This window comes from Salmo trutta, chromosome 9, assembly GCF_901001165.1.
Source record: "Salmo trutta chromosome 9, fSalTru1.1, whole genome shotgun sequence".
Lineage (NCBI taxonomy): Eukaryota > Metazoa > Chordata > Actinopteri > Salmoniformes > Salmonidae > Salmo > Salmo trutta.
This window is the reverse complement of record NC_042965.1, coordinates 39,840,037-39,984,215: the sequence shown is the minus strand read 5'-3', so window position 1 is coordinate 39,984,215 and position 144,179 is coordinate 39,840,037. Positions and strand designations below refer to the sequence as shown.

General features: G+C 44.9%; 2 protein-coding genes across 10 annotated transcripts in view; one reads left to right on the top strand and one right to left on the bottom strand.

Annotated features, from left to right (window-relative positions):
* LOC115200542 (amyloid-beta A4 precursor protein-binding family A member 1) overlaps nucleotides 1–72,674 on the top strand; it is a 136,733-nt gene extending 64,059 nt beyond the window's left edge. Inside the window, exons 1-13 of one of the 9 annotated variants that reach the window (XM_029763672.1) lie at nucleotides 19,692–19,774; nucleotides 26,154–28,128; nucleotides 37,766–37,876; nucleotides 40,548–40,587; nucleotides 43,161–43,306; nucleotides 47,649–47,681; nucleotides 52,438–52,527; nucleotides 62,860–63,048; nucleotides 66,660–66,839; nucleotides 66,947–67,159; nucleotides 67,862–68,143; nucleotides 69,072–69,212; nucleotides 69,958–72,674. In XM_029763672.1, the coding sequence (XP_029619532.1) occupies nucleotides 26,245–28,128; nucleotides 37,766–37,876; nucleotides 40,548–40,587; nucleotides 43,161–43,306; nucleotides 47,649–47,681; nucleotides 52,438–52,527; nucleotides 62,860–63,048; nucleotides 66,660–66,839; nucleotides 66,947–67,159; nucleotides 67,862–68,143; nucleotides 69,072–69,212; nucleotides 69,958–70,029 (3,381 nt within the window). In that variant the 5' untranslated portion in view covers nucleotides 19,692–19,774; nucleotides 26,154–26,244 and the 3' untranslated portion in view covers nucleotides 70,030–72,674. Of the gene's footprint in view, nucleotides 1–19,691; nucleotides 19,775–26,150; nucleotides 28,129–37,765; nucleotides 37,877–40,547; nucleotides 40,588–43,160; nucleotides 43,307–47,648; nucleotides 47,682–52,437; nucleotides 52,528–62,859; nucleotides 63,049–66,659; nucleotides 66,840–66,946; nucleotides 67,160–67,861; nucleotides 68,144–69,071; nucleotides 69,213–69,957 lie in introns of those variants that run through there. The other 8 variants (XM_029763678.1, XM_029763674.1, XM_029763677.1 and 5 more) reach the window with 8 other exon arrangements.
* Nucleotides 72,675–83,483: 10,809 nt separating this feature from the next.
* LOC115200541 (protein FAM189A2) lies at nucleotides 83,484–141,136 on the bottom strand. Its single transcript, XM_029763669.1, has 10 exons — nucleotides 140,580–141,136; nucleotides 132,480–132,536; nucleotides 118,548–118,658; nucleotides 116,682–116,795; nucleotides 116,343–116,450; nucleotides 115,857–116,129; nucleotides 113,810–113,897; nucleotides 92,849–93,070; nucleotides 91,585–91,907; nucleotides 83,484–84,438 (listed from the first exon to the last, which is right to left on the bottom strand). The coding sequence occupies exons 1-10, from the start codon at nucleotides 140,874–140,876 to the stop codon at nucleotides 84,085–84,087; spliced, it is 1,947 nt and encodes a 648-aa protein (XP_029619529.1). The 5' UTR covers nucleotides 140,877–141,136; the 3' UTR covers nucleotides 83,484–84,084.
* Between the last annotated feature and the right edge of the window lie 3,043 nt (nucleotides 141,137–144,179).

Genomic DNA, 144,179 nt, shown 5'->3' with positions numbered 1-144,179 from the left:
GTGAAGCAGCCACAACTCTCAGAGGTTGAAATTAATGTTTATATTTGTGTATGAACACGACATAGTCAGCATCTCCACCCGGCACTGCCCTCCCCTCAGAGCCTGGTTCCTCTCTAGGTTTCTTCCCAGGTTCCAGCCTTTCTAGGGAGTTTTTTCTAGCCACAGATACATCTGCATTGCTTGCTCTTTAGGGTTTTAGGCTGGGTATCTGTAAAGCACTTTTTGACAACTGCTGATGTAAAAAGGGCCTTATGAAATACATTCGATTGGTTGATGTCTAATTATTTTATACTATATGCCTATGTGTCATATTTGCATATTTTTCATATTCTATACTAATGGAATAGTTGTTTTTCTGCAACATGTCCTAGACCTGACTTAGTATTCTTTGTGTAAGTGTGACTGTGTGCATGTGTTGTCTAATCTAATCCTAGAATGATAAAATGCAGGTCAGATTTGATTGGCCCACTGGAGAATGACTTGGAGAGGGGAGGGGTGTAGGAGGGAGCGAAGATCTATTTGATGTGTGTCATGGCTGAGCGATTGGGACACCAGGGTACATCAGTCAGACATGACACATACACGATAGTCGATGTAGCAGGAGACCGAATTCAACACAGTTGTGTCTCCATCCATGACTGGAGAGAGAGAGGAATATCACCTTGGATCTGGAGGGACCTGGCTGAGAGGGGGAGCTGTGTATGTTGTGTTATCCTTACGTAATGCTCCTCGTTCGCAGCGACCCTCACACACACACACACAAATCCTCTAGCGCTAATCCCGTTAGAACTATTCAATCAAAGATGTCGTCCTGTCAAAGTGGGCACAGCTGAACAGCCTGTTTACTAAGAGCTGGGAGATTAGGAAGGATGGAGAATCTTCTTCATCAAAACGCTCTGTGTGTGTGTTTTTCTCTGAGATTGTTTGTTATGTGTGTTCCTGCTTGTGTGTGTGTGTGTGTGTGTGTTGGAGGCTCAAAGACACGGGTTCCCAAAGTTGTTTGGCCCACGACCCCATTCTGATATCTTAAAATTCTGGCGGACCCCAACCATGTGAAAAAAAAAGTATGTAATTAACAGCCAATGTTTTTTTTTTTTAATTGTGGGCTAAGGCAGTCCATTAGTCTGACATAATGTCTCTTATCTCACCACCACTAATGAGATGGGTGTGGCTTGATGCATGTCGTGTAGGAGCTTCTCAAAATCAGGGGGTGTGCAGACAAGAGCACTGAATCCAGCTTCACATAGATATGAGCTGGCCAAGGTTACCATGCGTTTTATGGTGCTTTCAAGACAACTGGAAACTCTGAAAAATACGAGGTCAAATCATGACATCAAATGATCTTCGGGTCAGAAAGTCGGAGCTCTAGAAAGAGGATGACCATTCAAAACGATTTTTCCCAGTTGGAGCTAGTCCCCCCCCCCCAGAGTTCCCCGTTGTCTTGAATGCACTGAAGCCGGAAGTATGAGATTTCCCGAGTTCCCAATTGTATTGAATGCTGCATTAATATTCAGAGGGAGACGTCAGTATTCCCTTTGAGAGAGAAAACAAAACTCCTCCATAGTGACTTGTGGCTGCATTGTCTGCAGCATTCGGTCACATGACAGCTCGATCAACTGTTCGATTTCACTTACCGGCATGTCAACAGAGCCAGGATCACAGTCAAACGGATTGGGAAGAAGGTCCCAGAGTGCTCTTCCCGAGCGTTTGAGGTGAGCAGTCATCAATCGTATGGGTCACTTACTGACACTTGTTTTCTGTTAGAAACATGCACTGCCAAGGGGGGCGTGGTTCACTTGTTTTCTGTTAGAAATATGCACTGCCAAGGGGGGCGTGGTTCACTTGTTTTCTGTTAGAAACATGCACTGCCAAGGGGGGCGTGGTTCACTTGTTTTCTGTTAGAAACATGCACTGCCAAGGGGGGCGTGATTCACTTTTGAAAGACGGTGACTGATTCGGTCACTCACCTGTAGAATGTTTTGTATTTCCATAATCGTGTTCGGTTTGTTTACTTTACCAAATATGTCTGTTACATAGGAGACACATTTTCTCTTTCACAAAGTCAATCAAGTACTTCTTTTTTTTTTACATCCAGAACAGTTCCTCAATGCAAAAACATCTTTCCAACACTCCCCCTCGATAACCACCAAGCCTCGGTGTGAAATATGAGATCAGAGCATGATGATGTTCTAGCTTCACATAGTTTTGTGGGCAGTGGATGTGGTTTGATGTAGTTTACAATCGAAGTTACCTGCTGCATATCTCCGAGTTCTGCGCTCAGCTCTTTTGCCGCCAGTTGCTCTCGGTGAATCCATTATAGCTCAGTGGGTGTATCATACAATGTGTCCATATATATATGGCAGAGGGACAGAGGGCCTGCCTGCCGTCCTATGATCGATGGAGCCTCATCTGTGCAAAAGCCCACCATTCGATCCCATGAATATTTTCGTCAATATAACAACGGAGCACACTGAACATCCCCTGTACCGTTTCATGCTCGGTAATCGTGAGGCAGAACAATATGTCCTCATGAATAGCATCCCCAGACAAGTAGCAAACTAAAGTCAATGCATGGGCATCTCGACCCTCACAGCTAACGTCCATTTGGAGAGCATAAGGTGGGTTGTTTTTGAGGTATTCAGGCAGTTTCCTCTTGAATGCTAACTATAGCATACATTCTTAGTTTCACAGTGTTATCTGACAAAGGTATTGATGTGAATTGCTGTGCCTCTGCCTACCCACACATTGTTTTTACCATATCAATTGCTGCTGCTAGTATCAATATTTCTGCAATACTGTGTGGTGTCATAGCGTAGTGGGCTTAGCCATTCACCGTGGGAACGGTCAAGTGCGACCTTTTCCCACGATCTAAGGGCGCTTTCTGGTTGAATTTGATCTTTTAGATTTTAATAATTTTCATTTAGATGTTTAAGGTTAACCACATGAATGATTTTGAGATACAACGACGATATTATATTGTACAGTGAATTCGGAAAGCATTCAGACCCCTTCCCTTTTTTCCACATTGTTACGTTACAGTCTTATTCTAAAATAGATTAAATTGATGTTTTTCCTCATCAATTTACACACAATACCCCATAATGACAAAGTGAAAACAGGTTTAGATTTATAAAAACAAAAAAATAGAAATACCTTATTTACGTAAGTATTCAGAACCTTTGCTGTGGGTTATATCTCCTGCATTACTGTGGGCTATATCTCCTGCATTACTGTGGGCTATATCTCCTGCATTACTGTGGGCTATATCTCCTGCATTACTGTGGGCTATATCTCCTGCATTACTGTGGGCTATATCTCCTGCATTACTGTGGGCTATATCTCCTGCATTACTGTGGGCTATATCTCCTGCATTACTGTGGGCTATATCTCCTGCATTACTGTGGGCTATATCTCCTGCATTACTGTGGGTTATATCTCCTGCATTACTGTGGGTTATATCTCCTGCATTACTGTGGGCTATATCTCCTGCATTACTGTGGGCTATATCTCCTGCATTACTGTGGGCTATATCTCCTGCATTACTGTGGGCTATATCTCCTGCATTACTGTGGGTTATATCTCCTGCATTAGCATGTCTATAGCAGTAAGTAGCATTATAAATGGATTACATGTTATCAGATTAGTTTTAAATCATGTCCCTGCACGCAGTGCGTTCAGCCACTGTGACATGGCTGTTCATTGTACTAGAACTATGGGCAATGGAGCATGGACAGGTTTTTAGATTTTTTTTGCAAATGTATTAAAAAAAATACCTTGTTTAGATAAGTATTCAGAGCCTTTGCTATGAGACTTGAAATTGACCTCAGGTGCATCCTGTTTCCATTGATCATCCTTGGGATGTTTCTACAACTTGATTGGAGTCCACCTGTGGTAAATGCAATTGATTGGACATGATTTGGAAAGGCACACACCTGTCTATATATGGTCCCACAGTTGACAGTGCATGTCAGAGCAAAAACCAAGCCCTGAGGTTGAAGGAATTGTCCGTAGAGCTCCGAGACAGGATTGTGTCGAGGCACAGATCTGGGGAAGGGTACAAAAAAAAGTATGTTCTGCAGCATTGAAGGTCCCCAAGAACACAGTGGACATTCCATTCTTAAATGGAAGAAGTTTGGAACCACCAGACTCCTCCTAGAGCTGGCCACACCGCCAAACTGAGCAATTGTGGAAGAAGCGCCTTGGTCAGAGAGGTGACCAAGGACCTGATGGTCACTCTGACAGAGCTCCAGAGTTCCTCTGTGGATATGGGAGAACATTCCAGAAGGACAACCATCTCTACAGCACTCCACCAATCAGGCCTCGATGATAGAGTGGCCAGACTGAAGCCATTCCTCAGTAAAAGGCACATGACAGCCCGCTTGGAGTTTGCCAAAAGGCACCTAAAGGACTCAGACCATGAGAAACAAGATTTTCTGGTCTGATGAATTCAAGCTTTAACACTTTAGCCTGAATGCCAAGCATCAACTCTGAAGGAAACCTGGCACCATCCCTACGGTAAAGCATGGTGGTGACAGCATCATGCTGTGGGGATGTTTTTCAGCGGCAGGGACTGGGAGACTAGTCAGGATCGAGGGAATGATGAACGGAGCAAAGTACAGAGAGATCCTTGATGAAAACCTGCTCCAGAGCGCTCAGGACCTCACACTGGGGTGAAGGTTCACCTTCCAACGGGACAATGACCCTAAGCACACAGCCAAGACAATGCAGGAGTGGCTTCGGGACAGGTCTCTGAATGTCCTTGAATGGCCCATCCAGACCCCGGATTTTAACCTGATCTAACATCTCTGTAGAGACCAGAAAATAGTTGTGCAGAGAAGCTCCCCATCCAACCTGACAGAGCTTGAGAGGATCTGCAGAGAAGAATGGGAGAAACTCCCCAAATACAGGTGGGCCAAGCTTGTAGCGTCATACCGAAGAAGAATCAAGGCTGTAACCGCTGCCAAAGGTGCTTCAAAAAATACTGGGTAAAGCAGGCCTGGGCCATCCTATTTTCTGGTCTCTACAGGCCTGGGCAAAAGCCAGCACAGGGGCCATATGTGGCCCGCGACCTGATTTGATACGGCCCGCGGAATCATGTTCCGATCAGATCAAAGAATTTGTGATTAGTAAAGTTTTGAAAAACATATTTGTTATTCAAATGAAAAGCCCAATGAATACTCGCCTTAGTGTAATGACTTAACTCCCACCGCTTGTGGGAAATGTATTTTGAAGGAACATATAAATAAAACAACTACACGAGGACAGACAGTGACTGACAGGCTGACACACACGTCACAGTTACAAATAGTAGCTAGCTAGAAATTGCGCAAAATTTTGTTTTTCAAAGATTTCAAAGAAAAATAAAGTAGACAATGAATGTAGGGTGTTCCAGCATGAGTGGACATAAAAATATTTTTTTTATTGAGGTATCAGGAAAGCTGTGTGCTTAGTGTGCAAAGAGAGGATCGCTGTCTTGAAAGACTACAACTTGTCCCGACACTTCCAGACGAAGCATGCAGGAATATATGTCTTCTGAGGCAGAGGGCAAGTACATCGAAAGAGTTCTCAGTTGCAAAAGCAGCAAGGACTTTTCACAAAACTGCATTCAGCAAACTACGAAATTGCGAGAGCTAGCTATGTACTGTCCCACAAAATTGCAAAACATAGCAAGCCATTCGCTGAGGGCGAATTCATTTAAAGAATGTTTAATTGAATCTGAAGCAATACTTTGCCCCGACAAGAAAGAGCTGTTTGAAAATGTTTCCCTGTCAAGACGAACAGTGACACGGCGTGTTGAGGACATCTCAGAGAATATGGAACAACAGTTGAAAGACAAGGTAAAGGATTTCACCTATTTCTCCTTGGCCCTGGATGAGAGCAGTGATGTACGTGACACGGTGCAGTTGTTGATATTCTTACGAGGCAAAACCCCAGAACCCCATGAACCCCAGATCCCCATGAACCCCATGAACCCCAGATCCCCATGAACCCCAGAAACCCATGAACCCCAGATCCCCATGAACCCCATGAACCCCAATCCCCATGAACCCCAGATCCCCATGAACCCCAGAAACCCATGAACCCCAGATCCCCATGAACCCCAGATCCCCATGAACCCCATAACCCCCATAACCCCATGAACCCCAGAACCCCATGAACCCCAGAACCCCATATCCCCATGAACCCCAGAACCCCATGAACCCCAGAACCCGTTAAATTACAGAGGAGCTTGCTTCAGTGCAGTCAATGAAGAGCACAACCACAGGGAATGATTTATTGGAGGAGGTTAATAAGTGTGTGGCAAAGCTGGGACTGAGTTTTGAAAGGTTATCTGGTGTGACCAATGATGGGTGCCCAAACTTGACAGGAAAAAACATTGGCCTTTTGAAAACGATACAAGATCAAGTAGCTGGGCTTAACACAGATAATATTTTTTTTCTCCTGCGTTGCATTATTCATCAGGAGGTGCTCTGTAAATGTGTTCTGAAAATGAGCCGTGTTGTGGATACATTCACTAAAGTGGTTAACTTCATAAGAGAAAAATCTTTAAACCACAGGCAGTTTGTCTCACTGTTGGAAGAGACAGAGTCGGGTCATGCAGATCTCCCCTACCACATGAACGTGAGATGGCTGAGTTTGGGGAAGGTGCATAAAAGGGTGTGGGATCTGAAGTCGGAGATTGCTGAGTTTTTGCAAATGAAAGGAAAATATGTGGATTTCCTTCAACTGCAAGATAAAGAATGGTTGGCTGATTTTGCCTTCATCGTGGACATCATGGCCCTCATGAATGAACTGAATTCCAAACTACAAGGGAAGGGCCTTTTTGCACATCAGATGTGTACAGCCTTGTCAAAGCCTTCAAGGGAAAATTACTCCTCCTGACCCGCCAAGTAGAAGCCAACAATCTCACTCACCTCCCGACACTACTAGTCTGTTCCCTATCAGATGACCAGTGGGAGAAATATACATCACTGCTGCGTGCTCTGAACGGTGAGTTCTTGTCGTTTTGAGGACTTCAAAGTGTTGGAAAATGACATGCTGTTGGTTTCCTCTCCTTTCACCTTCAATGTGGATAACGCTTCTACTGACCTGCAACCTGAGTTCACCTTCAATGTGGATAACGCTCCCACTGACCTGCAACCTGAGTTCACCTTCAATGTGGATAACGCTCTCACTGACCTGCAACCTGAGTTCACCTTCAATGTGGATAACACTCCCACTGACCTGCAACCTGAGTTCACCTTCAATGTGGATAACGCTCCCACTGACCTGCAACTTGAGTTCACCTTCAATGTGAATCACGCTCTCACTGACCTGCAACTTGAGTTCACCTTCAATGTGGATAACGCTCCGACTGACCTGCAACCTGAGTTCACCTTCAATGTGGATAACGCTCTCACTGACCTGCAACCTGAGTTCACCTTCAATGTGGATAACGCTCTCACTGACCTGCAACCTGAGTTCACCTTCAATGTGGATAACGCTCTCACTGACCTGCAACCTGAGTTCACCTTCAATGTGGATAACGCTCCCACTGACCTGCAACCTGAGTTCACCTTCAATGTGGATAACGCTCTCATTGACCTGCAACCTGAGTTCACCTTCAATGTGGATAACGCTCTCACTGACCTGCAACCTGAGTTCACCTTCAATGTGGATAACACTCCCACTGACCTGCAACCTGAGTTCACCTTCAATGTGGATAACGCTCCCACTGACCTGCAACCTGAGTTCACCTTCAATGTGGATAACGCTCACACTGACCTGCAACCTGAGTTCACCTTCAATGTGGATAACGCTCTCACTGACCTGCAACCTGAGTTCACCTTCAATGTGGATAACGCTCCGACTGACCTGCAACCTGAGTTCACCTTCAATGTGGATAACGCTCTCACTGACCTGCAACCTGAGTTCACCTTCAATGTGGATAACGCTCTCACTGACCTGCAACCTGAGTTCACCTTCAATGTGAATCACGCTCTCACTGACCTGCAACCTGAGTTCACCTTCAATGTGGATAACACTCCCACTGACCTGCAACCTGAGTTCACCTTCAATGTGAATCACGCTCTCACTGACCTGCAACCTGAGTTCACCTTCAATGTGAATCACGCTCCCACTGACCTGCAACTTGAGCTTATCCATCTTCAGTGTGATGCAGTGATTGGAGAACTATTCAAAACAATGTCACTGACAAGGTTCTATGCATCTCTCGATAAACAAAACTTTCCAAAGTTTAGGAGTCCTATGTATGTGAACAGACATTTTCAGTGATGAAATATAACAAGTCAAGGCGCAGATCATCTCTTACTGACTCTCACCTCATAGCAATCCTGCGCATAGCGACGTCAGAAACTATACCTGACTTCACTGCTCTAGTCAATGCCCATCAGAGACTTCACTCCTCACACTGATTGAGTAGTTTAAATGTAATGTTGAGCTCTCTCTCTTTCTTGTGCGTACCCGTTGACAAGAGTTCTGTCCGTGGTGCTGAATGCACAGTGTACTTTTCCCTCGGTGTAGTTCATTGTATGTTTAATAATGAAATTACCTACCAAAAGGAGAACAGGGATGTGGTTTATTTCTGTGCATGTTAAAAAAAGTTAAATTAATAGCGTATCTGGATGTGATTTACAGTAGATATATCTGTCAACACAGTCATACACATGATGTATAATCCTGTAATATGATTCTGGTCCGCGATGGCAAAAATATATTCTAATGTGGCCCTCCTTGGAAACTAATTGCCCAGGCCTGGAGTAAAGGGTCTGAATACTTATGTAAATGTGATATTTCAATATACATATATACACACACACATACATTTGCAAAAATGTCTAAAAACCTGTCATTACGGGGTATTGTGTGTAGATTGATGAGGGGAAAAAAACGATTTAATCAATTTTAGAATAAGGCTGTAATGTAACAAAATATGGGAAAAGTCAAGATATCGGAATACTTTCCAAATGCACTGGATATATTTTTTGTATATATATTTTTGGGGTTGGAGAGGAGGATTTTGGATGTTCTCCCGTGGCCCCATTTTCATATCAGGTGACCCACATGGGGTCGCGACCCCTAGTTTGGGAACCGCTGCTCTAAGATAATGTCTCTGATGTTAATAGGTAGTGTTTGTTGTGGCAGGGCAGAGCACTGTGTTACTGGCATCAGTCACCTCTGATCTGATCCCAGCTGTTGACATGAATATAGCCTGAGCTAAGTGCCTCTAGGGGTGTGTGTGTGTCTGTCTGTGACATGTCTTTAGTCCTGCCTTAAGTTCCTCTAGGACAGGGGTGTCAAACTCATTTTGCCCCGAGGTCATTCGGTCTTCATCGAGGTCCGGAGGGTCGCACTAAAAATGTATTATTTTTCCTTGCCGTCAAAAAAATCCTTTATCCATCGCTTTTGGAATTTCGATGCTCCCTGTCTGTCTAAATTTCGTTTCGATGACTGTTATCTAGCTGGACAGAGTAAAGAGACTATAATGACTGTTATCAAGCTGGACAGAGTAAAGAGACTATAATGACTGTTATCAAGCTGGACAGAGTAAAGAGACTATAATGACTGTTATCTAGCTGGACAGAGTAAAGAGACTATAATGACTGTTAGCAAGCTGGACAGAGTAAAGAGACTATAATGACTGGTATCAAGCTGGACAGAGTAAAGAGACTATAATGACTGTTATCAAGCTGGACAGAGTAAAGAGACTATAATGACTGTTAGCAAGCTGGACAGAGTAAAGAGACTATAATGACTGTTATCAAGCTGGACAGAGTAAAGAGACTATAATGACTGTTATCAAGCTGGACAGATTAAAGAGACTATAATGACTGTTATCAAGCTGGACAGAGTAAAGAGACTATAATGACTGTTATCTAGCTGGACAGAGTAAAGAGACTATAATGACTGTTATCTAGCTGGACAGAGTAAAGAGACTATAATGACTGTTATCTAGCTGGACAGAGTAAAGAGACTATAATGACTGTTATCAAGCTGGACAGAGTAAAGAGACTATAATGACTGTTATCAAGCTGGACAGAGTAAAGAGACTATAATGACTGTTAGCAAGCTGGACAGAGTAAAGAGACTATAATGACTGTTATCAAGCTGGACAGAGTAAAGAGACTATAATGACTGTTATCTAGCTGGACAGAGTAAAGAGACTATAATCACTGTTATCAAGCTGGACAGATTAAAGAGACTATAATGACTGTTATCAAGCTGGACAGAGTGAGGAGACTATAATGACTGTTATCAAGCTGGACAGAGTAAAGAGACTATAATGACTGTTATCAAGCTGGACAGAGTAAAGAGACTATAATGACTGTTATCTAGCTGGACAGAGTAAAGAGACTATGACTGTTAGCAAGCTGGACAGAGTAAAGAGACTATAATGACTGTTATCAAGCTGGACAGAGTAAAGAGACTATAATGACTGTTATCTAGCTGGACAGAGTAAAGAGACTATAATGACTGTTATCTAGCTGGACAGAGTAAAGAGACTATAATGACTGTTATCTAGCTGGACAGAGTAAAGAGACTATAATGACTGTTATCTAGCTGGACAGAGTAAAGAGACTATAACTGTTATCTAGCTGGACAGAGTAAAGAGACTATAATGACTGTTAACAAGCTGGACAGAGTAAAGAGACTATAATGACTGTTATCAAGCTGGACAGAGTAAAGAGACTATAATGACTGTTATCTAGCTGGACAGAGTAAAGAGACTATAATGACTGTTATCTAGCTGGACAGAGTAAAGAGACTATAATGACTGTTATCTAGCTGGACAGAGTAAAGAGACTATAATGACTTATCAAGCTGGACAGAGTAAAGAGACTATAATGACTGTTATCAAGCTGGACAGAGTAAAGAGACTATAATGACTGTTATCAAGCTGGACAAAGTAAAGAGTCTAAATCTACAAGTCTATAGCCTAGTGGTTAGAGCGTTGGACTTGTAACCGAAAGTTTGCAAGATCGAATCCCCAAGCTGACAAGGTAACAATCTGTCGTTCTGCCCCTGAACAAGGCACTGTTCCTAGGCCGTCATTGAAAATAAGAATTTGTTCTTAACCGACTTGCCTAGTTAAATAAAGGTAAATTAAAAAAATATAGGTCCATTATCATGTCTACAGTTTCCATTTGGTTTTCATCTTTTCAATGTCGATTGACATCGTTTTCCCCGTGGGCCAGGATTGAATGGGCTCAGTAAATATCTCGCTCTGGGACGGCATGTGAAGGAAATGACTAACACGGGACAGATCTTAATAGTCTAACATGACCTCCTCTCATTGATCTCAACAGTCAAAAAACGCTTCCTCCTCTCATCTCAAGGAAAGGATATGAGGTGTGGACTTTGAGATGTACCCAAAAAGTCTAACACAGAAACCTCTGTCCACCAATGGGAATAAAGCACCAACTGTCTTCTCGACTAATGAAAAAGCAACCAAAGCAGAGGGCCATGTCTCTGAAGACAGACACCGTACAGATACTCCAGTCATTGTAAAAAAACAAACACTTACTGCTCACAACAATCCATTTACATAGAGACTAGGTAGATCTGTGTTTCTTATCCTATTATATATTATTATACACCCAAATAGTGTGTGTGTGTTGATGTGTGTTTGCCCTACAAGAAACATGGGATAGAGGAGATGGACCCACTGGTTGCCCTCGAGGTTTCAGAGAACTGGTAGTCCCATCCACCAAACTACAAGGTGTGAAACAGTGTAGAGACTCAGGGGGGTATGCTAATTAGGCATAGAGCAGACCTAACCTACTGTATTAAATTAGACATAACATTAACATTTTACATCTGGCTAGAAATGAATGAGGAAATGATCAACAGATAAAAATGTCCTCCTGTGTGCTACCTATATCCCCCCCCCAATAGAATCCCCATACTATAACGATGACAGCTTCTCCAGCGTAGACGGGGAGATCAACCATTTCCAGGCCTGTGGACATGTACTAGTCTGTGGTGACTGTCACCCTCAGCACACAGGGGGACAAGGGGACAAACACCTACCTGGAGGTGACAGCATTCCCTCCCAAATATGTCCCCTAGACACAACTATGACAAAACAACCAACAAAAACAGGTCACAGCTCCTGCAGCTCTGTCACATGCAGGGTCTGTACACAGTCAATGGTAGGCTTTGAGGAGACTCCTACGGTAGGTACACCTACATCTCATTCCTTGGCAGTATTACTGTAGATTACTTTATCACTGACCTCAACCCAATAGATGGAAGGAAAGTAGTGTAGAAACCTACCAAAAAACAATTAGGCAACAACAAATTCAATCCCTTCTAGACAGACCACGTATTTCACCCTGCACACCCTAACTGACAAACAAACCAAAACAATGGCAAGTCTTCTTATGCTTTGTTTATTTAAAAAATGCTTTTGACTCAATTTGGCATGAGGGTATGCTATTCAAATTGATGGAAAGTGGTGTTGGGGGGGGAAAAACATACGACATTATAAAATCCATTGTAAACAAACAACAAGTATGCGGTTAAAATTGGCAAAGAAAAACACATTTCTTTCCACAGGTCCGTGGGATGAGACGGGGATGTACAGTCGTGGCCAAAAGTTTTGAGAATGACACAAATATACATTTTCACAAAGTTTGCTGCCTCAGTTTGTATGATGGCAATTTGCATATACTCCAGAATGTTATGAAGAGTGATTAGATGAATTGCAATTAATTGCAAAGTCCCTCTTTGCCATGCAAATGAACTGAATCCCCCCCCAAAAAATTCCACTGCATTTTAGCCCTGCCACAAAAGGACCAGCTGACATCCTGTCAGTGATTCTCTCGTTAACACAGGTGTGAGTGTTGACGAGGACAAGGCTGGAGATCACTCTGTCATGCTGATTGAGTTTGAATAACAGACTGGAAGCTTCAAAAGGAGGGTGGTGCTTGGAATCATTGTTCTTCCTCTGTCAATCATGGTTACCTGCAAGAAAACACGTGCCGTCATCATTGCTTTGCACAAAAAGGGCTTCACAGGCAAGGATATTGCTGCCAGTACGATTGTACCTGAATCAACCATTTATCGGATCATCAAGAACTTCAAGGAGAGCAGTTCAATTGTTGTGAAGAAGGCTTCAGGGCACCCAAGAAAGTCCAGCAAGCGCCAGGACCGTCTCCTAAAGTTGATTCAGCTGCGGGATCGGGGCACCACCAGTACAGAGCTTGCTCAGGAATGGCAGCAGGCAGGTGTGAGTGCATCTGCACGCACAGTGAGGTGAAGACTTTTGGAGGATGGTCTGGTGTCAAGAAGGGCAGCAAAGAAGCCACTTCTCTCTAGGAAAAACATCAGGGACAGATGCCATTAAAAGGAACATAACATTTGACATACCAATTAGGATCTGGCTAAAAATACTTGAATCAGTTATAGAACCCATTGCCCTTTATGGTTGTGAGGTCTGGGGTCCGCTCACCAACCAAGAATTCACAAAATGGGACAAACACCAAATTGAGACTCTGCATGTAGAATTCTGCAACAATATCCTCAGTGTACAACATAAACACCAAATAATGCATGCAGAGCAGAATTAGGCCAATACCCGCTCATTATAAAAATCCAGAACTGTCTAAAAAGAAGCGATTCCCAAACCTTCCATAACAAAGCCATCACCTACAGAGAGATGAACCTGGAGAAGAGTCCCCTAAGCAAGCTGGTCCTGGGGCTCTGTTCACAAACACACCCCACAGAGCCCCAGGACAGCAACACAATTAGACCCAACCAAATCATGAGAAAACAAAAAGATAATTCTTTCCAATGTGTCAAGTAATTAACAAAAAAACAGAGCAAACTAGAATGCTATTTGGCCCTAAACAGAGAGTACACAGTGGCAGAATACCTGACCACTGTGACTGACCCAAAATGATGGAAAGCTTTGACTACATACAGACTCAGTGAGCATAGCCTTGCTATTGAGAAAGGCCACCGTAGGCAGACCCAACTCTCGAGAAGACAGACTATGTGCACACTGCCCACAAAATGAGGTGGAAACTGAGCTGCAGTTTCTAACCTCCTGCCAAATGTATGACCATATTAGAGGCACATATTTCTCTCAGATTACACAGACCCACAAAGAATTTGAAAACAAATCCAATTTTGATAAACTCCCATTTCTATTGGGTGAAATACCACAGTGTGCCATCACAGCAGCAAAATGTGTGACCTGTTGCCTCAAGAAAAGGACAACCAGTGAAGAACAAACACCATTATAAATTCCCTTGTGTACTTTAACCATTTGCACATTGTTACAACACTGTATATAGATATATGACATTTGAAATACCTTTATTCATTTGGAACTTTTGTGAGTGTAATGTTTACTGTTAATTTGTTATTGTTTATTTCACTTTTGTTTTATCTATTTCACTAGTTTTGGCTATTTAAACACGTTTCCCTTACCAATAAAGCCATTTGAATTGAATTTAATTGAGAGAGGCAGTCATCTTTTTTTAGTTATCAGAGTTTAGGATCATCAAGCATCTCTTCCTCTCTCTTTCTATTCATCCATCTCCCTTTCTTTCTCTCTTTCTCTGTGTCCTCACTCTAGCTTCATATCTCTATCCATCTCCCTCTTCCCTTTCTCTATCACTGCATATCTCTCTTTCCAGCTCCCCCTCTCTCCCGCCTCATAGGTGATTTCTCTAGGCAGAGTAATTTAATTACATAATTAATGACAGTGAGTCAGCGTGTGAGCTAGAGTGGGAATGAGAAAAATCAGACAGAGAAAGACAGAGGGAATTAGTAAATCCATTGTTTAGCGACGGCTCGGGTGTGCGTATGTTTAATCCTGCAGAAGTCCGTTTTTTTGGAGCCGCACCCGCCCAACACCGGCCACATCATTTCAGAGCCCCACCGGATATCCGACATGACAGATTTTTCTTCGCAACCCGACCCACCCTCATAGAATTCTTCCCAGAGACGATCAGTGACCCGCCAAATAAAATCTATTTATTTAAATATTTTTATGATGCCAGAGTAGTATTTTATTAGTCCCCTCCTTGCATGAATTAATTTGTCTGCATGTCTATTCACTTAGATAAAAGGATACCATGCCATGAATTAAAAAATGCATATTTTATTTTTACACGGAGATGCGGCACATTGACAACTCAAATCGCTCTGAAAAAAGGGCTTTCCTGTTACCTAATGAAGCCTACAGCTGACATAAAAAAACAAGACCTTTACATTCAATATTGTTTAGGTAATCATATAGTTTAATTAAAACGTAAATAAACTATTCCCAGAATCGAATATAGGCTGTTAAAATAATGTGTTTAGTAGGCTATAGTCTATGCTACTCAAAGTATTACCAGCGCACCAGTTTAATCTGAATATGGCCTGGGTATGGTTCTAAATGAACGAAAGCCTGAATTCATGTCATAATTAGCTGATAATAAACTGAATTAGCCTCTTGTAAACAAATACCTGATTACACATTTTGCTGGCTGCGCATCTATCTACCAGTTGTTGTCCTCCACAATGACTCCAGCGTCCTTCCAAACCGGGAATTTCACCACCTGTTTCCATGTCATAATCTTTCTTTTTATGTCTCGGGTTAGACCTGCGTTAGCCACTTTCACGTAAACTAGGCTAGCCAGGAGAAGTACGCTTGGCAACTTATTCTCATGTGGAGGGATGAAATGTAAGTTTCAACACCTCTCACAGAATGGAATAATTCCCTGTTCTCCAACCGGATACAGGAGTCAAATGCGATTTTGTTTGTGTGTGGGTGTTCAGTACTACCCTACATGTGTCAATGAATAACTCCCAATGGCTCCTTTAGCACGGGAATTAATGCAACATACTCGACCGGAATTATGGGTAAATCTGTGTTGACGGAACACTGTACGACAAGTCGTTATGAGTGGTGATTGATGGGCTGATAGAGAGATCAATCGTTGGGGCGGCGGGTATCCTGGTGGTAAGAGCGTTGGGCCAGTAACCGGAAGGTTGCTGGTTCGAATCCTAGAGCTGACAAGGTGAAAATCTGTCGTTCTTTCCCTGAGCATTGGTCTGTCATTATAAATAAGAATTTGTTCTTAACTGACTTGCCTAGTTCAATAAAGGTGATATATCTAAAGAAAGAGTGTGAATTGAAACTGAAATGACAGTATTGAGGCTTCACCACAGTCAGAAATGAAATTGTGTAATTTGCAGTGTTTAAAGGATGGTTTATTCAATGAAAGGGTGTTGTCTAAAACATACGTGAGGTAACAATCTGTACATGTCAGTTGGGTGTTGCAGTACCTTTGGTACATACACTTAATTACTGATGTTAAAAAGCACTTTATATTCAGACTTTCAAATAAACCAATTCAATTCTTTGAAGCTGTTCAGCCCCACCTCAAGCACTGTAGAGGCTAGGACTGAATCGTGTTATTCTTCTGTAGTAAGAGAGCGAGAGAGAGAATGATTGAAGGAAATAGAGAGAGAGAGAAGTAGAGAGGGTAGGAAATAGAGAGAGGAGAGAGAGAGAGAGACAAGTAGAGAGGGTAGGAAATAGAGAGAGGAGAGAGAGAGAGAGAGAGAAGTAGAGAGGGTAGGAAATAGAGAGAGGAGAGAGAGAGAGAGAGAGAGAAGTAGAGAGGGTAGGAAATAGAGAGAGGAGAGAGAGAGAGAGAAGTAGAGAGGGTAGGAAATAGAGAGAGGAGAGAGAGAGAGAGAAGTAGAGAGGGTAGGAAATAGAGAGAGGAGAGAGAGAGAGAAGTAGAGAGGGTAGGAAATAGAGAGAGGAGAGAGAGAGAGAGAGAGAGACAAGTAGAGAGGGTAGGAAATAGAGAGAGGAGAGAGAGAGAGAGAAGTAGAGAGGGTAGGAAATAGAGAGAGGAGAGAGAGAGAGAGAGAGAAGTAGAGAGGGTAGGAAATAGAGAGAGGAGAGAGAGAGAGAGAAGTAGAGAGGGTAGGAAATAGAGAGAGGAGAGAGAGAGAAGTAGAGAGGGTAGGAAATAGAGAGAGGAGAGAGAGAGAGAGAAGTAGAGAAAGAAGGGCAGCGAGAGAGACACCAGATTCAGAATTCTGCAAAAATATAATTTCTGTACAACTCAAAACCCCAAACAATGCCAGCAGTGCAGAATTAGGACTATACCTGCTAGTTATCAACAAATCTACAACCTCCTAAAAGGAAGCAATGCCCAGACATTCCACCACAAAGCCCTCACTTACAGAGAGAAGAGTCCTCTCAGCCAGCTGGTTCTGGGACTCTTCACAAACAGACCCCACAGAGCCCCAGGACAGCAACAACATTAGACCCAACCAAATTATGAGGAAGCAAAAAGATAACGTTTTCACACACGGGAAAGAATGAACCGAAAGCAGAGCAAATTGGAATGCTATTTGGCCCTAAACAGAGAGTACACAGTGGCAGAATACCTGACCACAGTGACTGACCCAACATGAAGGAAAGCTTTGACTATGTCCAGACTCAGTGAGCATAGCCTTGCTATTGAGAGAGAGACAGCGAGACTGGCAGACAGGTTGGAGGTTACAGGAGGTTGTTCTGGCTACAGATAACCTCTCTCAGTCATTCCTGCTGGGTCGGACGTCACTTCAGAACCTCAGGGGCAGGAGAAGAGAGAGGGGTAAGAGGAATGTAGTCTTTTCAGGCTCTGGTCTGATAAGATCTGTAAATTGATGCTCTGTCACTTTTTTGAGGTTGTGAGGGGAGGGGTAAGGGGGTAGTGTAAGGGTGAGGAGGGGTAAGGGGGGAGTGTAGGGGTGAGGAGGGAGAATGAGGGAGCATAGGAGTGAGGATGGAGAATGAGGGAGTGTAGGGGTGAGGAGGGGTGAGGAGGGGTAAGAGGTATGGAGAAACAAGGTGTGATGAAATATTAAAAGGACAGGTTCCATCCAGTACAGTATAGAGGTGAAACTTCAGACCAGTAATGATGATGAAATATTCATGCAGCATCCTCAGCCTCCTCCTTCACAGCAGCATATCAGAGCCATCTAACATACCCCAACCCTGCTGTGGTGTCCTGCTGTGGTACCCTGCTGTGGTGTCCTGCTGTGGTGTCCTGCTGTGGTGCTGAGGTACCCTGCTGTGGTACCCTGCTGTGGTGTCCTGCTGTGGTGTCCTGCTGTAGTGTCCTGCTGTGGTGTCCTGCTGAGGTACCCTGCTGTGGTACCCTGCTGTGGTACCCTGCTTTGGTGTCCTACTGAGGTACCCTGCTGTGGTACCCTGCTGTGGTGTCCTGCTGTGGTACCCTGCTGTGGTACCCTGCTGTGGTTCCCTGCTGTGGTACCCTGCTGTGGTGTCCTACTGTGGTGTCCTGCTGAGGTACCCTGCTGTGGTGTCCTGCTGTGGTGTCCTGCTGTGGTACCCTGCTGTGGTACCCTGCTGTGGTGTCCTGCTGTGGTGTCCTGCTGTGGTACCCTGCTGTGGTGTCCTGCTGAGGTACCCTGCTGTGGTACCCTGCTGTGGTGTCCTGCTGTGGTACCCTGCTGTGGTGTCCTGCTGTGGTACCCTGCTGTGGTACCCTGCTGTGGTACCCTGCTGTGGTGTCCTGCTGTGGTGTCCTGCTGAGGTACCCTGCTGTGGTGTCCTGCTGTGGTGTCCTGCTGTGGTGTCCTGCTGTGGTGCCCTGCTGTGGTGTTCTGCTGTGGTACCCTGCTGTGGTGTCCTGCTGTGGTGTCCTGCTGTGGTACCCTGCTGAGGTACCCTGCTGTGGTACCCTGCTGTGGTGTCCTGCTGTGGTACCCTGCTGTGGTACCCTGCTGTGGTGTCCTGCTGTGGTGTCCTGCTGTGGCACCCTGCTGTGGTACCCTGCTGTGGTACCCTGCTGTGGTGTCCTGCTGCTGTGGTACCCTGCTGTGGTACCCTGCTGAGGTACCCTGCTGTGGTACCCTGCTGTGGTGTCCTGCTGAGGTACCCTGCTGTGGTGTCCTGCTGTGGTACCCTGCTGTAGTACCCTGCTGTGGTGTCCTGCTGTGGTGTCCTGCTGTGGTGTCCTGCTGTGGTGTCCTGCTGTGGTACCCTGCTGTGGTACCCTGCTGAGGTGTCCTGCTGTGGTACCCTGCTGTGGTGCCCTCCCTCTATCTCTGGCATGTATATTTGAGGGCACGAGTGCAGCACACTTTATGCGTTCATCTATCTTAGCTATTATTGATAGGGTTGCAGAATGTGTATATGTTCTCCTTTGTTTGCTGTTCATGCTGTATATGGATGAAAGACTGCGTCAGGAACTGATGTGTGTGTGTTTATTCCTGTCTGTTTATTCATCTGAAAGCCCCCCCCTAGATTTAGTGCAGTAGCAGGCAGATCGATCATGTTGTGTAGTATGTAAATTGATAGCAGTCAATTTTCCCACTTCAGCAGGCTCTCTCTCTCTCCCTCTCTCTCCATCTCTCTCTTTCTCTCTATCCTCTCTCCCCCTCTCTCTCTCTCTCTCTCTCTCTCTCTCGCCCTCTCTCCCCCACTCTCTCGCCCTCTCTCGCTGCACTCTCTCTCTCCCTCTCTCTCTCTTTCTCTCTCTCCCAGTCCTATCCTCTCTCCTACCTCCCATCCTTTTTCTCCCTCTCTGCCTCTCTCGCTCTCTCGCCCCCTCCTACCCTCTCTCTCTCTCTCTCTCTTTCTCTCTCCATCTCTCTCTCCCCCTCCTACCATCTCTCTGGACTGCCACGGTGTTGTTGTTTCATTCTACTGCAGCCTCTCCTTCATTTGGATATAGAGCTGTTCTGTCTCTCTCTTTTTCCTGGTCTGTCGCCATCGATTGTTTTCTCCTTCCTCTTGTTGTTGCGGGTAAGACCTGGCAGGTCCCTAGGGAGGGAGAGTGTGTGTGACATGTGTATGTCTATGTTTGTGTGTCTGTCTGTGTATGTACGTGTGTGTGTGAGCATGCATACACATTGGCGTGTTTGTATGTTTGAGTGTCAGCCTACATGCCTGTGTGTGTGTGTTCTGTTTGCATGCCACCTGCGTGTGTGTGTGTGTGCGCAGGTAGACATTTTTGCTGCAGTCTGAACACTTCGCCTAGCCACTGTCAAGGGAGACCATCACCATGGTTACCAGAGATGCGTGCTCTGACTGTGTGTCTGTTAAAGGTCTTAAAGAGTCCAGAAAGTTGGACCCGTTCTAAAATGGACATGGGGCTTTCCCACCCTGACCCGACCTGCATAAATTCATTAGTTTAATATAGAAACCAGTTCTGAACGGACCGGAGGACAACTACACCCGTCCCGTATTGACCTGGTCGGATCCAGACCTGGTCTGATCCGAGTAATGGAAACAGCAGAAAAGTAATTCTTCAAGCTACTTTATTAGCCAGAGCTGATAAAGCGCGAGGGAGAGGAGGCAGAGCAAGGTGACGCTCTAGTCGCAGTAGTGAGAGTGAATGACAGGGAGGAGGGAGGGAGAGACAGCAACAGGCCGACACTCACTCACTCACAATTCTGGATCTGGACCCACTCGGGTATACGGTTACAGGTGAATTTGGGAAGACAGTCGGTAGTATGAGGGTTAAATGGTCCCAGTCGGTAGTATGAGGGTTAAATGGTCCCAGTCGGTAGTATGAGGGTTAAATGGTCCCAGTCGGTAGTATGAGGGTTAAATGGTCCCAGTCGGTAGTATGAGGGTTAATTGGTCCCAGTCAGTAGTATGAGGGTTAAATTACTCCAGTCAGTAGTATGAGGGTTAAATGGTCCCAGTCGGTAGTATGAGGGTTAAATGGTCCCAGTCAGTAGTATGAGGGTTAAATGGTCCCAGTCAGTAGTATGAGGGTTAAATTACTCCAGTCGGTAGTATGAGGGTTAAATGGTCCCAGTCGGTAGTATGAGGGTTAAATGGTCCCAGTCAGTAGTATGAGGGTTAAATGGTCCCAGTCGGTAGTATGAGGGTTAAATGGTCCCAGTCGGTAGTATGAGGGTTAAATTACTCCAGTCAGTAGTATGAGGGTTAAATGGTCCCAGTCGGTAGTATGAGGGTTAAATGGTCCCAGTCAGTAGTATGAGGGTTAAATGGTCCCAGTCGGTAGTATGATGGTTAAATTACTCCAGTCAGTAGTATGAGGGTTAAATGGTCCCAGTTGGTAGTATGAGGGTTAAATGGTCCCAGTCGGTAGTATGAGGGTTAAATGGTCCCAGTCGGTAGTATTAGGGTTAAATGGTCCCAGTCAGTAGTATGAGGGTTAAATGGTCCCAGTTGGTAGTATGAGGGTTAAATTACTCCAGTCAGTAGTATGAGGGTTAAATGGTCCCAGTCGGTAGTATGAGGGTTAAATGGTCCCAGTCAGTAGTATGAGGGTTAAATGGTCCCAGTCGGTAGTATGATGGTTAAATTACTCCAGTCAGTAGTATGAGGGTTAAATGGTCCCAGTTGGTAGTATGAGGGTTAAATGGTCCCAGTCGGTAGTATGAGGGTTAAATGGTCCCAGTCGGTAGTATGAGGGTTAAATGGTCCCAGTCAGTAGTATGAGGGTTAAATGGTCCCAGTTGGTAGTATGAGGGTTAAATGGTCCCAGTCGGTAGTATGAGGGTTAAATGGTCCCAGTCAGTAGTATGAAGGTTAAATGGTCCCAGTCGGTAGTATGAGGGTTAAATGGTCCCAGTCGGTAGTATGAGGGTTAAATGGTCCCAGTCAGTAGTATGAGGGTTAAATTACTCCAGTTGGTAGTATGAGGGTTAAATGGTCCCAGTCGGTAGTATGAGGGTTAAATGGTCCCAGTCAGTAGTATGGGGGTTAAATTACTCCAGTTGGTAGTATGAGGGTTAAATGGTCCCAGTCAGTAGTATGAAGGTTAAATGGTCCCAGTCGGTAGTATGAGGGTTAAATGGTCCCAGTCGGTAGTATGAGGGTTAAATGGACCCAGTCAGTAGTATGAAGGTTAAATGGTCCCAGTCGGTAGTATGAGGGTTAAATGGTCCCCGTCGGTAGTATGAGGGTTAAATTACTCCAGTCGGAAGTATGAGGGTTAAATGGTCCCAGTTGGTAGTATGAGGGTTAAATGGTCCCAGTCAGTAGTATGGGGTTAAATGATCCCAGTCAGTAGTATGGGGTTAAATGGTCCCAGTCAGTAGTATGGGGTTAAATGGTCCCAGTTGGTAGTATGAGGGTTAAATTACTCCAGTCGGTAGTATGAGGGTTAAATGGTCCCAGTCAGTAGTATGGGGTTAAATGGTCCCAGTTGGTAGTATGAGGGTTAAATTACTCCAGTTGGTAGTATGAGGGTTAAATGGTCCCAGTCGGTAGTATGAGGGTTAAATGGTCCCAGTCGGTAGTATGAAGGTTAAATGGCCCCAGTCGGTAGTATGAGGGTTAAATGGTCCCAGTCGGTAGTATGAGGGTTAAATGGTCCCAGTCAGTAGTATGAGGGTTAAATGGTCCCAGTCGGTAGTATGAGGGTTAAATGGTCCCAGTCGGTAGTATGAGGGTTAAATGGTCCCAGTCGGAAGTATGAGGGTTACATTACTCCAGTCGGTAGTATGAGGGTTAAATGGTCCCAGTCAGTAGTATGAGGGTTAAATGGTCCCAGTTGGTAGTATAAGGGTTAAATGGTCCCAGTCGTTAGTAGGAGGGTTAAATGGTCCCAGTCGGTAGTATGAGGGTTAAATGGTCCCAGTCGGTAGTATGAGGGTTAAATGGTCCCAGTCAGTAGTATGGGGGTTAAATTACTCCAGTTGGTAGTATGAGGGTTAAATGGTCCCAGTCGGTAGTATGAGGGTTAAATGGTCCCAGTCGGTAGTATGAGGGTTAAATGGTCCCAGTCGGTAGTATGAGGGTTAAATGGACCCAGTCGGTAGTATGAAGGTTAAATGGTCCCAGTCGGTAGTATGAGGGTTAAATGGTCCCCGTCGGTAGTATGAGGGTTAAATTACTCCAGTCGGAAGTATGAGGGTTAAATGGTCCCAGTTGGTAGTATGAGGGTTAAATGGTCCCAGTCAGTAGTATGGGGTTAAATGGTCCCAGTCAGTAGTATGGGGTTAAATGGTCCCAGTCAGTAGTATGGGGTTAAATGGTCCCAGTTGGTAGTATGAGGGTTAAATTACTCCAGTCGGTAGTATGAGGGTTAAATGGTCCCAGTCAGTAGTATGGGGTTAAATGGTCCCAGTTGGTAGTATGAGGGTTAAATTACTCCAGTTGGTAGTATGAGGGTTAAATGGTCCCAGTCGGTAGTATGAGGGTTAAATGGTCCCAGTCGGTAGTATGAAGGTTAAATGGCCCCAGTCGGTAGTATGAGGGTTAAATGGTCCCAGTCGGTAGTATGAGGGTTAAATGGTCCCAGTCAGTAGTATGAGGGTTAAATGGTCCCAGTCGGTAGTATGAGGGTTAAATGGTCCCAGTCGGTAGTATGAGGGTTAAATGGTCCCAGTCGGAAGTATGAGGGTTACATTACTCCAGTCGGTAGTATGAGGGTTAAATGGTCCCAGTCAGTAGTATGAGGGTTAAATGGTCCCAGTTGGTAGTATAAGGGTTAAATGGTCCCAGTCGTTAGTAGGAGGGTTAAATGGTCCCAGTCGGTAGTATGAGGGTTAAATGGTCCCAGTCGGTAGTATGAGGGTTAAATGGTCCCAGTCAGTAGTATGAGGGTTAAATGGTCCCAGTCGGTAGTATGAGGGTTAAATTACTCCAGTTGGTAGTATGAGGGTTAAATGGTCCCAGTCGGTAGTATGAGGGTTAAATGGTCCCAGTCGGTAGTATGAGGGTTAAATGGTCCCAGTCTGTAGTATGAGGGTTAAATTACTCCAGTCAGTAGTATGGGGGTTAAATTACTCCAGTCAGTAGTATGAGGGTTAAATGGTCCCAGTCGGGAGTATGAGGGTTAAATTACTCCAGTTGGTAGTATGAGGGTTAAATGGTCCCAGTCAGTAGTATGAGGGTTAAATTACTCCAGTTGGTAGTATGAGGGTTAAATGGTCCCAGTCGGTAGTATGAGGGTTAAATGGTCCCAGTCAGTAGTATGAGGGTTAAATGGTCCCAGTCGGTAGTATGAGGGTTAAATTACTCCAGTCGGTAGTATGAGGGTTAAATGGTCCCAGTCGGTAGTATGAGGGTTAAATGGTCCCAGTCAGTAGTATGAGGGTTAAATGGTCCCAGTCAGTAGTATGAGGGTTAAATGGTCCCAGTCGGTAGTATGAGGGTTAAATGTTTCCTCCTTTTTTAACGTTGTGATATGTACAGTAAATTGTTGTAAGGCGTAGGGGAAGACGTGGAGTCTAGAACCGTGGTGCTATGATCATTTTATTTAATCTCAGAGTGCTTCAGTATTGTAGCAGGCTGGTCCACTTTCCATGTCGTAGTTCAAATTCAAATGGTTGAAATAAAGCTTTGACCAGTCTAGGCAATGACATGATCAAAACAGGTCCTATATTCCTTTCAATGATGAACTGATTGTCTGGTGTTGGTGGTAGTAAGGATTTCGTGGATATGTATGTGACCAATACGATTTGATTTGATTTAGTATGCACAGTTTGAGTTATATATATTTCTTTATGACTGATCCTAGTCACGCTGATCTGCCTCTGTGTGTGTGTGTGTGTGTGTGTGTGTGTGTGTGTGTGGGGGGGGGGGGGGGGGGGGGGTCAGGGGAGAGCTCTGGACGCATCCTCAACAGAGGGTAAGTGAGTAGGTCTATGATGAAGTTGTTACTGTGGTCCAGCTGTCTCATGATTTATGGCATTAAAAACACCATGCTCCGATTGATGAAGGTTTCAGTAATGAAACACTGTGGTTTTTCCTCGTAAAGAAATTGTTTTACTGAACTTTCATTTTCATATAAAAGTGACTAATATCCTTTTAAAATTAAGTTTCAGTTTGTATCAGGAAGGCTGGTCAAGTTCAATCAGGAAGGCTGATCAAGTTCAATCAGGAAGGCTGATCAAGTTCAATCAGGAAGGCTGATCAAGTTCAATCAGGAAGGTTGGTCAAGTTCAATCAGGAAGGCTGGTCAAGTTCAAACAGGAAGGCGGGTCAAGTTCAATCAGGAAGGCTGGTCAAGTTCAACCAGGAAGGCTGGTCAAGTTCAATCAGGAAGGCTGGTCAAGTTCAACCAGGAAGGCTGATCAAGTTCAATCAGGACGGCTGGTCAAGTTCAATCAGGAAGGCTAATCAAGTTCAATCAGGAAGGCTGATCAAGTTCAACCAGGAAGGCTGGTCAAGTTCAATCAGGAAGGCTAATCAAGTTCAATCAGGAAGGCTGGTCAAGTTCAATCAGGAAGGCAGGTCAAGTTCAATCAGGAAGGCTGGTCAAGTTCAACCAGGAAGGCTGGTCAAGTTCAATCAGGAAGGCTGGTCAAGTTCAACCAGGAAGGCTGGTCAAGTTCAATCAGGAAGGCTGGTTTATGCTTGTTTAACTTCATCCAGTAAGAATAATATAATTCACTTTGTATCCTAGTATTCATAGTGGAAATGAATACAAACGTATCATCATCATCAGTTTCTTCTCCTCTTTCCTATTAGCCATGTGTGGCATGTCAGTCACCTATTTACCTTATAGCCTGTAATCACAGAACTGTACATTCCACACATGGCAGTAGGTGGTCTAGTGGTTAAAGTGTTGGACTGGTAACTGAAAGGTTGCTGGATCGAATCCCTGAGCTGACAAGGTCAAAATCTGTTCTGCCCCTAAGCAAGGTATTTAAAACTTGGATGTTGATTATGTCAGCCCACTACACCTCTCTGATTCAGAGGGGTTGGGTTAAATGCGGGAGACGCATTTCAGTTGTATAACTGACTAAGTATCCACCTTTCCCATTCCTCAAGTGTGCTGTTTAACCTATGGGCTCGCTGGCAATTATCACCTTCCTCTCTCTCAACCAATGGGAGTAAATGTATTTCTATGTCAACTTACCCTTGTTCTCTCACTTACTGTCTTTCCAGCAAAAGTTTTCGACCACCATCCACCTCCACCAGCTATAATAACCTTAAGGCCGCCATTAGAAATCCTTTTCCCCTGCAGGTTTTCGATGCCAGCGGCCCCGCATAGAACTACCTGCCATCACATCATCTGGCTCAGAGGATCCTTCCTCAGAGACGAGGCCATTCCCCAAACTATTTCATAAAATGTCATATTGTACTCCGTCATTCATTCGTTCACTTTGTTGTTAACTCAGTTCAGCATGTGCTGGATTAAAATAGTGTTCTAACTATCTCCTCTGTCTTTCTCTCTCTCTCTTTGCCTCAGAAGATCTGAGCTGCTTGTCTTCCCCTCGACGGCAGGCCATGCATTTTGCCTAAACCCAATCCCCCCTCTTCCTCTCAACCAATCCGAGGCAGCCATGAACCCCCAGGAGGCGGAGTTAGGCCAGGAACTGAGCGAGGACGTGGAAGCCGACTTGCCCCCTCCTCAACGCCGACGCCACGACAACAACACTGCCACAAACAGCAGGCGACCCCGGCAGCCTAGCAACCATAGTAGTGAAAACAACAACCACGCTGCTCTGCGCTACAGGAGGTATAATGAGGCCCCTGGTGCTGGTGGCAGCAGAATCAGAGGAGCCCCACAGCGGAGGTCAACAGAGGAGCCAGAGCTGCACCAGGGGGCCCAGTCTCCTCCCCAGCAGCCCCAGCCTCAGCCCCAGCAGGCCCAGGGTCAGTCTCAGCCCATCCCGCGACCTGCAGTGACACGTTACCGCAGACAGGAGGACAGTGAGGCCAGGCTCAGAGCACAGCAGCAGAGACACACACAGAGACAGCAGAGAGGGGCTGAGAGGGCCCAGCAACAACAACCACCTCCACCAGGCCCACAGCCTGTTCACTCTCTACCCCCACAACCAGATGAGCCGGAGGAGGAACAACCACCTCCACCAGGCCCACAGCCTGTTTACTCTCTACCCCCACAACCAGATGAGCCGGAGGAGGAACAACCACCTCCACCAAGCCCACAGCCTGTTCACTCTCTACCCCCACAACCAGACGAGCCGGAGGAGGATGAGGGGGAGAGAGAGAGGGAGAGAGAGGGTGATGATTATGCATTAGCTCGTTCTGCTAGCACGGAAAGCGGTTTCCACACACACACAGACCGGGCGGAGGGCGACGCCGTCATGGTACTAGATCCTGAGGCGGAGGACGACGGCGGTACCTACGAGGTGACGCTTCGCCCAGAGGCAGAAGGATACACAGAGAGTGCTGAGTCAGAGCAACAACACCCCCATCCCAACCTGAACCTCAACTACCCCCCTCAGCCCCCTCCCTTACCCCGGGGACCCCTACCAGACGTTGGGAGACCCCCTAGTCAGGAGGAGGCAGAGGAAACCCTGAACCCTGGAGGAGGTTACTCCAACTACGTCTACACCCAGCCTCTCTACCGCCGTGAGGGAGGGGCCAGCAGAACAGGGGGGCGGGACAGCAGCGTGGAGGAAGGGGTGGAGCCAGAAGATGAGGCGTATTCCGAAGCCTACGACTACTCCCTGACAGAACACGTCTACGAGGAGATCGGCGACGCTCCCTCTTCCGCCGCAAAGGTTGCAGAGCCTATGGACGCCAATGAGAACCTCCAGCAGAGGAAGGCAGGGTTCCGTCTGTTCGAGGGGCGGGAAGGATGCGGGGACTACCGACAGCAGGAGGCGGTGGGGTCACGGCTCCACCACTACGATGAACGCTCGGACGGGGAGTCGGACAGCCCGGAGAAGGAGGCGGAGTTTGCTCCGTACCCACGGGCAGACAGTTGCGACCAGGACGGGGAAGAGGACATCGACATGATCGTAGCTGAGGTCAGAGAGAGTCTCAGCTCTCAGAGTCTGGAGAGAGTTGCTGCCGGGCTTCGGGAGGGAGGAGAGGAAGAAGATATGATGGAAGGAGGAGAGGAAGAGGAGGGAGAGTGGCCCGAATCCGAACACGCTCACAATTCTCAATCCGATGCGCCCACAGACTCCACATACCGCAAGGGAGAGATAGAAGGAGAGGGAGATGAGAGTGAAGAAGAGATCTTCCCACCCCCAGCAGAATCTGACGACTGGTCTGGGGTTCGTAACAGTCGTGAAAAGAGAGACGCCATCTCCCTGGCCATAAAGGACATCAAGGAGGCCATAGAAGAGGTGAAGACCAGGACGGTGAGGTCACCCTATACCCCTGATGAACCTAAAGAGCCCATCTGGGTGATGAGACAGGACCTGAGCCCCACCGCTGAGTGTTGTGACCTGCAGCCATCACTAGGTGGCGACGTGAGTAGTGCTTTATACAGACTACTAATACTGTGTTTGTGTGTGTTTGTGTTTGTGTGTGTGTTTCTGTGTGTTCAGTCATATGTGTGTTTGTGTGTGCGTGATAAGTGCAGATGAAGGAGACGAGGTGAGGAAAAGAGGAATCCACTGTAAACTATTGAGATGAAGCCATGACACTGTTCCCCTCTTTTGGTTTATTCCCATCCCCCTTTCACATCATAACTCTATCTACTACTTCATCTCTCTGTTTCTCTCTCTTCTCTGAGTTGTCTGTCATACTTGTTCCTTTTTCTTTCTGAGTGGTGGCTGTCTACCCTGAGGACAAATGATCTCCACTCCTCCTCTCCTCCTCTCTCCTGTCCTCTATCCCCTCCTCTCCTACTATCTTCTCCTCTCCTCTCCTTCTCTCTTCTCCTTTCTCTCCTCCTCTCTCCTGTCCTGTCCTCTCCTCTCCTCTCTCCTCTTCTCTCCTGTCCTCTCTCCTCCTTTCCTCCTCTCTTCTCCTCTCCTCTCCTCTCCTCTCTCCTCTTCTCTCCTGTCCTCTCTCCTCCTTTCCTCCTCTCTTCTCTTATCCTCTCCTCTTCTCTCCTTTTCTCTCCTCTCCTCTCCCCCAACTAATAGAGTGGACTAGTTGGTTGAATGGTTTGAACAGCGGTCTCATCTCATCAGTATTCCTGCTAGCTCTGCTGCAGCACCCCACCTCTCCTCTCCACAGTCAGAGTTAGCCCTGCTCTGCTGCAGCACCCCACCTCTCCTCTCCACAGTCAGTTAGCCCTGCTCTGCTGCAGCACCCCACCTCTCCTCTCCACAGTCAGAGTTAGCCCTGCTCTGCTGCAGCACCCCACCTCTCCTCTCCACAGTCAGAGTTAGCCCTGCTCTGCTGCAGCACCCCACCTCTCCTCTCCACAGTCAGAGTTAGCCCTGCTCTGCTGCAGCACCCCACCTCTCCTCTCCACAGTCAGTTAGCCCTGCTCTGCTGCAGCACCCCACCTCTCCTCTCCACAGTCAGAGTTAGCCCTGCTCTGCTGCAGCACCCCACCTCTCCTCTCCACAGCCAGAGTTAGCCCTGCACTGCTGCAGCACCCCACCTCTCCACAGTCAGTTAGCCCTGCTCTGCTGCAGCACCCCACCTTCTCCTCTCCACAGTCAGAGTTAGCCCTGCTCTGCTGCAGCACCCCACCTCTCCTCTCCACAGTCAGAGTTAGCCCTGCTCTGCTGCAGCACCCCACCTCTCCTCTCCACAGTCAGAGTTAGCCCTGCTCTGCTGCAGCACCCCACCTCTCCTCTCCACAGCCAGAGTTAGCCCTGCTCTGCTGCAGCACCCCACCTCTCCACAGTCAGAGTTAGCCCTGCTCTGCTGCAGCACCCCACCTCTCCACAGTTAGAGTTAGCCCTGCTCTGCTGCAGCACCCCACCTCTCCTCTCCACAGTCAGTTAGCCCTGCTCTGCTGCAGCACCCCACTTCTCCTCTCCACAGTCAGTTAGCCCTGCTCTGCTGCAGCACCCCACCTCTCCTCTCCACAGTCAGAGTTAGCCCTGCTCTGCTGCAGCACCCCACCTCTCCTCTCCACAGTCAGAGTTAGCCCTGCTCTGCTGCAGCACCCCACCTCTCCTCTCCACAGTCAGTTAGCCCTGCTCTGCTGCAGCACCCCCCCCTCTCCTCTCCACAGTCAGAGTTAGCCCTGCTCTGCTGCAGCACCCCACCTCTCCTCTCCACAGCCAGAGTTAGCCCTGCACTGCTGCAGCACCCCACCTCTCCACAGTCAGTTAGCCCTGCTCTGCTGCAGCACCCCACCTTCTCCTCTCCACAGTCAGAGTTAGCCCTGCTCTGCTGCAGCACCCCACCTCTCCTCTCCACAGTCAGAGTTAGCCCTGCTCTGCTGCAGCACCCCACCTCTCCTCTCCACAGTCAGAGTTAGCCCTGCTCTGCTGCAGCACCCCACCTCTCCTCTCCACAGCCAGAGTTAGCCCTGCTCTGCTGCAGCACCCCACCTCTCCACAGTCAGAGTTAGCCCTGCTCTGCTGCAGCACCCCACCTCTCCACAGTCAGAGTTAGCCCTGCTCTGCTGCAGCACCCCACCTCTCCTCTCCACAGTCAGTTAGCCCTGCTCTGCTGCAGCACCCCACTTCTCCTCTCCACAGTCAGAGTTAGCCCTGCTCTGCTGCAGCACCCCACTTCTCCTCTCCACAGTCAGTTAGCCCTGCTCTGCTGCAGCACCCCACCTCTTCTCTCCACAGTCAGTTAGCCCTGCTCTGCTGCAGCACCCCACCTCTCCTCTCCACAGTCAGAGTTAGCCCTGCTCTGCTGCAGCACCCCACCTCTCCTCTCCACAGTCAGTTAGCCCTGCTCTGCTGCAGCACCCCACCTCTCCTCTCCACAGTCAGTTAGCCCTGCTCTTCTGCAGCACCCCACCTCTCCTCTCCACAGTCAGAGTTAGCCCTGCTCTGCTGCAGCACCCCACCTCTCCACAGTCAGAGTTAGCCCTGCTCTGCTGCAGCACCCCACCTCTCCTCTCCACAGTCAGAGTTAGCCCTGCTCTTCTGCAGCACCCCACCTCTCCTCTCCACAGTCAGTTAGCCCTGCTCTGCGCAGCACCCCACCTCTCCTCTCCACAGTCAGAGTTAGCCCTGCTCTGCTGCAGCACCCCACCTCTCCTCTCCACAGTCAGTTAGCCCTGCAAATGGAGCTGTCCTGGCTGCCAGACATACAGTGCATTCAGAAAGTATTCAGACCTCTTAACTTTTTCCATAGTTTGTTACGTTACAGCCTTATTCTAAAATTGATTAAATTGTTTTTTTTCCCCTCATCAGTCTACACACAATAACCCATAATGTCAAAGCAAAAACAGGTTTTTAGAGAACTTTGTTGAAGCACCTTTGGTAGCGATAACGTTGTAGAGTCTTCTTGGGTATGATGCTACAAGTTTGGCATACCTGTATTTTGGGAGTTTCTCCCATTCTTCTCTGCAGATCCTCTCAACCTCTGTCAGGTTGGATGGGGAGCATTGCTGCACAGCGATTTTCAGGTCTCTCCAGAGATGTTCAAGTCCGGGCTCTGGCTGGGCCACTCAAGGACATTCAGAGACTTGTCCCGAAGCCACTCCTGCGTTGTCTTGGCAGTGTGCTTAGGTTCGTTGACTTGTTGGAAGGTGAACCTTTGCCCCAGTCAGAGGTCCTGAGCGCTCTGGAGCAGGTTTTCATCAAGGATCTCTCTTTACTTTGCTCCGTTCATCTTTCCTTCGATCCTGACTAGTCTCCCAGTTCCTACCGTTGTAAAACATCTACAATGCTGCAAACATTTTTTGTTTCCCTTTGTTACCCTCGACACAATCCTGTCTCAGAGCTCTACGTACAATTCCTTTGACCTCAAGGCTTGGAAAAATATGAATTTAATCAATTTTAGAACAAGACTGTAACTTAACAAAATGTGGAAAAAGTCAAGGGGTCTGAATACTTTTCTAAATGCATTGTAGACATCCTGACACAGAGGGGGAGAGGGAGGAAGACAGGACGACAAAGAGGTATGTGAGAGAATGAGGAAGAGAGGATTGCTAGATCTAAGAATGTAATGGATCTTCTTCCCCACTATCTCTCCTGCTTCCTCTCTCTCTCTCTCTCTCTCTCACCATCCATGCCCCTCCCTCTTTTTCACTCAGACACACACTCTCTCTATTAATTAGTATAACGAGCGCGTGTGTCAGTGACAACTAGGGGAAGAGGCATAGAGAGAGGGAGAGGGCATGCTGCTCTGTGTGTGCCATGGGGGTTGGTGGTGGGGAGAGGGGGGTCGGGGCTGGTACAGGGGGGTTGGTGGTGGGGAGAGGGGGGCCGGGGTGCAGGGGGGGTTGGTGATGGGCAGAGGGGCAGTCGGGGCTGGTACAGGGGGGTTGGTGATGGGGAGAGGGGCAGTCGGGGCTGGTACAGGGGGGTTGGTGATGGAGAGAGGGGGGTCGGGGCTGGTACAGGGGGGTTGGTGATGGAGAGAGGGGGGTCGGGGCTGGTAGAGGGGGACTGGTGATGGAGAGAGGGGCAGTCGGGGCTGGTACAGGGGGGTTGGTGATGGAGAGAGGGGCAGTCGGGGCTGGTAGAGGGGGACTGGTGATGGAGAGAGGGGCAGTCGGGGCTGGTACAGGGGGGTTGGTGATGGAGAGAGGGGCAGTCGGGGCTGGTACAGGGGGGTTGGTGGTGGGGATCGAGTGGGTGCAGGGGGGTTGGTGATGGAGAGAGGGGAAAGTGGATGGATGTACTCTTCACTACTGTCACGGGAGAAGAGACTATTTCAGCAGGTATCCAATAACATGAAGAGAATGGCTATTTTCCTCCATATCAGGCCTCTGTCTGTACATCCCGTCCCCCGTCCGTCCCTGTGTCCCCCCCGTCCCCCTGTCCCCCCCGTCCCCCCGTCCCCCATTCCATGGTAAATTCTGCTAGCTTAGAGTAAATGTGTAGAGCGGTGCTCAGCCTTGGTACAAAGGCATCATATATTGTGGAGACAGTACCAGTAGCCTAGCACAGTAGCAGGACAACACAGAGAGAAGGATAGCTACCATTTATTTGGACCATTTCAATTGAAAATAAATCACAGTATGGTACTTTATTGTTACCCAGAAATTATTTATATTGAGATAAAAACGGCTGCATTGGACATTGTACTTAGACGCCCTTCCCAATTGTGCTGTATGACATAACAGAATAGTGAATATTGTTGTAAAATATTTATGCGTTAACCTAGGTGGGTTTTCTGTGCTGGATAACAGGGTTTTCATGAACCGAAGGTTGCCAGTTCTGGTGCTGGTTAAAGAGTTCAGTTAGAGGGCTGTTTATCCTAGAAGGGGTTGCCAGTTCTGCTGCTAATTAAATAGATCAGTTAGAGGGTTGTTTATTGTTTATCCTACAGTTGTTTGCCAGAGTGGGTTGTACCCCTGCATTACTGTGGGCTATATCTCCTGCATTACTGTGGGCTATATCTCCTGCATTACTGTGGGCTATGTATCCTGCATTACTGTGGGCTATATCTCCTGCATTACTGTGGGCTATATCTCCTGCATTACTGTGGGCTATATCTCCTGCATTACTGTGGGCTATATCTCCTGCATTACTGTGGGCTATATCTCCTGCATTACTGTGGGCTATATCTCCTGCATTACTGTGGGCTATGTATCCTGCATTACTGTGGGCTATATCTCCTGCATTACTGTGGGCTATGTATCCTGCATTACTGTGGGCTATATCTCCTGCATTACTGTGGGCTATATCTCCTGCATTACTGTGGGCTATATCTCCTGCATTACTGTGGGCTATATCCCCTGCATTACTGTGGGCTATATCTCCTGCATTACTGTGTGTTATATCTCCCGCATTACTGTGGGCTATATCTCCTGCATTACTGTGGGCTATATCTCCTGCATTACTGTGGGCTATATCTCCTGCATTACTGTGGGCTATATCTCCTGCATTACTGTGGGCTATATCTCCTGCATTACTGTGGGCTATATCTCCTGCATTACCGTGGGCTATATCTCCTGCATTACTGTGGGTTATATCTCCTGCATTACTGTGGGCTATATCTCCTGCATTACTGTGGGCTATATCTCCTGCATTACTGTGGGCTATATCTCCTGCATTACTGTGGGCTATATCTCCTGCATTACTGTGGGCTATGTCTCCTGCATTACTGTGGGCTATATCTCCTGCATTACTGTGGGCTATATCTCCTGCATTACTGTGGGTAATATCTCCTGCATTACTGGGGGCTATACTGTGGGCTATATCTCCTGCATTACTGTGGGCTATATCTCCTGCATTACTGTGGGCTATATCTCCTGCATTACTGTGGGCTATATCTCCTGCATTACTGTGGGCTATATCTCCTGCATTACTGGGGGCTATATCTCCTGCATTACTGTGGGCTATATCTCCTGCATTACTGTGGGCTATGTCTCCTGCATTACTGTGGGCTATATCTCCTGCATTACTGTGGGCTATATCTCCTGCATTACTGTGGGTTATATCTCCTGCATTACTGGGGGCTATATCTCCTGCATTACTGTGGGCTATATCTCCTGCATTACTGTGGGCTATATCTCTTGCATTACTGTGGGCTATATCTCCTGCATTACTGTGGGCTATATCTCCTGCATTACTGTGGGCTATATCTCCTGCATTACTGTGGGCTATATCTCCTGCATTACTGTGGGCTATATCTCCTGCATTACTGTGGGCTATGTATCCTGCATTACTGTGGGCTATATCTCCTGCATTACTGTGGGCTATATCTCCTGCATTACTGTGGGTTATATCTCCTGCATTACTGTGGGCTATATCTCCTGCATTACTGTGGGCTATATCTCCTGCATTACTGTGGGCTATATCTCCTGCATTACTGTGGGCTATATCTCCTGCATTACTGTGGGCTATATCTCCTGCATTACTGTGGGCTATATCTCCTGCATTACTGTGGGCTATATCTCCTGCATTACTGTGGGCTATGTATCCTGCATTACTGTGGGCTATATCTCCTGCATTACTGTGGGCTATATCTCCTGCATTACTGTGGGCTATATCTCCTGCATTACTGTGGGCTATATCTCCTGCATTACTGTGGGCTATATCTCCTGCATTACTATGGGCTATATCTCCTGCATTACTGTGGGCTATGTATCCTGCATTACTGTGGGCTATATCTCCTGCATTACTGTGGGTTATATCTCCTGCATTACTGTGGGTTATATCTCCTGCATTACTGTGGGCTATATCTCCTGCATTACTGTGGGCTATATCTCCTGCATTACTGTGGGCTATATCTCCTGCATTACTGTGGGCTATATCTCCTGCATTACAGAGTCCACCTGTGGTAAATTCAATTGATTGGACATGATTTGGAAAGGCACACACCTGTCTATATAAGGTCCCACAGTTGACAGTGCATGTCAGAGCAAAAACCAAGCCATGAGGTCGAAGGAATTGTCCATAGAGCTCCGAGACAGGATTGTGTCGAGGCACAGATCTGGGGAAGGGTACCAAAACATTTCTGCAGCATTGAAGATCCCCAAGAACTTAGTGACCCGGCCTGAGCTGAGCACCAAGAACCCGATGGTCACTCTGACAGAGCTCTAGAGTTCCTCTGTGGAGATGGGAGAACCTTCCAGAAGGATAACCATCTCTGTAAGCACTCCACCTATCAGGCCTCTATGGTAGAGTGGCCAGACAGAAGCCACTCCTCAGTAAAAGGCACATGACAGCCCGTTTGGAGTTTGCCAAAACAAGATTCTCTGGTCTGTTGAAACTAAGATTGAACTCTCTGGCCTGAATGCCAAGCGTCACGTCTGGAGGAAACTTGGCACCATCTCTATGGTGAAGCATGGTGGTGGCAACATCATGCTGTGGGGATGTTTTTTAGTGGCAGGGACTAGGAGACTAGTCAGGTTAGAGGGAAAGATGAACTGAGCAAAATACAGAGAGATCCTTGATGTAAACCTGCTCCAAGCTGGGTCAACAGTTCACCTTCCAACAGGACAACAACCTTAAGCACACTGCCAAGACAACGCAGGAGTGGCTTCGGGACAAGTCTCGGAATGTCCTTGAGTGGCCCAGCCAGAGCCCGGACTTGAACATCTCTGGAGAGACCTGAAAATAGCTGTGCAGCAATGTTCCCCATCCAACCTGAGAGAGCTTGAGAGGATCTGCAGAGAAGAATGGGAGAAACTCCCTAAATACAGATGTGCCAAGTTTGTAGCGTCATACCCAAGAAGACTTGAGGCTGTAATCGCTGCCTAAGGAGTTTCAACAAAGTACTGAGTAAAAGGTCTGAATACTTATGTAAATGTGATATTTAATTTTATATATTTTTTTATAAATTAGCAAACATTTCTAAAATTCCTGTTTTTGCTTTGTCATTATGTGGTATTGTGTGTAGATTGATGAGGGGGAAAAAATTATTTAATACATTTTAGAATAATGCTTTAACCTAACAAAATGTGGAAAAAGTCAAGGGTTCTGAATACTTTCCGAAGGCCCTGTAAGTCTTCTTTCTCAGTAGGAGTGCAGGATGTTGTGTTGTGTCTGCAGGATGTTGTGTCTGCAGGATGTTGTGTCTGGAGGATGTTGTGTCTGCAGGATGTTGTGTCTGCAGGATGTTGTGTCTGCAGGATGTTGTGTCTGCAGTGTGTTGTGTCTGCAGGATGTTGTGTCTGCAGTGTGTTGTGTCTGCAGGATGTTGTGTCTGCAGTGTGTTGTGTCTGCAGGATGTTGTGTCTGCAGGATGTTGTGTCTGGAGGATGTTGTGTCTGCAGGATGTTGTGTCTGCAGTGTGTTGTGTCTGCAGGATGTTGTGTCTGCAGGATGTTGATGTTGTGTCTGCAGGATGTTGTGTATGGAGGATGTTGTGTCTGGAGGATGTTGTGTCTGCAGGATGTTGTGTCTGCAGTGTGTTGTGTCTGCAGGATGTTGTGTCTGCAGGATGTTGATGTTGTGTCTGCAGGATGTTGTGTATGGAGGATGTTGTGTCTGCAGGATGTTGTGTCTGCAGGATGTTGTGTCTGCAGGATGTTGTGTCTGGAGGATGTTGTGTCTGCAGGATGTTGTGTCTGCAGGATGTTGTGTCTACAGGATGTTGTGTCTGCAGTGTGTTGTGTCTGCAGGATGTTGTGTCTGGAGGATGTTGTGTCTGCAGGATGTCGTGTCTACAGGATGTTGTGTATGGAGGATGTTGTGTCTACAGGATGTTGTGTCTACAGGATGTTGTGTTGTGTCTGCAGGATGTTGTGTATGGAGGATGTTGTGTCTACAGGATGTTGTGTATGGAGGATGACATAACTTATTCTACTCCTTTCCCCCTCTGCTTTCCCCTCCCTCTCCTCTCCTTCTTAGCCTCTTTTTCCATTCCACCCTGTCCCCTTTTCTCTCTCTCTCACCTTCTCTCTCAGACAACCCCTCCCTCTCTCTCTCTCTCTCTCTCTCTCACCTTCTCTCTCAGACAACACCTCACTCTCTCTCTCTCTCTCCTTCTCTCTCAGACAACCCCTCCCTCTCTCTCTCTCACCTTTTCTCTCAGACAACCCCTCCCTCTCTCTCTCTCCTTCTCTCTCAGACAACCCCTCCCTCTCTCTCTCTCCTTCTCTCTCAGACAACCCCTCCCTCTCTCTCTCTCTCTCTCTCTCTCTCTCTCACCTTCTCTCTCAGACAACCCCTCCCTCTCTCTCTCTCTCTCTCTCTCTCTCTCTCTCTCACCTTCTCTCTCAGACAACCCCTCCTCTCTCTCTCTCTCTCTCTCTCTCTCTCTCTCTCACCTTCTCTCTCAGACAACCCCTCCCTCTCTCTCTCTCACCTTCTCTCTTAGACAACCCCTCCCTCTCTCTCTCTCTCTCTCTCTCTCAGACAACCCCTCCCTCTCTCTCTCTCACCTTTTCTCTCAGACAACCCCTCCCTCTCTCTCTCTCTCAATTGGGCTTTATTGACATTTGAAATGTATGTTTACATTGCCAAAGCATGAGAAATAGACAGGAAGTAAACAAGGGAAATAAACAATAAAAAATGAACAGTGAACATTACACTCACAAAAAAAATACAAAATACAATATTAGACATTTGAAATGTTATATTATAGGATATGTATGTATTATTGTCCCTCTCTATCCAGTCTCCAGGCTCAGACTCTCAAGCCTCTCCTCAGGGGGCGGAGTCTTCCGTCCGGACGTCCATGCTCGAGGGTAGTGACAGCTTCGAGTCTCCACCCCCCTCCACTAAAGAGGTAGGTTGGTTGTGTGTATGTATGTCCCTATCTGTGTCCAATGTGATGACTTTTACCAGCCAGGCAGTGTGACGAATGAAAATGACACTTCTCCTGCATACTGACCACCAACGTTTCAATGAGTCAACCATCAGTTCGATCTCTGAGAACTTCCCCAATGTTCTGACGGTGATAACATCGCTATCATAATGTTATGACTAGGAATGTGACAAAAGGTAAACATTCTCTTAACATTTAAACTGTCACATTTTCTCATTTATACAATAAAAAAAACTGTCAGAAAATGACATTCAAAATTCAGATGAACGCTAGAGAGCAATGCAGTTCAATGTACCACAGTCCTGGATACCTAGAGGGAGCTCAACTTACTGCTGTCCTGGATACCTAGAGGGAGCTCACCTTACTGCTGTCCTGGATACCTAGAGGGAGCTCACCTTACTGCTGTCCTGGATACCTAGAGGGAGCTCACCTTACTGCTGTCCTGGATACCTAGAGGGAGCTCACCTTACTGTTGTCATGGATACCTAGAGGGAGCTCACCTTACTGTTGTCCTGGTCTTCTAGAGGGAGCTCACCTTACCACAGTCCTGGATACCTAGATGGAGCTCACCTTACCACAGTCCTGGATACCTAGAGGGAGCTCACCTTACTGCTGTCCTGGATACCTAGAGGGAGCTCACCTTACTGCTGTCCTGGTCTTCTAGAGGGAGCTCACCTTACCACAGTCCTGGATACCTAGAGGGAGCTCACCTTACCACAGTCCTGAATACCTAGAGGGAGCTCACCTTACTGTTGTCCTGGATACCTAGAGGGAGCTCACCTTACCACAGTCCTGGATACCTAGAGGGAGCTCACCTTACTGCTGTCCTGGATACCTAGAGGGAGCTCACCTTACTGTTGTCCTGGATACCTAGAGGGAGCTCACCTTACTGCTGTCCTGGATACCTAGAGGGAGCTCACCTTACCACAGTCCTGGATACCTAGAGGGAGCTCACCTTACCACAGTCCTGGATACCTAGAGGGAGCTCACCTTACCACAGTCCTGGATACCTAGAGAGAGCTCACCTTACCACAGTCCTGGATACCTAGAGGGAGCTCACCTTACTGTTGTCCTGGATACCTAGAGGGAGCTCACCTTACTGTTGTCCTGGATACCTAGAGGGAGCTCACCTTACTGCTGTCCTGGATACCTAGAGGGAGCTCACCTTACCACAGTCTTGGATACCTAGAGGGAGCTCACCTTACTGCTGTCCTGAATACCTAGAGGGAGCTCACCTTACTGTTGTCCTGGATACCTAGAGGGAGCTCACCTTACTGCTGTCCTGGATACCTAGAGGGAGCTCACCTTACCACAGTCCTGGATACCTAGAGGGAGCTCACCTTACTGTTGTCCTGGATACCTAGAGGGAGCTCACCTTACTGCTGTCCTGGATACCTAGAGGGAGCTCACCTTAATGTTGTCCTGGATACCTAGAGGGAGCTCACCTTACCACAGTCCTGGATACCTAGAGGGAGCTCACCTTACTGTTGTCCTGGATACCTAGAGGGAGCTCACCTTACCACAGTCCTGGATACCTAGAGGGAGCTCACCTTACTGTTGTCCTGGATACCTAGAGGGAGCTCACCTTACTGTTGTCCTGAATACCTAGAGGGAGCTCACCTTACTGTTGTCCTGGATACCTAGAGGGAGCTCACCTTACCACAGTCCTGGATACCTAGAGGGAGCTCACCTTACTGCTGTCCTGGATACCTAGAGGGAGCTCACCTTACTGTTGTCCTGGATACCTAGAGGGAGCTCACCTTACTGCTGTCCTGAATACCTAGAGGGAGCTCACCTTACTGTTGTCCTGGATACCTAGAGGGAGCTCACCTTACCACAGTCCTGGATACCTAGAGGGAGCTCACCTTACTGTTGTCCTGGATACCTAGAGGGAGCTCACCTTACCACAGTCCTGGATACCTAGAGGGAGCTCACCTTACTGTTGTCCTGGATACCTAGAGGGAGCTCACCTTACTGTTGTCCTGGATACCTAGAGGGAGCTCACCTTACTGTAGCTCTGTACTGCCATTGTAGCTCTGTACTGCCACTATAGCTCTGTACTGCCACTGTAGCTCTGTACTGCCACTGTAGCTCTGTACTGCCACTATAGCTCTGTACTGCCACTGTAGCTCTGTACTGCCACTGTAGCTCTGTACTGCCACTGTAGCTCTGTACTGCCACTGTAGCTCAATTCCACCTTCTCATTTAACTCCTGTATTGCCATACAGGACTTCGCTGCTGTTGCTTCCCTGTCTCACACTCTGCCATTTTCCCAACTGTTAGCAATGATGACGTGCGGAGAGCTTTATACTGTTATTTTATTATTATTACTATTATGATTATTACATCCGTGGCAAATCATTTTAAAGATGCATGTCTCCTGCTTACAGCATTGTTGCGTTAGGTATTTGTTTAATTGTAATTTTCACTTATGATGACCGTGACCTGTTAGTAGTTGTTCTGTGATAATAAAATAAAAGGTTTCGGTTGGGGATTTTTTCTAAATGTTAACAATCCCAAATTTGTTGAAATGTTTAAATGTCACACCCCTAGTTATGACAGTGTTATGATGACCATGTCAGTGGGACCCGTCATCAGTAACATGTTCTCTGTCGCTCTTCTCTACCTACAGTCCAGGAGAAGCCTCGCCTCCTTCCCTACCTATGTAGAAGGTAAGACCTCCATTTAGTTCCCTCCCTGTCCTCCTCTGCTTTGCTTTACTAGGCTTTGCTTTGCCAGTGCAGATTTGAATATATTTGAAAAGTGGTTTTCTCTAGTTACGGTAATGCTTGGGTGACTGCGCTCTGTGGGGGTATGCTGATGTGTAGGCCAGATCATTATTTTTAAATGTCATGGAGGGCTGAGAGAGGGAGAGAGGGAGGGCCTCTAGTGTGTCAGTCCCGCAGTTCAGTGTGGTCAGTTACAGTGGCTTGCGAAATTATTAACCCCCTGTGGCATTTTTCCTATTTTCTTACAACCTGGAATTAAAATAGATTTTGGGGGGGTTTGTATCATTTGATCTACACAACATGCCTACTTCTTTGAAGATGCAAAATATTTTTTATTGTGAAACCAACAAGAAATAAGTAAAAAAAACTGAAAACTTGAGCGTGCATAACTATTCACCCCCTCAAAGTCAATGCTTTGTAGAGCCACCTTTTGCAGCAATTACAGCTGCAAGTCTCTTGGGGTATGTCTCTATAAGCTTGGCACATCTAGCCACTGGAATTTCTGCCCATTCTTCAAGGCAAAATTGCTCCAGCTCCTTCAACTCGGATGGTTTCCGCTGGTGTACAGCAATCTTTAAGTCATACCGCAGATTCTCAATTGGATTGAGGTCTGGGCTTTGACTAGGCCATTCCAAGACATTTAAATGTTGCCCCTTAACACACTCAAGTGTTGCTTTAGCAGTATGCTGGAAGGTGAACCTCCGTCCCAGTCTCAAATCTCTGGAAGACAGACAGATCTCAGGTTTCCCTCAAGAATTTCCCTGTATTTAGCGCCATCCGTCATTACTTCAATTCTGACCTGTTCCCCAGCCCCTGCTGATGAAAAACATCCACACAGCATGATGCTGCCACCACCATGCTTCACTGTGGGGATGTTGTTCTCGGGGTGCTGAGAGGTGTTGGGTTTGCGCCAGACATAGCGTTTTCCTTGATGGCTAAAAAGCTCAATTTTAGTCTCTTCTGACCAGAGTACCTTCTTCCATATGTTTGGGGAGTCTCCCACATGCCTTTTGATGAACACCATACCTGTTTGATCATTTTTTTCTTTAAGCAATGTTATTTTTTCTGGTCACTCTTCCGTAAAGCCCAGCTCTGTGGAGTGTACGGCTTAAAGTGGTCCTATGGACAGATACTCTGCTGTGGAGCTTTGCAGCTCCTTCAGGGTTATCTTTGGTCTCTTTGTTGCCTCTCTGATTAATGTCCTCCTTGCCTGGTCCATGAGTTTTGGTGGGCGGCTCTCTCTTGGCAGGTTTGTTGTGGTGCCATATTCTTTCCATTTTTTAATAATGGATTTAATGGTGCTCCGTGGGATGTTCAACGTCTCTGATATTTTTTATAACACAACCCTGATTGTTACTTCTCCACAACATTGTCTCTGACCTGTTTGAAGAGCTCCTTGGTCCTTATGTGGTGCCGCTTGCTTGGTGGTGCCCCATGCTTAGTGGTGTTGCAGACTCTGGAGCCTTTCAGAACAGGTGTATATATACTGAGATCATGTGACAGATCATGTGACACTTAGATTGCACACAGGTGGACTTTATTGAACTAATTATGTGACTTCTGAAGGTAATTGGTTGTACCAGATCTTATTTAGGGGCTTCATAGCAAAGGGGGTGAATATATATGCACGCACCACTTTTCAGTTATTTATTTATTTTTTAAACAAGTCTTTTTTTTCATTTCACTTCACCAATTTGGACTATTTTGTGTATGTCCATTACATGAAATCCCAATAAAAATACATTTAAATTACAGGTTGTAATGCAACAGAATAGGAAAAACGCCAAGGAGGGTGAAAACCTCTCACACATCCCTCTCTCTCATTCTCACACCTACACTCTCTATCTCCCTCCCTCAATTCAATTTAAGGGCTTTATTGGCATGGGAAACCTGTGTTAACATTGACAAATCAAGTGTAGATAATATACAAAAGTTAAATAAACAATACAAATTAACAGTAAACATTACACTCACAAAAGTTCCAAATCTCTCTCTCTCTCTTTCTCTCTCTCTCTCTCTCTCTCTCTCTCTCTCTCCCCCTCCTCTCCCTTCACCCCCCTCTCTCTCCCTCACCTCTCCTCCCCCTATCCCCTCCTCCACCTCCTCTCTCCCCCACTATCCCATCCTCCCCCTCCACCCCCCTCTCCCTCCCACCTCTACTCCCCCAATCCCCTCCACCTCCTCCCCCCTCTCTCCCCCACTATCCCATCCTCCCCCTCCACCCCCCTCTCTCTCCCCCACCTCTACTCCCCCTATCCCCTCCTCCCCCTCCACCCCCCTCTCTCTCAATCACCTCTCCTCCCCCTATCCCCTCGTCCCCCCTCTCTCCCCCACCTCTACTGCCCCTATCCCCTCCTCTCCCTCCACCTCCCTCCCTCTCTCTCCATCACCTCTCCTCCCCCTATCCCCTCGTCCCCCCCCTCTCTCCCCCACCTCTACTCCCCCTATCCCCTACTCCCCCTCCACCCCCCTCTCTCTCCCCCACCTCTACTCCCCTCCTCCCCTGCCTCCCCCAGTCCCAGGTCCGTGTGACCCAGAGGACCTGATCGATGGGATCATCTTTGCTGCTAACTACCTGGGCTCCACCCAGCTGCTGTCTGACAAGACACCCTCCAAGAACGTCCGTATGATGCAGGCCCAGGAGGCCGTCAGCCACATCAAGGTGAGGAGAGACACAGCTCTATACTATAGACCAGACACAGATCCCATCTACAATACACAGCTCTATACTGTAGACCAGACACAGATGTCATCTACAATACACAGCTCTATACTGTAGACCAGACACAGATCCCATCTACAATACACAGCTCTATACTATAGACCAGACACAGATGTCATCTACAATACACAGCTCTATACTGTAGACCAGACACAGATCCCATCTACAATACACAGCTCTATACTATAGACCAGACACAGATCCCATCTACAATACACAGCTCTATACTATAGACCAGACACAGATGTCATCTACAATACACAGCTCTATACTGTAGACCAGACACAGATCCCATCTACAATACACAGCTCTATACTGTAGACCAGACACAGAGCTCATCTACAATACACAGCTCTATACTGTAGACCAGACACAGAGCTCATCTACAATACACAGCTCTATACTGTAGACCAGACACAGATGTCATCTACAATACACATCTCTATACTGTAGACCAGACACAGATCCCATCTACAATACACAGCTCTATACTGTAGACCAGACACAGATGTCATCTACAATACACAGCTCTATACTGTAGACCAGACACAGATCCCATCTACAATACACAGCTCTATACTGTAGACCAGACACAGATGTCATCTACAATACACATCTCTATACTGTAGACCAGACACAGATCCCATCTACAATACACAGCTCTATACTGTAGACCAGACACAGATCCCATCTACAATACACAGCTCTATACTGTAGACCAGACACAGATCTCATCTACAATACACAGCTCTATACTGTAGACCAGACACAGATCCCATCTACAATACACAGCTCTATACTGTAGACCAGACACAGATCTCATCTACAATACACAGCTCTATACTGTAGACCAGACACAGATCCCATCTACAATACACAGCTCTATACTGTAGACCAGACACAGATCCCATCTACAATACACAGCTCTATACTGTAGACCAGACACAGATCTCATCTACAATACACAGCTCTATACTGTAGACCAGACACAGATCTCATCTACAATACACAGCTCTATACTGTAGACCAGACACAGATCTCATCTACAATACACAGCTCTATACTGTAGACCAGACACAGATCCCATCTACAATACACAGCTCTATACTGTAGACCAGACACAGATCTCATCTACAATACACAGCTCTATACTGTAGAATGTATAGAACAGGCCGTCAGCCTGTTCAAGTTGAGGAGAGAGACAGACGAGATGTTTTATTCTTTAATTATGTGGTTGAATATGCTGGGTTGACCCTAGTGGGCAGTAGACAAGTACACATGACTGTCTTCCAGAGGATCTTCTGGGTAGAGTCCCAACTCTACTTATACTGTACTAGGTGTTTCTAACTGGTCCTGGGTAATATCCTTCCATCAGCAGTTTAGTACTGTCTAAATATGAAATTCTGTCTCACTCACAAGTGATCTCTGCATAGTCACTTTAATAACTCTACCTACATGTACATATTACCTCAATTACCTCCACTAACCAGTACCCCAGCACATTAACTCTGTACCCTGTATATATCCCCGCTATTGTTATTTTTCTGCTGCTCTTTAATTATTTGTTACTTTAATTTTTTATTTAAGTAACATCAGTACATTTCTACCTATGACCGTGTCACTTCCCCTCACCTGTCACATGACCTGGCTCTTCCTAACATTTTTCTGGTTTATCAGCCCTCCACCTTCCGACACACATCCAGACCAGTCTATACTGTAGTCATGTAGTCTATACTGTAGTCTTGTAGTCTATACTGTTGTCCATACTGTAGTTCTGTAGTCTATACTGTAGTTTATACTGTAGTCCATACTGTAGTCTATACTGTAGTCTTTACTGTTGTCTATACTATAGTCTATGCTGTAGTCCATACTGTAGTTTATACTGTAGTCTTTACTGTAGTTTATACTGTAGTCCTGTAGTCTATACTGTAGTCTTTACTGTAGTCCATACTGTAGTCTATACTGTAGTCTTTACTGTTGTCTATACTGTAGTCTATACTGTAGTATTGTAGTCTATACCGTAGTCCTGTAGTCTATATTATAGTCTATACTGTAGTTTTGTAGTCTACACTGTAGTCTATACTGTACTCCTGTAGTCTATACTGTAGTCCTGTAGTCTATACTGTAGTCCTGTAGTCTATACTGTAGTCCATACTGTAGTCTATACTGTTGTCCTGTAGTCTATACTGTAGTTTATACTGTAGTCCTGTAGTCTATACTGTAGTCTATTCTGTAGTCTATACTGTAGTCCTGTAGTCTATACTGTAGTCTATACTGTAGTCCATACTGTAGTCCATACTGTAGTCCTGTAGTCTATACTGTAGTCTATACTGTAGTCCTGTAGTCTAAAATGTTGTCCTGTACTCTATACTGTAGTCTATACTGCAGTCTATTCTGTAGTCATGTAGTCTATACCGTAGTCTATACTGTAGTCTATTCTGTAGTCATGTAGTCTATACTGTAATCTATACTGTAGTCTATTCTGTAGTCATGTAGTCTATACTGTGGTCTATTCTGTAGTCATGTGGTCTATACTGTAGTCTATACTGTAGTCTATTCTGTAGTCATGTAGTCTATACTGTAGTCTATTCTGTAGTCATGTAGTCTATACTGTAGTCTATTCTGTAGTCATGTAGTCTATTCTGTAGTCATGTAGTCTATTCTGTAGTCTATTCTGTAGTCATGTAGTCTATACTGTAGTCTATTCTGTAGTCATGTAGTCTATTCTGTAGTCTATTCTGTAGTCATGTAGTCTATTCTGTAGTCTATTCTGTAGTAATGTAGTCTATTCTGTAGTCTATTCTGTAGTCATGTAGTCTATACTGTAGTCTATTCTGTAGTCATGTAGTCTATACTGTAGTCTATTCTGTAGTCATGTAGTCTATTCTGTAGTCATGTAGTCTATTCTGTAGTCATGTAGTCTATACTGTAGTCTATACTGTAGTAATGTCATCTATTCTGTAGTCATGTAGTCTGTACTGTAGTATTTTCTGTAGTCATGTAGTCTATACTGTGGTCTATTCTGTAGTCATGTAGTCTATACTGTAGTCTATTCTGTAGTCATGTAGTCTATTCTGTAGTCATGTAGTCTATTCTGTAGTCATGTAGTCTATACTGTAGTCTATTCTGTAGTCTATACTGTAGTCTATACTGTAGTCATGTAGTCTATTCTGTAGTCATGTAGTCTGTACTGTAGTCTATTCTGTAGTCATGTAGTCTATACTGTGGTCTATTCTGTAGTCATGTAGTCTATACTGTAGTCTATACTGTAGTCATGTAGTCTGTACTGTAGTCTATTCTGTAGTCATGTAGTCTATACTGTGGTCTATTCTGTAGTCATGTAGTCTATACTGTAGTCTATTCTGTAGTCATGTAGTCTATACTGTAGTCTAATCTGTAGTCATGTAGTCTATTCTGTAGTCATGTAGTCTATACTGTAGTCTATTCTGTAGTCATGTAGTCTATTCTGTAGTCATGGAGTCTATACTGTAGTCTATTTTGTAGTCTATACTGTAGTCTATACTGTAGTCATGTAGTCTATTCTGTAGTCATGTAGTCTGTACTGTAGTCTATTCTGTAGTCATGTAGTCTATACTGTGGTCTATTCTGTAGTCATGTAGTCTATACTGTAGTCTATTCTGTAGTCATGTAGTCTATACTGTAGTCTATTCTGTAGTCATGTAGTCTATACTGTAGTCTATTCTGTAGTCATGTAGTCTATTCTGTAGTCATGTAGTCTATACTGTAGTCATGTAGTCTATACTGTAGTCTATTCTGTAGTCATGTAGTCTATACTGTAGTCTATTCTGTAGTCATGTAGTCTATTCTGTAGTCATGTAGTCTATACTGTAGTCATGTAGTCTATACTGTAGTCATGTAGTCTATTCTGTAGTCATGTAGTCTATTCTGTAGTCATGTAGTCTATACTGTAGTCATGTAGTCTATTCTGTAGTCATGTAGTCTATACTGTTTCTTTCCCTTAACATGTAATTAAATAGATAAATAGATGACTAGAATTAGAACTATCACTAATCATTTCAAGTGAGCCACCTGCTGGATAAAATATAACACAACGCATATTGAATGGTAAAGTAGATACACCAGTCAATATCGTTTATCTATGACTTTATAATGATTGAATACCAGAGTTTAGATGTTGGAACTTTAGACACACGCACGCACGCACGCGCGCCCACACACACACACACACACACACCTGCCTGAGCCCTGAGTCCTGCTTCAGTCTAACCCATTCCCCTGTACGTGCGTTGTTTCCAAGCAGACGGCCCAGAAATTAGCCAAAAACAAGATGAAGGTGCGGTACTCCCCATTGATTGGCTGTTCAGTGTTTCCGTTATGTTTGGCTGCATCTGTCTGCGTCTACGTCCTAAATGGTACCCTATTCCCTACATAGTGCACTACTTTTGACCAGGGCCCTGTTCCCTACATAGTGCACTACTTTTGACTAGGGTCTATGGGCAGTAGTGAACTATGTAGGGAATAGGGTGCCAGTTGGGACTTAATCCTGTGTTGTTTCCCTTCTGTTCTTTTACTCTCTGCATTCTCTGAATACAGTTGATATGTACGTTTCACTATTAGGGCTGAGAGACTGTACTGAACTAACACCAGTCTCTCTATAGACACCAGTCTTGCTATAGACACCAGTCTCTCTATAGACACCAGTCTCTCTACTACCTATAGAGAGACTATACTGAACTAACACCAGTCTCTCTATAGACACCGGTCTCTCTATAGACACCAGTCTCTCTACTACCTATAGAGAGACTATACTGAACTAACACCAGTCTCTCTATAGACACCAGTCTCTCTACTACCTATAGAGAGACTATACTGAACTAACACCAGTCTCTCTACTACCTATAGAGAGACTATACTGAACTAACACCAGTCTCTCTGCTACCTATAGAGAGACTATACTGAACTAACACCAATCTCTCTACTACCTATAGAGAGACTATACTGAACTAACACCAGTCTCTCTATAGACACCAGTCTCTCTACTACCTATAGAGAGACTATACTGAACTAACACCAGTCTCTCTATAGACACCAGTCTCTCTAATACCTATAGAGAGACTATACTGAACTAACACCAGTCTCTCTATAGACACTAGTCTCTCTACTACCTATATAGAGACTATACTGAACTAACACCAGTCTCTCTGCTACCTATAGAGAGACTATACTGAACTAACACCAGTCTCTCTAATACCTATAGAGAGACTATACTGAACTAACACCAGTCTCTCTATAGACACCAGTCTCTCTATAGACACCAGTCTCTCTATAGACACCAGTCTCTCTACTACCTATAGAGAGACTATACTGAACTAACACCAGTCTCTCTATAGACACCAGTCTCTCTACTACCTATAGAGAGACTATACTGAACTAACACCAGTCTCTCTACTACATATAGAGAGACTATACTGAACTAACACCAGTCTCTCTGCTACCTATAGAGAGACTATACTGAACTAACACCAGTCTCTACTACCTATAGAGAGACTATACTGAACTAACACCAGTCTCTCTATAGACACCAGTCTCTCTATAGACACCAGTCTCTCTATAGACACCAGTCTCTCTACTACCTATAGAGAGACTATACTGAACTAACACCAGTCTCTCTATAGACACCAGTCTCTCTACTACCTATAGAGAGACTATACTGAACTAACACCAGTCTCTCTACTACCTATAGAGAGACTATACTGAACTAACACTAGTCTCTCTGCTACCTATAGAGAGACTATACTGAACTAACACCAGTCTCTCTATAGACACCAGTCTCTCTACTACCTATAGAGAGACTATACTGAACTAACACCAGTCTCTCTATAGACACCAGTCTCTCTACTACCTATAGAGAGACTATACTGAACTAACACCAGTCTCTCTACTACCTATAGAGAGACTATACTGAACTAACACCAGTCTCTCTACTACCTATAGAGAGACTATACTGAACTAACACCAGTCTCTCTATAGACACCAGTCTCTCTACTACCTATAGAGAGACTATACTGAACTAACACCAGTCTCTCTATAGACACCAGTCTCTCTACTACCTATAGAGAGACTATACTGAACTAACACCAGTCTCTCTATAGACACCAGTCTCTCTACTACCTATAGAGAGACTATACTGAACTAACACCAGTCTCTCTACTACATATAGAGAGACTATACTGAACTAACACCAGTCTCTCTGCTACCTATAGAGAGACTATACTGAACTAACACCAGTCTCTACTACCTATAGAGAGACTATACTGAACTAACACCAGTCTCTCTATAGACACCAGTCTCTCTATAGACACCAGTCTCTCTATAGACACCAGTCTCTCTACTACCTATAGAGAGACTATACTGAACTAACACCAGTCTCTCTATAGACACCAGTCTCTCTACTACCTATAGAGAGACTATACTGAACTAACACCAGTCTCTCTACTACCTATAGAGAGACTATACTGAACTAACACTAGTCTCTCTGCTACCTATAGAGAGACTATACTGAACTAACACCAGTCTCTCTATAGACACCAGTCTCTCTACTACCTATAGAGAGACTATACTGAACTAACACCAGTCTCTCTATAGACACCAGTCTCTCTACTACCTATAGAGAGACTATACTGAACTAACACCAGTCTCTATATAGACACCAGTCTCTCTACTACCTATAGAGAGACTATACTGAACTAACACCAGTTTCTCTGCTACCTATAGAGAGACTATACTGAACTAACACCAGTCTCTCTATAGACACCAGTCTCTCTACTACCTATAGAGAGACTATACTGAACTAACACCAGTCTCTCTACTACCTATAGAGAGACTATACTGAACTAACACCAGTCTCTCTACTACCTATAGAGAGACTATACTGAACTAACACCAGTCTCTCTATAGACACCAGTCTCTCTACTACCTATAGAGAGACTATACTGAACTAACACCAGTCTCTCTATAGACACCAGTCTCTCTACTACCTATAGAGAGACTATACTGAACTAACACCAGTCTCTCTATAGACACCAGTCTCTCTACTACCTGTAGAGAGACTATACTGAACTAACACCAGTCTCTCTACTACCTATAGAGAGACTATACTGAACTAACACCAGTCTCTCTACTACCTATAGAGAGACTATACTGAACTAACACCAGTCTCTCTATAGACACCAGTCTCTCTACTACCTATAGAGAGACTATACTGAACTAACACCAGTCTCTCTATAGACACCAGTCTCTCTGCTACCTATAGAGAGACTATACTGAACTAACACCAGTCTCTCTATAGACACCAGTCTCTCTACTACCTATAGAGAGACTATACTGAACTAACACCAGTCTCTCTATAGACACCAGTCTCTCTACTACCTATAGAGAGACTATACTGAACTAACACCAGTCTCTCTACTACCTATAGAGAGACTATACTGAACTAACACCAGTCTCTCTATAGACACCAGTCTCTCTGCTACCTATAGAGAGACTATACTGAACTAACACCAGTCTCTCTATAGACACCAGTCTCTCTACTACCTATAGAGAGACTATACTGAACTAACACCAGTCTCTCTACTACCTATAGAGAGACTATACTGAACTAACACCAGTCTCTCTATAGACACCAGTCTCTCTACTACCTATAGAGAGACTATACTGAACTAACACCAGTCTCTCTACTACCTATAGAGAGACTATATAGAGAGACTATACTGAACTAACACCAGTCTCTCTGCTACCTATAGAGAGACTATACTGAACTAACACCAGTCTCTCTATAGACACCAGTCTCTCTACTACCTATAGAGAGACTATACTGAACTAACACCAGTCTCTCTATAGACACCAGTCTCTCTGCTACCTATAGAGAGACTATACTGAACTAACACCAGTCTCTCTATAGACACCAGTCTCTCTACTACCTATAGAGAGACTATACTGAACTAACTCTGAATGTGCTGTACAGGCCAGAGTCACACTGAAGGAAAACAAGAACTCTGTCTGCAACATTCTGAACCTTACCTCAACGCTTCTGGTTGATCAAAATCTTATTGCTGTTGTTTTCCTTTAGTGTTATCTCTGGTAGGTGTTATCTCTGGTAGGTGTGGACTGTCTCTGACCACTGTCTAGTTGTGGGATGGTAATACTGGACTAACTCAGCAGTACTGCTCTAATACTGGACTAACTCTCAGCAGTACTGCTCTAATACTGGACTAACTCTCATCAGTACTGCTCTAATACTGGACTAACTCTCATCAGTACTGCTCTAATACTGGACTAACTCTCATCAGTACTGCCCTAATACTGGACTAACTCTCATCAGTACTGCCCTAATACTGGACTAACTCTTGTCAGTACTGCTCTAATACTGGACTAACTCTCAGCAGTACTGCTCTAATACTGGACTAACTCTCAGCAGTACTGCTCTAATACTGGACCAACTCTCATCAGTACTGCCCTAATACTGGACTAACTCTCAGCAGTACTGCTCTAATACTGGACTAACTCTCAGCAGTACTGCTCTAATACTGGACTAACTCTCAGCAGTACTGCTCTAATACTGGACCAACTCTCATCAGTACTGCCCTAATACTGGACTAACTCTTGTCAGTACTGCTCTAATACTGGACTAACTCTCATCAGTACTGCTCTAATACTGGACTAACTCTCGTCAGCACTGCTCTAATACTGGACTAACTCTCATCCGTACTGCTCTAATACTGGACTAACTCATCAGTACTGCTCTAATACTGGACTAACTCTCATCAGTACTGCTCTAATACTGGACTAACTCTCATCAGTACTGCTCTAATACTGGACTAACTCTCATCAGTACTTATCTAATAGACTCGATGCTCATTTGCCCTGTTCTGGCTCTGTCTTTTTCTGTGTCCCTGTCTGTGTGCTCTGTGTCCCTGTCTGTGTGCTCTGTGTCCCTGTCTGTGTGCTCTGTGTGTGTGTGTGTGTATGAATGTGTGTGTGTGAATGTGTGTGTGTGAATATGCCCGCGCCTGTATGTGTGTGTCTCTAAGCAGACTCCAGAGGGTGAGGCCCAGCCCATGACAGAGGTGGATCTCTTCATCTCCACCCAGAGAATCAAAGTCCTCAACGCTGACTCTCAGGTACGCTCACAGGTACTCTCTCTCTCTCTCAGTGCATGCTGGGAGTTTTTTGGAGTTTGAGTGTTTGGTGTGGAGGGCTCTGTCCTAACTAACTTTCTAGACTCTTTCTTGATCTTTTCTTTACATTTTATTTTCTATGGTGGAGGGTTAATGCACTATTTGTTTTAGCGGTATCCACAGCTTTTTCAAAGTTAGGGTGGAAGAGGACAGAGTTAATTTCCTGGGGTTTGGAAGGTGTGGTGTGTGCGATGGCTTCTCAGCCTAGCGCGGAGGAGACGCTGTCGATACGGCATGGATTCAGGTGTGTTCCTGAGAATGGAGTTAAGGTGGAGGAGACGCTGTCGTTACGGCATGAATTCAGGTGTGTTCCTGAGAATGGAGTTAAGGTGGAGGAGACGCTGTCGTTACGGCATGAATTCAGGTGTGTTCCTGAGAATGGAGTTAAGGTGGAGGAGACGCTGTCGTTACGGCATGAATTCAGGTGTGTTCCTGAGAATGGAGTTAAGGTGGAGGAGACGCTGTCGTTACGGCATGAATTCAGGTGTGTTCCTGAGAATGGAGTTAAGGTGGAGGAGATGCTGTCGATACGGCATGGATTCAGGTGTGTTCCTGAGAATGGAGTTAAGGTGGAGGAGACGCTGTCGATACGGCATGGATTCAGGTGTGTTCCTGAGAATGGAGTTAAGGTGGAGGAGGTTCTGCTCGCGGTCGGTCAACAGGTAGGAGCTGAATTTATACATTCTGCTTCCAGAATGAACAAAGCTGTGGTGGTGTTCATGAAAAGAGAAAATTTGTTTGGTAGGCTAATTGCTAGCGGAATATTTGTAAGGGATGTGTTGGTGCCAGTTTCACCTCTCTCTACCCCTTCGACAAGAGTAGTTGTTGCAAATTTGCCTCCGTTTATTACAGATGATCAAATCAGGAAAGAGCTGAGTCGTTTTGGTAAGTTTGCTAGCGGTTTTCGTGTCGGCAGGTTTTCAGGCAGCTGCTGTTAAGCACGTTGTTTCATTCCGGAGGCAAGTGTTTGTTTCTGAACAACAATGAGCAACGGCTAAATGTGCATTTTAAAGTGAGGCATGGGGAGGGGCTCTATGCAGGGTTAACCAGCACAGACAGTCTACGGTATTTTGAGTGTGGGGATTTGGGGCATAAGAGCTTTGCGTGCCCACATGAAGGCCGTAGACAAAGTGAGGGTACAAGCGCCAGTGGGGGAAATCAAGGTCAAAGTGCAGGGGGTAATGAGATGCAGACAGCAGAGGCTGGGCCTAGTCATGCCAGGGATGGTGGTGTAGCGGAGGCTGGGTCTAGTCAGGCTAGAGATGGTGGGGTAGCTGAGGCTGGGTAGAGGAGGCTGGGTCTAGTCAGTCTAGAGATGGTGGGGTAGCTGAGGCTGGGTCTAGTCAGGCTAGAGATGGTGGTGTAGCGGAGGCTGGGCCTAGTCAGGCTAGAGATGGTGGGGTAGCTGAGGCTGGGTCTAGTCAGGCTAGAGATGGTGGGGTAGCGGAGGCTGGGTCTAGTCAGGCTAGAGATGTTGGGGTAGCGGAGGCTGGGTCTAGTCAGGCTAGAGATGGTGGGGTAGCAGAGGCTGGGTCTAGTCAGGCTAGAGATGGTGGTGTAGCGGAGGCTGGGTCTAGTCAGGCTAGAGATGGTGGGGTAGCGGAGGCTGGCTCTAGTCAGGCTAGAGATAGTGGTGTAGTGGAGGCTGGGTTTAGTCAGGCTAGAGATGGTGGGGTAGCGGAGGCTGGGTCTAGTCAGGCTAGAGATGGTGGGGTAGCGGAGGCTGGGCCTAGTCAGGCTAGAGATGGTGGGGTAGCGGAGGCTGGGCCTAGTCAGGCTAGAGATGGTGGGGTAGCTGAGGCTGGGCCTAGTCAGGCTAGAGATGGTGGGGTAGAGGAGGCTGGGCCTAGTCAGGCTAGAGATGGTGGGGTAGCGGAGGCTGGGTCTAGTCAGGCTAGAGATGGTGGTGTAGCGGAGGCTGGGTCTAGTCAGGCTAGAGATGGTGGGGTAGCGGAGGCTGGGTCTAGTCAGGCTAGAGATGTTGGGGTAGTGGAGGGTGGGTCTAGTCAGGCTAGAGATGGTGGGGTAGTGGAGGGTGGGTCTAGTCAGGCTAGAGATAGTGGGGTAGCGGAGGCTGGGTCTAGTCAGGCTAGAGATGGTGGAGTAGCTGAGGCTGGGCTTAGTTATGATATGGAGGATGGTGTAAATGATGCTGGGCCTAGTCATGCTATGGATGGTGGTGTAGATGAGGCTGGGTCTAGTCATGCTATGGAGGGTAGTGTAGAGGATGCTGGGCCTAGTCATGCTATGGAGGGTGGTGTTAATGATGCTGGGCCTAGTCAGGTTATGCTAGTGAATGAGGAGAGTATAGTGGGGAAGTGTAAGAGACTAGGGGGGAGGAGGAGGGTGTCAAGCGGAAAAGGAAAAAGGGTGTGGTTAAAGGCACAATGGAAACTTTGCCTGTTGCTGTGGGAGATGCCATGACCAGAGAGGAAGGGCAGGTGGTCAGGGTGGGAGATAGAGATGAGGAGGAAAGTGAGTCTGAGGAAGAGGATGAGGAGTTATTTTTTTCAGACTCCTCTTCAATGGGTCCGGAGCTGACAGCCAGTCAAGCAGAGGGGTCTAAGTACACGTTGAGAGAACTGACAAGGTTCCTGAATGAGACCAAGGGGAAAAAAGTTCATCTTGAGGCTTTTTTCTCTGATCCAAGAAAGTTTATACGATCAGTACAACATGCTGTGAAAAATGAGGGGCATGGTGTCCTCTCACCCAGGAAACGGTTTAGGTTGAGGAAGTGGGTCACAACAGTGCGTAAGGGTCTACCTTCGGACACTGTTTAGATGTATAACTTCTTTCTGACACTGGGGCTTTTTGAGCTTTGCTATTGGTCTCTTTCTCTGCTGGCTTTTCTCCCACTTCTTATGGAGACTCTTCGGGTAGGCTCGCTCTATATAAATGGTGCCAGAGATGCGGGAAAGAGGAGTGTGTTGGGTGAATATGTAAAACAAAAAAACAGTACAGGTGTTGTTTCTGCAGGAGACACATAGTGATGTGGTGAATGAAGTCGATTGGGGGCTCTGGTGGAAAGGGGCAAGTGTGTTGAGCCATGGGACAAATCTTAGTGCAGGAGTGGCAGTCCTTTTTGCACCGGGTCTGTCTGTAAAGATTTTCTCCTCAAAGGAGGTGTGTAGGGGTAGGCTCCTTGTTGTTAAAGCAGAAATGAACAACATGGGTTTTGTCTTTATAAATGTGTATGCGCCTAACACAGGGAGAGAAAGAGGGGTTCTATTTGGGAGTCTTAGACAGGAACTCTCACAGGTAGCGCCTGAGGAGACGCTGGTGGTCGGAGGGGACTGGAACTGTACAATGGATTTTACAAAAGATAGAAATGGGGAAGAGCCTCATTCAGTGTCAGTGGGAGTGTTAAGGGACATTATTAATCAGTTCGACCTAGTGGATGTTTGGAGAACTAAACATCCAATCACAAGACAGTATACATGGTTGAAGGTTTTTGGGGCTAGGGTGAGTGCAGCCCGACTTGAAGGAATCGGAGCAATAGGCTGTTGGGCGCTACCATTCTCCTGGTGGGGTTCTCCGATCATCACATAACCATGGCTCGGCTGTCTATTTCACCAGGGTCCCGGCAGGCATCCTATTGGAAGTTCAATGTAAAGCTGTTACAAGATGCCACTTTTTGCGCAGGTTTCCAGACCTTTTTGGAAAGGTGGAGGCAGCGAAGAGAGGAGTATGAGTCTCTGAGTCAATGGTGGGATGTGGGGAAAGTCCAAATTCGGCTTTTCTGTCAACAGTACACAGCTCTCTCATCCTCAGAGGCTAGGAGTGTATTGGGGGAACTAGAGCGGTGTATTAGTGAGATGGAGGTAGATATGGTGGGGCAAGGCAATGTAGGCCTCCAGGCTAATTTAGCTGAATTACGCAGAGACCTGGGCAGTTTTTTCCAGGTTAAAGCAAAGGGAGCACTTGTAAGAGCTAGATTCTCCATGCTCAAGGAGATGGATGCTCCCAGCTCCTTCTTCTTTGGTTTGGAAAGACAGAGCAGTGAAGCCAAGGGCATGCATTGTCTATGGCTGTCTGATGGGCGGGTGACCTCTGTGGTGGGTGAGATGCGGGAGCGGACTGTGGAGTTTTATACTGAATTGTATAGGGCAGAAGTGTGTGATCCTATGTGTGCTCAGGTCTTGTTCGCAGGACTCCCTAAACTCTCTCTGGCACAGAGGGATGAAATGGACATTCCTCTGTTGTCCCATGAACTGGCAGAGGCCGTAACCCAGATGTCCCCCGGTCGTGCACCGGGGGTTGATGGACTCCCAGTGGAGTTTTATAAAAAATTCTGGGGAATAATTGGACAGGACTTCTTTTGCGTGTTGCGTGAGTGCGTTGGGGTAGGAGAGTTGCCGATGAGCTGCCGTCGGGCGGCTCTGACTCTCCTGCCCAAAAAAGGGGACTTGTGTGAACTTAATAAGAACTGGAGGCCTGTGGCATTACTCTGTGTGGACTACAAGATATTTGCCAAGGTCCTCTCTAACAGACTGAAGTCCCATTTGGACTCGATAGTACATAAGGACCAAACATATTGTGTACCGGGACGCTCAATCACGGACAACTTGTTCTTAATTAGGGACATGTTGGACTTGTCGAGAGGTTCTGATGTGAACTTTTGACTGGTCTCTTTAGATCAAGACAAGGCTTTTGATAGAGTGGACCATGAGTATCTGTTTAATGTGATGTCTGTGTTTGTGTTTGGGAAGAGTTTTTTGACCTGTGTAAAGCTATTGTATGCTGGGGCATCATGTATGGTTAAGGTGGGAGGGGGGCTCAGTAGGCCAGTCTGGGTGAGACGGGGTATTAGACAAGGATGCCCTCTATCTGGGCAGTTATACACACTAGCCATTGAGCCTTTTTTAGGACTGCTACGCAGGAGACTGCAGGGAGTGTGCTGGACAGGCATGGATGTGGTGACAGGAATAGCAGTGTCAGCATATGCAGATGACGTTTCTGTGATGGTCTGTGATGGTCAAGATATGCAGGCACTAGAGACCAGTGAAGATGTACGAGGGAGCTTCATCAGCTAAGGTAAGCTGGGGCAAGAGCAAAGCTCTGTTATGTGGGGCATGGGGGGATAGGGCTCCTCCTCTGCTTCCAGGGGGTTTGCAGTGGGGTTGTGAAGGGCTTAAAGTGTTGGGGGTGTACCTGGGCTCGGAGAAGTGGGTCAGGAAGAACTGGGAGGGGCTGTCACAGGCAGTGGTGTATCGTGTCTTTGGGCACCATTAAACTGAAGACATGTTTATCAATTAACTCCCTGTAATTATTATTACGCGATTAAACTGATTAATTGTTTAACTGTAATTAACTAGGAGATCGGGGCACCAAGGAAAATATTCAGATTACAAAGTTATAATTTTCCTAATATAACTTTCCTATATTATAACATTATATATTATATTATAGTATAGGCCGATTATCTTCTGGTTTAAATGGTGTATTTTACCTCGCGTCCAGTCTCATTCCAAACATCGTAAATTGTTGTATCTGCACGAATCCAGCCTTTACTAAAGTCATCCATACATCAATTGTCTTAAAATCATTTATTTACTAAACTAAGTAATTCACAGAAAGCATACAAACAGTAATTATCGTCACAAAGAATTGGTAGAGTAATGTGCCCTAGTGGGCTAAACAGGCATGGCTGGTGTCTTGTTAAACAAAGGGTCATAAAGGTCAGCTGAGGAGGCACACAGAGTTCATTAATATTAACAATTGATATGCTAATCCTTTGCACATGAACGCTCACTCATTCGGGAACAATTGCAATCAATATATATTTACGCTCAGTGTGTCGTCGGGATCCTTGTTGGAGAGTCGTTCTGTTGGAGAGTTTTCTCTCTCTCTCTCGGTTAGAATGGATCTTTCAAAGCGACATTCATTAATGTCGTTATAGAATGGATGTTTCGTCGGTCTTCGCGTTCAATGATATAATTTCTAGCTGCAGACTATTAATTCATATCAAAGACTTGTTATTATTCTGTCGGTCTCGATAGTCTAAAAGTTTAACCACGTGGTATAGTTAACTTTCAGTAGAGGAATTGGATGGTCAAACCTTGGCTTTCTCTTCTGAGGTAAGCTGGTCTGAAGAAAGTAAATCAGGGTGGGGGTTTTATACGTGAACATAGAACAGGCTTGTCACATGACGCCTGGTCCTGTCTGTGTCCCTGGGGGCGTGCCGATGACTGATTTAAGCTTTGAACAGAAATACATTCTATCACATTAACATCAGTACATAGCATCTCAACGTATTACAAATAGCTTTATCCTTATTAATACATTTTATACAACCATTATGATGCAAGTCTCATCGCTGAGGCTATTATATAAACAGCATTATGGTAATATGGCTATATTGTCTCTTCTGAGTATCACAAAATTGTACCAAGCGGACCAGTTCGTAGCTGGATTCTTCACCGATCTTTTATACCTTCTCCAGAACATAAATGTCGTTCGGTTCCCCAATTCTGTGAGTTGGAAGAATTTCCTTTTATCTCTATGAAACATCTCTGTGTCTCAACTGGGCCAGGCGGCAGGACATTTCCTTTGGAATTTATGACCGCCTTCACTGGGCCTGGGTAGGGAGAGGTAGGTAGGGGGATGGTGCAAGGGGGAGGGAGTCAACTGTGCTCCCTGTACTCAAAGAGGGCAACGTCATGACAGGTGTCAAGACTGGCCAGGTGGAGGTGGCTCCTGTCCCAAGTGTCATATAGAGGGAGGGTGCTGATAATTAACAACCTGGTGGCATCTTCCCTGTGGCATAAACTGGCTGTCCTCAACCCCCCCCGCCGGTCTGCTCGCAGACCTGCAACGCAAGCTGGTGGACTTCTTCTGGTCGGGCCATCACTGGCTGAGGGCGGCAGTGTTGTATATGACCGTCCACGAAGGAGGACAGGGCCTGGTGGAACTGGAGAGCAGGGTGGCTGCTTTCCGGCTAAAGGCAGTGCAGAGACTGCTGTACCATACTGATGTTGGCTGGAGGGAACCAGCATGCACGCTGCTGAGGAGAGCTGGCAGATTAGGGTTGGACCGGCAGCTGTTCCTCATAAAGCTAGAGAGGCTGAGTACAGCAGGTCTCTCAGATTTACTCTGTAATGCTGAGGGCCTGGCAGCTGCTAAGGCCCACACGAGAAGGGGGTGTGGAGCCTGGGCTGTGGGTGTGGGAGGAGCCTATCTTCCACAACCCAGCCATCCCTTTGAGATCGGTCCAGTCGGCCACCCTGCAGAGGCAACTGATGGCAAGGGGTGTACAAAGGCTGGGTGACCTGCGACTGCTGGGAGAGGAGGGGTGGAAAAGCCCGGAAGTCTTGGCACAGCAAACAGGAATAACGTCTCTTAGGCTGCTGGAGAGATTCCTGGAGGAGGTCCAGGAGGCACTGTCTGAGCCGGTAAGAGGGATGTTTGAGCAGCCAAAGGGAGAGGGGCCACCAATGTTTCCGCCACTGCAGGTGACGGCAGAGACTGGAGACTTAGAAACCAAAAGAAGGTAACCATACAATCCTGTAGAAGGCATAGAAATAAAAAGGAGATCTTAACACTCCGAGCCTGGGGGAGTTTGAGGGGTGGGAGGTAAAGCTCTCTACAACCTCTGCGTTAAGGTGAGGAACATTAGGAGCCTAACAGGAGTGAGGGCACATCAGTGGCAGGGGGTATGTGGGGCGGAGAGTATGGTGGGTTTTAGATGGAGGGGGCTCTACAAACCCCCAGTACCAAAGAGGTCAGGGGATCTCCAGTGGAGGGTTCTTCATGGAGCCCTGGCCACTAACAGCTGGTTGGCACGGGTTGAACCGGGAGTCGGACAGGGGTGTCCTTTCTGTGTTATGAAAGAAACTGTGATTCATGTGTTTTCTGTGTGCACCAGGTTAATGTCACTAATGTCTCTGTTGGAATGTCTGTGTGAGAGGTTGGGGGAGGTTTTTACTGTTGGGGTGTTTATAATGGGGTACAGGTATTCAAGTAAGGAGAAGGAAAAATGTGTTTTGTTGAATTTTCTGTTTGCTCAGGCGAAGTTAGCTATTTGGCTAACAAGCAGGAACAGGGTCAAAGGTGGGGGGATAACAGACCCTTTATTATTGTTTAATGGGACGGTCTCTGTGCGCCTTAGGATTGAGTTTGAGTTCTATAAAATGATAAAAAGTGTGGAGATGTTTCAGGAGATATGGTGTGTTGGGGGGCTGTCTGTATAGCTGGAGAAGATGTTTCAGGAGATATGGTGTGTTGGGGGGCTGTCTGTATAGCTGGTGGAGATGTTTCAGGAGATATGGTGTGTTGGGGGGGTTGTCTGTATAGCTGGGGAAGATGTTTCAGGAGATATGGTGTGTTGGGGGGCTGTCTGTATAGCTGGGGGAGATGTTTCAGGAGATATGGTGTGTTGGGGGGCTGTCTGTATAGCTGGGGAAGATGTTTCAGGAGATATCGTGTGTTGGGGGGCTGTCTGTATAGCTGGGGGAGATGTTTCAGGAGATATGGTGTGTTGGGGGGCTGTCTGTATAGCTGGGGGAGATGTTTCAGGAGATATGGTGTGTTGGGGGGGCTGTCTGTATAGCTGGGGAAGATGTTTCAGGAGATATGGTGTGTTGGGGGGGCTGTCTGTATAGCTGGGGAAGATGTTTCAGGAGATATGGTGTGTTGAGGGGGCTGTCTGTATGGCTGGGGAAGATGTTTCAGGAGATATGGTGTGTTGTGGGGCTGTCTGTATAGCTGGGGAAGATGTTTCAGGAGATATGGTGTGTTGGGGGGGCTGTCTGTATAGCTGGGGAAGATGTTTCAGGAGATATGGTGTGTTGGGGGGGCTGTCTGTATAGCTGGGGAAGATGTTTCAGGAGATATGGTGTGTTGGGGGGCTGTCTGTATAGCTGGGGAAGATGTTTCAGGAGATATGGTGTGTTGGGGGGCTGTCTGTATAGCTGGTGGAGATGTTTCAGGAGATATGGTGTGTTGGGGGGGCTGTCTGTATAGCTGGGGAAGATGTTTCAGGAGATATGGTGTGTTGGGGGGACTGTCTGTATAGCTGGGGAAGATGTTTCAGGAGATATGGTGTGTTGGGGGGGCTGTCTGTATAGCTGGGGAAGATGTTTCAGGAGATATGGTGTGTTGGGGGGCTGTCTGTATAGCTGGGGAAGATGTGTTGGATACATGGTTGTAGGAGTGGGTATTGTTTAGAGTATTGTGATGTTGGTTTGTATCATGTGGTAGAGTATGGTATATGTATGCATTACAGGATGTATTTTTGGTTTTATTTTTTGGGGGGGGTTGGGTGGTGAGTTTTAAATAAAATGAGAATGTTTCAGTAAAGAAAGACAAAAAGTCTCTCTCTCTCTCTCTCATGCATGTTTCAAGATATTTTGATGTGCAACCTAATCAAGTGATTGTCATGGATTTTGGGTTGACAATAGTGTGTTGTTGTTATATTATACTGTTTCAATAAGGCGCCATAATTTTACAAATGTTGTTGTTCATTAGAGTTGTTCAGTACATACCATTCTTCAGTATATCTGGTGTAAATTCATCTGGTGTAGATGGGTATAGATTACATTTGGATTACATTTGTTAGGAGCCAGTAACATAAGCATTTTGCTGCACCCACTATAACACCTGCTATAACACCTGCTATAACACCTGCTATAACACCCGCTATAACACCCGCTATAACACCTGCTATAACACCCGCTATAACACCTGCTAAACTGTGTATACGACGAATAAACTTAGATTTGATTTGAGATACATTTGCCTACATCTTCATGTGCACTATGTCATAGCAAATTTATTTGGGGCTAACAGCTAGATGGCTAACACTAAATATAATACCCAGTGTTAGCAGTCCTGTATTAATATAACAGAAAATGTAACGTTGCTGTTGTAGCCTACTACATACCCAATGAGGACTATAGTATATGTACTCACAATGGTCGTTGCGCATTTCGCACTCTATGTGTCTCAAAGCCATATCAAAGAAATATTGGTTGTGAAATTGTTGCAATTGAGCTGAATATTGATACCTACAGAAACCTGAAAACCTTCTCCTCTATCTATCTACAGGAGACCATGATGGACCCCTGACCATAACCCCTGACCTCAAACCTTCTCCTCTATCTATCTACAGGAGACCATGATGGACCCCTGACCATAACCCCTGACCTCAAACCTTCTCCTCTATCTATCTCCAGGAGACCCTGATGGACCCCTAACCCCTGACCTCAAACCTTCTCCTCTATCTATCTGGACCCCTGACCCTATCACTCCTAACCCCTGACCCTCCTCTATCTCCAGGAGACCATGATGGATCACACCCTGAGGACCATCTCCTACATCGCTGACATCGGCAACATCGTGGTTCTGATGGCGAGACGCCGTATGCCCCGCCCAGACTCAACGGACAGTGTGGAGGTGTCTGAACCTGACCAGGAGGAGAAACAAAGCCAGTACAAGATGATTTGCCACGTTTTTGAGTCGGAGGATGTGAGGATCTCTCTTTACCCTTACTCTCTAACATCTGTCTAATCCGCTCTCTCTCTCTCTCTCTATCTATCTGTCTCTCACTCCCTTTGTCTCTTTCTCCCTTAATCTCCCTCTCTCACTCTCAATCTGTCTCCCTCACTCTCCCCCTCTCTCTCTCTCCCCCCCCCCCCCTCTCTCTCTCTCTCCCTCGATTCAATTCAATTCAATTCAAAGGGCTTTATTGGCATGGGAAACATATGTTAACATTGCCAAAGCAAGTGAGGTAGATAATATACAAAAGTGAAATAAACAATAAAAATGAACAGTAAACATTACACTCACAGAAGTTCCAAAAGAATAAAGACATTACAAATGTCATATTATGTATATATACAGTGTTGTAACGATGTACAAATGGTTCTCTCTCTCTTTCTCTCCTCTCTCCCTCTCTCCCTCACTCTCTTTGCACTCAAAAAGGTTTCAAAAAGATAAAGACATTTGAAGTGTTATTTTATCAGCTATGTACAGTGTTTTAGCAATGTGCAAATAGTAGTATGAATAGTAAGGAAAGATAAATAAACAGACAAATATAGATGGTATTTATAATGTTGTTTGTTCTCCACTGGTTGCCCTTTTGTCATGGCAACAGGTCACAGATCTTGCTCCTGTGATGGCACACTGCGGTATTTCACCTAACAGATATGGGAGTTTATCAATGTTTGATTTGTTTTCAAATTCTTTGTGGGTCTGTGTGATCTGTGGGAAATATGTGTCTCTAATGTGGTCATACATTTGGCAGGAGGTTAGGAAGTACAGCTCAGTTTCCACCTCATTTTGTGGCCAGTGTGCACATAGCCTGTTTTCTCTCGAGAGCCAGGTCTCTCAACAGCAAGTCTATGCTCACTGAGTCTGTACATAGTCAAGGATTTTCTTAATTTTGTGTCAATCACGGTGTTCAGGTATTCTGCCAATGTGTACTCTCTGTTTAGGGACAGATAGCATTCAAATTTGCTTAGTTTTTTTGGTGTATTCTATATAGAGTGTCAAATAGCTATCTTTTTTCTTTCTCATAATTTGGTTGAGTCTAAATGTGTTTTCTGTCCTGGGGCTCTGTGGGGTCTGTTTGTGAAGAGACCCAGAACCAGCTGGCTGAGGGGACTCTTCTCTAGGTTCCTCTGTAGATGAGGGCTTTGTGGTGGAATGTGTGGGCATCACTTCATTTTAGTTTTTAGGATGTTGATAACTAGTGTATAGTCCTACTTCTGCTCTGCTGGCATTGTTTGGGGTTTGTGTTGTACACAAAGTATATTTTTGCAGAGTCTCAATTGTGTGTGTCCCCCCCATTTTGTGAATTTTTGGTTGGTGAGCGGACCCCAGACCTCACAACCATAGAGGGCAATGGGTTCTATAACTGATTCAAGTATTTTTAGCCAGATCCTAATTGGTATGTTGAGTTTTATGTTCCTTTTGATGGCATAGAAGGCCCTTCTTGCCTTGTCTCTCAGATCGTTCACGGCTTTGTGGAAGTTACCTGTTACCTGTGGTGTGGCTGTTTAGGCTGAGGTAGGTATAGTCCTTTGTGTGCTCTAGGGCAACAGTGTCTAGATATAAATTATATTTGTTGCCTTGGCTACTGGACCTTTTTTGGAACACCATTATTTTTTTAGATTTACTGTCAGGGCCCAGGTCTGACAGAATCTGTGCAGAATATCTAGGTGCTGCTGTAGGCCCTCCTTGGTTGGTGACAGATGCACCAGATCATCAGCAAACAGTAGACATTTGAATTCAGATTCTAGTAGGGTGAGGCCGGCTGCTGCAGACTGTTCTAGTGTCCTCGCCAATTCAGCGATAGATATGTTGAAGAGGGTTGGGCTTAAGCTGCATCCCTGTCTCACCCCTCGGCCCTGTGAAACGAAATGTATGTGTTTTTTGCCAATTTTAACCACACACTTGTTGGTTGTGTGCATAGATTTGATGATGTCATATGCTTTCCCCAACACAACTTTCCATCAATTTTGAATAGCAGACCATCATGCCAAATTGAGACAGAAGCTTTTTTCAATCTACAAAGCATGGGAAGACTTTGATTTTGTTTTGTTTTGTTTGTTTGTCAATAAGGGTGTGCAGGGTGAATACGTGGTCTGTCATACGGTATTTTGGTAAGAAGCCAATTTGACATTTGCTCAGGACATTGTTTTCACTGAGGACATGTTGGAGTCTGCTGTTGATGATACTGCAGAGGATTTTTCAGAGATTGCTGCTAGCGCATATTCCACAGTAATTATTGGGGTGAAATTTGTCTCCACTTCTGTGGATTGGGATGATCAGACCTTGGTTCCAAATATTTGGGAAGATGCCAGAGCTGAGAGTAATGTTAAAGAGTTTAAGAAAAGCCCATTTGAATTTGTGGTCTGAATATTTTATCATTTAGTTTAGCATACCATCAACCCACAGGCCTTTTTGCGTTGGAGGGTTTGTAATTTTGTCCTGTAGGTTATTCATTGCAATTGGAGAATCCAGTGGGTTCTGGTAGTCTTTAATAGTTGACCCTGAGATTTGTACATTATCATGTATATGTTTTTGCTCTTGGTCATGTGTTATATGGCTAAAAAGGTTGGAGAAGTGGTTGTTGTTTTTTTAGTGTTTTCCAATTTTCCCAGAAGTGGTTAGAGTCTATGGAGTCTTCAATCACAATGAGCTGTTTTCTGTCGTGCTGTTCCTTCTTTTTCCGTAGTGTATTTCTGTATTGTTTTAGTGATTCACCATAGTGAAGGCGTAGGCTCAGTTATTCTGGTTCTCTGTGTTTTTGGTTGAATATGTTTCTCAATTTCTTTCTTATGTTTTTGCAAAAAAGCAATACTAGGAGTCATGGGAGAGAGACTATGATTGTAAAGATGCTCTGCCACTTCCTGGTTGCTAAAATTCTAATAGTTTGGCTAATTTCAGTTTGTGTGACAAAACATGAAATGTATAGTATAGAGAATAATTATACCATCTAAACCGCTGTGAAATATCTTGTCAATAATCAAAAATATGGTATTTTCAGCTGTTTGAAGCTGGTGTACAAAACCGAAAGTAAAAGAACAGGAAGCTTATGAAATACTGCACAAAGAACAGATCTACCGCTTCTTAGACTTGTGTTCAATGAGGATGACAGATCTATAACTCACATTTCTATGTGAATTTGTTCGTGTTGCCAGGAAGTTACATATTACAGCTTTAAATGATCCCTTTTCAATTAAATGTACCAATCATGCTCTTCTCTCACCATCTTATATTTTTCCTTCTTTCACAAACCCTGTGTACCTCTAATCATTTTCCCTCTCTCCCTTTCCTCTCTCCCTCTCCATCTCTCCTCTCTCCCTCTCCATCTTTCTCTCTCTCCCTCTTTCTCTCCCTCTCTCCTTCCTTCCTTCCTTCCCTCCCTCTCTATCTTCTCTCTCTCACTTTCTGCCTCTCTCCATCTCTTCCTCTCTCCTCCCTCCCTCCATCTTTCTCTCTCTCCCTCTCTCTCTACCTTGATTCCTTCCCTCCATCTCTCTCGCTTTCTCTCTCCCTCCATCTCTTCCTCTTTCTCTCACTTTCCCAATCCCTCTTCCCTCACCCCCCCCCCTCTCACTTTCCCGCTCCAGGCCCAGCTGATAGCCCAGTCTATAGGCCAGGCCTTTAGTGTGGCGTACCAGGAGTTCTTGAGGGCTAACGGCATCAACCCAGAGGACCTGAGTCAGAGGGAATACAGTGATCTGCTCAACACTCAGGACATGTACAATGATGACCTCATACACTTCTCCAAGTCTGAGAACTGCAAAGATGTGAGTCTGTCAGTCACTGAGCATACACACACACACACACACACACGTCCAGAGCTCTCCCCTGACACACACACACACACACAGATGTATTGGTTGTGCCTCCCCAGGTTTACATTGAGAAGCAGAAGGGTGACATTCTGGGCGTGGTGATTGTGGAGAGTGGGTGGGGCTCCATCCTGCCCACAGTCATCATCGCCAACATGATGCATGCTGGTCCATCTGAGAAGTCTGGTCGTCTGAACATCGGAGACCAGATCATGTCTATCAACGGGACCAGTCTGGTAGGACTACCCCTGTCTACATGCCAGACTATCATTAAGGTACCTATCTATCCCTCTCCTCCCCCTTCTATGTCTCTCAATCATTCTCCCTCCCTCTCTCTCTCTCTCTCTCTCTCTCTCTCTCTCTTCCTCTCTCCTTCCATCAACAGAACCAGTCTACCCCTCTCTACTTGCCAGACCATTATTAAGGTATCAATGTATTCCTCCCTCTCCCCTCCATCTCGCTCTCCTCCATCTCGCTCTCCTCCATCTCGCTCTCCTCCATCTCGCTCTCCTCCATCTCGCTCTCCTTCCCCTCTTTCTTTCCCTCTTCTTCTCCAACACTCTCTTTCTCTGGTGAGACTACCGCTGTCTACCTAGAGGCTAGTAAAGGACACACACCTCTCTGTTTCTCTTTTTTCTGAATATCTCTCCTTCCTTTCATAGCCGCGGAAAGTAGGGGGGCTGAGGGTACCCTCTTATAAATCACAATTTAAAATATTTAAAATATCACCCCAAAACATGTTCCCGCAGCCATGCTTCCTTTATTTCTCAGCTCTCTCTTTCCTCTCTGTATACAATCCTGTTCTTTCATTCCTCACTCTCTCTGTATACTCTCATTCTCTTGTAATGACGTATTCTCTTTTACGTAAGAACGTGAATGCCAAGGACAGTACACACAGCCAACATCTACAGTGCCTTCAAACTGACCATCTCTCACCTCTGTTAGGGTCTGACTCCTGTCTCTCCTCTCCTGTGCAGGGTCTGAAGAACCAGTCTCGTATCAAACTGAACATCTCACCTCTGTTAGGGTCTGACTCCTGTCTCTCCTCTCCTGTGCAGGGTCTGAAGAACCAGTCTCGTATCAAACTGAACATCTCACCTCTGTTAGGGTCTGACTCCTGTCTCTCCTCTCCTGTGCAGGGTCTGAAGAACCAGTCTCGTATCAAGCTGAACATCGTAAGGTGTCCTCCCGTAACCACGGTGCTCATCAGACGACCTGACCTCAGATACCAGCTGGGCTTCAGCGTACAGAATGGCATTGTGGGTATCGCCATGGAGACCATGTGTTGTCTAGTGATGTCATGAGCCCCAAACTTACTGGGCACTTGACTTTGTTTGCTTTGAGATCATAACATTTTGTTTGTTTGTGTGTACTGTGTACTGTGTACTTTATACTGTGTACTTTATACTGTGTACTGTGTACTTTATACTGTGTACTGTATACTGTGTACTGTATACTGTAGTGGCAACTCTTTAAGTGATGGACTCATGCTTTTGCTGAAACTGAATAGCTGAATTTAAGTTCAATTTAAGCTCTTCTCCAGCCTTTCAAACCGTGTGTGTGTGTGTGTGTGTGTGTGTGTGTGTCAGAGGGGTTGGGTCAAAGCAGAAGACATATTTCTACCACATATGGACTAAAAAAAGTATATCTTATCTTAAAGGCCCAGTGCAGTCAAAAACACATTTTTTTTCCCTGTGTTTTATATACGTTTCCACACTATCAGGTTGGAATAATATTGTGAAAATGATGATAATGCCCTTTTAGTGTAAGAGCTGTTTGAAAAGACCATCTGAAATTTCAGTCTGTTTTGGTGGGATGTAGTTTTGGTCTGCCTGGTGACATCAGCAGACTATAAATTAGTTAATAGACCAAGAAGAAAGAGTTCCGAACCTTTCTGCCAATAACAGCTCGTTTTTTTTTTCCTCCTCCCCACTTTGACCACACCCAGACAGTCCTAGCAAAATTCTTGTTTGAGAAATTGCTCTTTGCTAAAAAGCATTTTAGGTTTCTTTTTGACCATTTTAATTGAAAACAATCACAGTAATGTACTTAATTGTTACCCAGAAATGATTTGATATTGAGATAAAAACGGCTGAATTGGACCTTTAAGCTGAATGTCTGAATGTCTGTATGGCTGTATGTCTGAATGTAATAGTCTTTTATGCACCATCTCCTCCACACCAACAGATCTGCAGCCTTATGCGAGGGGGCATCGCTGAGAGGGGAGGGGTCAGGGTTGGCCACCGCATCATCGAGATCAACAGCCAGAGCGTAGTGGCCACGCCCCACGAGAAGATTGTCCACATCCTGTCCAACGCCGTGGGAGAGGTGAGGTCACAGGGCAAAGGTCCTCCTGTGCTTCTAACCCTAGAATATGTTACCAGAGATAAACAAGACTTGTATGAATCGGTTATTACTGTCTCAGCTTTTAGGGTTAGGGTTGAGGTTAGTGTCGAGATTGGGGTGAGGGTCGAGGCTGGGGTAAGGGTCGAGACTGGGGTAAGGGTCGAGGCTGGGGTTAGGGTCGAGGCTGGGGTTAGGGTCGAGGCTGGGGTTAAGCCTAGGGTTAGGGTTGAGGCTAGGTTAGGGTTGAGACTAGGTTAGGGTTGAGACTAGGTTAGTTTGAGGCTAGGGTATTGAGGTTAGGGTTGAGGCTGGGGTTAGGGTTGAGGCTGGGGTTAGGGTTGAGGCTGGGGTTAGGGTTGAGGCTAGAGTTAGGGGTTTGAGGCTAGGGTTAGGTTAGGGGATTGAGGCTGGGGTTAGGAATGAGCCTAGGGTTAGGTTAGGGTATTGAGGCTAGGGTTAGGGTTGAGGCTAGGGTTAGGTTAGGGGTTTGAGGCTAGGGTTGAGTCTAGGATTAGGGTTGAGGCTAGGGTTAGGGTTGAGGCTAGGGTTAGGTTAGGGTATTGAGGCTAGGGTTAGGGTTGAGGCTAGGGTTAGGTTAGGGGATTGAGGCTAGGGGTAGGTTAGGGTATTGAGACTGGGGTTAGGGTTGAAGCTCATAAATATGATCAGCATGACTCTCTTTCTTCACCTCTGACTTTCTCTCCCTCTTTCTCTCTCGGGTCCACAGATCCACATGAAGACGATGCCAGCTGCCATGTACCGCTTGCTAACTGCCCAGGAGCAACCCGTTTACATCTAGAACTGACCTCACCTTCTGACTCTTCACCTTTGACCTCTTATCCTGACCCCTGACCCCCAGCATCACTGCACCCTCTGTGTGTGAGCAATTCCTCCCCCTCTCCCCAAACCCCAGCTCACCATTGGAGAATGAAGCTTCTATAGCCTTACGAGTGGACATGCCATGTGCTCTGGATTACTCTCCAATCCGATTGTTTTGCTGTGGAGAGTAGAGGTGGGCTGTACCAGACAGCTTGTTCAAGCCCCTCCCATCCCGAGGGTCATTTCCTGCCCTTGTCTCTCATTCTCTCCCTCTGTCTTTTTCCCCTCTCTTTCTCTCAGCATTATCTCTCTCCATTCTCTCGACCGGCTGCACTCATCTGATGTAATGTTAGGGTTACCTCTGTGTTCTCCCACAACACGAACAAGAAGAGAGGGAGTGTGAAACCTGCTGATTAACAAGTGTTACCACTCTGAACAACCAACCACATATTCTTCCTCATAACATTCCATACCTTCCAGCTAACATTAACGAGAGTCGAGACAGAGGATAAAAGACTCTGGTAGCCCACCAGAACAGATGAAGAAAACAAAACGTTCCCATCTTTCCAACTTTAGTTTTTCCCTTTATTTTGTCTCCAGTATGTTTTTATGGCTGAGATTTGGGCTGATTTATCCAGCATTCCAAGCTGCTTTCTCTCTCCTCTATGCCCAGGCATCTGTTACCGATCTCATCCAGAGGAGGTACACTATCAATCAAATTCAATCAAATGTATTTATAAAGCCCGTCTTACATCAGCTGATATCACAAAGTGCTGTACAGAAACCCAGACTAAAACCCCAAACAGCAAGCAATGCAGATGTAGAAGCACTAAACCCACCCAATGATTTACAACCTTCAAAGGAATCCATGTTCCCTTACAAAAACATACGTGCTGTCCAAGAAAACCAGTTCTACAAGCCCAGAGACTCGGCTAGGCACGGCTCCAGTCACGTGCACGGCTGATATTGGTCTATTCACGTGCACGGTTTATTTCCACCCTGGGAAGAGCAGGGGAAGAACTGCATCATCAAACCGCCATATGTCAGAAGAGTTTAACATTAAGGATTTTACAGGCACTCTGAGACCAGTGCTAATGTGATACATTCCATCCACAGTCATGTATTTTCTGAATATAATATATGGCTTTGTTTTCTCTGATGGAGCAACAAGGGGTGATGGGCTTTGTCTGGTCTGATGGAGCATCAGGGGGTGATGGGCTTTGTCTGGTCTGATGGAGCAACAGGGGGGTGATGGGCTTTGTCTGGTCTGATGGAGCAACAGGGGGTGATGGACTGTCTTTGTGCCTCCTGGAAAAACGGGTTGTAGCTGAATACTGTAGTACGATAGCAGAAACCCTGGTGAACTACAACAGAACACCATCTAAATCAGAGGATAGATAGCAGAAACCCTGGTGAACTACAACAGAACACCATCTAAATCAGAGGATAGATAGCAGAAACCCTGGTGAACTACAACAGAACACCATCTAAATCAGAGGATAGATAGCAGAAACCCTGGTGAACTACAACAGAACACATCCATCTAAATCAGAGGATAGATAGCAGAAACCCTGGTGAACTACAACAGAACACCATCTAAATCAGAGGATAGATAGCAGAAACCCTGGTGAACTACAACAGAACACATCCATCTAAATCAGAGGATAGATAGCAGAAACCCTGGTGAACTACAACAGAACACATCCATCTAAATCAGAGGATAGATAGCAGAAACCCTGGTGAACTACAACAGAACACATCCATCTAAATCAGAGGATAGATAGCAGAAACCCTGGTGAACTACAACAGAACACATCCATCTAAATCAGAGGATAGATAGCAGAAACCCTGGTGAACTACAACAGAACACATCCATCTGAATCAGAGGATAGATAGCAGAAACCCTGGTGAACTACAACAGAACACATCCATCTGAATCAGAGGATAGATAGCAGAAACCCTGGTGAACTACAACAGAACACATCCATCTGAATCAGAGGATAGATAGCAGAAGAGATTACCCAGACTGAATCACCAAGTAAAGCGTCTTCATTTTTGTCATGCTGAAAGTTGGATTAGATTGTGCACCAAACTGAAGTTAGGGTTAGGATTAGACTGTGTTACAATACCAACTAAAAAGTTCAATGATATTATTTTTTATTTTATAATGGTGAAATGTACATTCCACCGTCTTATTTAATAGACACACAATTTGTTTTTATTTTGTCTTGAATTTAATCTGCAGTATTTATGCGAGACCATACTCTAATTATGTTAATAGGACATCATATATTATAATATAGTGCATTTGGATCTCAATCTTTATACTTGAAGGATGTTCATCATAGTATAGGAAATGGGCCATTATTTTGTTGTTTTAAAAAAATATATATTTATGCTTTTATTTTTAGATTTAATTTTGTTATCTCGCAGATGTGATGAATTTAAGGTACTTTGAATCGACATAATCTCACAGTTCTCTGGTGTAAATGTATTCACAAATCCTCAGTGATCTGCTGCATGAAGGGGCTAGACTACAAGGGATGAAATAGGCTACAGCAGGGTTCCCCAACAACCCGCGGTTCCTTTTATTTGGCCACACAAGTTTTCCACAACAACAAAAAATGAAATATATTTATATACACTACCGATCAAAAGTTTGGACACACCTACTCATTCAAGGGTTTTTCTTCATTTTTACTATTTTCTACATTGTAGAATAATAGTGAAGACATCAAAACTATGAAATAACATGGGATCATGTAGTAACCAAAAACGTGTTAAACAAATCAAAATATATTTTATATTTGAGATTCTTCAAATATCCACTATTTGCCTTGATGACAGTTTTGCACACTCTTGGCATTCTCTCAACCAGCTTCACCTGGAATGCTTGTCCAACAGTCTTGAAGGAGTTCCCACATATGCTGAGCACTTGTTGGCTGCTTTTCCTTCACTCTGCGGTCCGACTCATCCCGAACCATCTCAGTTTGGTTGAGGTCGGGAGATTGTGGAGACCAGGTCATCTGATGCAGCACTCCATCACGCTCCTTCTTGGTCAAATAGCCCTTACACAGCCTGAAGGTGTGTTGGGTCATTGTCCTGTTAAAAAACAAATGATAGTCCCACTAAGCACAAACCAGATGAGATGGCGTATCACTGCAGAATGCAGTGGGAACCATGCTGGTTAAGTGTGCCTTGAATTCTAAATAAATCACTGACACTGTCACCAGCGAAAAGCACCCCCACACCTCCTCCTCCATGCTTCACGGTGGGAACTACACATGCGAAGATCATCCGTTCACCTACTCTGCGTCTCACAAAGACATGGCGTTTGGAACCAAAAATCTCAAATTTGGACTCATCAGACCAAAGGACAGATTTCCACTGATCTAATGTCCATTGCTTTGGTTTCTTGGCCCAAGAAAGTCTCATCTTCTTATTGATGTCCTTTAGTAGTGTTTCCTCTGAACAGTTGATGTTGAGATGTGTCTGTTACTTGAACTCTGAAGCATTTACTTGGGCTGAAATCTGAGGTGCATGAACTTATCCTCTGCAGCAGAGGTAACTCTGGGTATTCCTTTCCTGTGGCGGTCCTCATGAGAACCAGTTTCATCATAGCGCTTGATGGTTTTTGCAACTGCACTTGAAGAAACTTTCAAAGTTCTTGAAATGTTCCGGATTGACTGATCTTCATGTCTTAAAGTAATGATGGACTGTCGTTTCTCTTTGCTTATTTGAGTTGTTCTTGCCATAATATGAACTTGGTCTTTTATCAAATAGGGCTATCTTCTGTGTACCCTCCATACCTTGTCACAACACAACTGATTGGCTCAAACGCATTAAGAAGGAAAGAAATTCCACAAAGTCACACCTGTTAATTGAAATGCATTCCAGGTGTGTGCAAAGTGTGCAAAGCTGTCATCAACGCAAAGGGTGGCTACTTTGAAGAATCTCAAATATATTTTGATTTGCTTAACACTTTTTTGGTTACTACATGATTCCATATGTGTTATTTCATAGTTTTGATGTCTTCACCAATATTCTAAACTGTAGAAAATAGTAAAAATAAATAAAAACCCTTCAATGAGTAGGTGTGTCCAAACTTTTGACTGGTACTGTATATATACTGCTCAAAAAAATAAAGGGAACACTTAAACAACACATCCTAGATCTGAATGAAAGAAATAATCTTATTAAATACTTTTTTCTTTACATAGTTGAATGTGCTGACAACAAAATCACAGAAAAATAATCAATGGAAATCCAATTTATCAACCCATGGAGGTCTGGATTTGGAGTCACACTCAAAATTAAAGTGGAAAAGCACACTACAGGCTGATCCAACTTTGATGTAATGTCCTTAAAACAAGTCAAAATGAGGCTCAGTAGTGTGTGTGGCCTCCACGTGCCTGTATGACCTCCCTACAACGCCTGGGCATGCTCCTGATGAGGTGACGGATGGTCTCCTGAGGGATCTCCTCCCAGACCTGGACTAAAGCATCCGCCAACTCCTGGACAGTCTGTGGTGCAACGTGGCATTGGTGGATGGAGCGAGACATGATGTCCCAGATGTGCTCAATTGGATTCAGGTCTGGGGAACGGGCGGGCCAGTCCATAGCATCAATGCCTTCCTCTTGCAGGAACTGTTGACACACTCCAGCCACATGAGGTCTAGCATTGTCTTGCATTAGGAGGAACCCAGGGCCAACCGCACCAGCATATGGTCTCACAAGGGGTCTGAGGATCTCATCTCGGTACCTAATGGCAGTCAGGCTACCTCTGGCGAGCACATGGAGGGCTGTGCGGCCCCCCAAAGAAATGCCACCCCACACCATGACTGACCCACCGCCAAACTGGTCATGCTGGAGGATGTTGCAGGCAGCAGAACGTTCTCCACGGCGTCTCCAGACTCTGTCACGTCTGTCACGTGCTCAGTGTGAACCTGCTTTCATCTGTGAAGAGCACAGGGCGCCAGTGGCAAATTTGCCAATCTTGGTGTTCTCTGGCAAATGACAAACGCCTGCACGGTGTTGGGCTGTAAGCACAACCCCCACCTGTGGACGTCGGGCCTTCATACCACCCTCATGGAGTCTGTTTCTGACCGTTTGAGCAGACACATGCACATTTGTGGTTTGCTGGAGGTCATTTTGCAGGGCTCTGGCAGTGCTCCTCCTGCTCCTCCTTGCACAAAGGTGGAGGTAGCGGTCCTGCTGCTGGGTTGTTGCCCTCCTACGGCTTTCTCCACGTCTCCTGATGTACTGGCCTGTCTCCTGGTAGCGCCTCCATGCTCTGGACACTACGCTGACAGACACAGCAAACCTTCTTGCCACAGCTCGCATTGATGTACCATCCTGGATGAGCTGCACTACCTGAGCCACTTGTGTGGGTTGTAGACTCTGTCTCATGCTACCACTAGAGTGAAAGCACCGCCAGCATTCAAAAGTGACCAAAACATCAGCCAGGAAGCATAGGAACTGAGAAGTGGTCTGTGGTCACCACCTGCCGAACCACTCCTTTATTGGGGGTGTCTTGCTAATTGCCTATAATTTCCACCTGTTGTCTATTCCATTTGCACAACAGCATGTGAAATGTATTGTCAGTCAGTGTTGCTTCCTAAGTGGACAGTTTGATTTCACAGAAGTGTGATTGACTTGGAGTTACATTGAGTTGTTTAAGTGTTCCCTTTATTTTTTTGAGCAGTGTATATATATATATTATTTATTATTATTATTATTATTATTATTATTTTGTTTTTTTGGGGGGGGGCATATAAGACTGTAAAAACAACAGCAAATCAGCTCCAAGTGATTTTAATTTTGGAAATCTCCTCCAAAGTATTCCCATGCAGAATAGAGTTATACAGTGGCTTGCGAAAGTATGCACCCCACCCTTGGCATTTTTCCTATTTTGTTGCCTTACAACCTGGAATAAATTTTTTTTGGGGGTTTGTAATCATTTTATTTACACAACATGCCTACCACTTTCAAGATGCAAAATATTTTTTGGTGTGAAACAAAGAAATAAGACAAAAAACTGAAAACTTGAGCATGGATAACTATTCTATAACTAATACTTTGTAGAGACACCTTTTGCAGCAATGACAGCTACAAGTCTATTGGGGTATTTCTATAAGCTTGACATATCTAGCCACTGGGATTTTTGCCCATTCTTCAAGGCATAACTGCTCCAGCTCCTTCAAGTTGGATCGGTTCCACAAGTGTACAGCAATCTTTAAGTCATACCACAGATTCTCAATTGGATTGAGGTCTGAGCTTTGACTAGGCCATTCCAAGACATTTAAATGTTTCCCCTTAAACCACTCAAGTGTTGCTTTAGCAGGATGCTTCGGGTCATTGTCCTGCTGGAAGGTGAACCTCCATACCAGTCTCAAATCTCTGGAACATTTCCCTCAAGAATTTCCCTGTATTTAGCACCATCCATCATTCCTTCAATTTTGACCAGTTTCCCAGTCTCTGCTGATGAAAAACATCCCCACAGCATGATGCTGCCACCACCATGCTTCACTGTGGTGTTCTCGGGGTGCTGAGAGGTGTTGGTTTTGCGCCAGACAGCATTTTCCTTGATGGCCAAAAAGCTCAGTTTTAGTCTCTTCTGACCAGAGTACCTTCTTCCATATGTTTGGGGAGTTTCCCACATTCCTTTTGGCGAACACCAAACGTGTTTGCTTATTTTGTTCTTTGAGCAAGGGCTTTTTTCTGGTCACTCTTCTGTAAAGCCCAGCTCTGTGGAGTGTACGGCTTAAAGTGGTCCTATGGACAGATACGCCAATCTCCGCTGTGGAGCTTTGCAGCTCCTTCAGGGTTATCTTTGGTCTCTTTTTTGACTCTTTGATTAATGCCCTCCTTGCCTGGTCCATGAGTTTTGGTGGGTGGCTCTCTCTTGGCAGGTTTGTTGGGGTGCCATATTCTTTCCATTTTTTAATAATGGATTTAATGGTGCCCGTGGGATGTTCAACGTCTCTGATATTTTTTATAACACAACCCTGATTGTTACTTCTCCACAACATTGTCTCTGACCTGTTTGAAGAGCTCCTTGGTCTTCATGGTGCCGCTTGCTTAGTGGTGTTGCAGACTCTGGGGCCTTTCAGAACAGGTGTATATATATACTGAGATTATGTGACAGATCATGTGATACTTACATTGCACACAGGTGGACTTTATTTAACTAATTATGTGACTTCTGAAGGTAATTGGTTGCACAAGATCTTTTTTTAGGGGCTTCATACCAATTTTTCAGTTTTTACTTTTTTATACTTTTTTGAAACAAGTAATTTTTTTCATTTCATTTCACCAATTTGGACTATTTTGTGTATGTCCATTACATGAAATCCAAATAAAAATCAATTTAAATTACAGGTTGTAATGAAACAAAATATTTATAACACCAAGGAGGGTGAAAACTTATGCAAGGCACTGTATGTGATTGTAATTAAGGTTTGAAATTATTATGTTTTTGTCAAATATTATATCTGTTTGGGCTTCTTGTGGTCAATTTGCAATCTAAGTGTCACATGATCTGTCACATGATCTCAGTATATATACACCAGTCAACAAATGATTTGTAATTATGTTCTGGCACCCTGACCATCCCCTCAAGAAGACATTGGCCTGTGCCTGAAGCTAGTTGATGATCCCTGGGCTACAGTGTGTTGAGACTAGCATATTACTAAAGACAGAACTGATGATTTACAGGGCTAGGTTTAATTCAAATTAAGGAACTGATATACATTTAAAATTCAAACATTTAGAATCTTTTGAAATAAATAGGTTCTCCTTTTCAGGTTATTGAGAAGTTATTGAAAATAGATTCATTATTTTGTTTTTGCAATACTTAAGTCTACATTTTCGTTTACTTCTTGAATTGACTGTCTTCAATTGGAATTGACTCCAACCCCGATGACTTAACTCTGGTAATGACCAGGTTGTTCTGATTACGGTCTTGCTGTGAGAGTGTGAGGACAAAGTAATGCAGATGACTGCAGTGATGATGATGATTAACAATAGAATGGAACGACTATTCCCGGTGTTATGACTCCTCCTCTATAACCACGTCTTCCCGGTCATTTATCTGTCTGGCCTGCCGTATACATTTACAATACCTATTTTGTTCTCTTCTTCAGGATGAGAAGTAAGGCTGTCCTCTCAACCTGATCACGTTATGACACTAACATTGTAATTATATATTGATTGGGCTGTATGTGATAAATGGGATTGTTGAAAGGCCCTTCATCTCTACTTTACAATCAGATCTAGTGCACTATTCAATCTATATTGAGGAAATTCAGCTTTACATGGTGATTGAAATTTAAAGGCAATGTCCCCTCATTAGCAAAGACTGCATTCACGGTAAACGCTGCAGATGTCGTCTCAGTAGGAAATTACCTTAACATGTCGCGCTGTGTGTAACACCTTAGCGATAAAGATTGAATAGAGCCCCTAGTTATTCTAGAATATAATATATATAATATATATATATAATATAATGTCTAGATGATTCAAGAAGTTCATTCCAGGAAGCTTACGCCTCTTTAAAGGTGTATGACCTTTTGACCTTTCACCCAGACATTCTCCTCCCTCACTTCATGTCTCCCGTGTCACTTCTTACCTCAGACACCCTCTCTCTGGACTCGTGTTTACAAACATGGCCGACGGCCCAGCAGCTTTGCTTTATGGGACAGTTTCCGGGCTTGTAGAGGGGACACATTATGACGCTACACCTCTGTACTGACTTGTAGAGGGGACACATTATGACGCTACACCTCTGTACTGACTTGTAGAGGGGACACATTGTGACGCTACACCTCTGTACTGACTTGTAGAGGGGACACATTGTGACGCTACACCTCTGTACTGACTTGTAGAGGGGACACATTGTGACGCTACACCTCTGTACTGACTTGTAGACGGGACACATTATGACGCTACACCTCTGCACTGACTTGTAGAGGGGACACATTATGACGCTACACCTCTGTACTGACTTGTGGAGGGGACACATTGTGACGCTACACCTCTGTACTGACTTGTAGAGGGGACACATTATGACGCTACACCTCTGTACTGACTTGTAGAGGGGACACATTGTGACGCTACACCTCTGTACTGACTTGTGGAGGGGACACATTGTGACGCTACACCTCTGCACTGACTTGTAGAGGGGACACATTATGACGCTACACCTCTGTACTGACTTGTAGAGGGGACACATTGTGACGCTACACCTCTGTACTGACTTGTGGAGGGGACACATTGTGACGCTACACCTCTGCACTGACTTGTAGAGGGGACACATTATGACGCTACACCTCTGTACTGACTTGTAGAGGGGACACACACAATTTTTAGTTGCTGCACTAGATCGCCTCGACACCTGGCTTGTGTGCAAAATGTTGACCCTTTCCCTCCTTTCCTTTCCTTTCCCTACATCCCATTTAAACCATTGATTGTTCCAAGTGTCTGTCTCTGTCTCTATGTATCTGTCTCTATCTCTCTCTCTCTGTATCTGTCTCTATCTCTGTCTCTCTGTATCTGTCTCTATCTCTGTATCTGTCTCTATCTCTGTCTCTATGTATCTGTCTCTCTGTATCTGTCTCTATCTCTGTATCTGTCTCTATCTCTTTATCTGTCTCTATGTCTCTATCTCTGTCTGTTTCTATCTCTATCTCTGTCTTTTTCTGTCTCGCTCTGTCTCTATCTCTGTCTGTTTCTGTCTCTGTCTGTCTCTATCTCTGTCTGTTTCTGTCTCTGTCTCTATCTCTGTCTGTCTCTATCTCTGTCTGTTTCTGTCTCTATCTCTGTCTGTCTCTATCTCTGTCTGTTTCTGTCTCTATCTCTGTCTGTTTCTATCTTTATCTCTGTCTGTCTCTGTCTCTATCTCTGTCTGTTTCTATCTTTATCTCTGTCTGTCTCTATCTCTATCTCTGTCTGTCTCTATCTTTATCTCTGTCTGTTTCTATCTCTATCTCTGTCTGTCTCTGTCTCTATCTCTGTCTTTATCTCTGTCTGTCTCTCTCTATCTCTGTCTGTTTCTATCTCTGTCTGTCTCTATCTCTGTCTCTGTCTCATGCCTAAAGCTCATTTTGGCCTTATTAATATTACTGTACTTTTTTTGATATTGAACTAACATGATACTGAAGAGTTCCTGTACGGTCGACCATATGATGTTGTAGCATGGCCTATCTGGAGTCACCGGTCAGTCTGTCTATCTGTAGCCACCAGTCGTTTGGTCAACCATATGATGTTCTAGCATGGTCTATCTGGAGTTACCGACCTACCATATGATGTTCTAGCATGGTCTATCTGGAGTTACCGACCTACCATATGATGTTCTAGCATGGTCTATCTGGAGTTACCGACCTACCATATGATGTTCTAGCATGGTCTATCTGGAGTTACCGACCTACCATATGATGTTCTAGCATGGTCTATCTGGAGTTACCGACCTACCATATGATGTTCTAGCATGGTCTATCTGGAGTTACCGACCTACCATATGATGTTCTAGCATGGTCTATCTGGAGTTACCGACCTACCATATGATGTTCTAGCATGGTCTATCTGGAGTTACCGACCTACCATATGATGTTCTAGCATGGCCTATCTGAAGTCACCGGTTTGTCTATCTGGAGTCACCGGTCTGTCTATCTAGAGTCACCGGTCTGTCTATCTGCAGTCACCGGTCTGTCTATCTGGAGTCACCAGTTGTTCGGTCGACCATATGATGTTCTAGCATGGTCTACCGGTTGGTCGTATGCTGTATCATTCCTGCTTCTAGTGTGTATGGGGTGTGATAACGACTTCATTAAACCAAAACCAGCTGGAATACATAATATACAGTGGCAAGAAAAATTATATGAACCCTTAAGGAAATTCCTGGATTTCTGCATAAATTAGTAATCAAATGTGATCTGATCTTCATCTTGGTCACAACAATAGACGAACACCGTCTGCTTAAACTAATAACACACAAACAATGAAATGTTTTAATGTCTTTATTGAACACACCGTGTAAACATTCACAGTGCAGGGTAGAAAAAGTATGTGAACCCTTGGATTTAATAACTGGTTGACCCTCCTTTGGCAGCAATAACCTCAACCAAACGTTTTCTGTGGTTGTGGATCAGACCTGCACAACGGTCAGGAGGAAGTTTGGACCATTCCTCTTCACAAAACTGTTTCAGTGCAGCAATATTCTTGGCGTGTCTGGTGTTAACTGCTCTCTTGAGGTCATGCCACAGCATCTCAATCGGGTTGAGGTCAGGACTGACTGGGTGTATTTTCTTCTGTTGAAGCCATTCTGTTGTTGATTTACTTCTGTTTTTTTCAGTCATTGTCCTGTTGCATCACCCAAATTCTGTTGAGCTTCAATTGGCGGACAGATAGCCTAAGTTCTCCTGCAAAATGTCTTGATAAACTTGGGAATTCATTTTTCCTTCGATGATAGCATGCTGTCCAGGCTCTGAGGTGCTCCATCCACAATACTTTACAGTTGGGATGTGCTGTGCCTTTTTTTCTCCACACATAGTGTTGTGTGTTCCTTCCAAACAACTCAACTGTAGTTTCATCTGTCCACAGAATATTTTGCCAGTAGCGCTGTGGAACATCCAGGTGCACTTTTGCAAACTTCAGATGTGCAGCAATGTTTTTTTTTGGACAGCAGTGGCTTCTTCCGTGGTGTCCTCTCATGAACACCATTCTTGTTTAGTGTTTTACGTATCGTAGACTCGTCAACAGAGATGTTAGCATGTTCCAGAGAGTTCTGTAAGTCTTTAGCTGACACTAGGATTCTTCTTAACCTCATTGAGCATTCTGCACTGTGCTCTTGCATCTTTGCAGGACGGCCACTCCTAGGGAGAGTAGCAACAGTGCTTTCTTCATTTATAGACAATTTGTCTTACCATGGACTGATGAACATCAAGGCTTTTAGAGATACTTTTGTAATCCTTTCCAGCTTTATGCAAGTCAGCAATTCTTAATCTTAGATCTTCTGAGATGTCTTTTGTTCGAGGCATGGTTCACATCAGGCAGTGCTTCTTGTGAATAGCAAACTCACATTTTGTGAATGTTTTTTATAGGGCAAGGCAGCTCTAACTAACATCTCCAATCTCGTCTCATTGATTGGACTCCAGGTTAGCTGACTCCTGACTCCAATTAGCTTTTGGAGAAGTCATTATCCTAGGGGTTCACATACTTTTTCCAACCTACACTGTGAATGTTTAAATGATGTATTCAATATAGACAAGAAAAATACAATCATTTGTGTGTTACTAGTTTAAGCACACTATGTTTGTCTATTGTGGTGACTTAGATCAAGATCAGATTTGATGACCAATTTATGCAGAAATCCAGGTAATTCTAAAGGGTTCACATACTTTTTCTTGCCACTGTGTACATAAACATATATAAATATACAGGTATATATACTTGTAATGGTTATTTCGTGTGTTGAGTTTGGATTGACCATATAAAAGCAAGCTTCAATGAATAACAAATAAGGTGAAATGAGAACTGAGTAAACTAGTGGCAAGGGCCCTTACAATGTCTCTTAAAGAAGGGGTTTCATGTGAACTAGGTAAGAGAGGAAGTGAATGATTGTGTGAAAAAACATAATTACATATTTGTCTAGAGCACAAGGTAACGAACACAGGGGGCATATTGCTGAAGTACAGACCTTCCCTGTCCGTGTTGGCGATAGTAGGCTATTGTGACGCAACAAAGTTGTCCTTTGTAAAGAGATGGGCAGCAAACATACACTTGAGTCGATGGTGACTATGAGGTAGGCTAACTAGTGTTTATAATGCACTGTTTTGAATGTAATTCATCTTACAATGTTTGTCGACATGTCTAAAGATGATGAAAACGTGAAAAAATACTACTTTCTGTAAAGCTATGGCAATTTGTATTTATTTGCTAGCTTTTCTGTGATGTTATTGAACTACAGAACTGGAATGTTTGTACCGGTATTTACAACAATAAACTACTTGCAGAAGGACGGGACTGTTGTGGTTTTTGGTGTTGCTTCTAAGGCCTGGATTTAATCCACAGCCAACAATGCACCTTTTAAAGGTCATTTAAGTTTGAGACGACAATGTTTATCATGAATGTAATCTACGTGAAAGGCGCATCGTCTCTGTCTGGTGAGCTGCTCTTTAATGTGCCTTGGATTGAATCCCGGCGCATAAATGGTGCACTTTAAGGCCTAGATGTAATCCGGATGCGTATAAGAGGCACATTTATAGTGCGTTTAAAATGTAAATGCCGATTTCCCGATTGAGCCGACATATGAAGCGTTTATTGTGAACGCAGTCTCGGCACATTGCCTTTATTTAAAAGGTGCATAGCCAAAATAATGGGCGATGTGATTGAATCCCGGCCTAAACAAATGAATGGAGGCTGAATTAAGACTCAACACTCATAGTGCATTCCCAGTTTAATTCATACTGAACATTTGATATGGAACATTACATGTCACTTTATTTAAGGCACTGGGCAGATAGTGAAGTATAGAAAGAGACCCTTCCATAGACTCTCACATGCAGGTATATGTACAGCACTCTCTCAGTGCTGTCATATGTACAGCCAATCATTTTATAACAGCTTGTAACACAGAATTGTTAATGGGAATATTTGGAAACAATTTTGAAACCTTTGATTCCCAGGTCACCTCTTTCACAATGCAAACAACATAGTGTACAGACAACACTACATACTGTACATACACTTAAACAGTATTAGTGCAGCAGATACACACACACACACACACATACACCTTAGGCACACAACACACGCACGCAACCGCACACAGATAGTCTTTCTAAAGGCTAGTACTTGCAGTCTGTGGGACTCAGTTTCAAAGTTCTTTAGAATGGTTTTCCCCCACTAGGTTTAGCAGTGGCAGTCCCAAGCCTCGCCATCAGGGGGCGCCTTTCCCTTGGAGTCAATAAGGTGTTTCCCCCAGTGGACCATGCCATCAGTTTGTGCTAGGGGAGTGTTGGGATGGGAAGAGGGTTCCATCAGATCACAGTTTCCCTAAACACCCCTATGAGACTGTGGGGGCGTTCGTGATGATCCAGGCGTGAGCCCGCCCGTGACGTCGACCTAGAACCTACTCTAGACCTGGCTCGAGACCAGGACTTGAAGCCAGACCCACCACCTTGCCTGGCCTCTAGTGGCTGCTGCTCTGCCCAGGTGAAGGTGCTGAGGTCCCCACAACTCTGCAGGTGCAGCAGGCCGGGCCTCTTCCGGAGAGGCTGGGGGAGGGTCCGGGAGGAACAGTCCAGCATGGGGGCATGGGGTCTGGAGCAGGTCCTGGGGAGGGACAGGGGCTGGGGCAGGGCTCCTGCTGGTGTCTCTGATACTGTGATCACCTGGAGAGAGAGGAGGAGAAGAGAAGAGGTTCAGTTTAAAGGGATAGTTCACCCAAATGTATCTCTTCTTGTCCCGTCTTCCTGACCTACTCATCCTTCTCACCCCCTCTCCTCCCCTCTCTCTCTCCTCATCTTCCCCTCCTTTCCTAACCATCCGGTTTCCACTTCTCTACCTGTTCTATGTAGCTGGCACAGTGTTCTATGTACTGTAGCTGGTACAGTGTTCTATGTACTGTAGCTGGTACAGTGTTCTATGTACTGTAGCTGGTACAGTGTTCTATGTACTGTAGCTGGTACAGTGTTCTATGTAGCTGGCACAGTGTTCTATGTAGCTGACACAGTGTTCTATGTACTGTAACTGGCACAGTGTTCTATGTACTGTAGCTGGTACAGTGTTCTATGTAGCTGGCACCGTGTTCTATGTAGCTGACACAGTGTTCTATGTACTGTAACTGGCACAGTGTTTTATGTAGCTGGCACAGTGTTCTATGTAGCTGACACAGTGTTCTATATAGCTGGCACAGTGTTCTATGTAGCTGGCACAGTGTTCTATGTACTGTAGCTGGTACAGTGTTCTATGTAGCTGGCACAGTGTTCTATGTAGCTGACACAGTGTTCTATGTACTGTAACTGGCACAGTGTTTTATGTAGCTGGCACAGTGTTCTATGTAGCTGACATAGTGTTCTATATAGCTGGCACAGTGTTCTATGTATCTGGCACAGTGTTCCATGTAGCTGGCACAGTGTTCCATGTAGCTGGCACAGTGTTCTATGTAGCTGGCACAGTGTTCTATGTAGCTGGCACAGTGTTCTATGTAACTGGCATAGTGTTCTATGTAGCTGGCACAGTGTTCTATGTAGCCTCTATGTAGCCTAGAGGCCTTCACGCGTCCAAAAAATTGGACTCGTTCCCGAAATGGACCTGGCGCTTTCCCATCCGGACCCAATATGCATAAATCTTTTTTTATATATATATAAAGACCCAGTTCCGAACGGACCCGAGGACAACTAGACCCGTCCCGTATTGACCTGGTCGGATCCAGACCCGGTCTGATCCGAGTGATGGAAGCAGCAGAAAAGCTACTTTATTAACCAGAGCTGATAAAGCGCGAGGGAGAGGAGGCAGAGCAAGGTGACGCTCTAGCAGGGGCCGTACTGTGTGTGCAGGCTGCTGTTAGTGTGAGCGAGTGACACCGAGGAGGGAGGGAGAGACGAGAGACAGCAACCAACCAAGCGAGAGGGATCATGCTGCGACATCATCTCTCAGAGCAGTCATCCCTCAGCGTCTCTATGCTGCCACCTACTGATATGTCATCTCTCAGGAGAAGTGGGAGTCTCTAAAGGTGCCACTCAAGACGTCGTTTGGGTTACAGACGTTAGCCATGGTCCGCAGACATGACAGTAAAGAATTTCAGTTATGAAAAAAGGGAAAAAAAAACATTGTGAGCTGTGTCTTGGAACGTTACCTACCGGTAGCCATGTATGTAACGTTCAGTTTTTTGTAAATGTAAATGCTAGCTAACGTTAGCTATGTATTATTTATTATTGAATATTTGAAATAATAATAATAATAATTGAAATATCAAGTCATGGCGGTTCTAGTAGTTATGGATTTCAAGCGCTTCTAGTGTTAGACTCCTTTAGAAACGCCCACTTCTCCTTATATGGTTCCTTTTAGAAACGCCCACTTCTCCTTATATGGTTCCTTTAGAAACGCCCACTTCTCCTTATATGGTTTCTTTAGAAACCCCCACTTCACCTTATATGGTTCCTTTAGAAACCCCCACTTCTCCTTATATGGTTCCTTTTAGAAACGCCCACTTCTCCTTATATGGTTCCTTTAGAAACGCCCACTTCTCCTTATATGGTTCCTTTAGAAACGCCCACTTCTCCTTATATGGTTCCTTTAGAAACGCCCACTTCTCCTTATATGGTTCCTTTAGAAACCCCCACTTCTCCTTATATGGTTCCTTTAGAAATGCCCACTTCTCCTTATATGGTTCCTTTTAGAAACGCCCACTTCTCCTTATATGGTTCCTTTAGAAACGCCCACTTCTCCTTATATGGTTCCTTTAGAAACGCCCACTTCTCCTTATATGGTTATTTTAGAAACACCCTTTAGAAACATGCACTTTCTCATCCTACAGTTACAAATAACAACAACTCCATTCAGACTATAAAGTAGCAGTCTACCTGTTGGCTCTTGGTCATTCTAGCCTGTCCTTCTCCTTTAACTTTTAATGCCATTATTTTAATTCCATCTTCCATTGATTAGATATCTCCTAACTTTTGCCCCACACGGACGCTCTATGACTGGAGCCTATTGCCGTGTTGATGACTTATGATTGGCCAACAACAAGCTACACTCACCATACTCCACTCTCGTGAAAAGCAAAGCACAGCAGCATAAACTGTACAAATTCTCTCCCTCACTCTCTCTCTGTAGCCTGTACCTGTTCTATGTAGCCTGTACCTGTTCTATGTAGCCTGTACCTGTTCTATGTAGCCTGTACCTGTCCTACGTAGGCTGTTCTATATAGCCTTTACCTGTCCTATGTAGCCTGTTCTATATAGCCTTTACCTGTTCTATGTAGCCTGTACCTGTTCTATGTAGCCTGTACCTGTCCTATGTAGCCTGCACCTGTTCTATGTAGCCTGTACCTGTTCTATGTAGCCTGTACCTGTCCTATGTAGCCTGTTCTATATAGCCTGTACCTGTTCTATGTAGCCTGTACCTGTTCTATGTAGCCTGTACCTGTTCTATGTAGCCTGTACCTGTCCTATGTAGCCTGTACATGTTCTATGTAACCTGTTCTATATAGCCTGTACCTGTCCTATGTAGCATGTACCTGTCCTATGTAGCCTGTACCTGTACTATGTAGCCTGTTCTATGTAGCCAGTACCTGTCATATGTAGCCTGTTCTATATAGCCTTTACCTGTCCTATGTAGCCTGTTATATGTAGCCTGTACCTGTCCTATGTAGCCTGTGCCTATTCTATGTAGCCTATACCTGTACCTGTTCTATGTAGCCTGTACTTCTCCTATGTAGCCTGTACCTTTTCTATGTAGCCTGTACCTGTTCTATGTAGCCTGTACCTGTTCTATGTAGCCTGTACCTGTTCTATGTAGCCTGTACCTGTCCTATGTAGCCTGCACCTGTTCTATGTAGCCTGTACCTGTTCTATGTAGCCTGTACCTGTCCTATGTAGCCTGTTCTATATAGCCTGTACCTGTCCTATGTAGCAAGTACCTGCCCTATGTAGCCTGTACCTGTACTATGTAGCCTGTTCTATGTAGCCAGTACCTGTCATATGTAGCCTGTTCTATATAGCCTTTACCTGTCCTATGTAGCCTGTTCTATGTAGCCTGTACCTGTCCTATGTAGCCTGTACCTGTACTATGTAGCCTGTTCTATGTAGCCAGTGCCTGTCATATGTAGCCTGTTCTATATAGCCTTTACCTGTCCTATGTAGCCTGTTCTATGTAGCCTGTACCTGTTCTATGTAGCCTGTACCTGTTCTATGTAGCCTGTACCTGTCCTATGTAGCCTGCACCTGTTCTATGTAGCCTGTACCTGTTCTATGTAGCCTGTACTTGTCCTATGTAGCCTGTTCTATATAGCCTGTACCTGTCCTATGTAACAAGTACCTGTCCTATGTAGCCTGTACCTGTACTATGTAGCCTGTTCTATGTAGCCAGTACCTGTCATATGTAGCCTGTTCTATATAGCCTTTACCTGTCCTATGTAGCCTGTTCTATGTAGCCTGTACCTGTCCTATGTAGCCTGTACCTGTTCTATGTAGTCTATACCTGCACCTGTTCTATGTAGCCTGTACCTCTCCTATGTAGCCTGTTCTATATAGCCTGTACCTGTCCTATGTAGCCTGTACCTGTTCTATGTAGCCTGTACCTATTCTATGTAGCCTGTACCTGTCCTATGTAGCCTGTACCTGTCCCATGTAGCATGTACCTGTTCTATGTAGCCTGTACCTGTCCTATGTAGCCTGTACCTTTTCTATGTAGCCTTTACCTGTCCTATGTAGCCTGTACCTGTTCTATGTAACCTGTACCTGTTCTATGTAACCTGTACCTGTTCTATGTAGCCTGTACCTTTCCTATGTAGACTGTACCCGTTCTATGTAGCCTGTACCCGTTCTATGTAGCCTGTACCTGTCCTATGTAGCCTGTACCTGTCCTATGTAGCCTGTACCTGTCCTATGTAGCATGTACCTGTCGTATGTATCCTGTACCTGTCGTATGTAGCCTGTACCTGTTCTATGTATCCTTTCCCTGTCCTATGTAGCCTGTACCTGTTCTATGTAGCCTCTACATCTAACATTTTAGTCATTTAGCAGACGCTCTTATCCAGAGGGATTTACAGTCATCTTAAGATAGCTGGGTGGGACTGTAGGTTGGTTCAGCCCCCGAAGTGACTCTTATCAACACTCTATGCCAAAGGTTTTAGATTTTCTCCTTAGGAATTCAGCATCGGCGGCAGGGTAGCCTAGTGGTTAGAGTGTTGGGCTAGTAACCGAAAGGTTGCAAGTTTGAATCCCTGAGCTGACAAGGTACAAATCTGTCCTTCTGCCCCTGAACAAGGCAGTTAACCCACTGTTCCTAGGCTGTCATTGAAAATAAGAATTTGTTCTTAACCAACTTGCCTAATTAAGGTAAAATACAAAAATTATCTGTGTTATCTTGCCAACCCCCTCTTGTCACGTCTCTGGGTAGTAGAGGTTCTGTTTGTGATTAAATCCTGAAGGTCTGATATCTGATTGTTGATCATTGGTCAACAACTCATATTTTGAATCCAAACAATCAGATGTTATGAAGGGTCTCAGATTCATTGTCTCTTTCTCTTATTTGTTCCTGACCTATGCTGGTGAGATACCTACACTTTCTCTCTCTGCCTCTCCCATGAGCTATGGGTCTTGTGCCATGGTTTCCTTGTCTCTCTCCCTGTCTGATCATGCCTAGACTAATGCTTTGTAATGCTTGTAACTTACGTTTTATGCCTTGTATGTGAATCCATTCATTTTACAATGCTATTAAATATCTGTCTTTGATATAGACACTCTCAGACCAATTCTTGCTAGTCAACACCGACTCATTGCTTAATGCTTGCTTGCATATTTTAATTGTCTTTATGGAGTCAGATAAACATTTTAATAGGCTAATTCCTTAGTCATATTACAGGTTGCATGTGAGGTATACACTGAGTATACTAAACATGAGGAACACCTTCCTCATATTGAGTTTCACCCCCCCCCCCTTTTGCCCTCAGAACAGCCTCAATATTCGTCAGGGCATGGGCTCTACAAGGTGTTGAAAAGCATTCTTTGTTGACTCTAATTCTTCCCACAGTTGTGTGAAGTTGGCTGGATGTCCTTTGGGTGGTGGACCATTCTTGATACACACGGGAAACTGTGGAGTGTGAATAACCAAACCGTTTTGCAGTTCTATGCAGCCTCTACCTGGTCTATGTAGCCTCTACCTGGTCTATGTAGCTACAGAAATATCAAATTTACATATCAAAGTATTCAATTTGATATCAAAGTATTGAATATCAAAGTATTCAATACATGTTAGAATCACCTTTGGCAGCGATTACAGCTGTGAGTCTTTCTGGGTAAGTCTCTAAGAGCTTTTCACACCTGGATTGTACATTCTTTGCCCATTATACTTTTCATCATTCTTCAAGCTCTGTCATATTGGTTGTTGATCATTGCTAGACAACCATTTTCAAGTCTTGCCATTGATTTCAAAGCAGAAACTATAACTCGGCCACTCAGCAACATTCACTGTCTTTCTTGGTAAGCAACTCCAATGTAGATTTGGCCTTGAGTATAGAGTTATTGTCCTGCTGAAAGGTGATTTCATCTCCCAGTGTGGGGTGGAAAGCAGACTGAACAAGGTTTTCCTCTAGGATTTTGCCTGTGCTTAGCTCCATTCTGTTTCTTATTTATCCTGAAAAACGACCCATTCTTTAACAATTACAATCATACCCATAACATGATCCAGCCACCACTATGCTTGAAAATATGGAGAGTGATACTCAGTAATGTGTTGTGTTTGCACCAAAGATAACCCTTAGTTCGGGACATAAAGTTCATTGCTTTACCACATTTTTTTCAGTTTTACTTTAGTGCCTTGTCGTAAACAGGATGCATGTTTTGATATATTTTTATTCTGTACAGGCTTCCTTATTTTCACTCTGTCAATTAGGTTTCTATTGTGGAGTAACTACAATGTTGTTTATCCATCTTCAGTTCTCATATCACCGCCATTAATCTCTGTAACTGTAGTAAAGCCACCATTGGCCTCATGGTGAAATCCCTGAGTGGTTTCCTTCCTCTCCTACAACTGAGTTAGGAAGGAGGCCTGTATCTTTGTAGTGACTGGCTGTATTGATACACCATCCAAAGTGTAATTAATAACTCAAAGGGATTTTCAATGTCTGTCTTTTTCATTTGTACCCATCTACCAATATGTGCCCTTCTTTTGGAAAACCTACCTGGTTTTGTGTTTGAAATTCACTGCTCGACTGAGGGACCTTACAGATAATTGTACGCGTGGGGCACACAGAGTGAGTCCATGCAAGTTATTATGTGACTTGTTAAGCACGTTTACTCCTGAATTTATTTGACTAAAACGTAATCATTTCAAACTTTGCTTACATTTGTATATGATCACATATACAATATTACGTGTGGGAATACTTTGGAGCAGATTTCCAAAACTAAAATCACTTGGACCTGATTTGCTGGTGTTGTTATAGTCTTCTTTTTTTGGTGTGGGGGCGGAAATAAAATCACCCGCGGGCCACCGGTTGGGGACCCCTTCTCTACCAGTTCTATGTAGCCTCTATGTAGCTTCCTCACCAGTTCTATGTAGCCTCTATGTAGGCTCTTTACCTGTTCTATGTAGCCTCTATGCAGCCTCTTTACCGGTTCTATGTAGCCTCTATGTAGCCTATTTACCAGTTCTATGTAGCCTCTATGTAGCCTCTTTACCAGTTCTATGTAGCCTCTATGTAGCCTCTTCACCAGTTCTATGTAGCCTCTATGTAGTCTCTTTACCAGTTCTATGTAGCCTATATGTAGCCTCTTCACCAGTTCTATGTAGCCTCTATGTAGCCTCTTTACCTGTTCTATGAAGCTGGCACAGCGGACGGCCTCCTCCATGTGTTCCTGGTCTGAGCGCAGCACGCTACGGATGCTGTCCACCAGCTCCTGGACCTCAGGGGTCAGGTTGCAGTGGGCCGGCTGCTCTAGAAACCTGCTGACCAGCTGCTGGGTGTGTCTGTAGCTCTGGTAGTCCACCATGGAGGAGGGCCGGGGACGCCGTGGGCCTCTAACACTCCGGCGGAGAGTCACTGTCTGGGGCCGGGAGGACTGGGCGGCCAGGGCGGACTTGGAAGTCTGGGTGGAGACCTCGGTGGTCTGCGTGGCTGCTTCACAGCTTAACACTGAGGGAGGAGGGGGTGGAAGAGAGGAAGGGGAGAGAGAGAGGTGGGAGAGAAGGGGGAGAGAGAGAGGGGGGGTGGGAGAGAGGGGAGAGAGAGGGGGAGAGATGGGTGGGAGAGAGGGGAGGGAGAGAAGGGTGAGAGAGAGGGAGGGAGAGAGATAGTGAGAGAGATAGGGGAGTGAGGGGTGGGAGAGAGAGAGACAAGGGTGGGAGAGAGGGTTGGGAGAGAAGGGAGAGAGAAAGAAAGGGGGAGAGAGATGGGGAGAGAGTGTGATGGGAGAGGGGTGGGAGAGAGGGTTGGGAGAGAAGGGAGAGAGAAAGAAATGGGGGAGAGAGATGGGGAGAGAGAGGGATGGGACAGGGGTGGAAGAGAGGGTTGGGAGAGAGAGAGAGAGAGAGAAAGGGGGAGAAAGAGGGGAGAGAGAGGGGAGAGAGTGGTGGGAGAGAGCGGTGGGAGAGAGCGGTGGGAGAGAGGGGAGAGAGAGGGTTGGGGCGTTAGTGTGTCTGTAGAATTGCATGTAGTGGGACATCTGTTGGAAGCATTAGTAAACTGTGCTTTACAGTTTAGCAAACAACAGTTCTGCTATCCCTGTGAGGGAGGTCACACACACACACTCACACACACACACACACCCTCACACAGTCACACACTCACACACTTACAGGGACACAGCGATCCAAATGTGTCTTGCTGACAGATGCAGAGGCTGTAGATTTGGTGATGACAGACAGACTGTTCCAGAACTATACAGTTTATGTGATCCTCTTTTACCTTTGGCAGCCAGGTCCAGCAGCGTCTCTCTTTGGCTGTTGGAGCCACTGTGTGTGTGTGTGTGTGTGTGTGTGTGTGTGTGTGTGTGTGTGTGTGTGTGTGTGTGTGTGTGTGTGTGTGTGTGTGTGTGTGTGTGTGTGTGTGTGTGTGTGTGTGTGACCCTGTCTCACCTTTGGCAGCCAGGTCCAGTAGAACAGGGTCACTGTTAGAGCGCCTGGGCCTCCGGCGCTGAGACCTCCTCATGGGTGGCACAGGAGCACCCTGGTCCTGGGGAGGTCTGGCCTGGCGCAGGGAGGGGGAGGGCGGAGATTGGGGAGAGGGGTGAGATTGGGGAGAGGGGTGAGATTGGGGAGACGGGGGCACTGGAACAACCGTCGTCTGGGGACCAGCATCTGAAACACAGGAATAATAAAGACAATTAGAAGAGGGAGAGGGGTAGAGGTGGAGGGGTAGAGGTGGAGGGGTAGAGGGAGAGGGTAGAGGGAGAGGGGTAGAGGTGGAGGGGTAGAGGGGTAGAGGGGTAGAGGGAGAGGGAGAGGGGTAGAGGGAGAGGGGTAGAGGTGGAGGGGTAGAGGGAGGGGTAGAGGGAGAGGTAGAGGGGTAGAGGGAGAGGGTAGAGGGAGAGGGGTAGAGGGAGAGGGAGAGGGAGAGGGAGAGGGGTAGAGGGAGAGGGGTAGAGGGAGAGGGGTAGAGGGAGAGGGAGAGGGGGAGAGGGAGAGGGGTAGAGGGAGAGGGGTAGAGGGAGAGGGGTAGAGGGAGAGGGGTAGAGGTGGAGGTAGAGGGGTAGAGGGAGAGGGGTAGAGGGAGAGGGGTAGAGGGAGAGGGAGAGGGGTAGAGGGAGAGGGGTAGAGGTGGAGAGGGTAGAGGGAGAGGGGTAGAGGGAGAGGGTAGAGGTGGAGGGGTAGAGGGAGAGGTAGAGGGTAGAGGGAGAGGGGTAGAGGTGGAGGGGTAGAGGTGGAGGGGTAGAGGGAGAGGTAGAGGGGTAGAGGGAGAGGGTAGGATGGAGGGGTAGAGGTGGAGGGGTAGAGGGAGAGGTAGAGGGGTAGAGGGAGAGGGGTAGAGGTGGAGGGGTAGAGGGAGAGGGGTTAGAGGTGGAGGGGTAGAGGTAGAGGGGTAGAGGGAGAGGTAGAGGGGTAGAGGGGTAGAGGGAGAGGTTAGATGGAGAGGGGTAGAGGGGGTAGAGGAGAGGGTGAGAGGGAGAGGGTTAGAGGTAGCGGTCGAGGAGAGGGGTAGAGGAGAGGGGTTTAGAGGGGTTTTCGAGGGAGAAGAAGGGTAGAGGTACGAGGTAGAGGGGTAGAGGGAGAGGGGTAGAGGGAGAGGGGTAGTAGAGGTAGAGGGAGAAGGGGTAGAGGAGAGGGGTTAGAGGGAGCGGGTTAGAGATAGAGAGTAGAGGGTGGTGGTAGGGGAGAGGGGTGGAGAGGGTAGGTTTAGGAGGGAAGGGGGTAGAGATAGAGGTAGAGACGTTTAGGAGGCTAGAGGGGGTAGAGGTTAGAGGTAGAGGGGGGTAGAGGAGAGAGAGGGTAGAGGGAGAGGGTGTTTAGAGGAGATGGGGTTAGAGGGAGAGGGTAGAGATTAGAGGGTTCGGAGATAGAGAGGTAGAGACGTAGAGGGAGAGGGGGTAGGGGTAGAGGTAGAGGGGAGAGGGGTAGAGGTAGAGGTAGAGGGGTAGAGGAGAGGGGTAGAGATAGAGGTAGAGACGTAGAGGGAGAGGGGTAGAGGTAGAGGGGTAGAGGGAGAGGGGTAGAGGTAGAGGGAGAGGGTAGGGGTAGAGGGAGAGGGGTAGAGGGGTAGAGGGAGAGGGGTAGAGGTAGAGGTAGAGGGGTAGAGGGAGAGGGTAGAGGTAGAGGGGTAGAGGGAGAGGGGTAGAGGTAGAGGGGTAGGGGTAGAGGGGTAGGGGTTGAGGGAGATGGACGTGCTACCTGTCCCAGACCTGCTGTCCCAGACCTGCTGGAACCCTGACCTGTTCACCGGACGTGCTACCTGTCCCAGACCTGCTTTCCCAGACCTGCTGGAACCCTGACCTGTTCACCGGACGTTCTACCTGTCCCAGACCTGCTGTTTTCAACTCTCTAGAGACAGCAGGAGCGGTAGAGATACTCTCAAAGATCGGCTATGAAAAAGCCAACTGACACGTACTCTTGAGTTGCTGACTTGTTGCACCCTCGACAACTACTATGATTATTATTATTTGACCATGCTGGTCATTTATGAACATTTGAACATCTTGGCCATGTGCTGTTATAATCTCCACCCGGCACAGCCAGAAGAGGACTGGCCACCCCTCAGAGCCTGGTTCCTCTCTAGGTTTCTTCCTAGGTTCTGGCCTTTCTAGGGAGTTTTTCCTAGCCACCGTGCTTCTACACCTGCATTGCTTGCTGTTTGGGGTTTTAGGCTGGATTTCTGTACAGCACTTTGAGATATCAGCTGATGTAAGAAGGGCTATATAAATAGATTTGATTTGAGATGGGTAGAGGGAGAGGGGTAGAGGGAGAGGTAGAGGGAGAGGGGTAGAGGTAGAGGTAGAGGGGTAGAGGGAGAGGGGCACAGACACAGTTAGAAGGAGAGAGAGTGGGTAGGAGGAAGTGGGGTTAGGAGAGCAGAGAAGGAGCGAGATTAACCTAGAGAAGAGTCCCTTCAGCTAGCTGGTTCTGGGTTCTGTTCACAAACACAAACAGACCCCACAGAGCCCCAGGACAGAAACATATTTAGACCTAACAAAATTATGAGAAAGCAAAAAGATAACTATTTGACACTCTGTATAGAATCAACCAAAAAAACGGAGCAAATTGGAACGCTATCTGTCCCTAGCGTTCCACTCTGTGGCAGAATACCTGACCAATGTCCTTGACTTGGGAGGGGTAGGAGAGGGAGCGGTATGGGGGGTAAGGAAGGGTGAGGGGGGTGGTGGGGTAGGACAGGGAGCGGTATGGGGGGTAAGGAAGGGTGAGGGGGGTGGTGGGGTAGGACAGGGAGCGGTATGGGGGGTAAGGAATGATGGGGGGTAGGACGGGAGCGGTGTGGGGGGGGTAAGGAATGATGGGGGGTAGGACGGGGAGTGGTGTGGGGGGTAAGGAATGATGGGGGGGTAGGACGGGGAGCGGAATGAGGGGGTAAGGAATGAAGGGGGGATAGGACGGGGAGCAGTTTGGGGGTAAGGAATGATGGGGGTAGGACAGGGAGCGGAATGGGGGTAAGGAATGATGGGAGGTAGGACGGGGAGCGGAATGGGGGTAAGGAATGATGGGGGGGTAGGACGGGGAGCGGAATGGGGGTAAGGAATGATGGGGAGGTAGGACGGGGAGCGGAATTGGGGGGTAAGGAATGATGGGGGGTAGGACGGGGAGCGGAATGGGGGTAAGGAATGATGGGAGGTAGGACGGGGAGCGGAATGGGGGGGTAAGGAATGAAGGGGGGATATCACGGGGAGCGGAATGAGGGGGTGGGGGTAGGGGGGGTGACAGATTCTTATTTAGTATAAACAAATACACCTGTAGGGCAACAAATATCTCATCTAGGTTCAAATGACCTGAGAACTTGCTGGGGCAGGGTTATAAGTATCCCCTCCCCATAAGTGTTCAAAGTACTGACCTAGGTTGCTAGGTACTGGATACCCATATAACAATACAAAATATAAACATTTTTCCTGCACACTTTCTTTAGGAATCTCCTTCGAGACATTTATAATTAGAACCATGCTTTGAGAGCTATACGCTCTCCATCCGTCTGTCTTGCTCCTCTCCTCCACCACATCAACTCTTTCTTCCTTCCTCTCTCTGGAGTGTGGGGTGACATATTATACCAGGGTCACACCCAAAGCTCCATCTCTATCACAACAAACCCTGTGACCTCAGAAAGTTAGAAAGTGAACCTTCCAGGTGTGTTTGATCATGATGGCCCTGTCTATCTGACCTTCTGTGAGGTCTCCTCTGACCCTGACACAACTGAATGGGAAAGAGTTGTACTGAAAGGAAAGGGGGATACCTAGTCAGTTATACAACTGAAAGGGGGATACCTAGTCAGTTATACAACTGAAAGGAAAGGGGGATACCTAGTCAGTTATACAACTGAAAGGGAAAGGAGGATACCTAGTCAGTTGTACAACTGAAAGGGAAAGGAGGATACCTAGTCAGTTGTACAACTGAAAGGAAAGGGGGATACCTAGTCAGTTATACAACTGAAAGGAAAGGGGGATACCTAGTCAGTTATACAACTGAAAGGGAAAGGAGGATACCTAGTCAGTTGTACAACTGAAAGGAAAGGGGGATACCTAGTCAGTTATACAACTGAAGGGAAAGGGGGATACCTAGTCAGTTATACAACTGAAAGGGGGATACCTAGTCAGTTATACAACTGAAAGGAAAGGGGGATACCTAGTCAGTTGTACAACTGAAAGGAAAGGGGGATACCTAGTCAGTTATACAACTGAAAGGAAAGGGGGATACCTAGTCAGTTATACAACAGAAAGGAAAGGGGGATACCTAGTCAGTTATACAACTGAAAGGAAAGGGGGATACCTAGTCAGTTGTACAACTGAAAGGAAAGGGGGATACCTAGTCAGTTGTACAACTGAAAGGGAAAGGAGGATACCTAGTCAGTTGTACAACTGAAAGGGGGATACCTAGTCAGTTATACAACTGAAAGGGAAAGGAGGATACCTAGTCAGTTGTACAACTGAAAGGGAAAGGAGGATACCTAGTCAGTTGTACAACTGAAAGGAAAGGGGGATACCTAGTCAGTTATACAACTGAAAGGGAAAGGAGGATACCTAGTCAGTTGTACAACTGAAAGGGAAAGGAGGATACCTAGTCAGTTGTACAACTGAAAGGGGGATACCTAGTCAGTTATACAACTGAAAGGAAAGGGGGATACCTAGTCAGTTGTACAACTGAAAGGGGGATACCTAGTCAGTTATACAACTGAAAGGAAAGGGGGATACCTAGTCAGTTGTACAACTGAAAGGAAAGGGGGATACCTAGTCAGTTGTACAACTGAAAGGGGGATACCTAGTCAGTTATACAACTGAAAGGAAAGGGGGATACCTAGTCAGTTGTACAACTGAAAGGAAAGGGGGATACCTAGTCAGTTGTACAACTGAAAGGAAAGGGGGATACCTAGTCAGTTATACAACTGAAAGGGGGATACCTAGTCAGTTATACAACTGAAAGGAAAGGGGGATACCTAGTCAGTTATACAACTGAAAGGGGGATACCTAGTCAGTTATACAACTGAAAGGGAAAGGAGGATACCTAGTCAGTTGTACAACTGAAAGGGAAAGGAGGATACCTAGTCAGTTGTACAACTGAAAGGAAAGGGGGATACCTAGTCAGTTATACAACTGAAAGGAAAGGGGGATACCTAGTCAGTTGTACAACTGAAAGGAAAGGGGGGATACCTAGTCAGTTATACAACTGAAAGGGGGATACCTAGTCAGTTATACAACATAAAGGAGGATACCTAGTCAGTTATACAACTGAAAGGGGGATACCTAGTCAGTTATACAACTGAAAGGAAAGGGGGATACCTAGTCAGTTGTACAACTGAAAGGGGGATACCTAGTCAGTTATACAACTGAAAGGGGGATACCTAGTCAGTTATACAACTGAAAGGAAAGGGGGATACCTAGTCAGTTGTACAACTGAAAGGAAAGGGGGATACCTAGTCAGTTATACAACTGGAAAGGGGGATACCTAGTCAGTTATACAACTGAAAGGAAAGGGGGATACCTAGTCAGTTATACAACTGAAAGGAAAGGGGGGATACCTAGTCAGTTATACAACTGAAAGGAAAGGGGGATACCTAGTCAGTTATACAACTGAAAGGGGGATACCTAGTCAGTTGTACAACTGAAAGGAAAGGGGGATACCTAGTCAGTTATACAACAGAAAGGAAAGGGGGATACCTAGTCAGTTATACAACTGAAAGGGGGATACCTAGTCAGTTATACAACTGAAAGGGGGATACCTAGTCAGTTATACAACTGAAAGGGGGATACCTAGTCAGTTATACAACTGAAAGGGGGATACCTAGTCAGTTATACAACTGAAAGGGGGATACCTAGTCAGTTATACAACTGAAAGGGGGATACCTAGTCAGTTATACAACTGAAAGGAAAGGGGGATACCTAGTCAGTTATACAACTGAAAGGAAAGGGGGATACCTAGTCAGTTATACAACAGAAAGGAAAGGGGGATACCTAGTCAGTTATACAACTGAAAGGGGGATACCTAGTCAGTTATACAACTGAAAGGAAAGGGGGATACCTAGTCAGTTATACAACTGAAAGGGGGATACCTAGTCAGTTATACAACTGAAAGGGGGATACCTAGTCAGTTATACAACTGAAAGGGGGGATACCTAGTCAGTTATACAACTGAAAGGGGGATACCTAGTCAGTTATACAACTGAAAGGAAAGGGGGATACCTAGTCAGTTATACAACTGAAAGGAAAGGGGGATACCTAGTCAGTTATACAACTGAAAGGAAAGGGGGATACCTAGTCAGTTATACAACTGAAAGGAAAGGGGGATACCTAGTCAGTTATACAACTGAAAGGGGGGATATCTAGTCAGTTATACAACTGAAAGGAAAGGGGGATACCTAGTCAGTTATACAACTGAAAGGAAAGGGGGATACCTAGTCAGTTATACAACTGAAAGGGGGATACCTAGTCAGTTATACAACAGAAAGGGGGATACCTAGTCAGTTGTACAACTGAAAGGAAAGGGGGATACCTAGTCAGTTATACAACTGAAAGGGGGGATATCTAGTCAGTTATACAACTGAAAGGAAAGGGGGATACCTAGTCAGTTATACAACTGAAAGGGGGATACCTAGTCAGTTGTACAACTGAAAGGGGGATACCTAGTCAGTTGTACAACTGAAAGGGGGATACCTAGTCAGTTGTACAACTGAAAGGGGGATACCTAGTCAGTTGTACAACTGAAAGGGGGATACCTAGTCAGTTGTACAACTGAAAGGGGGATACCTAGTCAGTTGTACAACTGAAAGGGGGATACCTAGTCAGTTGTACAACTGAAAGGGGGATACCTAGTCAGTTGTACAACTGAAAGGAAAGGGGGATACCTAGTCAGTTATACAACTGAAAGGAAAGGGGGATACCTAGTCAGTTGTACAACTGAAAGGAAAGGGGGATACCTAGTCAGTTGTACAACTGAAAGGGGGATACCTAGTCAGTTATACAACTGAAAGGGAAAGGGGGATACCTAGTCAGTTATACAACTGAAAGGAAAGGGGGATACCTAGTCAGTTGTACAACAGAAAGGAAAGGGGGATACCTAGTCAGTTATACAACTGAAAGGGGGGATATCTAGTCAGTTATACAACTGAAAGGAAAGGGGGATACCTAGTCAGTTATACAACTGAAAGGAAAGGGGGATACCTAGTCAGTTGTACAACTGAAAGGGAAAGGGGGATACCTAGTCAGTTGTACAACTGAAAGGGGGATACCTAGTCAGTTGTACAACTGAAAGGGAAAGGGGGATACCTAGTCAGTTGTACAACTGAAAGGGGGATACCTAGTCAGTTGTACAACTGAAAGGGGGATACCTAGTCAGTTGTACAACTGAAAGGAAAGGGGGATACCTAGTCAGTTATACAACTGAAAGGAAAGGGGGATACCTAGTCAGTTGTACAACTGAAAGGGGGATACCTAGTCAGTTGTACAACTGAAAGGAAAGGGGGATACCTAGTCAGTTGTACAACTGAAAGGAAAGGGGGATACCTAGTCAGTTATACAACAGAAAGGGGGATACCTAGTCAGTTGTACAACTGAACGGAAAGGGGGATACCTAGTCAGTTATACAACTGAAAGGAAAGGGGGATACCTAGTCAGTTATACAACTGAAAGGAAAGGGGGATACCTAGTCAGTTGTACAACAGAAAGGAAAGGGGGATACCTAGTCAGTTATACAACTGAAAGGAAAGGGGGATACCTAGTCAGTTATACAACTGAAAGGGGGATACCTAGTCAGTTATACAACTGAAAGGAAAGGGGGATACCTAGTCAGTTGTACAACTGAAAGGAAAGGGGGATACCTAGTCAGTTGTACAACTGAAAGGGGGATACCTAGTCAGTTATACAACAGAAAGGAAAGGGGGATACCTAGTCAGTTATACAACAGAAAGGAAAGGAGGATACCTAGTCAGTTATACAACTGAAAGGAAAGGGGGATACCTAGTCAGTTGTACAACAGAAAGGAAAGGAGGATACCTAGTCAGTTATACAACTGAAAGGAAAGGGGGATACCTAGTCAGTTGTACAACTGAAAGGAAAGGGGGATACCTAGTCAGTTATACAACTGAATGCCGTCAACTGAAATGTGTCTTCCACATTTAACCCAACCCCTCTGAATCAGAGAGGTGCAGGAGTGCTGCCTTAATCAACACCCACAGCACCCAGGGAACAGTGGTTAACTGCCTTGCTCAGGAGCAGAACGACAGATCTTTACCTTGTCAGCTCGGGGATTTGATCCAGCAACCTTTCGGTTATTGGCCCAACGCTCTAACCAGTAGGCTGAGAGACATGTAACTGACCCTGTACCGCAGGGTTCCCCAACTGGAGGCCCGTGGGTGGTTTTATCAGTTGGAGAGGTGAGGAGTGATATATGCCAACTAGGAATGAGGGGGATAATTAGGTGGCCATGATGGAATGTGGCCAGGTTGGGAATAAAGCCATGACACCGTGAACACCCCTACACTTACATGGAATGCCAAGGGCTTTTGAATGACCATCTGAAAGATGGCACCCTACCCAGGGTATTGTTCAAGGTTTGAAATTATTATGTTTTAGTCACATATTATATTTTTTGGTGCTCTTTGCAGTCAATTTGCAGTCTAAAAATATGTTTTTATAACGTTCCGGACCCCCGACCATCCGCTCAATAAAACATTGGCCCGGCGGCTGAATCTAGTTGATGAGCCCTACTGTATTGTGTGTTGAGTCACTGTAATAGGCACTTTAAATACATTGTGATTAGACTTGACTGGGTGATCTAGAAACCACTACTGTTACAGAAGCAGTATTGAGAATGTGATCAGTGGTGTCTGTTGTACTGTTGAGATGGTTCTAGAAAATTCTTTCCTCCTGGGCACTGACATCAGGGTCTAGTTTTGATTACCATTTGGTTGACGTGAATAACGTGAATCCAATGTGAAATCAACAACAAAAAATGACAACATGTCATTGGATTTAGGATAAAAGTAGAATATTACGTTGATTACTTTTTTCAAATCAAATCAGTTTTCCACGTTGATTCAACTGTTTTGGTTGAAATGACGTGGAAACAACGCTGATTCAAACAGCTTTGGCCCAGTGGGTTGTTTGAGAATGTTCCAGAATCTGCCTTCTGGCCAAAATAAGTTACGACACATTTAAATCTACTCCCTTTTGACAAACATTTGTCTCTCTACTCTAACACTGTATAACACTTCAGTATGAAACTGCACATTTCACAGTGATTACAGAAAAGAAAAAAGATTTCCTGTACCAAGCTGTATGTGTCAAACTGACTGAGTTTGTGAGAGCTAGAAAGACAGTGGTGAATGTAACACATGAGACTGAAATAAATGTTATTTTAATACATTGATGAAATAACTGTCAGTGGGGGAATCTATCTTTGATGACAGGGCAAGGTTATGTCCCATTCATCTGACTGGGATATTTATAGCAGTACTTTCACTGTAACTACAGCAGTACACTGGGATACAGTAACTACAGCAATACACTGGGATACAGTAACTATAGCAGTACACTGGGATACAGTAACTACAGCAATACACTGGGATACAGTAACTACAGCAATACACTGGGATACAGTAACTATAGCAGTACACTGGGCTACAGTAACTATAGGAGTACACTGGGATACAGTAACTATAGGAGTACACTGGGATACAGTAACAACAGCAGTACACTGGGATACAGTAACTATAGCAATACACTGGGATACAGTAACTATAGCAATACACTGGGATACAGTAACTATAGCAATACACTGGGATACAGTAACTATAGCAGTACACTGGGATACAGTAACTATAGCAATACACTGGGATACAGTAACTATAGCAGTACACTGGGATACAGTTACTACAGCAGTACACTGGGATACAGTAACTATAGCAATACACTGGGATACAGTAACTATAGCAATACACTGGGATACAGTAACTATAGCAGTACACTGGGATACAGTAACTATAGCAATACACTGGGATACAGTAACTATAGCAGTACACTGGGATACAGTAACTATAGCAATACACTGGGATACAGTAACTATAGCAGTACACTGGGATAGAGTAACTATAGCAATACACTGGGATACAGTAACTATAGCAATACACTGGGATACAGTAACTACAGCAGTACACTGGGATACAGTAACTATAGCAATACACTGGGATACAGTAACTATAGCAATACACTGGGATACAGTACCTATGGCAATACACTGGGATACAGTAACTATAGCAATACACTGGGATACAGTAACTACAGCAATACACTGGGATACAGTAACTATAGCAATACACTGGGATACAGTAACTATAGCAATACACTGGGATACAGTAACTATAGCAATACACTGGGATACAGTAATTTGAGCAATACACTGGGATACAGTAACTATAGCAATACACTGGGATACAGTAACTATAGCAGTACACTGGGATACAGTAACTATAGTATTACACTGGGATACAGTAACTATAGCAGTACACTGGGATACAGTAACTATAGCAGTACACTGGGATACAGTAACTATAGCAATACACTGGGATACAGTAACTTGAGCAATACACTGGGATACACTAACTATAGCAATACACTGGGATACAGTAACTATAGCAGTACACTGGGATACAGTAACTATAGCAATACACTGGGATACAGTAACTATAGCAGTACACCGGGATACAGTAACTATAGCAGTACACTGGGATACAGTAACTATAGCAATACACTGGGATACAGTAACTATAGCAGTACACCGGGATACAGTAACTATAGAAGTACACTGGGATACAGTAACTATAGCAATACACTGGGATACAGTAACTATAGCAGTACACTGGGATACAGTAACTACAGCAATACACTGGAATACAGTAACTATAGCAGTACACTGGGATACAGTAACTATAGCAGTACACTGGGATACAGTAACTATAGCAATACACTGGGATACAGTAACTATAGCAATACACTGGGATACAGTAACTACAGCAGTACACTGGGATACAGTAACTATAGCAGTACACTGGGATACAGTAACTATAGCAGTACACTGGGATACAGTAACTATAGCAATACACTGGGATACAGTAACTATAACAGTACACTGGGATACAGTAACTATAGCAGTACACTGGGATACAGTAACTATGGCAATACACTGGGATACAGTAACTTGAGCAATACACTGGGATACAGTAACTATAGCAGTACACTGGGATACAGTAACTATAGCAATACACTGGGATACAGTAACTTGAGCAATACACTGGGATACAGTAACTATAGCAATACACTGGGATACAGTAACTATAGCAGTACACCGGGATACAGTAACTATAGCAGTCCCCTTGGATACAGTAACTATAGCAATACACTGGGATACAGTAACTATAGCAGTACACTGGGATACAGTAACTATAGCAATACACTGGGATACAGTAACTACAGCAGTACACTGGGATACAGTAACTATAGCAGTACACTGGGATACAGTAACTATAGCAATACACTGGGATACAGTAACTATAGCAGTACACTGGGATACAGTGACTATAGCAATACACTGGGATACAGTAACTATAGCAATACACTGGGATACAGTAACTATAGCAATACAAAGGGATACAGTAACTATAGCAATACACTGGGATACAGTAACAACAGCAGTTCACTGGGATACATAATCCATAAAAGTACACTGGGATACAGTAACTATAGCAATACACTGGGATACAGTAACTATAGCAATACACTGGGATACAGTAACTACAGCAGTACACTGGGATACAGTAACTATAGCAATACACTGGGATACAGTAACTATAGCAATACACTGGGATACAGTAACTATAGCAGTACACTGGGATACAGTAACAACAGCAGTACACTGGAATACAGTAACTATAGCAGTACACTGGGATACAGTAACTATAGCAATACACTGGGATACAGTAACTATGGCAATACACTGGGATACAGTAACTATAGCAGTCCCCTTGGATACAGTAACTATAGCAATACACTGGGATACAGTAACAACAGCAGTACACTGGGATACAGTAACTATAGCAGTACACTGGGATACAGTAACTATAGCAGTACACTGGGATACAGTAACTATGGCAGTACACTGGGATACAGTAACTATAGCAATACACTGGGATACAGTAACTATAGCAATACACTGGGATACAGTAACTTGAGCAATACACTGGGATACATTAACTATAGCAGTACACTGGGATACAATAACTACAGCAGTACACTGGGATACAGTAACAACAGCTGTACACTGGGATACAGTAACTATAGCAATACACTGGCATACAGTAACTATAGCAATACGCTGGGATACTAACTATAGCAATACACTGGGATACAGTAACTATAGCAGTACACTGCGTTACAGTAACTATAGCAATACACTGGGATACATTAACTTGAGCAATACACTGGGATACATTAACTATAGCAGTACACTGGGATACAATAACTACAGCAGTACACTGGGATACAGTAACAACAGCTGTACACTGGCATACAGTAACTATAGCAATACAATGGCATACAGTAACTATAGCAGTACACTGGGATACAGTAACTATAGCAATACACTGGGATACAGTAACAACAGCAGTACACTGGAATACAGTAACTATAGCAGTACACTGGGATACAGTAACTATAGCAATACACTGGGATACAGTAACTATGGCAATACACTGGGATACAGTAACTATAGCAGTCCCCTTGGATACAGTAACTATAGCAATACACTGGGATACAGTAACAACAGCAGTACACTGGGATACAGTAACTATAACAGTACACTGGGATACAGTAACTATAGCAGTACACGGGGATACAGTAACTACAGCAGTACACTGGGATACAGTAACTACAGCTGTACACTGGCATACAGTAACTATAGCAATACAATGGCATACAGTAACTATAGCAATACACTGGGATACAGTAACTATAGCAATACACTGGGATACAGTATCTATAGCAATACACTGGGATACAGTAACTATAGCAATACACTGGGATACAGTAACAACAGCAGTACACTGGGATACAGTAACTATAGCAATACACTGGGATACAGTAACTATAGCAATACACTGGGATACAGTAACTATAGCAATACACTGGGATACAGTAACAACAGCAGTACACTGGGATACAGTAACTATAGCAATACACTGGGATACAGTAACTACAGCAGTCCCCTTGGATACAGTAACTATAGCAGTACACCGGGATACAGTAACTATAGCAGTCCCCTTGGATATAGTAACTATAGCAATACACTGGGATACAGTAACTATAGCAGTACACTGGGATACAGTAACTATAGCAATACACTGGGATACAGTAACTACAGCAGTACACTGGGATACAGTAACTATAGCAATACACTGGGATACAGTAACTATAGCAGTCCCCTTGGATACAGTAACTATAGCAATACACTGGGATACAGTAACTATAGCAATACACTGGGATACAGTAACTACAGCAGTACACTGGGATACAGTAACAACAGCTGTACACTGGGATACAGTAACTATAGCAATACACTGGGATACAGTAACTATAGCAATACACTGGGATACAGTAACTTGAGCAAAACACTGGGATACATTAACTATAGCAGTACACTGGGATACAATAACTACAGCAGTACACTGGGATACAGTAACAACAGCTGTACACTGGGATACAGTAACTATAGCAATACACTGGCATACAGTAACTATAGCAATACACTGGGATACTAACTATAGCAATACACTGGGATACAGTAACTATAGCAGTACACTGGGATACAGTAACTATAGCAATACACTGGGATACAGTAACTTGAGCAATGCACTGGGATACATTAACTATAGCAGTACACTGGGATACAATAACTACAGCAGTACACTGGGATACAGTAACGACAGCTGTACACTGGCATACAGTAACTATAGCAATACAATGGCATACAGTAACTATAGAAGTACACTGGGATACAGTAACTATAGCAATACACTGGCATACAGTAACTATAGCAGTACACTGGGATACAGTAACAACAGCAGTACACTGGAATACAGTAACTATAGCAGTACACTGGGATACAGTAACTATAGCAATACACTGGGATACAGTAACTATGGCAATACACTGGGATACAGTAACTATAGCAGTCCCCTTGGATACAGTAACTATAGCAATGCACTGGGATACAGTAACAACAGCAATACACTGGGATACAGTAACTATAGCAGTACACTGGGATACAATAACTACAGCAGTACACTGGGATACAGTAACAACAGCTGTACACTGGCATACAGTAACTATAGCAATACAATGGCATACAGTAACTATAGCAGTACACTGGGATACAGTAACTATAGCAATACACTGGGATACAGTAACTATAGCAGTACACTGGGATACAGTAACAACAGCAGTACACTGGGATACAGTAACTATAGCAGTACACTGGGATACAGTAACTATAGCAATACACTGGGATACAGTAACTATGGCAATACACTGGGATACAGTAACTATAGCAGTCCCCTTGGATAGAGTAACTATAGCAATACACTGGGATACAGTAACAACAGCAGTACACTGGGATACAGTAACTATAGCAGTACACTGGGATACAGTAACTATAGCAGTACACTGGGATACAGTAACTACAGCAGTACACTGGGATACAGTAACTACAGCTGTACACTGGATACAGTAACTATAGCAATACACTGGCATACAGTAACTATAGCAATACACTGGGATACAGTAACTATAGCAATACACTGGGATACAGTAACTATAGCAATACACTGGGATACAGTAACTACAGCAGTACACTGGGATACAGTAACTATAGCAGTACACTGGGATACAGTAACTATGGCAGTACACTGGGATACATTAACTATAGCAGTACACTGGGATACAGTAACTACAGCAGTACACTGGGATAGAGTAACTACAGCTGTACACTGGCATACAGTAACTATAGCAATACAATGGCATACAGTAACTATAGCAATACACTGGGATACAGTAACTATAGCAATACACTGGGATACAGTAACTATAGCAATACACTGGGATACAGTAACAACAGCAGTACACTGGGATACAGTAACTATAGCAATACACTGGGATACAGTAACTACAGCAGTCCCCTTGGATACAGTAACTATAGCAGTACACCGGGATACAGTAACTATAGCAGTCCCCTTAGATACAGTAACTATAGCAATACACTGGGATACAGTAACTATAGCAGTACACTGGGATACAGTAACTATAGCAATACACTGGGATACAGTAACTACAGCAGTACACTGGGATACAGTAACTATAGCAATACACTGGGATACAGTAACTACAGCAGTCCCCTTGGATACAGTAACTATAGCAGTACACTGGGATACAGTAACAACAGCTGTACACTGGCATACAGTAACTATAGCAATACAATGGCATACAGTAACTATAGCAGTACACTGGGATACAGTAACTATAGCAATACACTGGGATACAGTAACTATAGCAGTACACTGGGATACAGTAACAACAGCAGTACACTGGAATACAGTAACTATAGCAGTACACTGGGATACAGTAACTATAGCAATACACTGGCAAACAGTAACTATAGCAATACACTGGGATACAGTAACAACAGCAGTACACTGGGATACGGTAACTATAGCAATACACTGGGATACAGTAACTACAGCAGTCCCCTTGGATACAGTAACTATAGCAATACACTGGGATACAGTAACTATAGCAATACACTGGGATACAGTAACTACAGCAGTACACTGGGATACAGTAACTATAGCAATACACTGGGATACAGTAACTATAGCAATACACTGGGATACAGTAACAACAGCAGTACACTGGGATACAGTAACTATAGCAATACACTGGGATACAGTAACTACAGCAGTCCCCTTGGATACAGTAACTATAGCAGTACACCGGGATACAGTAACTATAGCAGTACCCTTGGATACAGTAACTATAGCAATACACTGGGATACAGTAACTATAGCAGTACACTGGGATACAGTAACTATAGCAATACACTGGGATACAGTAACTATAGCAGTACACTGGGATACAGTAACAACAGCAGTACACTGGAATACAGTAACTATAGCAGTACACTGGGATACAGTAACTATAGCAATACACTGGGATACAGTAACTATGGCAATACACTGGGATACAGTAACAACAGCAGTACACTGGGATACAGTAACTATAGCAATACACTGGGATACAGTAACTACAGCAGTCCCCTTGGATACAGTAACTATAGCAGTCCCCTTGGATACAGTAACTATAGCAATACACTCGGATACAGTAACTATAGCAGTACACTGGGATACAGTAACTATAGCAATACACTGGGATACAGTAACTACAGCAGTACACTGGGATACAGTAACTATAGCAATACACTGGGATACAGTAACAACAGCAGTACACTGGGATACAGTAACTATAGCAATACACTGGGATACAGTAACTACAGCAGTCCCCTTGGATACAGTAACTATAGCAGTACACCGGGATACAGTAACTATAGCAGTCCCCTTGGATACAGTAACTATAGCAATACACTGGGATACAGTAACTATAGCAGTACACTGGGATACAGTAACTATAGAAATACACTGGGATACAGTAACTACAGCAGTACACTGGGATACAGTAACTATAGCAATACACTGGGATACAGTAACTACAGCAGTCCCCTTGGATACAGTAACTATAGCAGTACACTGGGATACAGTAACAACAGCTGTACACTGGCATACAGTAACTATAGCAATACAATGGCATATAGTAACTATAGCAGTACACTGGGATACAGTAACTATAGCAGTACACTGGGATACAGTAACAACAGCAGTACACTGGAATACAGTAACTATAGCAGTACACTGGGATACAGTAACTATAGCAATACACTGGGATACAGTAACTATGGCAATACACTGGGATACAGTAACTATAGCAGTCCCCTTGGATACAGTAACTATAGCAATACACTGGGATACAGTAACAACAGCAATACACTGGGATACAGTAACTATAGCAGTACACTGGGATACAATAACTACAGCAGTACACTGGGATACAGTAACAACAGCTGTACACTGGCATACATTAACTATAGCAATACAATGGCATACTGTAACTATAGCAGTACACTGGGATACAGTAACTATAGCAATACACTGGGATACAGTAACTATAGCAGTACACTGGGATACAGTAACAACAGCAGTACACTGGGATACAGTAACTATAGCAGTACACTGGGATACAGTAACTATAGCAATACACTGGGATACAGTAACTATGGCAATACACTGGGATACAGTAACTATAGCAATACACTGGGATACAGTAACAACAGCAGTACACTGGGATACAGTAACTATAGCAATACACTGGGATACAGTAACTACAGCAGTCCCCTTGGATACAGTAACTATAGCAGTACACCGGGATACAGTAACTATAGCAGTCCCCTTGGATACAGTAACTATAGCAATACACTAGGATACAGTAACTATAGCAGTACACTGGGATACAGTAACTATAGCAATACACTGGGATACAGTAACTACAGCAGTACACTGGGATACAGTAACTATAGCAATACCCTGGGATACAGTAACTACAGCAGTCCCCTTGGATACAGTAACTATAGCAGTACACTGGGATACAGTAACAACAGCTGTACACTGGCATACAGTAACTATAGCAATACAATGGCATACAGTAACTATAGCAGTACACTGGGATACAGTAACTATAGCAATACACTGGGATACAGTAACTATAGCAGTACACTGGGATACAGTAACAACAGCAGTACACTGGAAAACAGTAACTATAGCAGTACACTGGGATACAGTAACTATAGCAATACACTGGGATACAGTAACTATGGCAATACACTGGGATACAGTAACTATAGCAGTCCCCTTGGATACAGTAACTATAGCAATACACTGGGATACAGTAACAACAGCAGTACACTGGGATACAGTAACTATAGCAGTACACTGGTATACAGTAACTATAGCAGTACACTGGGATACAGTAACTATGGCAGTACACTGGGATACAGTAACTATAGCAATACACTGGGATACAGTAACTATAGCAATACACTGGGATACAGTAACTTGAGCAATACACTGGGATACATTAACTATAGCAGTACACTGGGATACAATAACTACAGCAGTACACTGGGATACAGTAACAACAGCTGTACACTGGGATACAGTAACTATAGCAATACACTGGCATACAGTAACTATAGCAATACACTGGGATACTAACTATAGCAATACACTGGGATACAGTAACTATAGCAGTACACTGGGATACAGTAACTATAGCAATACACTGGGATACTAACTATGGCAGTACACTGGGATACAGTAACTATAGCAATACACTGGGATACAGTAACTACAGCAGTACACTGGGATACAGTAACTATAGCAATACACTGGGATACAGTAACTATAGCAATACACTGGGATACAGTAACTATAGCAATACACTGGGATACAGTAACTTGAGCAATACACTGGGATACAGTAACTATTGCAATACAGTGGGATACAGTAACTATAGCAGTACACTGGGATACAGTAACTATAGCAATACACTGGGATACAGTAACTTGAGCAATACACTGGGATACAGTAACTATACCAATACACTGGGATACAGTAACTTGAGCAATACACTGGGATACAGTAACTATAGCAATACACTGGGATACAGTAACTATAGCAGTACACTGGGATACAGTAACTATAGCAATACACTGGGATACAGTAACTATAGCAGTACACCGGGATACAGTAACTATAGCAGTACACTGGGATACAGTAACTATAGCAATACACTGGGATACAGTAACTATAGCAATACACTGGGATACAGTAACTATAGCAATACACCGGGATACAGTAACTATAGCAATACACTGGGATACAGTAACTATAGCAGTACACTGGGATACAGTAACTATAGCAATACACTGGGATACAGTAACTATAGCAGTACACTGGGATACAGTAACTATAGCAATACACTGGGATACAGTAACTATAGCAATACACTGGGATACAGTAACTTGAGCAATACACTGGGATACAGTAACTATAGCAGTACACTGGGATACAGTAACTATAGCAGTACACTGGGATACAGTAACTACAGCAGTACACTGGGATACAGTAACTACAGCTGTACACTGGCATACAGTAACTATAGCAATACACTGGCATACAGTAACTATAGCAATACACTGGGATACTAACTATGGCAGTACACTGGGATACTAACTATGGCAGTACACTGGGATAAAGTAACTATAGCAATACACTGGGATACAGTAACTACAGCAATACACTGGGATACTAACTATGGCAGTACACTGGGATACAGTAACTATAGCAATACACTGGGATACTAACTATGGCAGTACACTGGGATACAGTAACTATAGCAATACACTGGGATACAGTAACTACGGCAATACACTGGGATACTAACTATGGCAGTACACTGGGATACAGTAACTATAGCAATACACTGGAATACAGTAACTATAGCAGTACACTGGGATACAGTAACTATAGCAATATACTGGGATACAGTAACTATAGCAGAACACTGGGATACAGTAACTATAGCAATACACTGGGATACAGTAACTATAGCAGTACACTGGGATACAGTAACTATAGTAATACACTGGGATACAGTAACTATTGCAATACACTGGAATACAGTAACTATAGCAGTACACTGGGATACAGTAACTACAGCAGTACACTTGGATACAGTAACTATAGCAGTACACTGGGATACAGTAACTACAGCAGTACACTGGGATACAGTAACTATAGCAATACACTGGGATACAGTAACTATAGCAGTACACTGGGATACAGTAACTATAGCAATACACTGGGATACAGTAACTATAGCAATACACTGGGATACAGTAACTATAGCAGTACACTGGGATACAGTAACTATAGCAATACACTGGGATACAGTAACTATAGCAATACACTGGGATACAGTAACTATAGCAATTCACTGGGATACAGTAACTATAGCAATACACTGGGATACAGTAACTATAGCAGTACACTGGGATACAGTAACTATAGCAATACACTGGCATACAGTAACTATAGCAATACACTGGGATACTAACTATGGCAGTACACTGGGATACAGTAACTATAGCAATACACTGGGATACAGTAACTATAGCAGTACACTGGGATACAGTAACTATAGCAGTACGCTGAGATACACAAAAAATAGCAGTACTTTCAGTAGGATAACTATAGACCTCCAACCAGGACTTTTTGCAATATACGGTGTGGGTCTGGGGAATACTTTGTTAACACACACGCACACACGCAAACACGCAAAAACACACACACACACACACACACACACACACACACACACACACACACACACACACACACACACACACACACACACACACACACACACAGCTTTAGCAATAGTTTTTTCATGATGAAGCATGTATTCATGTAAAGATATGAGAGATTCCCAATTTTTATTTTTCAAGGTTTGGATATGCCCAAATGTCCTCCATTGACAGTTTTGCAAATAGTGAGCTGAAATCTGCCATAAAAAGTCTGTCATGTATAGGCCAAGTATGTCTTTGTGTATGTCTGTCTGTGTGAAATTCTATGGTTTTTCGCCCATCCATCCATCCATCCATCCATCCATCCATGCGTCCTACCTCTAACAGAAGTACCCGCCTCCGAGCGGTCACTCCGCTCCTCCATCAACTCAGTCAGATCTGTCATGGCAATCTGTATCTCTGTCTCCTAAACAGAAACACACAGCAGAGATATTTGGGGTCAGAGATTTAGAGATATTAATGATAGAGATATTAAAAGGTATTGGGGTCATGTCCAGAGATTTACAGATATTAATGATAGAGATATTAAAATAATATTGTTTACATGCAAAAGATGCTACATTATGCATCTATTCATTACCTTTATTCATATTTATTCATCATGCTTTATCTTACAATCACTATTGTTATTGGCATTAAATAATGGGGAACAATTTATTTGAAAGGTACCTACACCAGGACTTTATAGCACATTCATAAGCCATACATAGCCCATTCATAAGCCATACATAGTCCATTCATAACCCATACATAGCACATTTACAGTGCATTCGACAAGTATTCAGACCCCTTGACTTTTTCCACATTTTGTTACGTTACAGCCTTATTCTAAAATTGATTAAATAAATAAAACATCTCATCAATCTACCCACAATACCCCATAATGACTAAATTAAAACAGCTTTTTAGATTTATTTGCAAATGTATAAAAAAATATAGAAATACCTTATTTACATAAGTATTCAGACCCTTTGCTATGAGACTTGAAATTGAGCTCAGGTTCATCCTGTTTCCATTGATCATCCTTGAGATGTTTCTACAACTTGATTGGAGTCCACCTGTGGTAAATTCAGTTGATTGGACATGATTTGGAAAGGCACACACCTGTCTATATAAGGTCCAACAGTTGACAGTGCATGTCAGAGCAAAAACCAAGCCATGAGGTCGAAGGAATTGTCCATAGAGCTCCGAGACAGGATTGTGTCGAGTCACAGATCAGAGGAAGGGTACCAACACATTTCTGCAGCATTGAAGGTCCCTAAGAACACAGTGGCCTCCATCATTCTTAAATGGAAGAAGTTAGGAACCACCAATACTCTTCCTAGAGCTGGCCCCCCTGCAAAACTGAACAATTGGGGGACAAGGGCCTTGGTCAGGGAGGTGACCAAGAATTGTGGTGGATATCAAATAAGGACCTGCGGGAGTCCAACTCAAACCAAGATTCTTTATTTCTGAGCTCACAGAGAATAACAGAGTGACACAGTGCAGTGTAGACAGTGTGAATTCTGAAGCATTGGGTGATAAGCACATATCTTTATAGTTTCCTGTTCTTGGGCTGGACTCTCAGTTCTCCTTTTATCTATACAACGACACAGGAGCAAGCTGGTTTGTAACCCAGCACGATACTCCCAAGAACAGGAGATTATAATAAGACAGTTTCACAAGGTTAGTCACATACTCAGTTATGTGGACAAATACAATTACAATTTCCCACTACACTCCTCCCTTTTGTTAATCCCTTAACAATGATTTCATCAATTTTAAATGTAGCAAGCTTCTAAAGGCATAATATCCTGTAGTCCACCAATTCTTCCACGTCTCATCCGTTGAGAGACTGAGTTTAAAACCTTTAACCCTTCACACACACCATTTACAGTTCTAACTTGCCAGTTTCTGCTGATGATTAGGTATAACAATGAAATAACACAATGCCAAGAGTTTGCAAAGTTATCATCAAGGCAAAGTGTGGCTACTTTGAAGAATCTAAAATATATTTTTGATTTGTTTAACACTTTTTTGGTTACTACATGATTCAATATGTGTTATTTCATAGTTTTGATGTCTTCACTATTATTCTACAATGTAGAAAATAGTAAAAATAAAGAAAAACCCTAGAATGAGAAGGTGTGTCCAAACTTTTGACTGGTACTGTATGTAAAAGTGATATTTCAGTTTTTTATTTTGAATAAAAACCTGTTTTTGCTTTGTCATTATGGAGTATTGTGGGTTGATTGAAGAGAGGCGAAAAAAAACAATCGAATACATTTTTGAATAAAGCTGTAAAGTAAGAAAATGTGGAAAAAGTCAAGGGGTCTCAATACTTTCCGAATGCCCTGTATAAGGCGTGCCTGAACATTGTGTGTACCTGTGTTGCGGTGGCGAGGGCGGAGCCTCCTGTAACAGCCTCGTATGGAGGAGGAGGATCAAGAGGACAGAACACCTCTACTCCTTTAATCCTGGCTGCATAGACAGGAGGCAGAGGTATCACACTGTCCCCAAACATCCTGCGAGCCAGCCGCGGGGTGTAGGAGTAGAAGGTTGAGAAGTAGGAAGGTGGAGGAGCCGGGGGAACAAACTCATCTAGGTCAGGGACAATATTTGGCTCCTCCCCTTCCTCTGTGATTGGCCTGGGGTCATCCTATCAGAAAGAGGGAGGAAAAGGAAAAGAGATGACGACAGAAGAAGCCACTTATTGAGATGCATCTTTAATGTTGAAAAACACAACAATCACTCATTGGCCACACTGGAGATTCTTCTGTTATGTGATGCAGATTCTAACCTACATGATTGGTTGAGCCTGGAGTTCTGAGGCCGTGTGATTGGTTATGATGGGGTATTATGATAGCCTTACCATACATGGGCGTCGTGTGGTGAAGATCTGTAGGTACCGCAGGGCAGCAGCCACCAGGCATACTGCAGTGGTCAGAGCATTCAGAACACACAGAGCAAACAGAACCTTCTAGAAACAGACAGACAGGAGGCAGAGTTAGCAATAACCACCCACAAACATCTTATCTCACTATACGGTGTAATATGATGACAATGAACGCACATTCTCTCTCACACACAGACACGTATGAACACACACACACACACACACACACACACACACACACACACACACACACACACACACACACACACACACACACACACACACACACACACACACACACACACACACACACACCTTGAGCAGGACCCTCATGGTGTTACAGGAGTGACCAGGGTAGAGTTTGAGTAGTTTCTCCTCAGGGCACATGGGGATCTGGGGACAACAGTTACACACGTCTCCCGCCTCGCTCTGAAACACACAACACACACACACACACACACACACACACACACACCAGATACATGGCCGTTAGACTCACTTTAAAACACACAACAGAACAGGAAGAAGAAATGTCCAGACAACACAGACTGTGCCTCATCTCAACCTATTCTAATATTGTCAACACTGTCAACCAGAAGAAATGAAGGAGGAGGGAGGGAAGGAGGGAAGGAAGGGATGGAGAGAAGGGAGGGAACGAAGGAATGAAGGGAGAGAAGGCCGGCAAGGAGGGAAGGTAAGGGGGAGGAAGGAAAGGAGAGAGAGAGAGAAGGAGGGAAGAGAAGGGAGGGAGAGATGGGAGGGAAGGGGGAAGGGAACGAAGGAAAGGAGAGAAGGGAGGGAAGGAAGGAAGGAAGGGAAGGAATGAAGGAGGGAGGGAGGAAGGGAGGGAGGGAGGAAGGAAGGGAAGGAGGGAAGGAAGGAGACAGAACGAGGCTAAGGAGGGAAGCTGGTAAGAGAGACACACATCAACAGAGAGTGAAAGCAAGAGATATTTCACCTTCAGGCGTGTACATTTTTATCCCCCTCTCTCGCTCTCCCTCCCTCCTCCCCATCCCTCTCTCTGTCTCCTCCCCCATCCAACTCTCCCTACTCCCCCATACCCCTCTCTATCTCTCTCCTCCCCATCTCTCTCTCTCTCTCTCCATCCCTCTCTCTCCCTCCCTGCCTCACTCCATCCTTCTCTCTCTCCCTCGCTGTTCTTCTCACTCTCTCTCCATGTCCCTCTCTCTCTCTCTCTCTCAATCCCCCACCCTCCTCCTCCAGGGCAGTTAATGTTACACCAGATTAGAGGAGCAGATGGTCTGGACGGGAGACTCTATTACTCACCCAGAGAGAGGGGAGACTAGGGCAAACCACTGCACCACGGGGGGGCAACATAAACCCACCCTACCCTGCTCTGCCCTCACCTCTTATCTCATCTCAGCCTCACATTACACAGGCACCGGTGTGAATGTGTGTGTGTGTGTGTGTGTGTGTGTTTGTGAACTGTGTGTGTGTTTGTGAACTGTGTATGTGTGTGTGCATCCACTCGCGTGTTTGTCAACGCCCAGATCTCAGCACCAGTCTGAGCCAATACACAGCTTGTGTTCAATGAGGTTTTGTGGCGGCAGGAGTTCCAGCAGGTCTATCATCTGAGCTCCTGTCTAGCTGGCTAGGATAATAAACTGGGCCATGTTGATATCCCTGCAACTAGAACCAGCCCTGGTCTGATTCCCAAATGGAACCTTATTCTGTTTATAGGGCACTACATTACACCAGGGCCCATAAGGACACTGGTCAAAAGTATTGCACTATGTAGGGAATAGGATGCTCTTTGGGACACAGCCCTAGGTCTCTGCGTGGGTCTGGTTGGACTAATGAAGCGATGACTGTTGTGATGATGTAGAGAGGAGAGGAGAGGAGAGGAGAGGAGAGGAGAGGAGACAGTGATGAGGTAGATACCTCTGGTAGAGAGGAGAGGAGAGGAGAGGAGAGGAGAGGAGAGGAGAGGAGAGGACAGGACAGGACAGGAGAGGACAGGACAGGAGAGGACAGGACAGGAGAGGAGACAGTGATGAGGTAGATACCTCTGGTAGAGAGGAAGGAGAGGAAGAGAGACATCCGCTAACACCATGGATGGATAGACAGAGGAGAGGTCTGAGGCAGACCCAGACTTAATGCACCTACCTACAGGTCTATGCTGTCATGATGCTAAAAAGGGTGTGTGTATGTGTGTCTCACCAGTTGGCAGTTGGTCATGGTGGAGACCAGCTGAGCCCCCTGGCAGCAGAGGATGAAGCCAGCCAGGTTGAGGAGAACACACACCACCGACAGCAGGACAAACAGATTCACCTGGGAGAGGAGCGGGAGTAGAGAGAGGAGGGAGAGGGGAGAAGGGGAGGAGAGAGAGGAGGGAGAGGGGGAGGAGAGAGAGGAGGGAGAGCGGGGAGGAGAGAGAGGAGGGAGAGCGGGGAGGAGAGAGAGGAGGGAGAGGAACGGGTGTAGAGAGAGGAGGGAGAGGGGGAGGAGACAGAGGAGGGAGAGCGGGGAGGAGAGAGAGGAGGGAGAGGGGGAGGAGACAGAGGAGGGAGAGCGGGGAGGAGAGAGAGGAGGGAGAGGGGGAGGAGACAGAGGAGGAGGGGGAGGAGAGAGAGGAGGGAGAGGGGGAGTAGAGAGAATAGGGAGGAGAGGGGGAGTAGAGAGAATAGGGAGGAGAGGGGGAGTAGAGAGAGGAGGAGAGGGGGAGAGAGAGAGAGGAGGGAGAGCGGGGAGGAGAGAGAGGAGGGAGAGGGGGAGGAGAGAGAGGAGGGAGAGGGGGAGGAGAGAGAGGAGGGAGAGCGGGGAGGAGAGAGAGGAGGGAGAGGGGGAGTAGAGAGAGGAGGGAGAGGGAGAGGAGAGGGGGAGGAGAGAGAGGAGGGAGAGGGGGAGGAGAGAGAGGAGGAGAAGGGAGGGGAGGAGAGAGAGGGGGAGGATCGGGAGGAGAGGAAGATGTTGACATTTTATTTGCCAAATCCCACAGCCCAATAACACTGTTACACAGAAACAGTGACATTTCAAAACCACACCCCCGTTACCTAAACCACACCCTCATTACCTAAACCACACCCCAGTTACCTAAACCAAACCCCCGTTACCTAAACCACACCCCCATTACCTAAACCACACCCTCATTACCTAAACCACACCCCCGTTACCTAAACCACACCCTCATTACCTAAACTACACCCTCATTACCTAAACCATACCGCTGTTACCTAAACCATGCCGCTGTTACCTAAACCACACCCTCCTTAACCTAAACCACACCCCTGTTACCTAAACCACACCCTCATTACCTAAACCACACCCTCATTACCTAAACCACACCCCATTACCTAAACCACACCCTCATTACCTAAACCACACCCATTACCTAAACCACACCCTCATTACACTAACACCACACCCTCATTCCCTAAACCACAAACCCTCATTACCTAACCACACCCTCATTACCTAAACCACACCCCCATTACCTAAACCACACTTCCATTACCTAAAACCACACCCCTCATTACCTAAACCACACCCCCATTACCTAAACCACACCCACACCCTCATTACCTAAACCACACCCCCATTACCTAAACCACACCCACACCTTCATTACCTAAACCACACCCTCATTACCTAAACAACACCCACACCCTCATTACCTAAACCACACCCCCATTACCTAAACCACACCCTCATTACCTAAACCACACCCTCATTACCTAAACCACACTACCATTACCTAAACCACACCCCCATTACCTAAACCACACCCTCATTACCTAAACCACACCCCCATTACCTAAAACACACCCTCATTACCTAAACCACACCCTCATTACCTAAACCACACCCCCATTACCTAAACCACACTTCCATTACCTAAACCACACCCTCATTACCTAAACCACACCCCCATTACCTAAACCACACCCCCATTACCTAAACCACACCCTCATTACCTAAACCACACCCCCATTACCTAAACCACACCCCCATTACCTAAACCACACTTCCATTACCTAAACCACACCCTCATTACCTAAACCACACTTCCATTACCTAAACCACACCCTCATTACCTAAACCACACCCTCATTACCTAAACCACACCCCCATTACCTAAACCACACCATCATTACCTAAACCACACCCTCATTACCTAAACCACACCTTCATTACCTAAACCACACCCTCATTACCTAAACCCACACCCTCATTACCTAAACCACACCCTCATGACCTAAACCACACCCTCATTACCTAAACCACACCCTCATTACCTAAACCACACCCTCATTACCTAAACCACACCCTCATTACCTAAACCACACCCCCATTACCTAAACCACACCCTCATTACCTAAACCACACCTTCATTACCTAAACCACACCCTCATTACCTAAACCACACCCTCATTACCTAAACCACACCATCATTACCTAAACCACACCCTCATTACCTAAACCACACCCTCATTACCTAAACCACACCCTCATTACCTAAACCACACCCTCATTACCTAAACCACATTAGGAAAATAAAGAGTAGGAGGGAAAATGAGACACAGCTGTTTATGACTATAAGCACTGTAATTCTGCCTGTCAGTTAAAAGAAGAAAACTAGAGGAGTTTTTCCACATTTTATTACGTTACAGGCTTATTCTAAAATACATTAAATAAAAAATAAAAACACAGCAATCTACGCACAATACCCCATATTGACAAAGCAAAAACAGGTTTTCAAACATTTTTGCAAATGTATTAAAAATAAAAAAAACAGAAATACCTTATTTACATTCGTTTTCAGAAATCTTTGCTATGAGACTCGAAATTGAGCTCAGGTGCATCCTGTTTCCAATGATCATCCTTGAGATGTTTCTACAACTTGATTGGAGTCCACCTGTGGTAAATTCAGTTGATTGGACATGATTTGGAAAGACACACACCTGTCTATATAAGGTCCAACAGTTGACAGTGCATGTCAGAGCAAAAACCAAGCCATGAGGTCGAAGGAATTGTCCGTGGAGCTCCGAGACAGGATCGTGTCAAGGCACAGATCAGAGGAAGGGTACCAAAACATTTCTGCAGCACTGAATGTCCCCAAGAACACAGTGGCCTCCATCATTCTTAAATGGAAGAAGTTTGGAACCACCAAGACTCTTCCTAGAGCTGGCCGCCCGGCCAAGCTGAGCAGTCGGGGGAGAAGGGCCTTGGTCAGGGAGGTGACCAAGAACCCGATGGTCACTCTGACAGAGCTCCAGAGTTCCTCTGTGGAGATGGGAGAAACTTCCAGAAGGACAACCATCTCTGCAGCACTCCACCAATCAGGCCTTTATGGCAGAGTGGTCAGATGGAAGCCACTCCTCAATAAAAGGCACATGACAGCCCTCTAGGAGTTTGCCAAAAGGCACCTAAAGACTCTCAGACCATGAGAAACAAGATTCTCTGGTCTGATGAAACCAAGATTGAACTATTTGGCCTGAATGCCAAGTGTCACCTCTGGAGGAAACCTGGCACCATCCCTACAGTGAAGCATGTTGGTGGCAGCATCCTGCTGTGGGGATGTTTTTCAGCGGCTGGGACTGGGAGACTAGTCAGGATTAAGGCAAAGATGAACAGAACAAAGTACAGAGAGATCCTTGATGAAAACCTGCTCCAGAGCGCTCAGGACCTCAGACTGGGGGGGCGAAGATTCACCTTCCACCAGGACAAAGACCCTAATCACACTGACAAGACAACACAGGAGTGGCTTTGGGACAAGTCTCTGAATGTCCTTGAGTGGCCCAGCCAGAGCCCGGACTTGAACCAGATCGAACATCTCTGCAGAGAATAATGGGAGAAACTCCCCAAATACAGGTGTGCCAAGCTTGTAGCATCATACCCAAGAAGGCTCCAGGCTGTAATCGCTGCCAAAGGTGATTGCACAAACTACTGGGTAAAGGGTCTGAATACTTATGTAAATGTGATATTTAAAAAAAAATTTTTTTATACATTTGCAAAAATGTCTAAAAACCAGTTTTTGCTTTGTCATTATGGGGTATTGTGTGCAGATTGATGGGGGGGGGAGAGATTTAATTCATTTTATTACAACGCTGTAACGTAACAAAATGTTGAAAATGTCAAGGGATCACCACACTTTCTGAACGCCCTGTTTGTGCCGTTTAGCAGACGTTTTTATCTAAAGCGACTTACAGTCATGCGTGTATACGCTTAACGTACAGGTGGTCCTGGGAATCAAACCCACTACCCTGGCGCTACAAGCACCTTGCCCTACTAACTGAGCTACAAATGACCTGTTGGTTTATAGTGGACGACTGGACATGATTCAGAACCTCCAAGGCCATGTCAATATTAAAATGGGACCTTACCAAAGCTCTCCCAAAATAGTGGAGCTCGGAATAGACCAGGTGACTATTTTTAATGTGCCTCAAGCAACAAAACAAGCCCTTTACTCTAACCACTACTTCAAAAGCAGAACAACAATAAAACAACAGTCTTTGACTCTCTCTGACTCTGTGTGTCTCATAATCAGGAAGAGGAACGGGGGTGTCATGTGACAGTTGACCCATGACCTCAACTGAGAAAGAGTAGGTGGGAGTGGTGGGATCACTTGCGGTTGCCTGGCGGTTGCCTGGCGGTTGCTGGCATTAGGGAGGGGGTAGCAGTGGGGTGTATAGCTGAGGGGGTTGGGGTGTTGGGTCTGTCCTGGGGCTGTATTACAGCAGGATAACTCCCCCCGTGTCACAGTGAGGCAGAGGGGTATTTATAGTGGAACCGAAACTGGGACGCATGGTAACCTGTCTCTCTGTCTGTCTATGACTGTCCCTTTGTGTCTCTCTGTCTCTGTGTCTCTATAGTGGGGCTAAGTTGAAGCTGGAGAACGCATGGTGACCTGTCTGTCTGTCTGTCTATGATGGTGTCTTTCCCTCCCTCCCTCCGTCCACCTTTATGTCTCTCTGTGTCTGTCCCTGTCTCTCTGTGTCTGTCCCTGTCTCTCTGTGTCTGTCCCTGTCTCTCTGTGTCTGTCCCTGTCTCTCTGTGTCTGTCCCTGTCTCTCTGTGTCTGTCCCTGTCTCTCTGTGTCTGTCCCTGTCTCTCTGTGTCTGTCCCTGTCTCTCTAGACAGCGGCCATGGAAATCACTCGGGTACGAGGTGTGGCTCTATGGCCTCTTCGTGACAGGGAGGATACAGTCAATCACTGTCCTAACTCAGTCAGTGTCACTTCTCTCTCTCTCTCTCTCTCTCTCTCTCTCTCTCTCTCAGACTAATTGTCTGTGGAATTCCACATGCACAAACAGAGACAGACACCAACATAAACAAACAAACTAACATTTGAATAAACACACACTCTCACACACAAAATTAGGAATCTAAAATGTGACGCCCTTTAACACAATGTCCTCTCACACCATTGTTCCACTTTGGTCCTGCCAAACAGAACAATGGACCAAGCATCAGTTTATCATCAACTCTAACCCTTGTTTAGTAAATAACACCCTTCTCAATTTCAGCCCTTTCTCCCTCCAGACCTCTCCCTCTCAATTCAATTCAATTTAAAGGGCTTTATTGGCATGGGAAACATATGTTAACATTGCCAAAGCAAGTGAAATAGATAATAAACAAAAGTGAAATTAACAATAAAAAATTAACAGTAAACATTACACTCGCAAGTTTCAAAGGAATAGACACATTTCAAATGTCATATTATGGCTATTTACTGTACACTGTTGTAATGATGTGCAAATAGCTAAAGTACAAAAGGGAAAATAAATAAATATGGGTTTTATTTACAATGGTGTTTGGTCTTCACCTTTTCTTGTGGCAACAATTTTTTTTTATTTGATCCGCTTTTTGATCTTGTCTCATCGCTGCAACTCCCCAACGGAGACAAATGTCAAGTCATGCGCGCTCCGAAACATATGACCCACCAAACCGTGCTTCTTAACACCCGCCCGCTTATCCAATGTGTCAGAGGAAACTGATGACCAGAGTCAGCCTGCAGGTACCTGGCCCACCACAAGGAGTCGCTAGAGCACAATGAGCCAAGTAAAGCCCCCCACCGGATAAATCCTCCTCTAACCCTGACCCTGACAACACTTGGTTAATTATGCGCCACACTATGAGACTCCCAGTCACGGCCGGTTGTGACACAGCCTGGGATCAAACCCGGGTCTGTAGTTTTTTAGTCATTTAGCAGACGCTCTTATCCAGAGCGACTTACAGAAGTGAATGCATCCATTTCAAACATGTTTTTTCTCCGTACTGGTCCCCCGTGGGAATCGAACCCACAACCCTGGCGTTGCAAACACCATGCTCTACCAACTGAGCCACACGGGACCTGTAGTGATACCTCTAGCACTCCGATGCAGTGCCTTAGACCGCTGCACCACTCGGGAGGCCCGAAAAGGTCCCAAATCTTGCTATTGTGATGGCATACTGTAGTATTTCACCCAATAGTTTATCAGAATTGGATTTGTTTTGGAATTCTTTGTGGGTCTGTGTAATCTGAGGGAAATATGTGTCTCTAATATGGTCATACATTTGTCAGGAGGTTAGAAACTGCAGCTCAGTTTCTAACTCATTTTGTTGGCAGTGTGCAGAGACCCTCTCTCTCTCTCCCCCTCTCTCTCTCTTTACAGTCTCCATCAATCATTTGAGGTTGACACAAAACCACCACCATGGGGTTAAATCTGTCTCTACCACTTCCTCTTTCCAGTTTATCACGCACACACACACACACCCACACACCCACACCCACACACACACCCACACACCCACGCGCGCACACACACACACACACACACACACACACACACACACACACACACACACACACACACACACACACACACACACACACACACACACACACACACACACACACACACAAACACAGCTTGCAGGATAGACAGCGCGACTCCAGATTTGACCCTTAGGCAAGCGCCCAGTCCCCAGTTCCAACTGAACACTTACTCTCCCAGTTTCCTGAAGTCCCGTTCTGAAAACATGAACGAAGCCAGCAGAGCAGGAGGCACAGACAGACATTTCAGCTAGTTGACACGTCACAAGTAGAACAGACTAAAACTTACACCCTCTTTACACTTATAAGACCCTCCTTCTTCAAGGACTAGCTCTGTAAAGATACATTCTGGATGTTATCTGTTGTTTAGCAGATCTGTTGCTTTTGATATATTGTGACGATAACTGGATTGGTAACATGCTAGTATACACTGACAATATTCTGTGGTAGGCTTAATGTGAAGGGAGTCAGATTCGACATTTATAACGAATACAGTACAGTAGTAAAGGAGAAAAAGTCAGAATCATCCTCAGATATCCAGTAAACCCAGTGCAGTGTAAACACAATCTATGACCTCCAGAACACAGACTAAGAGCATTTGATCTTTCACATCATGACCTTTAGGTCAGATAGAGCAGTGGTCACAAACTTTTTCGGTTACTGCACCACCAACTGAATTCTGCTCTGCCTCAGACTAACATTGATGTACCCCTCATGTGTATTTGTGACTCGTTTCAGGAAAATAGGAGTCATTACTTCAGTAGGAGCCATTTGAATGCTAACTTTTTTTTTAAAATCAAAATTCATTTTTGGGCAGAAATGCCTTCTAGAACATGTGAACTTTCATGTGCCTTAATTACAAACTTGTATGTCATCTGTAAATACGAATACAATTGTTAAATTACGAGCCTAGTTGGTTTAGCCACAGAAAAAGTAGGAACCTTCCCGCTAGCCATGATTGGCTGAGATAATGAGTGGGCTGGACATGCCGAGAGATGAGTTCTGATTGGTCTGCCATGTAGCTCGCTTCTGTCTATAATATGAGCTGGTCATGGTGTGTAGGTAATCCTTTCTAACGCTGCTTTTTTGAAAGATGTCACGCAGTAGAACTGTATAAGTGTTGCTCTCCACTTTCAGGAGGACCGAGTTTTGAAATCAGTGGAATTCGAGTATGATAGCTAAGGAGATGGAGAAAACACATGTCTATGGATTACATCTTCAAAATCAGGGCAACCATGGCATCCATGACAGAGAGGGAGAAGCGTCTATCCATGTATACGGGTAAGATAGTCTAGCTAGCAACATTTTCAAATATTACACGTTTCTAATTTTGTCAGAAAGTCTTTTTCATTTCAAGTTAAAGTGTATTGTTAGCTAGCTAGCTAACGTTCGCTGACAGGCTCACTAGCTAACGTTACGTGTATGATCTGCGTACTAATATTATTCGTATCTGCTTTGCTAGTTATAGCCTAACATTAGCTAGCTAACATTGAACCTGGTTGGTTAGCTACCTGCAGATTCATGCAGAGTAGTAACATCATGAGCTGGGTTTATGGTTCATTGTTTAGCTAGCTAGCTAGCTAGCTACATGTCTTAACAAAAGACTCCACTATGCAAGTAACAATTTCAATAGAATGTTCATGATGTCACTGCGACAACTGTTGATAGACGTAGCTGGTAAATTTGTTCTGGCTATCTACTCCGATTTCAGAGCACTCTCATCTGAGTGTGCCAGAGCGCAGAATAACTGACAAATTTATGAACGCTCAACACCTGTTGAATATGGCTCGTGTGTGTAAACGTTGGCAAAAAGCGTCATTAAATTGTTGCCAGCAGCACAGTTGCAGTCACCAACCCTCTGGATGACATGAAAACACCCTAACCAGCTCTGCTAGGGCGAGTAAAATGGTCAGAGTGAGCTATTCTCTCATTTGTGTCTGGAAGTAGCAAGCAAGCTAGCCAACGTTAGCCAGTTAGCTTGGGTGCTTGACTGCGTTTGATAGGTTAGAACGTTCGGATCATCCCAACTCCTCGGCCAGAGTGTCCAGTGTGCGTTCTGAACGCTTCGAGAGCGAAACGCTCTGAATTTACTAACGGACAATCTGACAGCACTCTGAGTTTACGAACGCCCCGAGCACACTCCAGCACTCCAGATTAAATTTACAAACACACCCGTAGTATAAACCAGCCTTCGGTTGTTTAGTACATGGCCTTGCATGTGAATCCTTAAAGAGATGGGCGGGGCTAAGGCTTAAGAGGGTGTGAACAAAGCTGAGTGGGTGTTGACAAAGAAGAGCTCTCCAGTAGGTGTACCAAAACATTCAAAGGCCATTTTCTCAACAGTGGGGTTACAAGTTCATCAACTTTCAAAGCAGAATTACTTTCCTATTGTTCCTCAACTGTAGTGTATGATATACCATTTTCTAGCTTTGAGTCTCTAATTTTATCCAAAGGTAAAAAATACAATTTCAAATGTTGCTACATAAAACCGAATCGAGGTGGTCAGTCACATTTTCCCATTAGGCCTATGGTCTCATGAGACTTCTCAAGTACCCCCTGTGGATAATAATTCTAATTATTCTAATTATAATAATACATGGGACTTACAGTGCATTCAGAAAGTATTCATACCCCTTGACTTACTCCACATTTTGTTGTGGATAAAAAAATGATAATTCTCACCAGTACCCCATAATGACCAAGTAAAAACATGTTTTTAGATATGTTTACAAACTTATTGAAAATGAAATATAGAAAAATCTCCTTTACATAATACTTTGTAGAATCCCCTTTGGCAGCAATTAAAGCTGGATTGTGCAACATTTGCCCATTATTCTCTTCAAAATTCTTCAAGCTCTGTCAAATTGGTTGTTGATCATTACTAGACAACCATTTTCAGGTCTTGCCATAGAATTTCAAGCAGATTTAAGTCAAAACTGTAACTCGGCCACTCATTCACTGTCTTCTTGGTAAGCAACTCCATTGTAGATTTGGCCTTGTGATTTAGGTTATTGTCCTGCTGAAAGGTGAATTAATCTCCCAGTGTCTGGTGGAAAGCAGACTGAACCAGGTTTTCAGCTTGGATTTTGCCGGTGCTTAGCTCCATTCCATTTATGTTGTATCCTAAAAAACTCCCCAGTCCTTAACGATTACAAGCATACCCATAACATGATGCAGCCACCACTATGCTTGAAAATATGGAGAGTGATACTCTGTAATGTGTTGTATTGGATTTGCCCCAAACATAACACTTTGTCTTCAGGACAAAAAGTTAATTTCTTTGACACATTTTTTGCAGTATTACTTAAGTGCCTAGTTGCAAACAGGATGCATGTTTTGGAATATTTTTTATTCTGTACAGGCTTCCTTCTTTTCACTCTGTCAATTACAGTGTAGGTTTGTATTGTGGAGTAATTACAATGTTGTTCATCCATCCTCAGTTTTCTCCTATCACCGCCATTAAAACTCTGTAACTGTTTTAAAATCACCATTGGCCTCATGGTGAAATCCCTGAGCGGTTTCCTTCCTCTTTGGCAACTGAGTTAGGAAGGACGACTGTATCTTTGTAGTGACAGGGTGTATTGACACATCATCCAAAATTAAATTAAATCAAAGGGATGTTTAATGTCTGCTTTTTAAATGTTTTACCCATCTACCAATAGGTGCCCTTCTTTGCGAGATATTGGAAAACCTCCCTGGTATTTGTGGTTGAATCTGTGTTTGAAATTCACTGCTCAACTGATTGACCTTACAGATAATTGTATATGTGGGGTACAAAGATGAGGCTGTCATTCAAAAATCATGTTAAACGCTATTATTGCACACAGAGTGAGTCTATGCAACTTATTATGTGACTTGTTAAGAAAATGTTTACTCCTGAACTTATTTAGGCTTGCCATAACAAAGGGGTCGAATACTTATTGACTCAAGACATTTCAGCTTTTCATTTTTAATTAATTGGCAAAAATTGTGAATAACATAACTCCACTTTGACGTTATGGGGTATTGTGTGTAGGCCAGTGACCCCCCCAAAAATCTCCATTGAATCCATTGTAAATTCAGACTGTAACACAACAACATGTGGAAAAGGTCAATGGGTTTATAGCGCTTTTCAAGGACACGGTCTCTTTAGAATTATAGAAATGTAAAAGAAAAACAAAACAGGAGTCAAAACAAAATATCAGACTAAACATGAATAAAGATAAGGCTCAAAGAAGCGAAAGTGTGTGATGTATCAGTGTATGGGGAGGGTACCACCAGTGGTCCTAGAAACACTGAGCCTCTAGACTTTGTTCAGGGGTCTAAAGCCACTGGGGTTTGGGTTTGAGAAAACCTGGATAAAAAATTGTTTCTTAGCTTTAATAGGAAGAAATCAAACACACCAGATTAAAGTTGTTAAGGATTCGGGAGGACAGGGAATTTGACCACCAGTTTGGGGTTTTTGAAACACAAAGTCATCTGGTCTTTCTGAGGCAGGTGTCAAGAATAGTTGTTTTACTGGGCTTTGAGTTTTGATCCAAGAAAACAATGGGAACTGCAACAAGATATTGAATACTAATATGCTGGTAAACAATTCTAAACATGATTAATCTGCCATTGAAAAGTAGTTAAACTAAGCAAACAGACAGTGTGGCTTCAAGATCAAATTCAGTGAGCTCCAAAAGTATTGGCACAGTGACACATTTCTTTTGTTTTTTACAGACTGTCAGCTTTTATTTGAAGGTTTTTTCATCCATATCATAGTCAATGTATCATTTTAAATACAAAGTGCTGGAGTACAGAGCCAAAACCCCCAAATACGTGTCACAATACTTTTGCAGCTCACTGTAGATGCTCAACATTTTTGTTGCCGATTTGGTCCTTTCTAGCGTGGCCATTTAGTCACAAGGGGTCCAGCAACCCCTCTAGCGTCTAGCGATAAGCAGGGGCGGCAGGTAGCCTAGTGGTTAAGAGCATTGGGCCAGTAACTGAAAGGTCGCTGGTTTGAATCCTGAGCTAACTAGCTGAAACATCTGAGCAAGGCAAGTTGCTCTGAATAAGAGTGTCTGCTAAATGACTAAAATGTATGACCTCTGAACCCTTACATCCTATCAGACATGGCTGACTTAACACTATAATTGCTGTGCTTACTGAGGATTTGTCCCAGCTGTTTTTCATGGCACCACAGAATAGACCAAACCAAACCTCTATGGCTACATGGATGGCGTTCTCAGGATGTGACGACGAGTAGATCGTAATCACAAAACACAGCGGCAAAATGGTTGTATTAATTTAACTAGAGGAACATGATGGTCTGTTGACAGGGCTGTTTCTGGGATATCCCTGGACATATATAGCCTTCCTGCAGGCTTGTAGATTCTCACTGTTCAGTTCATATAGACGTTGAATCCTTTGTTGTCGTAATCATGTAACATAAACAACTATAAACTGTGCTGGTTTGAACCCTATCAGACAGTATACCACGGGTATGACAAAACCTTTTACTGCTCTAATTACATTGGTAACCAGTTTATAATAGCAATAAGGCACCTCGGGAGGTTGTGATATATGGCCAATATACCACGGCTAAGGGCTGTGTCCAGGCACTCTGTGTTGCGTCGTGCTTAAGAACAGTCCTTAGCCGTGGTATATTTGCCATATACCACAGCTCCTCGTGTATATACATACAGTACAGTTCTCTCATATATATATACATATATATATATATATATATATATACTGCTCAAAAAAATAAAGGGAACACTTAAACAACACATCAAAGATCTGAATGAAAGAAATAATCTTATTAAATACTTTTTTCTTTACACAGTTGAATGTGCTGACAACAAAATCACACAAAAATAATCAATGGAAATCCAATTTATCAACCCATGGAGGTCTGGATTTGGAGTCACACTCAAAATTAAAGTGGAAAACCACACTACAGGCTGATCCAACTTTGATGTAATGTCCTTAAAACAAGTCAAAATGAGGCTCAGTAGTGTGTGTGGCCTCCACGTGCCTGTATGACCTCCCTACAACGCCTGGGCATGCTCCTGATGAGGTGGCGGATGGTCTCCTGAGGGATCTCCTCCCAGACCTGGACTAAAGCATCCGCCAACTCCTGGACAGTCTGTGGTGCAACGTGGCGTTGGTGGATGGAGCGAGACATGATGTCCCAGATGTGCTCAATTGGATTCAGGTCTGGGGAACGGGCGGGCCAGTCCATAGCATCAATGCCTTCCTCTTGCAGGAACTGGTGACACACTCCAGCCACATGAGGTCTAGCATTGTCTTGCATTAGGAGGAACCCAGGGCCAACCGCACCAGCATATGGTCTCACAAGGGGTCTGAGGATCTCATCTCGGTACCTAATGGCAGTCAGGAAACCTCTGGCGAGCACATGGAGGGCTGTGCGGCCCCCCAAAGAAATGCCACCCCACACAATGACTGACCCACCGCCAAACCGGTCATGCTGGAGGATGTTGCAGGCAGCAGAACGTTCTCCACGGCGTCTCCAGACTCTGTCACGTCTGTCACATGTGCTCAGTGTGAACCTGCTTTCATCTGTGAAGAGCACAGGGCGCCAGTGGCGAATTTGCCAATCTTGGTGTTCTCTGGCAAATGCCAAACGTCCTGCACGGTGTTGGGCTGTAAGCACAACCCCCACCTGTGGATGTCGGGCCCTCATACCACCCTCATGGAGTCTGTTTCTGACCGTTTGAGCAGACACATGCACATTTGTGGCCTGCTGGAGGTCATTTTGCAGGGCTCTGGCAGTGCTTCTCCTGCTCCTCCTTGCACAAAGGCGGAGGTAGCGGTCCTGCTGCTGGGTTGTTGCCCTCCTACGGCCTCCTCCACATCTCCTGATGTACTGGCCTCTCTCCTGGTAGCGCCTCCATGCTCTGGACACTACGCTGACAGACACAGCAAACCTTCTTGCCACAGTTCGCATTGATGTGCCATCCTGGATGAGCTGCACTACCTGAGCCATTTGTGTGGGTTGTAGACTCTGTCTCATGCTACCACTAGAGTGAAAGCACCGCCAGCATTCAAAAGTGACCAAAACTTCAGCCAGGAAGCATAGGAACTGAGAAGTGGTCTGTGGTCCCCACCTGCAGAACCACTCCTTTATTGGGGGTGTCTTGCTAATTGCCTATAATTTCCACCTGTTGTCTATTCCATTTGCACAACAGCATGTGAAATTTATTGTCAATCAGTGTTGCTTCCTAAGTGGACAGTTTGATTTCACAGAAGTGTGATTGACTTGGAGTTACATTGTGTTGTTTAAGTGTTCCCTTTATTTTTTTGAGCAGTGTATATTATATATACAGTAAATGTCTGTGATGTATGGCCTACCAGCAGCAGCATGGGTCTCCTCCATGTTGTGAGGCCAACGATCCCTGACAGAATCACCTGGAGGAGAACAAGAAGAACACAGACACCAGTCAGCAATACATCCTGTATACCACGGGCATACAGACACCAGTCAGCAATACATCCTGTATACCACGGGCATACAGACATAAAACTCACCCACAACCACACACATTAATGAACACACACACAGACATTAATGAACACACACACACACACACACACACACACACACACACACACACACACACACACACACACACACACACACACACACACACAGTCTTGTACAGCTAACCTTGAGGGGACACACAATTCAGTCCCATTCAAAATCCTATTTTCCCTAACCCCTAACCCCTAACCCTAACCCGTACTATTACCCAAACCCTAAACTTAACCTTAACCCTAACCCTGACCTTAACCCAAAAACCTAACCCTAGCTCCTAACCCTAACCTTAAACCTAACCCTAGCTCTTAACCCTAACCCTAAAACTAAACTTAACCTTAAACCTAACCCTAGCTCCTAACAGTTTGGCTTCAGAGCGAAGGACTCCACAGAAACAGCCAACTGCTTTCTTCTGGAAAATGTGAAGTCCAAGATGGACAAAGCGGATGTTGTTGGGACTGTGTTTCTGGACCTAAGGAAGGCTTTTGATACTGTTAACCATGAGATTCTCATCACAAAATTGTCCAAGTTCAACTTTTCCCTCGATGCCTTGAGATGGATGAAATCATACCTTGAAGGCAGAACTCAGTGTGTCAGAGTGAGCAACCCACTCTTAGCTATGATGTGGGTGTGCCCCAAGGGTCAATAATGGGGCCCCTCCTGTTCAGCCTGTACATTAATGATCTGCCTTCTGTCTGTACTGGGTCTGAAGTTCAAATGTATGCAGATGATACAGTGATATATGTGCATGCAAAGAGCAAACAACAAGCTGCACAAGAACTCACTACTGTAATGGTCCAGGTTACAAAGTGGCTTAGTGACTCATGTTTGAATCTTTATGTGAAAATAAACTGTCTGCATGTTCTTCACAAAGAGGGCAACAGATGCTACTGACTGAGACAGATGTCTATGTGTCAAGGGAGAAGCTCCAAGTGGTATCTGATTTTAATAAGTACCTTGGCATCATACTTGATTCCAACCTCTCTTTTAAAAAGCAGGTGAAAAAGGTAATTCAAATAACCAAATTCAACCTAGCTAATTTCCGATTCATACGAAATTGTTTGACTACAGAGGTAGCAAAACTGTACTTCAAATCTATGATACTCCCCCACTTAACATACTGCTTGACTAGTTGGGCCTAAGCTTGCTATACAACATTAAAACCTATTTAGTCTGTCTACAAACAGGCTCTCAAAGTGCTTGATAGGAAGCCCAATAGCCATCATCACTGTTACATCATCAGAAAGCATGAGCTCCTGAGTTGGGAAAATCTTGTGCAATACACCAACGCATGTCTTGTATTCAAGATCCTAAATGGCCTGGCTCCCCCTCCACTCAGTATTGTTGTTAAACAGAAAACCCAAACATATGGCAGCAGATCCACAAGGTCTGCCATGAGAGGTGACTGTATAGTTCCCTTAAGGAAAAGCACCTTTAGTAAATCCGCTTTCTCTGTGAGAGCTTCCCATGTCTGGAATACACTGCCACCAGACACACATAACTGCACCACATATCACACTTTCACAAAATGCATGAAGACATGGCTAAAGGCCAATCAGATTTGTGAATATAATCCCTAGCTGTGTATTGCCGCTTTCCATGTTGTCTGTTGTCTGTAGCTTGTGAGATGTGGAAACACTTTGTTGCTTTTATGGATTTTGTCTTGTTGCTTTTTGTTCTATGTTGCTCTGTCTGTATGCTACATCTTGCTTGTCCTACGTTGCTCTGTCTGTATGCTACGTCTTGCTTGTCTTATGTTATGTCTTCCATGCCGTCCATGGGAGGGGTGCGTCACTTGAGTGGGTTGAGTCACTGACGTGGTCTTCCTGTCTGGGTTGGTGCCCCCCCCTTGGGTTGTGCCATGGCGGAGATCTTTGTGGGCTATACTCGGCCTTGTCTTCGGACGGTAAGTTGGTGGTTGTAGACATCCCTCTAGTGGTGTGGGGGCTGTGCTTTGGCAAAGTGGGTGGGGTTATATCCTGCCTGTTTGGCCCTGTCCGGGGGTATCATCGGATGGGGCCACAGTGTCTTCTGATCCCTCCTGTCTCAGCCTCCAGTATTTATGCTGCAGTAGTTTGTGTCGGGGGCTAGGGTCAGTCTGTTACATCTGGAGTATTCTCTTGTCTTATCCGGTGTCCTGTGTGAATTTAAATATGCTCTCTCTAATTCTCTCTTTCTCTCTTTCTTTCTTTCTCTCGGAGGACCTGAGCCCTAGGACCATGCCTCGGGATTACCTGGCATGATGACTCCTTGCTGTCCCCAGTTCACCTGTCCATGCTGCTGCTCCAGTTCCCACTGTTCTGCCTGCGGCTACGGAACCCTGACCTGTTCACCGGACGTGCTTGTTGCACCCTCGACAACTACTATGATTATTATTATTTGACCATGCTGGTCATTTATGAACATTTTAACATCTTGACCATGTTCTGTTATAATATCCACCCGGCACAGCCAGAAGAGGACTGGCCACCCCTCATAGCCTGGTTCCTCTCTAGGTTTCTTCCTAGGTTTTTGGCCTTTCTAGGGAGTTTTTCCTAGGGAGTTTTTCCTAGCCACCGTGCTTCTTTCACATGCATTGCATGCTGTTTGGGGTTTTAGGCTGGGTTTCTGTACAGCACTTTGAGATTTCAGCTGATATACGAAGGGCTATATAAATAAATTTGATTTGATTTGATTTATGTTGCTCTGTCTGTATGCTACATCTTGCTTGTCTTATGTTGCTCTGTCTGTATGCTACGTCTTGCTTGTCCTACGTTGCTCTGTCTGTATGCTACGTCTTGCTTGTCCTACGTTGCTCTGTCTGTATGCTACATCTTGCTTGTCCTACTTTGCTCTGTCTGTATGCTACGTCTTGCTTGTCCTACGTTGCTCTGTCTGTATGCTACATCTTGCTTGTCTTATGTTGCTCTATCTGTATGCTATGTCTTGCTTGTCCTATGTTGCTCTGTCTGTATGCTATGTCTTGCTTGTCCTATGTTGCTCTGCGTGTGCTCACTGCTCAATGATTGTCTATATTGTAATTGTTTTTAATAACCTGCCCAGGGACTGCGGTTGAAAATTAGCCGGCTGGCTAAAACCAGCACTTTTACTGAAACGTTGATTAATGTGCACTGTCCCTGTAAAAATAAAATAAACTCAAACCCCAAAACTAACCCTAGCTCCTAACCCTTAATGTAATTCTAACCCTAACACTTATTCTAACCTTAACCCTAAACCCCCTAGAAATAGCATTTGACCTCATGGGGACTAACAAATTATCCTCTGGTATCAATGCGTGTGCTCTAAATCCTGGTGCTTCCTGTTCTACCCAGCTCCTTCATTGTGGTTCTGATATGGCTCTGGATATCTGAACTATCTGACACTACCGACACAGGGGCTGGAACCACCTTTCATATACACAGGGACTGGAACCACCTTTCATATACACAGGGACTGGAACCACCTTTCATATACACAGGGACTGAAACCACCTTTCATATACACAGGGACTGGAACCACCTTTCATATACACAGGGACTGGAACCACCTTTCATATACACAGGGACTGGAACCACCTTTCATATACACAGGGACTGGAACCACCTTTCATACACACAGGGGATGGAACCACCTTTCATATACACAGGGACTGAAACCACCTTTCATACACACAGGGACTGGAACCACCTTTCATACACACAGGGGCTGGAACCACCTTTCATATACACAGGGACTGGAACCACCTTTCATACACACAGGGACTGGAACCACCTTTCATATACACAGGGACTGGAACCATCTTTCATATACACAGGGACTGGAACCACCTTTCATACACACAGGGACTGGAACCACCTTTCATATACACAGGGGCTGGAACCACCTTTCATACACACAGGGACTGGAACCACCTTTCATATACACAGGGACACAGACGCACACAGGCCTATATCTGGATGATCTCTATAGTCCCAGTGGATCTGATTATCTAAAAAAAGGACAGAGGGACCTACTCTTCTAGTAGGTAGTAGTATGATCCAAGTAGTTTCCAATACCACCAGAAACAGGCCTGTTAATTCAAGTACTGATAAAATGTCTCTCTCAAGAGAAGACCAACTGAGAGACTTCTCCTCCTCCTAATACTCTGACCAGATTCTTATCAAGCCAGGCCAATCCACATGATTAAATCCACTGGTAATAAATTATCATCTAGTGACAGGACTCACTGACGGAGCCGCTGCAGGGGGTTTTGGGGGATGGAATCTTGCTTCTCCAGGTGTGCCTACTCCGTTTGCACTCCACTCCCTATATAGTGCACTATATTGACCAGAGCCCTATCCCCTACATAATGCACTACATTGACCAGAGCCCTATCCCCTATATTGACCAGAGTCCTATCCCCTACATAGTGCACTATATTGACCAGAGTCTCATGGGAGTAGAGTGAATAGGATGCCATTTGAGACGTAGCCTCTCTCTGCATCCTCGTCTCTCCTCTCCCATCACCCCACCTCATCCAGTGCATAACTGACTCAATATGTGGCTGCTGCATATATATTATTTTATTTAAGTAGGCAAGTCAGTTAAAAACACATTGTTATTTACAAAGACAGCCTACCCCGGACGACGCTGGGCCAATTGTGCGCCGCCCTATGGGACTCCCAATCACGGCCGGATGTGATTCAGCCTGGATTCGAACCAGGGACTGTAGTGACACCGCTTACACTGAGAGGCAGTGCCTTAGACCGCTGCGCCCCCGCTGAGCATATATGAGTCTCACCACTAATAGTTATTGTATGGACTGAGCTGACCTGCTTGTCATTGGAATGTTACAGTATGATATCCATTTCAGAGAGTTTCACCTATAGATTCTTCAAGTCCATGTGAAGTACGTTTTCAATTAGGGTTGTTTAGGTTCAGCTGAGGTCAATATCGACTTGTGGGAATGTTGTCAAATATAAGATTGTGTAAATGTTGTGTGGATGTTGTCTAAGGTTGTGGGAATGTTGTTTAAGGTTATTGGAATGTTGTTAAAAAGTTGTCTGAAAACTGTGTGAATGTTGTCTAAGGTTGAATGAATGTTTTCTGAATGTTGTGTGAATGTTTTCTGACTTACTCTGACATAATGAACCAAAGCAGAGAGTGTCTGCTTCCTTCAGCTTCCTGTGAAGGCTACAGCACCACACTTCCCAACAATAACTACAGAGTCACTCAACAGACCGTGACTCCCAGATTTCCTGGAACATGGCAGTATGCTGCGTGAGTCGGTATGTTGGCTGAGGAGTGATTTGCTGGTGGACATTAAAAAAAGCACTTTAAACAGGAGAATTTGCCATGTCTTTCACACAATATTATTCACTTTTCACAAATGTAGAAGCACATTGGTCTACTACTAGACCAAGAGAAATATACACCCCCTTAAAGTAGTCCCTATAGATCAGTGTGAAAACCCTACAGTAGACCCTATAGATCAGTGTGAAAACCCTACAGTAGGCCTTATAGATCAGTGTGAAAACCCTACAGTAGACCCTATAGATCAGTGTGAAAACCCTACAGTAGACCCTATAGATCAGTGTGAAAACCCTACAGTAGACCCTATAGATCAGTGGGAAAACCTTACAGTAGACCCTATAGATCAGTGTGAAAACCCTACAGTAGACCCTATAGATCAGTGTTAAAACCCTACAGTAGACCCTATAGAGCAGTGTGAAAACCCTACAGTAGACCCTATAGATCAGTGTGAAAACCCTACAGTAGCCTTATAGATCAGTGTGAAAACCCTACAGTAGACCCTATAGATCAGTGTGAAAACCCTACAGTAGACCCTATAGATCAGTGTGAAAACCCTACAGTAGGCCCTATAGATCAGTGTGAAAACCCTACAGTAGACCCTATAGATCAGTGGGAAAACCCTACAGTAGACCCTATAGATCAGTGTTAAAACCCTATAGTAGACCCTATAGATCAGTGTGAAAACCCTACAGTAGACCCTATAGATCAGTGTGAAAACCCTACAGTAGACCCTATAGATCAGTGTGAAAACCCTACAGTAGACCCTATAGATCAGTGTGAAAACCCTACAGTAGACCCTATAGATCAGTGTGAAAACCCTACAGTAGACCCTATAGATCAGTGTGAAAACCCTACAGTAGACCCTATAGATCAGTGTGAAGACCCTACAGTAGACCCTATAGATCAGTGGGAAAACCCTACAGTAGACCCTATAGATCAGTGTGAAAACCCTACAGTAGACCTTATAGATCAGTGTGAAAACCCTACAGTAGACCCTATAGATCAGTGGGAAAACCCTACAGTAGACCCTATAGATCAGTGGGAAAACCCTACAGTAGACCCTATAGATCAGTGTGAAGACCCTACAGTAGACCCTATAGATCAGTGTGAAAAACCTACAGTAGACCCTATAGATCAGTGGGAAAAGCTTACAATATCTCAAAATACTCTTTAATAATTTCACATTCTTGGGAAGAACAACAACAACAAAAAACACAAATTGTGCTCAATCTGTTTGCTACCAGTAGAATGTGCAAAATGTCCGTTTCTCTCCAGAAGTATTTTGTGATGAAACTGAAAGAGTCTAACACGCCCAACTGAAGTGGTCTGTCACAGTGACTGAACAGATTAGGACTAAACACTGGCATTATTTTGGGGTTTGGCAGGCCTGGCAGTCACCATTGTATTTAGTCTGAGTAGCAGTAGTAGCTAGACAAGCATGTAACCTCTGGGTTAAAGTCTTAGAGATGTTAGAAAAGTCATTGTACAATGCACAGTCCCATTTTAAAAGAACAACAATGTTCAATGCTTAATGAACCCTTTATAAGGCCTATGTAGATTCTTAACAAGTGAATCCATACTACTAGTTAGGTCTATGTAAAATGTTTCTAATTGGTCCTTACACTGTAGCTCTGTCTTCTCTAAACTCTATTGTAGGCTACAATTCTCTGTCTTCTCTAAACTAAAGCATGGGTGAGCTGAGATCAGTCTGTTGCAGAGAAAGGGAGAGCATTCTAAAGTATTTTAGGACTCGTGAGGCGATAAGGTTTCTCCATATAACCAGGTTAGAATCGATGTGTCTGAGAGGAGATGTGTATCAGGCAGCAGGAAGGGATGCTCAACAATAGACTTTTACTACACTATTATATAAACCAAGATGGAGAAAGACCCACAATAACACCCTATTCCCTATTATTTAGTGCACTACTTTTGACCAGGGTCCAGAAAGATTACACTATGTAGGGAATAGGGTACCATTTAGGACATCACCCGAGATGGACATCCTGGAGAAATAAATGTCAAAGCTCCGGGTCTGGTTCAGAATGTGTTTTCCAAGAGAAATATTAGTCATAATGTTCTCTGAGAAAATGTGGTGATATGAGATTAGCTTCCTGGGGGTGAAGACAGTCACAGACCAGGAAATGGTGAGTAATAACTAGGTTATAACCCTTGACCCTTGACCCTGATACTGACATGCATGACAATAGGACAGTAGTAGTCCCTTATTTGGACTGACTGATTTATAAAGAAACAGATTTGGATTTAAACTTCTACCCAGTTATTTCTGACATAATCTGGTCCACACACATAGTATCTAACTGCAGGGGTTACCAACATAAACCACCCTAAAATAATGTCAAATGTCAACACACAAGTAGCCTTATGCTACGGGACAATCTAAAATAGCATCTAGATACGACACCAGGCTAGAGCTCGACCATGTCTGTTTCTGGTGGATTTGATTGGCTAAATCCCATAACCAGAGTGTGATTTGCGTAATAGTTCCAGAATTGCTACACGACCTGTTGATAGAGTCATATGTCCTATCATAGACCAAGAACACGGAGACTCATTCAAATACTGCCTTCTTATTCATTCATTATGTGTGGGTGATGTTAATAAACCTAGAATGTAACTATACTCACTGAAGACCCAGCCCAGAAAGGGCATGAGTTTCGGATGGGTGGAGAGCTACTGAGGGAGAGAGCTCCGAAGGAGAGCGCGACCATGGAGCAGCCGAGAACCAGCTGCAGTAATCCGAGGGAGAGCAGCGGGCGGCCGGGGAGCAGCGCTGGGAGCAGCCTGGACTGAGAACCAGGCATGCGAGAGGCAGATATGCAGCGGGGCGGCCGGCTCCTGAACGTCGGGTCTGTCAACTGAGAGGCCAGCGGAACCCTGGTTACAGGGCAACACGATCCGGGGAGAACTACCGGGAGAGACATTGGAGACGCGCTAGCGGAGAAAGGACAGCGAACTAACGAACGTGGATCGAAGGTGAACTCCAAGCGAGGAGGCGGTGGATCATTTTAGTTTAGTTCCCAAATTAAAGCGGAGATCTGTCCGTTGACTTCGTGGATCTTAGCGTCATTATCGAGGTGGCTGAGTTTGAAGTTTTAAAATAACTGCTCTCTGTGACCAGGGCTAGGATTGCGTTTCACATATTTTGGCAGAGGCACAAGAAGGGCGGTGGAGGAGAGGCGGGGGGTGCGTGGGAATAGGCCACACATCTCCGACCCCGACTGTTATGACCAAGTGTTGAGGGCCGAGAGGGGATATTTCGCTGTTAAATGAATCAATGATTTCATTCTTACTTCTGCAGGTAGATTTTTACTTTGAGTCAAGGCCGTCGTCATTATTTGTACGGAAAATTAATTGATAAAGGAGATTCATTAGGCTACGTCTTATTGTGTTTTGATGACAACTTAACTAAATAAAAATATGTGCGTATTAGGTAGTTGTGGAATTGGTAGATTACATGTTAGATATTACTGCACTGTCGGGAACTAGAAGCACAAGCATTTTTCGCTACACTCGCAATAACATCTGCTAACCATGTGTATGTGAACAATAACATTTGATTTGACCTAATCTCACTCCCCTACCCTTACAGAGCAACATTTGTTGAGATGACAGTCTGTAATATGTATAACCTGTTTACACGTACAACACTAATGTTAACAGTAGCTGAAGTTCTGGTAAAAGAACGTATTAAGATTAGGATCATTTTATTGGTCAATTGCACACAAGGTCCAACCGAAATGTGACTTCAGCTTTAAACCCAAACCCTCTGAAAGACACACATAAACACATAGATGCATACATACACTATATACAAGTATATAGTAACCCCTTCACATTAGTGGATTCGGCTATTTCAGCAACACAAGTTGTTGACAGGTGTATAAAATCTAGCACACAGCCATGCAATCTCCATAGACATACATTGGCAGTAAAATGTCTTTACTGAAGAGCTCAGTTACTTTCAACATGGCACCGTCATAGGATGCCACCTTTCCAACAAGTCAGTTAGTCAAATTTATGCCCTGCTAGAGCTGCCCTGGTCAATTGTAAGTGCTGTTATTGTAAAGTGGAAACGTCTAGGAGCAACAATGGCTCAGCTGCAAAGTGGTAGCCCACACAAGCTCACAGAACGAGACCGCCGAGTGCTGAAGCCCGTAGCGCGTAAAAATCATCTGTCCTCGGTTGCAACACTCACTACTGAGTTCCAAACTGCCTCTGGAAGAAACGTCAGCACAATAACTGTTCGTCTGGAGCTTCATGAAATGGGTTTCCATGATCGAGCAGCCTCACACAAGCCTAAGATCACCATGCGCAATGCCAAGCATCGGCTGTAGTGGTGTAAAGCTCGCCACCATTGGACTGTGGAACAGTGGAAATGCATTCTACGGAGCGATGAATCCCGCTTCACCATCTAGCAGTCCGAAGGACCAATCTGGGTTTAGCGGATGCCAGGAGAACACTACCTGCCCGAATGCTTAGTGCCAACTGTAAAGTTTGATGGAGAAGGAATAATGGTCTGGGGCTGTTTTTCATGGTTCTGGAAATTGTAACGCTACAGCATACAATGGCATTCTAGATGATTCAGTGCTTCCAACTTTGTGGCAACAGTTTGGGGAAGGCCCTTTCCTGTTTCAGCATGACAATGCCCCGTGCACAAAGTGAGGTCCATACAGAAATGATTTGTCGAGATCGGTGTGGAAGAACTTGATTGACCTGCACAGAGTCCTGACCTCAACCCTATCAAACGCCTTTGGGATGAATTGGAACGCAGACTGCGAGCCAGGCCTAAATGCCCAACCTCACTAATGCTCTTGTGGTTGAATGGCAGCAAGTCCCCGCAGCAATGTTCCAACATCTAGTGGAAAGCCTTCCCAGAAAAGTGGAGGCTGTTATAGCAGCAAAGGGGGGAACAACTCTACATTAATGTCCATGATTTTGGAATGAGATGTTCGACGAGCAGGTGTCTACATACTTTCGGTCATGTAGTGTACATACACACATACAGACATACAGGACCAGGGACAAGTTTGGACACACCTATTCATTCAAGGTTTTTTCTTTATTTTTACTATTTTCTACATTGTAGAATAAAAGTGAAACCATCAAAACTATGAAATAATACATATGGAATCATGTTCTAAAGAAAAAGTGTTAAACAAATCAAAATATATTTATATTTGATATATGTCAGAGTAGCCACCCTTTGCCTTGATGACAGCTTTGCATATTCCTGGCATTCTCTCAACCAGCTTCATGAGGTAGTCACCTGGAATGCATTTCAATTAACAGGTGTGCCTTGTTAAAAGTGAATTTGTGGAATTTCTTTCCTTCTTAATGCGTTCGAGCCAATCAGTTGTGTTGTGACAAGGTAGGGTTGGTATACAGAAGATAGCCCTATTTGGAAAAAGACCAAGTCAATATTATGGCAAGAACAGCTCAAATAAGCAAAGAGAAACTACAGTCCAATATTACTTTAAGACACAAACGTCAGTTAATACAGAAGATTTCAAGAACTTTGAAAGTGCAGACGCAAAAAACGCAAAAACACCAGTCTCAACGGCAACAGTGAAGAGGCGACTCCAGGATGCTGACCTTCTAGACAGAGTTCCTCTGTCCAGTGTCTATGTTCTTTTACCCCTCTTAATCTTTTATTTTTATTAGCCAGTCTGAGATATGGCTTTATCTTTGCAACTCTGCCTAGAAGGCCAGCATCCGGGAATCACCTCTTGACATTGAGACTGGTGTTTTGAGGGTACTATTTAATGAAGCTGCCAGTTGAGGACTTGTGAGGCGTCTGTTTCTCAAACTAGTCACTCTAATGTACTTGTCCTCTTGCTCAATTGTGCACCATGGCCTCCCACTCCTCTTTCTATTCTGGTTAGAGCCAGTTTGCGCTGTTCTGTGAAGGGAGTATTACACAGCGTTGTACGAGATCTTCAGTTTCTTGGCAATTTCTCGCATGGAATAGCCTTCATTTCTCAGAACAAGAATACACTGATGAGTTTCAGAAGAAGGGTCTTTGTTTCTGGCCATTTTGAGCCTGTAATCGAACCCACAAATGCTGTTGCTCCAGATACTCAACTAGTCTAAAGAAGGTCAGTTTTACTGCTTCCTTAATCAGCACAACAGTTTTTAGCTGTGCTAACAAAATTGCAAAAGGGTTTCTAATGATCAATTAGCCTTTAAATGTGATACTGTCACTACTTCCGCCGAAGTCGGTCCCT

Coding starts and splice junctions, on each gene's coding strand:
- LOC115200541 (XM_029763669.1), bottom strand. CDS start 140,876: ATGTCTCTCCCGGTAGTTCTCCCCGGATCGTGTTGCCCTGTAACCAGG. Junction 118,659..132,479: donor GGAGACCCATGCTGCTGCTG/GTAGGCCATACA, acceptor CTCCTCTCCCAG/GTGAATCTGTTTGTCCTGCT. Junction 93,071..113,809: donor GGCGGGTACTTCTGTTAGAG/GTAGGACGCATG, acceptor CCTGTGTTTCAG/ATGCTGGTCCCCAGACGACG.